Genomic DNA, 124,495 nt, shown 5'->3' on the forward strand with positions numbered 1-124,495 from the left:
TTAAGGTTGTCAAAAAGGAGGGGAAGTACCTAAAACAGCCGGCGGGAAACAATGAATGTGGGTTTTATGTAATGTGGGCAATGCTTCGCTACATCAGCGGTGAAAGGTCCTAATATGGCTAGAGGGGGTTAATAGACTATTTAAAAATCTACAAATAAACTAGAGCAATTTGATTAGTATGACAAATAGCGAAATGCAAACTTGCTCCAGCTCTACAACGGTTGCAAGCCACCTGTCCAACAATTCTAGTTGCAATGATTACTAGGCACACAACTTACAATGTTACTACTCACTAAGAGTTCTCAATCTTGCTACTCTAAAGAGCTCCACTAGATGAACTTACAATAACAAAGCAAGCTCTCAATTCTAATTACACTAAAGAGCTTGCCACAACTAGTTTGCAAGAATATTAATGAGTGAGTAGGGTGATTATACCGCCTTATAGAGGAGTGAACCAATCACAAGATGAATACTAAATCAATCACTAGGAGAATACCAAAGGGCAAGAGACAACCAATTTTTCTCCCTAGGTTCACGTGCTTGCCGGCACGCTAGTCCCCGTTGTGTCGACCAACACTTGGTGGTTCGATGGTTAAGAGGTGTTGCACGAACCTCGGCCACACAATTGGACACCGCAAGAACCTACCCACAAGTGAGCTAACTCAATGACACGAGCAATTCACTAGAGTTACCTTTTGGATCTCCACCGGGGAAGGCAGAAGACCCCTCACAATCACCACGATCGGAGCCGGAGAAAATCACCAACCTCCGCTCAACGATCCTCGCTGCTCCAAGCCGTCTAGGTGGCGGCAACCACCAAGAGTAACAAGTGAATCCCGTAGTGAAACATGAATGTCAAGTGCCACTAGATGAAATCACCCAAGCAATGCACTTGGATTCTCTCCCAATCTCACAATGATGATGAAACAATGATGGAGATGAGTGGGAGGGCTTTGGCTAAGCTCACAAGGTTGCTATGCCAATGCAAATGGCCAAGAGAGTGAGCATGAGCCAGCCATGGGGCTTAAATAGAATCCCCCACAAAATAGAGCCGTTGTACCCCTTCACTGGGCACAGCACAGGGTGACCAGACGCTCCTGTCAGTTTGACTGGACGCAGGACCCCAGCGTCCGATCACCCAATGCTCGCCACATGTCATCGGCTTCAAACGTCGATCGCCCGATCTCAACGGTCAAGTGATGACCGGACACGTTAGTTAGAAAGTGACCGGACACAGGACCCCAGCGTCCGGTCGTTTCCAGTAAGGTTCCAAACGCGAAATTTCACGACCAGACGCGTCCGGTCATGCTCGACCGGACTCACCCGGCGTCCAATCACTCAACATTTCCTCTGTGCGTCTCACGTCAGCGTACGTCAGCACTGACCGGACGCACCCTGCCAGCGTCTGGTCACAAGACCGAGACCGTGTGCTTACTGCTGTCACTGACCGGACTCTGAACCCAGCATCCGGTCACTGCACCACCAGCGTCCGGTCACTCTGTGAACCCCTGTCTTTTCTGTATAGGGCGCCGGTGGCATCATTGGACTGTCCGCACTCTATGGGCGGACACTCCGCCGGTGAAGTTTGTAACCCTTGCTCAAATGTGCCAACCACCAAGTGTATCACCTTGTGCACATGCGTTAGCATATTTTCACAAATACTTTCAAGGGTGTTAGCACTCCACTGGATCCTAGATGCATATGCAATGAGTTAGAGCATCTAGTGGCACTTTGATAACCACATTTCAATATGAGTTTCACCCCTCTTAATAGTATGGCTATCTAACCTAAATGTGATCACACTCGCTAAGTGTCTTGATCATCGAAACAAAATGGCTCCTACTATTAATACCTTTGCCTTGAGCCTTTTGTTTTTCTCTTTCTTCTTTTCAAGTTCAAGCATTTGATCATCACCATGCCATCATCATCATCATGATCTTCGCCATTGCTTCATCACTTGGAGTAGTGCTACCTATCTCATAATCACTTTGATAAACTAGGTTAGCACTTAGGGTTTCATCAATTAACCAAAACCAAACTAGAGCTTTCAATCTCCCGTTTTTGGTAATTGATGACAACCCTTACACAAAGATATGAATTGAGATTTAATTGAATCCACGTTGCTTGCCCAAGCATATCTACCATGTGTAAAAGAATATGGACAAGTTTCATGAACTCCAAATGATAGCAATTGCTCCCCCTACATATATGCTAAGAGTTTGGATTGTAGCTTGCACATATGCTTAGATAGGAAATATAGGAGACAATTTCTACCATATGATGCTAAGGTATAAGAGATGGACCTTTGAAGCGTGATACCAATCGGAGTGCACCAATATACCATCCTTAGCACCATTAGTAACTATACATACACAAAAACTAGAATACCCCGTGAGATCAACATTACAAGCAAGGGTCTAGTTTCCATAAAATGAACATATGTCTAGTTACTTTAGCCTATGCATGCTAGTTTTTCATTTGACCATTCAAGCATATAACTAGCATACACCACACAAGCATAGATATTGAAATTTAGAACTTGTGCCATGCAAGCAAATATATGAAATGCACATTTAAATGCAACATACAAGTTTATGAGCTTGCTCCCCCTACTTGTAATGTCATGATCCCCTTACAATGTCAATATCATTTCATTTCATTTGTTTGCTCCTTCTATCTTACTATCTTTGTGAATTTCTCCCCCTTTGTCAACAATTAGCACAAAATGTGAGATCAACTTATAGATAGGTTGGGGTGAAACCATGTGAAATGAGGATCATTTTCCCAATTTGGTTCAATCTAGATTACTTGGAAAAGATATTTAACTCGGTTTGATCCAAGGACAATCTTCTTCACACCTCCAAATAAGGGTTATCTTGTACCATGTTGAGTTAAACATATGTAGCTTATTTTCTAGATCAAGCACTAGGTTTACAAGCCCACAAACATGTCATATGCTAACACTAGATCATTTCAAGCATACAAGCAATAGTGGTACCATACAAGCATCAAATTCATTTGATTTTAATGAATGAGCCTAGGACATGATAGGAATGACTATATGCACTAAACAAGTCCTTAGCAATGGATGGATGACATGTCAATCAACTTTACCTTGCTTTGCTCGAAGGAGAGGCATGTCATATAATAGGGGGTGCATCAACACATATTGGAGAAGTCAAGTATGTTCAATTCCTTAGCTTGCAAAACCTCTTTTCATCAAGTGGCTTGGTGAAGATATCGGCAAGTTGATCTTCGGTGCCCACACTCTCAATGCAAATGTCCCCTTTTTGTTGGTGATCTCTTATGAAATGATGGTGGACATCAATATGCTTTGTTCTTGAATGTTGAACCGGGTTATTGGTGAGCTTTACGGCACTCTTATTGTCACATAGCAATGGCACTTGCTTACATTTAATTCCAAAGTCACTCAAAGTAGCCTTTATCCAAAGTAATTGAGCACAACAACTACCGGCCGAAATGTATTCCGCTTCGGCGGTTGAAAGTGCTACACTATTTTGCTTCTTTGATGAGCAAACACAAGTGATCTTCCCAATAGTTGACATGTGCCCAATGTGCTCTTTCTCTCAACTTTGCATCCTGCATAATCGGAGTCCGAATATCCAATCAACTCAAATCTTGCTCCTTTGGGATACCACAATCCAATATTTTGTGTTTGCTTCAAGTACTTTCAAATGACTTTCTCTTGGTAAGGCTTGGAATCTAGCACACATGCATATACTAAGCATCACATCCGGCCTTGATGCGGTCACATAGAGTAGGATTCCAATCATAGACCGATACATCTTTTGATCCACCATGTTGCCACTAGCATCACTATCCAAGCTTCCACTTGTCCCCATTAGTGTACTAATAGCTTTACTATCATCCATTCCAAACTTCTTGAGCATGTCCTTGATGTACTTGCCTTGACTCACAAATGTGCCATTCTTCATTTGCTTGATTTGAAGACCAAGGAAGTAACTAAGCTCTCCAATCATAGACATCTCAAACTCACTTGCCATCATCTTGCCAAACTCCTCACAAAAATCTTGATTTGTTGACCCAAATATGATATCATCAACATAGATTTGCATTACAAACAAGTCATTTCCAAGCTTCTTGGTGAAGAGAGTGGTGTCAACCTTTCCCATCTTGAATCCCTTAGAGAGTATGAAATCCCTCAATCTCTCATACCATGCTCTAGGTGCTTGTTTTAATCCATACAAAGCCTTTCTCAACTTGTAAACATGGTTGGGTTTCTTTTCATCTTCAAAACCGGGAGGTTGCTCAACATACACAAGCTCATTGATGTACCCATTGAGAAATGCACTCTTCACATCCATTTGGTACAACTTGATGTTGTGGACACAAGCATAGGCTAACAAGATCCTAATTGCTTCCAATCTTGCAACCGGGGCATATGTTTCTCCAAAGTCAAGACCTTCAACTTGAGTATAACCTTGAGCCACTAATCTTGCTTTGTTCCTTATTACTATCCCATCTTGATCTTGCTTGTTCCAAAAGACCCACTTGGTTCCAATCACATTATGATCCTTAGGCCTCTCAACTAACTCCCATACTTGGTTTCTTGTGAAGTTGTTTAGCTCTTCATGCATAGCATTGACCCAATCAACATCCTTCAAAGCTTCATCTATCTTCTTAGGTTCAATAGATGATACAAATGAGAAATGCTCACAAAATGAAGCCAATCTTGATCTAGTTTGTACACCTCTTGAAATATCACCAATGATAGTGTCCAAGGGATGATCTCTTGTAACATTGGTTGGTTGAAGCACTTGCACTTGATTGCTTGCATTTGATAGATCACTTGGTTGATATGATGAACTAGCCACTTGTTGTTGATCTTGCACTTTGTCATCACTAGTTCTTGCTTGAATTTGATTATGAGAACCACTAGCTTGCACATTTGAGTTAGAGAGCACTTGATTCTTGTCATCTTCAACATCAATCACCTCTCTAGGCCTTATATCACCAATGTCCATGTTCTTCATTGCATTGACTGATTGAGTGCCTCTTACATCATCTAGATTCTCATCTTCCTCTTGGGAACCATTTGTTTCATCAAACTCCACATCATGAACCTCCTCAAGAGTACCACTAGCCAAATTCCAAACTCTATAAGCCTTGCTAGTAGTGGAGTAACCAAGCAAGAAACATTCTCCACGATGCTGACGAGGAACCCAATGTCAATACGGAACCTATGCCACAGTTAATAATGTGTTTAGGAACACCCCTAAGCTGACGACACCGAGAATAACGATGGCATTTCTCAGCTGATGACATCATGGATGGCATTTCTCAGTCCCGACGGGCTACTGTGCGAACCCGAACAGGCTAGTGAACATGAGAGAACTCAAGTTCAACTATGGCCCTATGAAGTCCTATGACTATCATATCTTTATGACTCAGCTCTCCCTGTTGCCCTGCGTGGTATCCTCCCCCCAAAGGTCCGTGCCCCAATCATAAAGCTTTGCTCATTCTTCAATGCGATCTCAAAAGGTCATTGATGTGTCCACGCTAGAGCAGCTGCAACGGGACATAGCCAAAACTCTCATTAGGCTTGAGATGCATTTCCCGCCGACTTACTTTGATATCTCATTGCATCTGCTCATTCATCTTGTTGACCAAATTAGAGCCCTTGGCCCAATGTACCTACATCAATGTTCCCTTCCGAAAGATTGATGAAAGTTTTCAGGAGGTATGTTAGGAACAGATTCAGGCCGAAGGGGGCATGGTTGAAGGATGGTCAATGAAGGAGGCCATTGAGTTCTACACATATTATCTGGGACATCAAAGGGTTGGAGTTTCAGAATCTCGTCATGAGGGAAGACTACTGGCAAGGAACGATCGGGGAGAAATCTGTTATAGTAGATGACCTGTTTCTTTCAGATAGGCACAGTTCGTTGTTCTCCAGCAAGCCGAGGGTGTGATGCCATACATTGATGAGCACAGGCAATCGCTACAAACTCTATATCCGAGCAGGTCACAGGCTTGGCTGGATAAAAAACATAAGGAGGAATTTGTCAACTGGTTTGCGACGTCGCTTGCTTGGAATAAAGTTGGTAATCAACTGGGATGTCTTAGCCAAGGGACCTTCGAGTACATATCTTAAGTACCAAGGGTATAAGATCAATGGATTCACATTTACACAAGAAAGCAAGATGGAAAGAGCACATACCAAAATTGTGGTGTTCGTTTTGATGCTCACGAGTGAAAACAGCAACGTGCAGGCGACATACTATGGTTTCATAGAGGAGATATGGAAACTAGCCTATGGTCCATTGAAGGCAGCTCTTTTTTGCTGCCAGTGGGTCTAGCTCGAGGAAATCAACACTGACAGCGAAGGGTTCACTACCGTTGATCTCACTAAGACCACATACGAGATGACCCCTTCGTCCTTGGCAAGAGATGTTATGCAAGTCTTCTATGCAAAGGACAACAAGATAAAAGGAAGGCTAAAAGTAGTTCTAGAAGGGAAAATGGAAGATTGTCGGTGTTGATGGAGTGACAGACGAAGAGACTACAGAGTCTATCAGGAAATGCCTCCATTCAGGGCGAACGTACCCCTACCTATCATTCAAGAGGGGGTGACGAACCTATCATTGTTGATGCACCTAAAGATAGTTAGAATTATTGTTAACAATGTAATCATTATACAAACGTTGTATCAGTAATTCACACTGAATATCTAATTTATATTTTGTGTGCATCTCTATAATTTAATTATTGACTATGTAATCAAATATTGAGATAATGTTCACAAACACTATTATTGATAATTATAGACCATTAATTAATTATCATAGAATTAAATAATCAAGACACAAATTTTTGTGTTATTTTAGAATATAAACTGACTGCATTATTTCTATTAATAAATAAATAAAGAAAAACAAACTAACGGAACTCCCTATCCTAGCTCAGCGGTTAAGGCCGTGCACTCTGTACTCTGGGGCCAAACTTTTTTGATTTTGCATTTATTATTTAGTAGTGCATTACGACGGATAAAGAAAAGAATAACTAATTCTAATGTAATCCCTATTCTAGCGTAGTGGTTAAGGCTCCAAACTAAGAACCCCGAGACCTGAGTTTGAATCCTAGGCTCGGGAATTTTTTATATTTTTATAAAAAGACTGCGAGACAGTGATTTTTTATATTTTTTCACTAAAGGGCTGTGATGGCGGTAGGGTCCTTCACTGACGGCTTTGGTTTTAAAACCAGCAGTGATAGCATACGATGGCAGGCTCCAAACCGACAGTCATTTTTTTATATTTTTTTTACTAAAGGCTTGCGATGGTGGCAGGGCCCTTCACTGCCGGTTTTGGTTTTAAAACCGGCAGAGTGATAGTTCTGATCACAGTCGGTTGCTCGAACCGACACAAAAGGCCCCATTCACTATCGGTTTTTAACTAAAATAGATAGTGATGTGTAGATGCTCCTCACATGCCAACAGTGCTCCCACTGACCACAACAGTAGAAAAAACTGTTCCACCTACCCCGACAACTTTAGTTCAGGAAACAAAATGTACCACGAATGCTAGCCCCCTATAAAATGGCCCTTGGCCAGGAGCTAGCCTCTCCATGCATGTTGGTTTCAGCCAGGCCATTGTCAGCCATGATACAATGTTTTCCTCTCACAACAAACCACAGATATCGTTATGCAATCGTAGTCCATCAAAATGGTGCACATAAGAGGTACTAGAAGAATGCTACTAAAGATAGAGCAACGCTGAAGATGGAGATGCCACGAGGGTTCACAGAGCCATCGGCTGTGGTGCGCATCTAGAAAAAGACCATGTACAGACAAGGCGGATTCATCGATGTCACCTTGTCATCTCCAACCGGTATAGCTCGTAGACCACCTCGGGCTGCTGTTTGCCCCTAGTTGGTGCTAGAAGAATTCTACTAAGGTGGTTACATTATAATGTGTTGATACACTTGATTGTAACATTGACATGTACGCAATAGGTCTTTGTTATCGTATATGTAATTTAGTGTAAGATCTTTGTTATCGTATATGTAATTTATTTCTAATATTTTTGTTATTTTTATGTATTTCATTACTATCTAACTAAATATATCATTGTTGTTTAAAACTTTTCCACTGTACTATCTAAATAAATATATCATTTACATATATGCACCTTACTGTCGGTTCTACTTACAAACAGGCAGTGATATTAACTTTCACTGTCGATTCTATTTAAAAAACCGGCAGTGATATTAACTTTCACTATCAGTTCTACTTAAAAACCAGCAGTGATGTCCATGCCCCCCTATATAAAACAAACCGCCTGCCACATACATCGATCCAACCCACCCACGAACTCTCACGGTCTCATTTCTCACGTTTCACTCTCACTCTCAAGAAATCCACTCTCTCTCAACGTGATTTGGTCATGGCTCCTGCATTTTTCAATGGTATTGATATGTTGTCTTCTCCAATATTCTATCTATATTCATTTGATCTATTTTATATTCATGTTCCTTTGCAATCTACATTTATATATATTCTTATTCCTTGCATTTGATCTATATTTAATTATGTTGCCACATTTTACTTGGAAGAATTTTTTGTGCATATATTTTATGTTCATATTTTTTGGCATTTTAATCGATCAGGTGGTATGAACAACGGACCTCCCCACCACAAGAACCAGGTTTCCACCCTGGCGATGAGCCATTCGCTCCTAATGTGGCCATTCCACGGTTCTCTATTTCAGCTATTGTATGAAATATTTTCCAACATCTTTGTTTTTTTATGCTAACAAATAAGTGTAATTAGTTTTAATATCATTGTTGTATACATATATGTCGTAGACTATATCCCCAATAGATTGGTTGTGAACAACACTTAGCTGGTTCTTTATCTCGAACATCGTCGAGAACACGGCATCTAATGCAAGTGGTCGGCTATGGACGTGTGAACTTAGTTTTTTCATCCCTTTGAGGGGTGCAAATCATCGGAACCATATCCACGAGATGGAAAGACAGAGCCCAGAAGTGATAAGCGCCCCAATTCAGTGTCGTGCGCATCTGTTTTAGAGGCACTTCGACGTGTTTACTATGATGTGCCTGATTTCTCGCACTTCAAGGCACTTGCTTTGAATGCTGGTGATATCCCCGTCCCGCAAGCAAGCGAATGGTTTGCGAGCTACAACCATGTGGATGTGGTAAAATGGTCACTTATACCTAAGTCATGGTTATCTGTTGTTTATTATTGTAATAACATTCTCTATTTTTTTTCCTTTTTCTCCCCATGCAGATTGCGCTCCAGGACCTTACCTATGCTGCATGTGGCTTGTGGGCCATTCTAGACCAAGCTACGGAGCAACTCGGGTACGATTGGGACTTCTGCAATGGTAACCTCGGCCAGCTTACTATAGAAGGATGCCAATACTGCATAAGAATTACTAACAGGGGCAGTGGTCGTTCAGTAGGTTATATCTATGGCCGACCATTCTTTCGGTATTGTGAGGCATGAGAGAGTGCACTCATATGGGCATTGGACTTCATCGATACAAGCGGATACATAATCCATGACATCAAATACCATATATGGCTACAGAGGCATGTTAGTGTGCATGGCCCCGATCAAACCCGGTAGTGATTTCGATAGTAATTAATATTTATTAGGTTGTTTTCAAGGTCGTAGTGTAATTGGGTTCTAATTTTAATTTGTATGGCTTTGTGTGTTTAATTATTATCATGCATGTAATTCGTGTAACATTTGTTGGGCAACTAGAAATATACATTCTGGTGTCGTATTTGTCTCCAACTTTTTCTTAGGCTTGCACGTGCCACGTGTGAAGATAACACCTAGTTTGAGATTTTCTAGAGATGGTTTGCTACTTTCTGAGGTTTAATTGAATTTCCGCGCGACGACACTGTTTAATTATAGGTTGAACTGAGTCTACCCACGAAAAGATCCAGAATGGTGCCAAACTTTTACATAGGCTCTAATGTGCCCTAGGGATAAGAATTTTATGGAGGTCAATGAAAAATCTATTGGGTCCAAGATGAAATTCACCCTCTTTTGTCTCATTCGGCACAGAAAAAATATAATAAATAAAAAAAATTGATCAAAAAACCTCAGATCCTGTGTGGGGTCTTAATTTGGGTGTACATGCTTGCCAAAAAAATTTCAAGCCATTATGACATAGGCGGAGTATACATGCTTCACAGAGATACATGTGCCTTTTCATCAAACCACAACAATACACATAGGTTATCAAGGTTTTTGTGGTTCATAGGCATTCTGGTGTTGTATTCGTCTCAAACTTTTTCTCAGGCTCGCACGTGCCACGTGTGAAGGAAACACCAAGTTTGGGATTTTCTGGAGTTGGTTTGCTACTTTCTGAGGTTTAATTGAATTTCCGCGTGACGACATCGTTTAATTATAGGTTGAACTGAGTCTACCCACGAAAAGATCCGGAATGATGTCAAACTTTTACACATGCTCTAATGTGCCCTAGGGATAAGAATTTTGTGGAGGTGGATGAAAAAATCTATTGGGTCCAAGATGAAATTCACCCTCTTTTGTCCCATTCGGCACAGAGAAAAATATAATAAATAAAAAAAACTAATCAAAAAAGCCTAAGATCCTATGCGGGGTCTTAATTTGGGTGTACAAGCTTGCCAAAAAAATTTCAAGCCATTTCAACATAGGGATACATATGCTTCTATTTATTCAGTATATAAAAGAAATTTTTTAATGTATATAAACATCACTGTCGGTTTCAAAAAACTGGCATTGATGAGAAGAAACCAACAGTGATGCTGGTTATTACTGTCGGTTTATTTTGAAATCGGCAGTGATATATAAAAAAATAAAAAAATGTGCCAGCCCTTGAGTTCGAGCTCGGGTCTCAGGCTGCAGAGTTCAAAGACTTAACTGCTACGCTAGTATAGGATGTGTGCCAACGTTTATTTTTTTCTTTTTGACCTTTAGGCCTCTTAATAAATTAAAAATTTTAACCCAAAAAAATTGGGCCGCCTAGGACTCGAACACGAGTCTCGGGGGCTAAGTTGAGGGGTGTTAACCGTTGAGCCAGTCGTAGGAATTTGAAAGAAAATGAAAAGTTATCCTACTTAACACATAACTGCTATACCACATCACTGCCTGTTTGGGGAATGACCCGGCAATGATGTACACCCATCACTGTCGGTTTGGGGAATGACCCGGCAGTGATGTACCCCATCACTATCGGTTTAGACTTACAACCGGCAGTGATCAGCCATTTCCCGAAGTCATTAAAAATTTATAAAATTGATCAAAAAATTTTGGGCCGCTTGGGACTCCAACACGGGTCTCGGGGGCTAAGTTGAGGGGTGTTAACCATTGAGCCAGTCATAGGAATTCAAAAGAAAATGAAAAGTTATCCTACTTAACACATAACTGCTACACCACATCACTGCCGGTTTGGGGAATGACCCGGCAGTGATGTACACCCATCACTGTCGGTTTGGGGAATGATCCGATAGTGATGTACCCCCATCACTGTCGGTTTAGACTTACAACCGGCAGTGATGAGCTACTGGTACAAAAGAGGCGCGAGTTAAAATTATTCAAATTCATTTCAACCCTGCGCCAGCCCCTCCCCCCGCGCTGCCGGAGCACCACCCCACGCTAGAGCACCGCCCCACGCCGTCCACCGCCCCATGCCGAAGCACCACACCGTCTGTTCCCTCGTTCCTCGTCCATGACGTCCGCCATGCCCCTCCTCCTCCACGCCTGCACTCCCACCGCTGAGGCCTTCAGGAGCGCATGAGTGTGTGGCTCACTGCCCGCTATGTGTCTGATGAAATGTCCCACGGTGTTGCTGCTTACTTGAATCAGTAGAGGTGTTGTTGTGAATCAGTAGAAGTGTTGCTGCTTACTTGAATCCAGTAATACTTATTTTGGGGGAACGTTTGTGTAACACATTTTTACCAATTCACTTCTAAGAAGAAAAAAGTTGACTTATGTTTACATTAAGTGATAGTATGTGATTATGTTTCTTGGCTATTCGTGTACTGCTGGTTATGGACAAGGGTTTGCCTCCCTGATGTTAGAAATCTAAAGAAGTAAATTTTGAAAGGATGGTGTGTGCTGTGTTTGTCAACACAACAATTCAGACCTAAACAGGGACACAAGTGAGGTTATAGTTATTCAAATATGTTTCAATTTATCTGGAGGATTTGTTCATGTTGAACACACATTAAATTATCTCATGTTTGCTGAGGATCTGGTCTAATAGAAGAACATGTGCTTTAGCAACCAACCTAATGTGAAGTTTGTGAATACTAAGGCAAAATCAGTGGTTCTAATTTGTAAACAAGGAACAAGAGTAGTGTAGATTCGAATTAAGTGTCACTAGTAGAGATTTGCCATATAACTTGAATAATAACTCTTGTTTAGTGAGTTACCATTACCACTTACCACATGCCTAATTTACTTAAATGTATAGGCAACCATGGCATGGTATGTGATGAATGTTGGTCACATGCCTGGGATTTATCGAACCTAGGAAGATTGATATGCTCAAGTCAATCGCTACCCTGATAATTTGCACAAAAAGTACAACACAGAAGCTAAAGCTTTGAGGGCCTACTATAGTCATCCGGCCTACCTTGCAAACCATGGGCAACATGCCTACTGTGGTCTAATGAATGCAAACCATGGCCATCCGCTAGCACTGGAGATTGAAGAGAAGCCACCCGCCAGAGATGTGAAGATTAGGAGAATTGCTCCTTGGTCTTGGAAAGATGTCATGCTTTTATTTATGGCTATGGTCATTGCTTTTCTTATTTGGAAGTTGATGTAGGCTTAGTTTCATAGAACAGTAGGTGGACTTTGTTGTATGTGGTCAATCAAACAATAAATTTGTTCTAGGTGAACATATGTTATTATTTGACTTTGTTGTATGTGGACTTATTATTAGACTTTGCATTAAACATATTATATATATGAACATATGCTATTAGTAGTTGTCTACAGCCAAAACTAACCACGATCATGTCACATCCATGACTCATCCTCGCCTGTTACCCCATCGCCGAAGAACAGATTGGCAACAAAAAGCGACTGATATCGTTGGGATGGGAGAGCCGCATAATCCGATAAACAGTGATGGTGTCAATCAGGATGATGAGAACGAGCAGCCATGGACCCCATCCAACCTGCTTGATCTTGGTCAAAATGACCAAGATGGCCAGGTAACTTTGGTATCATGTGACTATGTAGCCACACACGCTAATCAATTGAGAGGGTCATAGCTTACTTGGTGTCTCCAGCAGGAGCCTCCGCCGGCCGAGGAGCCAGAGGGTTCGGGTAGCAGGAAGGCCAGATTCAAGCGAGGCATGTCAAAGATTCCTGTTGGTAGGAATGCACACTGACACATCACTGAGTTCGATGAATTTAGGGATCCACTCTCACCGTCTATAGCTTTGACCAAATACAAGACTATCCTCGGGTTACTTGTTAGGAACTTCATCCCGATTAGGTACAGGAAGTGGATTGGGAAAGATGATGACCCGTGGAGGGTTCTCGAAAGTGAGAAGGACTACATATGGGATATCAAGATCCCAGAGTATTTCACTTTCCCAATGGAGTATGACAAGGAGTTAGTCAAGAAAAAAGCAAAAGAAATCATGGGGACATGCTTCAAGAATTTCAAGGGGACATTGTATAAGAATTTTGTCCTCCAAAATAAAGAGCCAGATTTTGATGGTGGGCGGTTTAGCAAGCAGAAGGACTTCTGGTAGGATTTCAAGGATTATAGGTTATCTGAGGAGTACTTAGAACAGAGCAGGAAGAATAAGGAGAACTCACAGAAAGTGACAAATCCTCATCATCTCGGCTCTCGTGGCTACGCCAAAAAGATGCCAGAATTTGAAGTAGAACTTCGAAAGATGGATCGCCTTGCTGAGGAAGGCGTTCAGGTTGAGACCGCCGATTGGGAGCCAAGATCAGTAATATACTGTATGGGGAGGAATGTACGCCACGCAGAGGACGGGAGCTTTAGCTCCACAAATCAACCCATGAGCGAACTCATCCAGAGGATCTCCTAGGTAACTGAGGAGGCAAGCCAAGGGACACGCACTTCTAATAGGGAGAAAGACGTGCTCACCCAAGCACTCGGAACTAAGGAGCACCCTGGTCGCACTAGAGGAGCTGGTGTTGTTCCTTGGAAACTAGCATTCCCCTAAGAATCTAACACTTATCGGAGCCGCTCGAGGGGTAGAGCGGATCAGGAGGCAGAGTATTTGAGGCAACTAAAAGAGATGGAAGAAAGAATGGATGCATGGATTGAGGCAACTGTTGAAGCATGAGTCCAGCAAATTTTGTTGTCCAAGGGGTCAGGAGTACCACAAAACCCTACTCCTACTACCTTTAGCCAATAGTTTAGGGGTCGCAGCAGCTGCGGATCGACCCCGCTCGACGAAGAAGATGTGAATGTGCCTCATCCAGTGAACGGCATCACTGAACCCGTCAATGTCAAGTTGTACATCCATCAAGAATGGACAAAGGATAAGGTGGCGCTTGGCCAGGAGTGGCCTGTGGGATACGGGGCCATTAATGGCCGCCCAATTTCACAAGGGTACGCTCGTGTCACCATTGATAGAATACTTGATAAGAAGTATAACAAGATACACATTGAGTATCCCGTAGCGGAAGATAGGCCAAAACTTGGTCATAACAAGGGCTCTCCAGTGGCCTGGCGCAAGCACTTCATTAAGCTTGACCACCAATTGTCCTCTGATGATGAGGGCGACTGCGAGTCTTTGCCCACCCACGATGATCACTCACCATATCCCAACAGAGATCACTCCCCTACTCATCCATTGCCATCACCCCCGAGAAGACAGAGGTCTCCTTCTATTCCTCCTCGTCCGACTCCATCTTCATCAGCCCCGAGAAAAGAGAAGACTCCTCCTCCTCCTCCATCTTCATCAGCCCCAGGAAAACAGAATTCTCGTCGTCATCCTCCTCCTTGTCCACCACAGCCCAAAACAAGATCAAAGGCATCCGCGCAATCGTAGAAAAGGTCCTTGGATTCGGTCACAAATGCTCCCAAAGTGGACCAACAAAAAATAAAAAGGCCGTTCAGTGGCAGCGTTACAAACTTGATGGAAGGAAAATTTATAGCACACATCTCGAAGGAAGATTGTATTAGTTTCTTCAATCTCTGTGCTTCACTGCCTCCATTTTTGTTGAAGTCCGAATTAGAAAGGCAAACACAGAATTAGTATGCTACAACAAGAGCTGATGAAATACACAATGAAGATTTAAGGAAGATACAGAAGTTCATCGAAGACAACCCCGAATTAACCATGGAAGAGGTCACGAACATCTATTATGATGTACAAGGGATAGGAACACCAGCGATGAAGTATGAAAGGGGCGATCTTTTGGTTCCCGATCACGAGTATAAAAATTTAACAACATATATGCGCCAGTTGTATGAATATTGCATGGCTCAAACAACAGAGACGGAGGACTTTGGTTTTGAGGTTATTATCTGTTCGCCACATATTTTTCATTATCCTAAAGAAGAGAAGTTCGATGTCGAGTGGGAGTGCTTGTTCTAGCTATACCAGAAATGCTCTCTCAATAAACAAATGTTGACGTTGTGGACTATGTAAGTACCCTACACGTATGATATTACAATTAACTACTCTCTTGAGACACAAATTGTTAACTTTTGAGCACTGCCCATGATTTTATGTAGGTGTATAGCAAAATTTTGCATTCCAAAAAGCAAAAGGGATAACATAGGCTTCTTGGACCCCTTGCGAGTCAATGAGAAAGCATGTCTAGGCCTTCATGGATGTGACGTGGAAGACCTGAAACAGAGATTGATTGCAGTTTTCGACGAATTCAAGATGAAGAACAAAACCCACATACTTCTAGCCTACAACTGCGAGTATGTGTTCACGGCTTTTAATTTTATGCTTCTTTTTTTGTTAAGATTATTCCATAATTAGGATTCTTTGATTGTAGCCACCATTTCGTCTTCATTTGTGTTAATCTTGCCAAAAATCTGATCGAGGTGTGGGACTCGAAGAAAAAATCATTTCATCATCTAGATGCACTGGTGGCAGTGCTGAATTAGTAAGCGATCCTAATAACATAATATTTTCTAATCACACATACTGCTTTCTAATGTTTGTCCTTTTAATATTGCTCAATGTCCAAAGAAGACATATCGGTGGGACGCAGGTCCCATTTAAGGTTGTCAAAAAGGAGGGGAAGTACCTAAAACAGCCGGCGGGAAACAATGAATGTGGGTTTTATGTAATGTGGGCAATGCTTCGCTACATCAGCGGTGAAAGGTCCTAATATGGCTAGAGGGGGTTAATAGACTATTTAAAAATCTACAAATAAACTAGAGCAATTTGATTAGTATGACAAATAGCGAAATGCAAACTTGCTCCAGCTCTACAACGGTTGCAAGCCACCTGTCCAACAATTCTAGTTGCAATGATTACTAGGCACACAACTTACAATGTTACTACTCACTAAGAGTTCTCAATCTTGCTACTCTAAAGAGCTCCACTAGATGAACTTACAATAACAAAGCAAGCTCTCAATTCTAATTACACTAAAGAGCTTGCCACAACTAGTTTGCAAGAATATTAATGAGTGAGTAGGGTGATTATACCGCCTTATAGAGGAGTGAACCAATCACAAGATGAATACTAAATCAATCACTAGGAGAATACCAAAGGGCAAGAGACAACCAATTTTTCTCCCTAGGTTCACGTGCTTGCCGGCACGCTAGTCCCCGTTGTGTCGACCAACACTTGGTGGTTCGATGGTTAAGAGGTGTTGCACGAACCTCGGCCACACAATTGGACACCGCAAGAACCTACCCACAAGTGAGCTAACTCAATGACACGAGCAATTCACTAGAGTTACCTTTTGGATCTCCACCGGGGAAGGCAGAAGACCCCTCACAATCACCACGATCGGAGCCGGAGAAAATCACCAACCTCCGCTCAACGATCCTCGCTGCTCCAAGCCGTCTAGGTGGCGGCAACCACCAAGAGTAACAAGTGAATCCCGTAGTGAAACATGAATGTCAAGTGCCACTAGATGAAATCACCCAAGCAATGCACTTGGATTCTCTCCCAATCTCACAATGATGATGAAACAATGATGGAGATGAGTGGGAGGGCTTTGGCTAAGCTCACAAGGTTGCTATGCCAATGCAAATGGCCAAGAGAGTGAGCATGAGCCAGCCATGGGGCTTAAATAGAATCCCCCACAAAATAGAGCCGTTGTACCCCTTCACTGGGCACAGCACAGGGTGACCAGACGCTCCTGTCAGTTTGACTGGACGCAGGACCCCAGCGTCCGATCACCCAATGCTCGCCACATGTCATCGGCTTCAAACGTCGATCGCCCGATCTCAACGGTCAAGTGATGACCGGACACGTTAGTTAGAAAGTGACCGGACACAGGACCCCAGCGTCCGGTCGTTTCCAGTAAGGTTCCAAACGCGAAATTTCACGACCAGACGCGTCCGGTCATGCTCGACCGGACTCACCCGGCGTCCAATCACTCAACATTTCCTCTGTGCGTCTCACGTCAGCGTACGTCAGCACTGACCGGACGCACCCTGCCAGCGTCTGGTCACAAGACCGAGACCGTGTGCTTACTGCTGTCACTGACCGGACTCTGAACCCAGCATCCGGTCACTGCACCACCAGCGTCCGGTCACTCTGTGAACCCCTGTCTTTTCTGTATAGGGCGCCGGTGGCATCATTGGACTGTCCGCACTCTATGGGCGGACACTCCGCCGGTGAAGTTTGTAACCCTTGCTCAAATGTGCCAACCACCAAGTGTATCACCTTGTGCACATGCGTTAGCATATTTTCACAAATACTTTCAAGGGTGTTAGCACTCCACTGGATCCTAGATGCATATGCAATGAGTTAGAGCATCTAGTGGCACTTTGATAACCACATTTCAATATGAGTTTCACCCCTCTTAATAGTATGGCTATCTAACCTAAATGTGATCACACTCGCTAAGTGTCTTGATCATCGAAACAAAATGGCTCCTACTATTAATACCTTTGCCTTGAGCCTTTTGTTTTTCTCTTTCTTCTTTTCAAGTTCAAGCATTTGATCATCACCATGCCATCATCATCATCATGATCTTCGCCATTGCTTCATCACTTGGAGTAGTGCTACCTATCTCATAATCACTTTGATAAACTAGGTTAGCACTTAGGGTTTCATCAATTAACCAAAACCAAACTAGAGCTTTCAATCTCCCGTTTTTGGTAATTGATGACAACCCTTACACAAAGATATGAATTGAGATTTAATTGAATCCACGTTGCTTGCCCAAGCATATCTACCATGTGTAAAAGAATATGGACAAGTTTCATGAACTCCAAATGATAGCAATTGCTCCCCCTACATATATGCTAAGAGTTTGGATTGTAGCTTGCACATATGCTTAGATAGGAAATATAGGAGACAATTTCTACCATATGATGCTAAGGTATAAGAGATGGACCTTTGAAGCGTGATACCAATCGGAGTGCACCAATATACCATCCTTAGCACCATTAGTAACTATACATACACAAAAACTAGAATACCCCGTGAGATCAACATTACAAGCAAGGGTCTAGTTTCCATAAAATGAACATATGTCTAGTTACTTTAGCCTATGCATGCTAGTTTTTCATTTGACCATTCAAGCATATAACTAGCATACACCACACAAGCATAGATATTGAAATTTAGAACTTGTGCCATGCAAGCAAATATATGAAATGCACATTTAAATGCAACATACAAGTTTATGAGCTTGCTCCCCCTACTTGTAATGTCATGATCCCCTTACAATGTCAATATCATTTCATTTCATTTGTTTGCTCCTTCTATCTTACTATCTTTGTGAATTTCTCCCCCTTTGTCAACAATTAGCACAAAATGTGAGATCAACTTATAGATAGGTTGGGGTGAAACCATGTGAAATGAGGATCATTTTCCCAATTTGGTTCAATCTAGATTACTTGGAAAAGATATTTAACTCGGTTTGATCCAAGGACAATCTTCTTCACACCTCCAAATAAGGGTTATCTTGTACCATGTTGAGTTAAACATATGTAGCTTATTTTCTAGATCAAGCACTAGGTTTACAAGCCCACAAACATGTCATATGCTAACACTAGATCATTTCAAGCATACAAGCAATAGTGGTACCATACAAGCATCAAATTCATTTGATTTTAATGAATGAGCCTAGGACATGATAGGAATGACTATATGCACTAAACAAGTCCTTAGCAATGGATGGATGACATGTCAATCAACTTTACCTTGCTTTGCTCGAAGGAGAGGCATGTCATATAATAGGGGGTGCATCAACACATATTGGAGAAGTCAAGTATGTTCAATTCCTTAGCTTGCAAAACCTCTTTTCATCAAGTGGCTTGGTGAAGATATCGGCAAGTTGATCTTCGGTGCCCACACTCTCAATGCAAATGTCCCCTTTTTGTTGGTGATCTCTTATGAAATGATGGTGGACATCAATATGCTTTGTTCTTGAATGTTGAACCGGGTTATTGGTGAGCTTTACGGCACTCTTATTGTCACATAGCAATGGCACTTGCTTACATTTAATTCCAAAGTCACTCAAAGTAGCCTTTATCCAAAGTAATTGAGCACAACAACTACCGGCCGAAATGTATTCCGCTTCGGCGGTTGAAAGTGCTACACTATTTTGCTTCTTTGATGAGCAAACACAAGTGATCTTCCCAATAGTTGACATGTGCCCAATGTGCTCTTTCTCTCAACTTTGCATCCTGCATAATCGGAGTCCGAATATCCAATCAACTCAAATCTTGCTCCTTTGGGATACCACAATCCAATATTTTGTGTTTGCTTCAAGTACTTTCAAATGACTTTCTCTTGGTAAGGCTTGGAATCTAGCACACATGCATATACTAAGCATCACATCCGGCCTTGATGCGGTCACATAGAGTAGGATTCCAATCATAGACCGATACATCTTTTGATCCACCATGTTGCCACTAGCATCACTATCCAAGCTTCCACTTGTCCCCATTAGTGTACTAATAGCTTTACTATCATCCATTCCAAACTTCTTGAGCATGTCCTTGATGTACTTGCCTTGACTCACAAATGTGCCATTCTTCATTTGCTTGATTTGAAGACCAAGGAAGTAACTAAGCTCTCCAATCATAGACATCTCAAACTCACTTGCCATCATCTTGCCAAACTCCTCACAAAAATCTTGATTTGTTGACCCAAATATGATATCATCAACATAGATTTGCATTACAAACAAGTCATTTCCAAGCTTCTTGGTGAAGAGAGTGGTGTCAACCTTTCCCATCTTGAATCCCTTAGAGAGTATGAAATCCCTCAATCTCTCATACCATGCTCTAGGTGCTTGTTTTAATCCATACAAAGCCTTTCTCAACTTGTAAACATGGTTGGGTTTCTTTTCATCTTCAAAACCGGGAGGTTGCTCAACATACACAAGCTCATTGATGTACCCATTGAGAAATGCACTCTTCACATCCATTTGGTACAACTTGATGTTGTGGACACAAGCATAGGCTAACAAGATCCTAATTGCTTCCAATCTTGCAACCGGGGCATATGTTTCTCCAAAGTCAAGACCTTCAACTTGAGTAGTAACCTTGAGCCACTAATCTTGCTTTGTTCCTTATTACTATCCCATCTTGATCTTGCTTGTTCCAAAGACCCACTTGGTTCCAATCACATTATGATCCTTAGGCCTCTCAACTAACTCCCATACTTGGTTTCTTGTGAAGTTGTTTAGCTCTTCATGCATAGCATTGACCCAATCAACATCCTTCAAAGCTTCATCTATCTTCTTAGGTTCAATAGATGATACAAATGAGAAATGCTCACAAAATGAAGCCAATCTTGATCTAGTTTGTACACCTCTTGAAATATCACCAATGATAGTGTCCAAGGGATGATCTCTTGTAACATTGGTTGGTTGAAGCACTTGCACTTGATTGCTTGCATTTGATAGATCACTTGGTTGATATGATGAACTAGCCACTTGTTGTTGATCTTGCACTTTGTCATCACTAGTTCTTGCTTGAATTTGATTATGAGAACCACTAGCTTGCACATTTGAGTTAGAGAGCACTTGATTCTTGTCATCTTCAACATCAATCACCTCTCTAGGCCTTATATCACCAATGTCCATGTTCTTCATTGCATTGACTGATTGAGTGCCTCTTACATCATCTAGATTCTCATCTTCCTCTTGGGAACCATTTGTTTCATCAAACTCCACATCATGAACCTCCTCAAGAGTACCACTAGCCAAATTCCAAACTCTATAAGCCTTGCTAGTAGTGGAGTAACCAAGCAAGAAACATTCATCACATTTCCTTTTCAAACTTGCTTAATCTAGTGCCTTTATTCAATATGTAGCATTTACAACCAAAAACCCAAAAGTATGCTATGTTGGGCTTTCTTCCATTCAAAAGCTCATACGGTGTCTTCTCCATCATGAGGTGACAATAGAGTCAGGTTGCTATAATAGCAAGCCATGTTGATTGCTTTGGCCCAAAATGAATGACTCACATTGTACTCACTCAACATTGATCTTGCCATGTCAATCAAAGTTCTATTTTTCCTTTTAACTAAGCCATTTGATTGAGGAGTGTACTTGGCCGAGAATTGATGTCTAATTCCAAATTCATCACAAAACTCATCAATTCTAGTGTTCTTGAATTCACTACCATTGTCACTTCTAACTTTCTTGATGGTTGTTTCAAACTCATTGTGAATGCTCTTGACAAATGATTTGAATGTTGCAAACACATCGCTCTTGTCAACAAGAAAGAATGCCCATGTGTATCTAGTGAAATCATCCACAATCACAAATCCATATTTGTTTCCACCAATGCTTGTGTATGTGGTTGGTCCAAACAAGTCCATGTGCATCAACTCAAATGCCTTAGATGTGCTCATCATGCTCTTCTTAGGATGTGCGTTACTAACTTGTTTTCTGGCTTGACATGCACTACATAGCTTATCCTTCTCAAATGTGACATCTTTCAAGCCTCTAACTAAGTCATGCTTAATCAATTTGTTCAATTGTTTCATTCCAACATGACCAAGCCTTCTATGCCATAACCAACCCATGCTAGACTTAGCGATCAAACATGTTGTCAATTGAGCTTCTCTAGCATTGAAATCAACCAAGTATAGATTTTCATATCTAAATCCTTTGAATATCAAGTTAGAGCCATCTACACTTATAATATCTACATCATCCACACCAAATATACACTTGAAACCAAGATCACACAATTGAGCCACCGACAAAAGGTTGAAGTTCAAGCTCTCTACTAGTAGCACATTGGAAATGTTCAAGTCATTGGATATTGCAATCTTACCAAGCCCTTTGACCTTGCCTTTGCTATTGTCACCAAATGTGATACTATCAATCCCATTGCTCTTGTTTTCATTGATTGAATTGAACATGCTTGGATCACCGGTCATGTGTTGTGTGCACCCACTATCAAGCACCCAATGCCTTCCTCCGGCTTTATAATTGACCTACAAAATAAGATCAATTCTTTTTAGGTACCCAAACTTGTTTGGGTCCTTGAAGGTTAGTTACCAAGATCTTTGGTACCCAAATGTCCTTCTTCTTTGGGCCCACAATTGGTGTACCAATGAACTTAGCCTTCACACCATTGGCACCCTTAACAAGCATGTAACAAGAATCAAATTTAATTGAGGATACAATAGGTAGCTTGTTCTTGTTAATCTTGCAATATTGCTCTACATGCCCAACTTGCTTGCATCTATTGCAAAACCGACAATTGTCCTTCACAAAGTTAACTTTGGGAGTGACAAAGGCCGCCTTGCCTTTCTTGGGGGTATAGCCTAATCCCTCTTTGTTGAGAGAAAACCTTTGGCTACCCAAGCACTTTAGCAAGCGGGCATCTCCACCATAGGCATTGCCTAAGGCACAAGTGAGCTCATTCACCTCCTTCTTGAGGGTCTCATTTTCCACCATTAATGAGGCATCACAAGTGAGACCATCACTCAAAGGTGAAGTAGAAGTAGTAGTGCTACAAGAAGTGTTAGTAGGAGCAACTATAATGGGCTTATAAAAAGATTCATTAATAAGATCACATGTTAGTCCCACATCACATAATACAATCACTTGCTCCTTCTTGGCTTCCTCTTTGACTTGCTCGATGAGAGAGGAGTGAGCTTTCTCAAGCTTAGAGTGAGCTTTGCCAAGCTTCTCATGGGCTTTCATTAGCCTCTCATGAGTAGCATTGAGCTCATCAAGGGATTGCTCAAGAAATTTGACTTTCTTGTTCAATTCCTTGCACTCCTTTCTCTTCATCTCAAAGCAAGTATGCACTTGCTCACACATGTCCATGAGCTCCTCCTTGGAGTATTCCTCATCATCATCATCACTCCTACAAGCATCACTTTCACATTCATCATCATCACTCACATCATATTTTACCTTGGTAGGTTTTACCATGAGGCATGTCGAAGGAGTGTCGAAGATGGAGGGCTTGTTGTTGATGGCGATGCTTGCTAGTGCTTTCTTGATAGATTTCTTGCCATCATCACTAGAGTCATCACTATCCAAAGAGCCATCACTATCCCAAGTGACAACATAGCTTCCACCCTTCTTCTTCTTTTGGAAGGTCATTATCTTCTCCTTCTTCTCTTTCTTATCCTTCTTGTGCTTCTTCTTCTTCTCATCCTCATCATTGTCACTATTGTAGGGATAATTTGCTACAATGTGATCGGAACTCTTGCAATTGTATCATCTTCTCACATATTTTTTGCTTTTGGTGTGATCTCTTCTCTTTCTTGCACCATAGCCCTTCTTCTTCATGAATTTTCACGTCTTGCGTACAAAGAGGGCCATAGTTTCATCATCAATATCACTAAGATCATCATCATCACTTGATTCTTTCTTGGACTTGCCCTTGTTCTTGGATGATGATGAGCTAGCCTTGAATGCTATACTCTTCTTCTTCTTTTCTTCTTCTTCCTTCTTGTCATCCTTGTCATCCCCCTCCCTTTCCACATGGTATGTCTCTTGGATCATGACATCACCTAGTACTTGGTTAGGGGTAATCTCCTTCAATCCTCCTCTTATGATAAGCAATCTCAACATCTCAAATCTTGGAGGTAAGCACATTAAGAACCGATGAGAGACATCATCATCCTTGATCTTCTCTCCCAAGGCCTTCAAGTCATTTACAATCACTTGCAACCGATGGAACATTTATGGAATGCTCTCATCTTCCTTCATCTTGAAGCTTGTCAACTTATCCTTGAGAATGTACAACTTAGCACTCTTCACCACCGGTGTGCCCTCATATGTTTCCTCCAATCTCCTCCACACCTCATTTGCTCTTTCACAATCCTTGATTTGCTCAAACACCTTAGAATCAATGGCATTGTATATGGTGTTGAGAGCCATTGTATTGCATTGCTTGTTGGTCTTGTCTTGGTTGGTGGGGTCATCGGGATCAATGATAGCATAGTCATTCTCGGTCACCTCCCATACTTGATCATTGATTGAACCAAGATACATCATCATCTTTCTCTTCCAATAATCATAGCATGTGCCATCAAGGAACGGTGGTTTGCCCCCCACATGGTTGAACACAACTTGAGCCATAATTCGACACCGAGGTTGTTAAGCCTTCAATCAAACAGTGACCACGGCTCTGATACCACTTGAAAGGTCCTAATATGGCTAGAGGGGGGTGAATAGCCTATTTGAAAATCTACAAATCAACTAGAGCAATTTGATTAGTATGACAAATAGCGAAATGCAAACTTGCTCTAGCTCTACAAGGGTTGCAAGCCACCTATCCAACAATTCTAGTTGCAATGATTACTAGGCACACAACTTGCAATGTTACTACTCACTAAGAGTTCTCAATCTTGCTACTCTAAAGAGCTCCACTAGATGAACTTAAAATAACAAAGCAAGCTCTCAATTCTAATTACACTAAAGAGCTTGCCACAACTAGTTTGTAAGAATATTAATGAGTGAGTAGGGTGATTATACCGCCTTGTAGAGGAGTGAACCAATCACAAGATGAATACTAAATCAATCACCAGGAGAATACCAAAGGGCAAGAGACAACCAATTTTTCTCCTGAGGTTCACGTGCATGCTGGCACGCTAGTCCCCGTTGTGTCGACCAACACTTGGTGGTTCGGCGGCTAAGAGGTGTTGCACGAACCTCGTCTACACAATTGGACACCGCAAGAACCTACCCACAAGTGAGGTAACTCAATGACACGAGCAATACACTAGAGCTACCTTTCGGATCTTCGCCGGGGAAGGCACAAGACCCCTCACAATCACCACGATTGAAGCCGGAGACAATCACCAACCTTCACTCAATGATCCTCGCTGCTCCAAGCCGTCTAGGTGGCGGCAACCACCAAGAGTAACAAGTGAATCCTGTAGCGAAACACGAATGCCAAGTGCCACTAGATGCAATCACTCAAGCAATGCACTTAGATTCTCTCCCAATCTCACAATGATGATGAAACAATGATGGAGATGAGTGGGAGGGCTTTGGCTAAGCTCACAAGGTTGCTATGTCAATGCAAATGGCCAAGAGAGTGAGCATGAGCCGGCCATGGGGCTCAAATAGAATCCCCCATGAAATAGAGTCATTGTACCCCTTCACTGGGCACAACACGGGGTGACCGGGCGCTCCGGTCAGTTCGACCGGATGCAGGACCCCAGCGTCCGGTCGCTCGATGCTCGCCACGTGTCATCGGCTTCAAACGCCGATCGCCCGATCTCAACGGTCAAGTGATGACCGGACGTGTCAGTTAGAAAGTGACCGGACACAGGACCCCAGCGTCCGGTCGTTTCCAGTAAGGTTCCAAACGCGAAATTTCACGACCGGACACATCCGGTCATGCTCGACCGGACTCACCCGGCGTCCAATCACTCAACATTTCCTCTGTGCGTCTCACGTCAGCGTACGTCAGCACTGACCGGACGCACCCTACCAGCGTCTGGTCACAAGACCGAGACTGTGTGCTTACTGCTGTCACTGACCGGACTCTGAACCCAGCATCCGGTCACTGCACCACCAGCGTCCGATCACTCTGTGAACCCCTGTCTTTTCTGTATAGGGCGCCGGTGGCATCATTGGACTGTCCGCACTCTACGGGCGGACACTCCGCCGGTGAAGTTTCTAACCCTTGCTCAAATATGCCAACCACCAAGTGTATCACCTTGTGCACATGCGTTAGCATATTTTCACAAATACTTTCAAGGGTGTTAGCACTCCACTGGATCCTAGATGCATATGCAATGAGTTAGAGCATCTAGTGGCACTTTGATAACCGCATTTCAATATGAGTTTCACCCCTCTTAATAGTACGGCTATCTAACCTAAATGTGATCACACTCGCTAAGTGTCTTGATCACCGAAACAAAATGGCTCCTACTATTTATACCTTTGCCTTGAGCCTTTTGTTTTTCTCTTTCTTCTTTTCAAGTTCAAGCATTTGATCATCACCATGCCATCACCATCGTCTTGATCTTCGCCATTGCTTCATCACTTGGAGTAGTGCTACCTATCTCATAATCACTTTGATAAACTAGGTTAGCACTTAGGGTTTCTTCAATTAACCAAAACCAAACTAGAGCTTTCAAGCGGGAAATCAGAAGAAGCCGATAAGTTGGTGTGTATAATCCCCATTTCATTTATGTCTGTTAATCATTCAACAAAATGATTTACTGATTCCTCTTTAGGTATCATCTTTTTTGAACGACAGCGCAAGAAATATAACCACGAAAGGCTGTTAGACATGGAGATCGTCGCGCTACAATCGAAGCTAGCAAAATTCATCTTAGCCGAGGTATTGAAAAAAGATGGAGTATTTTCCATTGCACAATCCGTGAAGTTCAAGGACCAGTATGGCCCAGAGCGGCTCGCCAGATTATTGTAAGAAGTCCGAGAAGCATTGCACAATCTGTGAAGTCCGAGAATATTTCTTTTTTTATTTTGAGGGATCGAGATGTTGATAAGAACATTTGAACTGTAACCGTAACACTTGTAATGTTTAATATTGATGGATCTGTCGTCTACGTGGCGTATATAAAGCGAAACCCGATTCCATGAAAAAATATAAATTAAAATAAATTATAAAATAATAAAATGCGAATATGACATCACTGCCGGTTAGCAGAAAACCGGCAGTGTAGTCACAAACATCACTGCTGGTTAGCAATAAACTGACAGTGATGGCACTGTCGGCAGGAGCCACAAACCGGCAGCGTTGGCTTAGCCATCACTGCCGGTTCTTGTCACAAACCGGCAGTGATTCTTACCACAACACTGCCGGTTGAAACAAAAAAACCGACAGTGTTGGTGGAACTGAACTCTACCGGGTGGTCTTATAAACCGGCAGTGTTGGTGGAACTGAACGCTGCCGGTTGTGTAAAGAACCGGCAGTGAAGTTGAAGAATACTGCCGGTTTGTAGGAACCGACAGTGATAGCTTACCCTCATCACCGTCGGTATGGTTGTGCCGATTCAAAATCCAGCAGTGATGGGGTATTTTGAACCAGCAGTGAAGTGTTATTCGGACGTAGTGCGAGAAAAGTACATCCGGCAACCCATTTGGAAGATCGGGGGATGCAGCAGCTGGCTCCATGCTTGACATTTGTCACGAAATAACACCTCCGATCCTATCGAAAGTGACGGCATTTCTATTTCTGAAGGCTGCTGAGCACCATCATGGTTTGGCAGGGACACAAATTGGCTTGGAGCTGCTCCAGGGATATGACTCAAAGTGTATTCCTGATGACTCCCGTACCCAATTATTGCTCATCAGTCCTCAGTGAGCAAGCACGTTTGCCACAAAGCATTATATATATATATATATATATATATATATATATATATATATATATATATATATATATATATATATATATATATATATATATATATATATATATATATATATATATATATATATATATATATATATATATATATATAGAGAGAGAGAGAGAGAGAACTACTGTTCTACGGTTGGCCATAGAATAACTTATTATGTGGTCACTTTGAGTTACGATAATTACCATGCTAATTTATGAGATTAGAGTAACTCCTTACTAAGTGATTTACTATAACATTATCGTAAATATCACCGTGAGTTGTAGTAACACGAGTATCGTAAATGCATATTCATGTTATCGTAAATTGGTATAAATATTATCGTAAATCAAGGTGGCTATAGAATAAGTTATTCTATGACCAGCTGCAGAATACACTACCGGAGATCGGCTCTTTGCCGAGTGCCAGGTGGTTTGCCGAGTGTTCTTTTTCGGGCACTCGGCAAAGCCGCCTTTGCCGAGTGTTTTTTTTGACACTCGGCAAAGAGGCTCTTTGCCGAGTGTTTTTTTTAACACTCGGCAAAGAGGCTCTTTGCCGAGTGTTTTTTTTTTGACACTCAGCAAAGAGCTTCTTTGCCGAGTGTTATTTTTTTTTACACTCGGCAAAGAAAATTTCAAAGCATATTTTGAAGCAGTAAATTAATTCAAATGAAAAAGTTTTCAACTACAAAGTTGTATAACTCATCAAGATGTACAATGTTTGTTTTGGTCTTTTCTTCATATGACAAAGTGAAAGTAAATTTGTTCACAAATCTAACATATCTCTCTTGTAGTTTATGAAACTACAAGAGAGATATATAAGATTTGTGAACAATGTTAGAACGACCATGTCAGATGAACAGATGACCAAACAACCAAAATAAATTTTGTAGATCTCGAAAAGTTATGAAACTTTGTAATTGACAACTTTTTGATTTGAAATCATCTTGTCATGCAAAACTGCGTTTGAATTTCAAAATTTTAAAATTCAAATTTTGTAAACGACCTCGGATGAAAAAAAACTTCCTAAACTAAAAGTGTAGATCTCGAAAAGTTATGAAACTATGTAGTTTACAACTTTTTATTTGAATTCGTTTAGGGCCTCAAACATGCAATTTACACTTGACAAAAAAAACTTCTTTGCCGAGTGTTTTTTTTAACACTCGGCAAAGAGGCTCTTTGCCGAGTTTTTTTTTTTGACACTCGGCAAAGAGCTTCTTTGCCGAGTGTTATTTTTTTGACACTCGGCAAAGAAATTTTCAAAGCATATTTTGAAGCAGTAAATTAATTCAAATGAAAAAGTTTTCAACTACAAAGTTGTATAACTCATCAAGATGTACAATGTTTGTTTTGGTCTTTTCTTCATATGACAAAGTGAAAGTAAATTTGTTCACAAATCTAACATATCTCTCTTGTAGTTTACGAAACTACAAGAGAGATATATAAGATTTGTGAACAATGTTAGAATGACCATATCGGATGAACAGATGACCAAACAACCAAAATAAACTCTGTAGATATCGAAAAGTTATGAAACATTGTAGTTGGCAACTTTTTTATTTGAAAACATCTTGTCATGCAAAACTGCATTTGAATTTCAAAATTTTAAAATTCGAACTTTTCAAACGACCTCGGATGAAAAAACAACCAAAATAAACTTTGTAGATCTCGAAAAGTTATGAAACATTGTAGTTGACAACTTTTTGATTTGAAAACATCTTGTCATGCAAAACTGCGTTTGAATTTCAAAATTTTAAAATTCAAATTTTGTAAACGACCTCGGAAGGAAAAACTTCCTAAACTAAAAGTGTAGATCTCGAAAAGTTATGAAACTTTGTAGTTTACAACTTTTTTATTTGAATTCGTTTAGGGCCTCAAACATGCAATTTACACTCGGTTTAGTATAATATATTAGGAACTAAAACAGAATCCAGACACAAGTGAGAGTGTGGTGTAGTGGTAGAGGAGGTCCGTGCACAGCGGGAGGTCTCGGGTTCGAATCGCGTCGGCCGCGTAGCCATGAAATTCACACGAAAAATGTCGGAGATGGGTGGGCGCTGGCCGGTGGGGGCCTCCATCGATAAAAAAAAATTCCATTTTTTTGGGTAAAAATTCCCATTTTTCGGGTTTTTTTCGGTTTCAACTTTGCCGAGTGTCGGCACTCGGCAAAGGCTTTGCCGAGTGCCCGACAAAAGACACTCGGCAAAGACGCCTTTGCCGACGGGTTATTTGCCGAGTGTTCTTTGCCGAGTGCAGCACTCGGCAAAGCCTTTGCTGAGTGCAAATTGGGCTTTGCCGAGTGCCCCTGGCACTCGGCAAAGCCACTGATTCCCGTAGTGATAGGGAGAGTATATTTAGTAGCCAGCTACAAAATAAGTTATTCTGTAGCCACCTCCATTTACGATAATTTTATATACTAATTTACGATAATGTCAATACATATTTACGATAGTTAGGTTACTATAACCCATAGGGATATTTATCATAACGTTATAGTAAACCACTTAGTAAGGAGTTACAGAATAAGTTATTTTGTATATATATTTATATTTATATATATATATATATATATATATATATATATATATATATATGACCTATGTAATATATAGGCCCATGAAAATGAAAATGTAGATCAAGCATGCTTGCCTGTGCGTCGGCACAATATATATGGCATATATATATGCCTCTGTGTTATATGTCATCCCTTTATGTCAGTTCTTTTCGATATCCCAAGCGCTACTCTAGGGCACAATGACTGAGTACATATATGGTATCTATGCAGCATGTGTGGGTAATGCTTTGATCCACATATATATTGATCTTCATAAGCCATATCGTCACAGGTACACAGCGGTAGGTGTAATTCTATAAGTGGCTTTCATGAGACAGAAATAAGCATCCACACGCCCATGCCCAAATTTAATTTAGAGCAAAAAATCCTCTTTCGCCTTCATTAATAGGCTATGTTGTAAGAGCCTGGCAGGGAGGGGGCTCTAGGTGGCGGCTAGGGTTAAGGAGGTGGGTTGTGGGCGGCGGCACAGGGAGAGGGCGGCGGTGTTAGGGCAGAGGGAGAGGAGGAGTTGGCACAGGAGAGGGAGAAGGGGGAGGAAAGATAAGCCTTAAGGTTGTTCTTTCTAGATTGCAATGATTACATGGCCCCTCTACTTATAGTCCTGGGTAGACTTGTCTCCTAAGTAACCTAATGAGGGAAGTCCTTATAGATATGGACTCCTTTCTATCTTAGCTAATCCTATTCCTATTGAAGATCCTTCAGTTATGGATAGTGGAGCGGCGGGGAACCCGCCCTTGCTGTGTGCGCCTCCTCCATGGGCTGCGCTGCTGCTTCCTGGCCTAGGCGGCAGCCCCCTTGGGGGCGGCACCGACGCTGCTGCCGGCACCTGGGCCCGATGGGCCTTTAGCCCTCATTGGATGTATGACATCACTCCCCCCTTCTCCGATCAGTGTGTCCTCGCACTGAATAATTTTCCAATCTTTAACAGCCTGTGGCGATGGTCCGGTATCCCCTGGTAGTTTTGCAATTTGAACAGTGAGGTTACCCAAGGTGTCGTTGAACTGGTTGGTGTTGATGTGATAGTCAGAGAACTGGAAGTAGTAGCGGTAGGCGCCGAAGTAGCCGGAGATGTAGTAGGTGTTGGTTCCTGAGCCATCAATTGGTTTATGGATGCAGCGGGCTACGTAGATGGCGGCGCCGGGAAGCGCTCCCGGAAAGTGTAGTGTCTGCATCACCTGTGGGGGTTGTGGTAGCGACTGCACCTGTCCGGCATCAACTTGTCCCCTTATGCGCCGGCATAATGCTGTAGCGATGATTGTTGATGGTGTCGTGGTGAAGTGTTGTAGTGTGCCGAAGAGGAGGTCGCCGGTGTTGCAGTTTGCTGGAGAAACCCATAGATTACCATTGATGTGCTGCCTGCCGATGGAGAGGAACTACTGGCCATTGTTGTCGAAGAAGATGATCGTTGCAGAGGGAAGGATGCATTGTGGCCATGCCTCGAGGAGTAGGATGCTTGAGGGGAATGGTTGTGTTGTCGGTGTAGATGTTGTTGTGTGGAGGCCGACAACGAGGAGATGCAGAGATGAACTGCCAAATGACTCGAGCAGGTCCTATAATAGAGGTGAAGTTACCGGGATGTAGTATCTTTCGTTGTAGAGGACGATGCCTTGTTGTAGGGACCAAGCTGGTGCTGCTGCCTAGACTTCAATGGTGGCGGAGATAATCTAGAGTTCGCGCTCTTCTGTGGCGGCGACACGGAGCTGGGCGAGGATCTCCTGGTCAGGCTCGATGCGGCTGGCTGTTGTGGCATTGGTGCCGGCTTGTTGGGGGCGAACCAGGGTGTCAGGCGGTGTATGGGCCATCGCGGGAGGTGGGGATGGCAGTCCCTCGGGCGACCCAGTGTTGGAGCTACATGTATCTTGTTGTGGCGTGATGTCGGGGCTATTGTTGAGAGCAGAGGTGGATCGACCTGTGTTGGTGGGGGCAGGTGCTGGGGTCGCCATGGTACGTGCAAGGTCGATGGCCTTCTCCATCGTCCATGGGTGGTGGTAGATAACCGCCACTCGGAGTACATCCTGAAGGCCGACGACGAAGGGGCTGACTTGGTGTTGCTCGCTAGTGATGCCGATGAGCAGAGCGTAGGCGATGAAGTTGTTGATGTAGTCGTTGACGGGGCCAACATGGCATGGTGGTGCGAGGTCGCTAGTGATGTTGTGGTCGGGGCCAAAGTTGCGGATGATGCTCTTGGTGAAGTACGCCCACTCGGTCATGGGTGTATCCTTTATCGCGTGCATGTACCACCGGTGTGCTTCACCTGTCAAATGATAGGTTGCATAGTAGGTTTGTTGTGTCTCCGACAGACGGTATAAGTTGGAGATTTGTTGTATGCGCGAGAGCCATGGCCTCGGATCCTTGGAGCCATCGTATGTTGGAGTTGTGAGTTGTGCCTTGACAGCGATATGTCGTCATGGTGGTGCCAGTGTTGTTGGTGGCGTTGGAGGCAGTGGTGTTCGTGGCACCCAATTCTCCCATGCTAGTGGCCAGGAGGTCGGCCGCTGCTCTAATGGCGCTTGGAATTATGGTGCAGCCACCGGGTTAGCTGGGAGCCAGCTGGCCGAGTCCCTTGTCGGCGGTTGACGCCGAACTGCCGGTGGGGTTGCCGCCGGTGGCGTCTCCTACTGGTTGATGTCCAATGCTTGCTGGTCAGCCGGCAGTTGTGGTGGGGTCATGGCTGGTGGTGTTCTCGGTGGAAGCTCCCGCTGGTGGTTGTCCGGGGCTTGGACTGTAGTCGACCGTATGATCGGAGGCCCTTCCAGTGGTGGGAAGAGCGGCGACATTGGAGGCTGCGGTGATGGAGGTGCATCCGACAGCAGGGTGTCGGAGACTGCCGGGATGATCTCTGGGGCGCTAGAAGACTGGGGTTCGTCCATCTTGCGCTTGAGGTAGGATTTACCGACGGTGATCATGACTCGCTTGGTTTCCGCGGCGAGATCGTCGATGGTGGCTTCGCGGTCCAATCTGGCTTGGACACCGGTGATGGCGGCGGCGTCGTGGATGCTTGCTCGCTCCATAGCGTGCAGATGTCTGTCGAGGTTGACGACTTGGCGATGCATCTCTCCGAAGTTCTTATGGAGATTGGCGGCGAGGTTCTCGATCAGCTACTGCATGGTAGTGGTGGTGGAGTCTATGGATCGTCTGGTCTCCGAATACTAGTGTAAGAGCCCGGAAGGGAGGGGGCTCTAGGTGGCGGCTAGGGTTAAGGAGATGGGTTGTGGGCGGTGGCACAGGGAGAGGGCGGCGCGTTAGGGCAGAGGGAGAGGAGGAGTTGGTGTAGGAGAGGGAGAAGGGGAAGGAGAGATAAGACTTGAGGCTGTTCTTTCTTGATTGCAATGATTACATAGCCCCTCTACTTATAGTCCTGGGTACACTTGTCTCCTAAGTAATCTAATGAGGGAAGTCATTATAGATATGGACTCCTTTCTATCTTAGCTAATCCTATTCCTATTGAAGATCCTTCGGTTATGGATAGTGGAGCGGCGGGGAACCCGCCCTTGCTGTGTGCGGCTCCTCCCTAGGCTGCGCTGCTGCTGCCCTAGGCGGCAGCCCTCTTGGGGGCAGCACCGCCGCTGCTGCCGGCAACTGGGCCCGATGGGCCTTCAGCCCTCATTGGACGTATGACATATGTACATTTACATGCTTTAATTTTTCTTTAACCAAGAAATTAAGTTAACAGTTGAAAATTAAACATGGTATAAATGGGTATAATGTATCTCAGGTTGTTTCGTGCAATGTTTTTTGGAATTTGAATCGATCAACAGCAATGCAGATGGACCAATGCTGCAATAAACTCAAATATTTGTGGAAAACCAATGATTCAACACATTTCAATAAACCAATCTCTCTAGCTCACACACACACACACACACACACTAAGTGACTACTAGCATTGAAACCAAGCAATGCAAGCAAAGTATGTCCAAGAACGCAAGCAGACCAGGGAGACCATCCACTAAGTTTTCCTTTGTGAGACTTCATCTGGAACATGTCTCGATCATCAGGCTGCCATAAAACACATTGACATGTGATGGAGTATTATTTTTCACCACACACGATGAAATCGTAGAAGTTGCATGCTATGCATATGAGGACTAACATGTTGTGGAGGAGCCGAGCGCACGAGACCAAACGATTGATGATGTACCGACCAGTACTACTGTACAAGTGCAATAAAAAGAGAAAAGGTTGTTCCTGATGACTCTCATGTCCAATTGCTCATCGATCCATATGTGTTGTTGTGTACTTAATGTGTATGTCATTTGTGTAGTCTACTTGCTGTGTATATGCCATATATATTGTGCCGACGCACAGGCAAGCATGCTTGATCTACATTTTCATTTTCATGGGCCTATATATTACATAGATCATATATATATATATATATATATATATATATATATATATATATATATATATATATATATATATATATATATATATATATATATATATATATATATATATATATATACTTATATATATATATAACTACTACCCTGTAGCTGGCTATAAAATAACTTATTATGTAGCCACTTTAAGTTACGATAATTACTATGTTAATTTATGAAATTATAGCAACTCCTTACTAAGTGGTTTACTATAACGTTATGGTAAATATCCCCATGTGTCATAGTAACCCAACTATCGTAAATATGTATTGACATTATCGTAAATTAGTATATAAAATTATCGTAAATGGAGGTGACTACAGAATAACTTATTTTGTAGCTGGCTAATATACTCTCCATATATATATATATATATATATATATATATATATATATATATATATATATATATATATATATATATATATATATATATATATATATATATATATATATATAATCAGGTGCGAAGCTACATATGTAGTTGTGGATACAGATGCACCCCCGCAAAATATAAATTCAGTGATGATACCTAAATTTTCATCTTATATGTACTTTATAGTTTATATACACTCTACGTCCATACACTCATAAGGCTGTTGTGCCCTACTCTAAATCTCTAATGTGCTCTAGCTAGCTTCTCCACTGTATAAAATGCTAGTGGTTCTAGTCTTCACGGCCTTGATGAGGCGGGGAGACGAAGGAAAGGACATGAGCATGCCCCCAATTGTGTCTATTACATTAATTAAAAATAAAAAAGAGAATATATAATTTAATATAAGTATTTTTTTTATTAGTAATATGTATTAGACAATAGCAATCTCTTAAAGTTCTAGCCCGTGTGAGAGCACGAGTTGATAGACTAGTGTCCTCAACTAAAAATGGGCTAGAAATTAAGGTGAAACAAAGTTGAGGTAAATTTACAAATCTTTTTCACGTTTGCCAACAGTTTTTGCACAAACAGCCATGCATGCCAGTTCAAGCTTTCACTGGCAAGTCACGGTACCATGCATGTATATTTTGGGCTTGCACGAGGACCAGCACGACCGCTCGCACGCATCCATGCATGCAAGGGCAGACCCTGAAAGACGGGGCCGACCAGAGCGGCAGCTCCACCGAGCGCGGCCCGGCACCCTGCTCCTCCTTCCTCTCCTGTCGTCGTCCTCGTCCGTCCGTCCCTGGACAGGCGCAGCAGGCCGCGAATGCCGCGGAGCCAGCAACCGGCCGCCACCGTCCACCACCACCACCGGCCTCACGCTCACCGCACGCATGCAACCGTAGGCTGTTACCGCCCCCCGGCCTCCATAAAGCACCACGGCGACGGGGGGTGTCAACCTCAGTGTGCACGTCCGGCCACCGCTCGCTCCCTCCCTCATGGACCCTCCTCTGCGGCTCCTGCCCGACGGGCGCCTCATGGCGGCGCTGCTCCTCCTGGCCGCCTGCCTGTCCGCGTGCAGCGTGCAGGCGGTGACGAGCGCGGAGGCCTCGTACATCGCGCACCGCCAGCTGCTGGCCATGAAGGAGGCCGGCGGCGGCGAGGCCGGCGACCTGCCGGCGGACTTCGAGTTTGACGACCGCCTCGGCGCCGGCGCGGGCACCTTCGCGAACCCGCGCCTCCGCCGCGCGTACATCGCGCTGCAGGCCTGGAAACGAGCCTTCTACTCCGACCCCAAGGGCTACACCGCCAACTGGGTCGGCAGCGACGTGTGCAAGTACAACGGCGTCATCTGCGTGGAGGCGCTGGACGACCCCAAGATCATGGTGGTGGCCGGGATCGACCTCAACGGCGCCGACATCGCCGGGTACCTTCCCCCCGAGCTCGGCCTGCTCACCGACCTCGCCTTCTTCCACATCAACACCAACCGCTTCTGCGGCATCATCCCCAAGAGCATGTCGCGGCTGTCGCTGCTGCACGAGTTCGACGTCAGCAACAACCGCTTCGTCGGCGCCTTCCCCTACGTCTGCCTCGAGATGGTGTCGCTCAAGTACCTCGACCTCCGGTTCAACGACTTCGAGGGCGAGCTGCCGCCGGCGCTCTTCGACAAGGACCTCGACTCCATCTTCGTCAACACCAACCGGTTCGTGGGGTACATACCGGAGAACCTCGGCAACTCCACGGCGTCGGTCATCGTCTTCGCCAACAACGCCTTCGTCGGCTGCATCCCCAAGAGCATCGGCCGCATGGTGAAAACGCTGGACGAGATCATCTTCCTCAACAACAAGCTCGACGGGTGCCTGCCGCTGGAGATGGGACTGCTGGTGAACACCACCGTCATCGACGTCAGCGGGAACATGCTTGTCGGCACCATCCCCGAGCAGCTGTCCAACATCGCCAAGCTGGAGCAGCTCGACGTGTCCCGGAACGTCTTCACGGGCATCGTGCACGAGTCCATCTGCGAGCTCCCGGCGCTCGTCAACTTCAGCTTCGCCTTCAACTTCTTCAACTCGGAGGCCGCCGTGTGCATGCCGTCCGACAAGGCGCTCGTCAACTTCGACGACAGGGACAACTGCCTCGGCGCGCTGCGCCCGGCGCAGAAGACCGCGCTGCAGTGCGCCCCCGTGCTCGCGCGCCCCGTCGACTGCAGCAAGCATGTGTGCGCTGGGTACCCGACGCCCGGAGGAGGGCCGCCGTCGTCGGTGCCAGGGAAGCCGCCATCGGTACCCGGGAAGCCGTCAGTGCCAGGGAAACCTGCTGTGCCTGCGCCCATGCCGTCCCCGCATACACCGCCGGATGTATCGCCAGAGCCGCTTCCAGAGCCATCGCCGGTGCCTGCACCCATGCCGATGCCGACCCCTAAGTCACCGCCGGCGGACGATTATGTACCAACACCACCTGTACCCTCGAAGTCACCGCCAGCGACCTCGCCGCCGGCAGCACAAGGTGCTCCACCGCCTCCAAAGTCAGCCTGGCTCCCAGGGACACCGGAGCGGCCCAAGGTGCCACCGCCTCAGGTGCAACCTCCTCCAGCTGCCTCCTCCCCGCCTCCGGCACCGGTGAAGTCGCCTCCTCCGCCGGCACCAGTGGCATCACCACCGCCACCTGCAAAGACTCCTTCTCCACCGGCCCCTGTTGCTTCACCACCACCACCTGTGAAGTCTCCCCCACCACCAGCACCAGTGAGCTCTCCACCACCTCCCGTCAAATCACCTCCTCCGCCGGCACCAGTGGCCTCACCACCACCACCCGTGAAATCACCTCCCCCACCAGCGCCGGTGGCATCACCTCCGCCGCCTGTGAAATCACCTCCTCCGCCGGCACCAGTGGCCTCTCCACCTCCACCGGTGAAATCTCCACCACCGCCGGCTCCCGTGAGCAAACCTCCTCCTCCGGTGAAGTCCCCACCACCACCAGCTCCGGCGAAATCAACCCCACCTCCAGAGGAATACCCAACACCACCTACTCCGGTGAAGTCATCGCCGCCTCCGGAGAAGTCTCTACCTCCACCCACTCCGACTACCTCTCCACCAGAAAAAGAGAAGCCTACTCCTCCATCAACTCCGTCTAAGCCACCTTCAACTCCAGAGAAGCCTACTCCACCATCAACTCCATCTAAGTCACCTTCAACTCCAGAGAAGCCTACTCCACCATCAACTCCATCTAAGCCACCTTCAACTCCAGAGAAGCCTACTCCTCCATCAACTCCGTCTAAGCCACCTTCAACTCCAGAGAAGCCACAACCGCCACCGTCTCCAGTTGAGACACTACCTCCTCCATCAAAGTATTCTCCACCTCCAGCACCAGTGAGCTCACCACCGCCTACACCTAAGTCATCACCTCCACCAGCTCCTGTAAGCTCACCGCCTCCAGTGAAGTCTTCTCCACCTCCAGCACCAGTGAGCTCACCACCGCCTATACCTAAGTCATCACCTCCACCAGCTCCTGTAAGCTCACCACCTCCAGTAGAGAAGACTACTCCACCACCAGCACCAGTCAACTCACCACCTCCGGTCGTAAAGTCTTCTCCACCACCAGCACCGGTTAGCTCGCCACCAATGACGCCTAAGTCATCAGGCCCACCGGCACACGTGAGCTCACCACCTGAAGAGGAGGAGTCATCCCCACCACCGGCACCGGTCAGCTCACCATCACCGCCGGCAACAGTTAGCTCACCACCGGCGACGCCTAAGTTGACACCTCCACCAGTTGTTGTGAGCTCACCACCTCCAGAGGTGAAGTCTTCTCCACCGCCGGCACCAGTCAGCTCACCACCACCAACGCCTAAGTCGTCACCTCCACCTGCTCCTGTGAGCTCACCACCTCCAGTAGTAAAGTCTTCACCACCACCAGCACCAGTCAGCTTACCGCCGCCGGCGCCTAAGTCGTCACCTCCTCCTGCTCCTGTGAGCTCGCCGCCTCCAGTGGTAAAGTCCTCTCCACCACCGGCACCAGTCAGCTCACCACCACCAGCACCTAAGTCGTCACCTCCACCTGCTCCTGTGAGCACGCCGCCTCCAGAAGTGAAGCCACCACCAGCGCCAATTAGCTCACCACCGCCAGCGCCTAAGTCGTCACCTCCACCTGCTCCTGCGAGCTCACCACCTCCAGTGGTGAAGTCTTCTCCACCACCGGCACCAGTCAGCTCACCACCTCCTCAGGTCAAGTCGCCACCTCCACCTGCCCCTGTGAGCTCGCCTCCTCCCCCTGTGAAGTCTCCACCACCACCGGCACCGGTCAGCTCACCGCCGCCTCCAGTGAAGTCACCACCACCACCGGCACCAGTCAGCTCACCACCACCTCCAGTGAAGTCACCGCCACCTCCAGCACCAGTGAGCTCGCCACCACCCCCAGTGAAGTCACCACCACCACCGGCACCGGTCAGCTCTCCACCACCCCCAGTACAATCTCCTCCTCCGCCGGCACCGGTTAGCTCTCCTCCGCCGGCACCAGTGAAGCCGCCATCGCTACCACCACCGGCCCCAGTAAGCTCACCTCCTCCGGCGGTCACCCCTGCCCCACCGAAGAAAGAAGAATCAACACCAGCACCACCGGCAGAATCCCTACCTCCACCTTCATTCAACGACATCATCCTTCCACCTATCATGGCCAACAAGTACGCATCTCCGCCTCCCCCTCAGTTCCAAGGGTATTAAGCGCCACTGAGAGATGGTTGACGAAGAGTGAATGAAGCAGTATATAAGGTCACGTGCGCAGACAAACAGCAACATGTACACTGCAAGCGTGTGTGAAATTGTTTATTTTTTTGCATGTGCACGCGATGTTCGAATGTGTGCATGTGTGAACTAACTACATGAGGCGAGACAAGGTGTAAGAGACATGCCATGGGAGTGTGATTTTTGTGCCTTCTGTATCGCTTTAATTTTTTTTCTTATATATAGAAAAGGAAATGTTTTCCTTAAAAAATGGAGTACAAGAGATGACGGAACAAAGTTAAGGGATTATTATGAACTGCTTTTGTCCCTGTTATTGATATACTATTAAAATGGTTATGGTCATATATGATGAATACTTCTTGCAGTTCCATTTAATTTGTCATCCATGTGAATTATTGAGTTCTCACATACCCGTTCGGCTTACCTTATATCCGGCTTGTTCGACTTCTTTTTTCAACCGGAAAAGTGTTTTTCTCTTACAACATTTCAGCCAGAACAGTGTTTTTCAACCACTTTCAGACAAGTTTCAGCAAGCCGAACGGGGCCAATACATGTGTTTTGAATCATTTGTCCTGAAAGTGATTATGCTATATTTAAATTTAACTCAGTGTTTCTCTTGATCAACACAAATCGAAATTAGTGGGTGGCCACGCATAGGGTCTGTAATTTCAGAGTGCATGTACTCTTCTTTCTGTCACTACTACTTGTGCTCTATAGACATCAAATTGGACTGTTTGTTTAGACTCTACTGTTGTCACTTTATTATGTTTTATAATTTCTATTCATGTGCACTTATTTTTATTTGTTTCTATTCTCACTTAATACTATTATTTAGACTAAAATGCCACTTTCTATCAACAATATATGGTTATGCCATTCACTCTTATTTTCCCTTTTATAGTGCTGCAATCTTGATCAAGATTTTCAAGCTACACGCAACTTTTATTTGACACCGAGCAAATTTTTCCATTTTCTTTATTACCATTTACATAAAATGTTCATTTCAAATGTTAATTGTATGTATACCATGCTCAATGAACTTTCCCGTAGCTCTTACTCTTCCTTACCCCATGTTCGGTTGCTGTCGAGCGTGGAGGTGGTATTAGGTAGCGTTTGCTTCGGGAGAGGAATAAGGATAAAGTGGGATATCTGAATTTGCCCTAGTGTTTGACATTGTGGACGGTCATACCCGGAAAGTAATATTCCCTCAGATTCAGGGACAACCCCGTCCTAGAGTTCGAGGGATACGCTCATCCTCTTTTGACACTGGGTTGTTCCATCTGTGCATCCTTCTCTTCCTCGTCTGCCCCCATCAAGCTCCTGATGATGCTCTTGTAAGGAGTAGCGTCCACCAGCGGTGGCTCAGTACTCTGCTTGCTCAACTTTAGTCGTGCCTCCATGGGAACCTGACTGGGATTGCACCCGGCCATGTCGCTTCTCACGAGGAGCTTAACAGTGTAGGCTCCTTATTGAGCAAGATCCCACTCGTGCCCTACTTCACTTCAATGCCGAGGTAGTAGTGAAGCAGAATGAGATTGCTCATCTTGAACGTGGCTGCCATCACTTTCTTGAATAGCCTGAAATCATCGCACCTGGTGTCGGTGATCACTAGATCATCGATGTACACACCGACCACCAGCTGTGTGTCGCCTGATGTAGATGGTGTACTTCGACATACTACTGCTGAACCCAAGCGACACCAACATGTCATCCAGCTTCACGTTCCAGCCTTCTATAGCTTGAGCATCTTGTGCTCCTTCCTTGCGATGAAACATACTGTCGTCTGCTCCATGTACACCTCCTCCTATTTGTCGCCGTTCAGGAATGCAAACTTGGCGTCCATGTGGTACACCTACCACCCTTCATGAACCGCAAGGGCGATGAGCAAGCGCACCGAGTCTAGCCGCGCCACCAGAGTGAACACTTCATCGTAGCCGATGTCGTGCTACTGTCACTACTATAGTAACTGTTTTCCTAGGAGACCAAAAATGATTTTCGGAGGCGGGCAAGAAGTCCTCCTCCAAAGCAACACCTACGTAAATCGGTATTTTGGAGGTGGCCAAGTGGCTCCCTACGAAAATAGATTAAAAAAACAAAAAAAAAGTGTTCCCTACGAGCCCACCGAGCCCATCCACGAGTCCTGCCAAGCCCATCGACGCGCTACCGTCGCTAGATCTGGGCACACCGTTGATGCTCTTTGCTGGATCCAAGCCCCCGCAGCTGCCGGGAGGCCTAGCCGCCACAGATATGAGCCTCCGCCGCTGGATTCAAGCCACAGCAACCACCCGAGCCCCGGCCACGACGGAAGAGCCACTGCCGCTGCTGCCGCCATGGAAGAGCCCCTCGTCGTCGGCACGAGTAGTGCATGCGTCCTTGATCCACCACCAGGGCGCGAGCGGTCCCTGCTGCTATCGGGGCATGAGCGGCCCCGCTACCAGGGTGCGAGCTATCCTCCGCTGCTGGGATCTACCACTAGATGACGAGCCCTTGCTTGCTGGAGCCGCTGTCATCGTCATCAAAAGAGAGAAGTGCATGGGTGGGAGAGCTAGCAGAGAGAGAGAGAGAGAGAGCAAAGTGGAAGCGATTGTCTCTAGGGTGGGAGGAAATAGAGAGCTAGTGCTTCTCTTCTTATATACTACAAACCAGATGCTGGCTGAGATGGGATCACACACAGGACAGTAGTGAGCTTGACCACATTAATGAAGGCGGGCCTCTTAAAAGGTCCGCCTCTGAATATGGCCACCATTTTCAGAGGCGGCCTTTTAAGAGGTCCGCCTCCATAAATCCATTTTAAGAGACGGTCAATTTTTTACCGCCTCCATAAATAAAACATCTACCTACGTAAATCAATTTTAAGAGATGGCCAATTTGTGACTGCCTCTGCAAATAAAACGTCCGCCTCCCAAAGTCCTAAGGTATTTTAAGAGATAGGTGAGTTCTGTGACCGCCTCCGTTAATTGTTTAGCAGTGTCTCGCAAAATCATTGTGGGACATAGTCCCCGGGTACCCCGCAATGAAGGGAGAAGATCTAGTCCGACTAGGATTCCCCACATGTAATCTAGTAGCATTGATATCCTGTAATTCTACTAGAACTCCTCTATTGTAACCGATTAGGAGACTTGCCTCCTGGGCTATATAAAGGAGGGTAGGGCTCCCTAGATTGGCAGGCCATGAGACACCACAGATATACAATCATACAAACCAATCCAACGCAAGGCCTCACGCTGCACTGGGCGTAGGGTATTACACTATTCCACGGCCTGAACCAATATAAATCGCTGTCTCTGCGTTTACCGTTGAGTTCTGCATACGTCGAAGCCCACCAACCATCGTCCCGGATAACCCCAGGATGAGTTGCCGGTCCTCAAACACCGACAATCATTTATGTAGTAGTGTGTGCATATTCCTTCACCATGAGGCACGCCTTGTCCTTGGGCACCGCCCCATGCTCATCCCTCTTCACCTTGAAGACCCATTTCAACCCGATCGCCTGGAATCTAGGTAGGAGGTCCGCCAGCAACCATGTCTCTAGGTGTCCTCGATGTACTCCATCTCTTCCACCATCGCCTTCTTCCAACTCGGGCTGTGTTCTTCAGCAAATGAACTAGGTTCATCGGAGCTCACCACACAGCTCCACTACAACTAGTGCCCTTGGTGTCAACTTGATAGGCGATGCCAGTCCAAGGATGTTGTTGATCATCCAGAACTGAAGTGGGGCATCCTCGTTAATGGGAATGGGGTCCCGATCTTCCATTAAGTAGAGGTAACTATCGTTGTGGTGGAGAATGACACACCGATCTGGCTTCAGATCGAAAGATCGAACCCTGCAATCTTAGCACCACACACTCCTCTAGTTATCAACCGAGACACGGATTCGGTTGACCTCGCCAAGAGGCTAATCCTTGCCTGCGCAACGAAGAACACAAGCAAGAACAAGAAAGAAAGCAACCAAATTGTAGATGAATGATTAATCTCACAAAGTTGGGGTCTCACAAACCGATGAACGGCGAAACTGTTCTTGACAGATTAATCTAAGCAAAACCCCAAAACCTAATGATAGCGGTGGCGTATGATTATAAAGGTCTTAGGGTCGTCGCCTACCCTGGTCGCGCCCCCTAATAGGCCCAAACATGATACACGGTCCAATGGACCAAAAGACGGTGTCACAGCACCCTGATAGATTCTGGACGCTGACTTGTTTCAATGATTCCCATTGATTCTGAAGGGCATTTGATGTGATACCACTTGGATTGACTTCCTTATCAAATTAGCTTTCCAACCATATGTGGATCGTTGAAAATGGAGTCTGGATGCGTCCTGGGTGACCAGTTTAAGGCAGACTGGTCCTAGAGGCCGAGGCAGACTCAAACTTGAGTTGCTTTGGGCCTCCACCTCGGGGACTCAAACCGAATTAGCCTCGGGCCTCCTTCTAGACTTGGACACCCTTACTGGCCTCCTACCCCTCCATACCATGCGCCAAACATGATCATATGCATGGGTGTCATGTCCTCATCATCCTCCCCTTCTTGATGAAAAGTCATCCTCGGCGTCGATTGTGCTTGAAACTGATCCTGCACAACACAAAGGAGAACGGGGTTGCGAAAACAAAGGGAACTGAAATAATTGTGAGAAGGAACATGACCATGTTTCCAAGTTTCTCGCATATCATCTCGCATAAAAAATTCAGCAAACATGTAGACTCCAAGATCCGATTGCACACGATGTATGTCAACACTGTCTTGCAAAAGATTAGAACTAACCAAAGACAATGCAGGAATAGATGGTCTAGCAGACATAGGCAGCAACCAACAATACTCCCTTTCTTAGAAGTGAACATGTTTCTTTGAGGAACATGAGAAAATGTTTGTATTATTATGGCTGCTCTCTAAACGGTCACAATCTTGTGCAACAAAAGAAGAATTCATATTACTATGAACGTATACTCGATGTATCATATATTGTCCTTTGTTGTTATATTTGTCAATAACATGATATGTGTGTTTAGAAAACCAAGGCAAATCAGCATATTTAAAAAGGCTCTCCTCCAAACAATCTAGGTTACACAAAACATCAAATTCAATGTAACCCACGGTATGTAAAGAAGACAACAGTTCGAGCTCATCAGTTTTAGTAGCAATATGAATAACATGTTTATTTTTAGCACAAGTGACTAGTGCCAAAACATGTAAAATTGAAGTATCATCAACCAATTCATCTTTATCACAAGGAACATCAAGCAAATTATCATGGGACAAAGATAAATCAAGAGAGGGTTCCACTAACAATTGCTCCATGATAGCATGGTTTGTGGAAAACTTTAGTACATTAAGACAATTTTCACCTTCCGTGAGTGTAGCACCATGAGCATTACCTATGTTCTCAGTAGGAGTAATAGGCGCATTGTGAAGTGATGGTTCTGAATTTCCATATGAGGTTGTGAGCTCCTCATTTTCTTCCATGTCATCCTCTCGCTTATGTACATTATCCTACAGAAGGTTAGTCATAGCAAGAGGAATAACAACAGACTCTTCCTCTAAATGGTGCACCTCATCGTATGAAGTCAAAATAGGAGGTGGATTAACAAAGGTTTCTCGCATAAGAAGTTTCATATCATTCCAAGTTTGAGGCTTATTAGAAGGATCTAAAGACTCCCACCAAGATAAAGCAGAATGTCGCAAAACACTAGCTGCATTTTTTACCTTCCTCCTTGGACACATAAAGCGAGTAGCAAATATATTATCCATGGCAATTTCCCACTCCATGTACTCATCAGCACCTATACCATCATAAGTCGGTGGATAGGAACAACCTGTCATTGTTAGAAGACAGCAAAAGACAACACAAAAGTATTATTCCTATCAAATGATTATGTGGTTGCAGTGGTGTCACTTTTCACAGCAAGTGGAAGCATCTTACCAAGCTCTTACAAAGTTCTTACCAATGCAAGCAGTGGACGGTACAACCGGCGGCTGGTTCGTGATATCTGTGAGGCAGTGGTACCGAGATTGCAAGGGCCTTTTCCTGTACTGATCTAAAGTATATATGTGGAGCTTGGAAGGCACATAAAGAATAATATGTATATCTGGCACACAACTCAGTAACAGAAAGTAACGCTGAATTATAGTCTAAAGTACTTGTTCTCGTTGCTGGTCTAAAATGTTCTAAGTACCAGGTGTGTAACAAACAAGTATGGTGGATAGCAAGGTGACAGGGGTGTAAAAAACAAGTATGGTCGATGGCAACAGCAACACAAACAAGAAACCAGACAGCACACGCTAACACAGCTCACTTTGACCTTCTCTATGTGCTCCTCTAGATATTGTTCCTCTTTTGCCCCTCTCTTTTTTCTATTTTTTTGGGGTGTCATTGTTTTTTTGGGAAATTTCAACTTTTTATTTTTATTTTTTTGATATTTTTTCTTCACTTAGGAGCACAAAATAAGTAACCACATAAAATATGAGCTTAAACAAGTGAAATACGTGGCCTGTGGAAATTTCAAAAGACGTGCCTCGAAATTGACAAAAAGCTTGTGACCATGAAAAGAGGATCTTGTGACCAGTTTTTGATCAAATTAAAATTTTCCAACCCTAAAAAGTCAGGGGATGGACGGATCCAAAAAAAATTTTGATTGATTTTGATATATGGAACGTTGAAATCTGAGTTCGTATGCGAAAACTAGACCAGTTTTAAGAACAGACTCCGAATTAGAGGACAAAACGGGAATAATGCGCGCAAAATTGGTCACGGCAGCAAGGATTTGATGGAAACGATGGGGGAAACACACGAACTAGACTCTAACACAACCTAACCAGCAACAAGACCTTGACCAGGACACAAACTCAACACGACGGACTCTGAAACTAAAATATGCAAAGGCTATGGCGCGGAAGGTTCTAGGATAGAAAAACAAATATGGCACTGGACTATGGGACGAATGCAAAACAGTCAAAACTAGGAGATAAATATGAACCTGATGGTATACCTTAACTCTAATACCACTTAATGGGAATGGGGTCCCAATCTTCCGTCAGGTAGAGGTAACTATCGTTGTGGCGGAGAATGACACACCAATCCGGCTTCAGATCGAACCTTGCAATCTTAGCACCACACACTCCTCTGGTTATCAACCGAGAAACAGATCTAGTTGACCTCGCCAAGAAGGCTAATCCCTGCCTGCGCAACAAAGAACACAAGCAAGAACAAGAAAGAAAGCAACCAAATTGTAGATGAATAATTAATCTCACGAAGTTGGGGTCTCATAAACCGATGAACGGCGAAACTGTTCTTGACAGATTAATCTAAGCAAAACCCCAAAACCTAATGACAGCAGCGGCGTATGATTATAAAGGTCTTAGGGTCATCACCTACCCTAGTCGCGCCCCCTAATGGGCCCAAACACAATACACGGTCCAACGGACCAAAAGACGGTGTTGCCGCACCTTAACAAATTCTAGACGCTGACTTGTTTTGATGATTCCAGTTGATTCTGAAGGGCTTTTGATTTGAGACCACTTGGATTGGCTTCCTTATCAAATTAGCTTTTGAACCATATGTGGATTGTCGAAAACTAAGTCCGGATGTATCCTGGGTGACCAGTTTAAGGTAGACTGGTCCTGGAGGCTGAGACAGACTCGAACTTGAGTTGCTTTGGGCCTCTACCTCGGGGACTCGAACCGAATTAGCCTCGGGCCTCCTTCTTGACTTGGACACCCTTGCTGGCCTCCTACCTCTCCATACCATGCGCCAAATATGGTCATATGCATGGGTGTCATGTCCTCATCACTCGTCGTGGTCAGCGTCAAGGCGGTCACCATTTTTGCCTAGCGGCAAGGCAAACTCCGTTGCCTATGCTCTAGGCAATCCACCCAGTGTCGCTCCTCCACTAGCATGTGGCAATGGTGGTGATGTCAACTCGTCTTCGAGCACCTCAGCTCTAGGCATCTCCATGGTGTCCTCGACCATCAAAGGTGTATGTTTCATGATAATGGAATACACCATCATGAAGACATCATCATTCCTACCAGCTGCGCTGCTGTTGCTGACCGTGCCCTAGTCCCACTAGGCTTTTTCGTTGAACACAACATATCGCGTCACAAGGATTCTCTTCACAATGGGGTTATGCCTTTGCTCCATGCTCATAGCCGATGAAGATCATCTTACAGCCTCTGTCCTCCAGCTTCTTGAGGTGAGGTGTCGTGTTTCGGACATAGATGATGCAGCCCAATGTCCTGAGGTGGTGGACGGTTGGCTTCTTCCTATGACAAGCCTCGAATGGAGTCAATCAACAACACTTTTCATCGGGCACCTATTCATCACATATAAAATAGTACTCACTACCTCACCCAGAACCACCTGGGCTGCCCTTTCACCATGAGCATGCTTCTCGCCGCAGCCACCATCATGTCGTTCTAGTGTTCCACCATGTGCAGCATGATGTGTTGGTGATGGACTGCTTCCATCATGCAATACTCGGCGAACTCCATGAAGGTGAATTTACCGCCATGGTCGGTACAGAGTGCCCTTAGCTTGTGCCCGGACATGCCTTCCGCCCGCACTTGGATCTCCTTGATGGCAGCCGTTGCTGAAAGGTCCTAATGGCTAGAGGGGGGCGAATAGCCTACTAAAAATTTCTACAACAACACTTAGCAAAGATGTTAGACAATTAAATGGCAAAGTGAGTGTTGCGATAGCCTACTAAAATGCAAGCCACCTACCACAATTCTAGTTGCTATAATCTCTAGGCACACAATGCTAGGTCACTACCACTAAGTTAGTGAGCTCTCAAAGACTAACTAAAGAACTACTAGACCCGACGTAAGCTAGCTCTCAAAACTAATTACACTAAAGAGCTTAACTTACACACTAGGAATGTAGTACAAGAGTGAGTGGTGATGATTATACCATCATGTCGAGGAATTGAGCCAATCACAAGATGATCACAATCAATCACAATTAATGCTAAAAAATCCTCGAACAATGATGACACACGATTTTTTACCGAGGCTCACTTGCTTGCTGGTGAGCTAGTCCTTGTTGTGGCGATTCACTCACATGGAGGTTCATGCGCTAATTGGCATCACATGTCAAACCCATAACCGGGTGCTGCACAACCAACACAAGATGAGGATCACACAAGCCACGAGCAATCCACTAGAGTACCTTTTGTCTCTCTATGGGGGAAAGGTCAAGAACCCTTCACAATCACCACGATCGGAGCAGGAGACAATCACCAACCTTCGCTCGATGATCCTCGCTGCTCCAAGCTATCTATCTGGTGGCAACCACCAAGAGTGACAAGCGAAACCTACAGCAAAACACGAACACCAAGTTTCTCTAGATGCAATCACTCAAGAAATGCACTTGGATTCACTCACAATCTCACAAAGATGATGAATAAATGATGGAGATGAGTGGGAGGCCTTTGGCTAAGCTCATAAGGTTGCTATGTCAATGCAAATGACCAAGACAGTGAGCTTGAGCTAGCCATGGGGCTCAAATAGAGAGCCCCCACGAATAGAGCCATTAGGCTCCCACTGTAGCCTGCCTCGCACTGACCGGACGTGCCGATCAAAACGATCGGACACATAGCACACTGCGTCTAGTCATAGGATCACTGCCATGTGTCTCACTGATTCAACCATGATCATTGATCTCCAACAGTCGACTGAGTTCCTCGCGCGTGTTAAGTGGCGATCAGACGCGTGGTCAAGATGACCGGACGCGCCGATGCCTCGATAGAGCAGGCACACGCCTGCGCCAACACCCGGCGACCGGACGCGCTGCTCTCCCATGACAACTCAGCGTCAGGTCAGTTCCAGTAAGGTTCCAGAGATGAATTTTCATGACCTGACGAGTCCGATCGCACGTGACTAGATGCACCACCGCGTCAGGTCCGCACTGCCTTAGCTCAATGCTTGCATCAGCGTACGTCACAGCCTGACCGGACGTAGGCCTTGTGCGTCAGGTCACAATGACTGTGCAACATTTGGTCGCTGAACAGACCAAGCCCGAGTGCGCCATCATCACTATAATTGACCGGACGCTCAACCACCGAGTCCGATCACTTTGAAACCAGCGTCCAGTCAGTGAAAGATAGCTCCTCCACTTCTCCAACTTTGCCACCCTTGATCAAAAATGCCAACCACCAAGTGTATCACCTTGTGCACGTGTGTTAGCACATTTTCATAATCATTTTCAAGGGTGTTGGCTCTCCACTAGATCTAAATGCTTATGCAATGAGTTAGAGCATCTAGTGGCACTTTGATAACCGCATTTCGATACGAGTTTCACCCCTCTTAATAGCACGGCTATCAATCCTAAATGTGATCACACTCACTAAATGTCTCAATCACTAAACCAAAAAGCTCCTATCAAGTTTTACCTTTGCCTTGAGCTTTTAGTTTTTCTCTTTCTTCTTTTATAAGCCAAGCACTTGATCATCACCATAGTCACACCATCATCATGATCTTCACCATTGCTCCACCACTTGGAATAGTGTTACCTATCTCATGATCACTTAGATAAACTAGGTAAGAACTTAGGGTTTTATCAATTCACCAAAACCAAACTAGAGCTTTCAGTTGCACAATCCTTGGAAGGAATCATGACCACCCACATGTATCAACTTAGGTCGTCCACCAATAATAGGAAGTACTTGTTGCCCCTCGAAGTTGCTGGTGTGATGGGACTACACAAGTTGCCATGCACCAAGTCGAGGAGCTCCCATGCATGGTACTCTGCGGATTGTCCCTACAATAGTGACAATGATGAGGATGAGAAGAAAAAGCACAAGAAGGAAAAGAAGGAGAACAAGATGACCTTCCAAAAGAAGAAGGGTGGAGGCTATGTAGTCACTTGGTATAGTGATGGCTCTTCGGATAGTGATGGCACTAGTGATGATGGCAAGAAATCTATCAAGAAAGCACTAGCAAGCATCGCCATCAACAACAAGCCCTCCATCTTCGACACTCCATCGACATGCCTCATGGCAAAGCCTACCAAGGTAAAATATGATGTGAGTGATGATGATGAATGTGAAAGTGATGCTTGTAAGAGTGATGAGGAGTAGGAGGAGTACACCAAGGAGAAGCTCATGGACATGTGTGAGCAAGTGCACACTTGCTTTGAGATAAAGAGAAAGGAGTGCAAAGAATTATGCAAGAAAGTCAAATTTCTTGAGCAATCCTTTTATGAGCTCAATGCCACTCGTGAGAGGCTAATAGAAGCCCATGAGAAGCTTGGCAAAGCTCACTCTAAGCTTGAAAAGGCTCACTCCTCTCTCATCGAGCAAGTCAAGAAGGAGGAAGCCAAGAAGGAGCAAGTGATTGTGTCTTGTGATGTGGGACTAACATGTGATATTATTGATGAATCTTTTTATAAGCCCATTGTTGTTGCTCCCACTAACCCTTCATGTAGCACTCCTACTTCAACTTCACCTTTGAGTGATGATTTCACTTGTGATGCCTCACTACTAGTGGAAAATAAGACCCTCAAGAAGGAGGTGAATGAGCTCACTCGTGCCTTAGGCAATGCCTATGGTGGAGATGCCCGCTTGTTAAATTGCTTGGGTAGCCAAAGGTTTTCTCTCAACAAAGAGGTATTAGGCTATACCCCCAAGAAAGGCAAGGTGGCCTTTGTTACTCCCAAAGCTTGCTTTGTGAAGGGCAATAGTCGGTTTTGCAATAGATGTAAGCAAGTTGGCCATATAGAGCAATATTGCAAGACTAACAAGAACAAGCAACCTAATGTATCCTCAATTAAATTTGATTCTTGTTACATGCTTATTAAGGGTGCCAATGGTGTGAAGGCTAAGTTCATTGGTACACCAATTGTGGGCCCAAAGAAGAAGGCCATTTGGATACCAAAGACCTTGGTAACTAACCTTCAAGGACCTAAGCGAGTTTGGGTACCTAAAAAGAATTGATCTTCTTTTGTAGGTCAATTACAAAGCCGGAGGAAGGCATTGGGTGCTTGATAGTGGGTGCACACAACACATGACCGGTGATACAAGAATGTTCAATTCATTCAATGAAAATGAGAGCAATGGGATTGATAGTATCACATTTGGTGACAATGGCAAAGGCAAGGTCAAAGGTCTTGGTAAGATTGCAATACCAATGACTTGAGCATTTCCAATGTGCTACTAGTAGAGAGCTTGAATTTCAACCTATTATCGGTAGCTCAATTGTGTAATCTTGGTTTCAAGTGCATATTTGGTGTGGATGATGTAGAGATCATAAGTGTAGATGGCTCTAACTTGATATTCAAAGGATTTAGATATGAGAATCTATACTTAGTTGATTTTAATGCTAGGGAAGTTCAATTATCAACATGTTTGCTAACTAAGTCTATCATGGGTTGGTTATGGCATAGAAGGCTTGGTCATGTTGGAATGAAACAATTGAACAAGTTGATCAAGCATGACTTAGTTAGAGGCTTGAAAGATGTCACATTTGAGAAGAATAAGCTATGTAGTGCATGCCAAGACAGAAAGCAAGTTGGTAACACACATACTAAGAAGAGCATGATGAGCACATCTAAGGCATTTGAGTTATTGCACATAAACTTGTTTGGACCAACCACATACACTAGCATTGGTGGAAACAAATACGGATTTGTGATTGTGAATGATTTCACTAGATACACATGGGTGTTCTTTCTTGTTGACAAGAGTGATGTGTTTGCAACCTTCAAGACATTCATCAAGAGAATTCATAATGAGTTTGAAACAACCATCAAGAAAGTGAGAAGTGACAATGAAAGTGAGTTCAAGAACACAAGAGTGGATGATTTGAGTGATAAGTTTGGAATTAGGCATCAATTTTTGGCCAAGTGTACTCCACAATCAAATGGCCTAGTTGAAAGAAAGAATAGAACTTTGATTGACATGGCAAGATCAATGTTGACTGAGTATAATGTGAGTCATTCATTTTGGGCCGAAGCAATAAACACGGCTTGCTACTATAGCAACCGACTATATTGTCACCCCATGATGGAGAAGACACCCTATGAGCTATTGAATGGAAGAAAGCCCAACATAGCATACTTTTGGGGTTTTGATTGAAAATGCTATATCTTGAAGAAAGGCACTAGATTGGGCAAGTTTGACCAGAAATGTAATGAAGGTCTCTTGCTTGGTTACTCCACTACTAGCAAGGCCTATAGAGTTTGGAATTTGTTAGTGGTACTCTTGAGGAAGTTCATGATGTGGAATTCGACAAAACCAATGGTTTTCAAGAGGAAGATGAGAATCTAGATGATGTGAGAGGCACTCAATTGATCAATGCAATGAAGAACATGGACATTGGTGATATAAGACCTAGAGAGGTGATTGATGTTGAAGATGACAAGAATCAAGTGCTCTCTAACTAAAATGTACAAGCTAGTGGTTCTCAAGATCAAAGTCAAGCAAGTGCTAGTGTTGACAAAGTGCAAGATCAACAACAAGTGGCTAGTTCATCATCTCAACAAAATGATCAATCAAATGCAAGCAATCAAGTGCAAGTGCTCCAACCAACCAATGTCACAAGAGATCATCCTTTGGACTCTATAATTGGTGATATCTCTAGAGGTGTACAAATAAGATCTAGATTGGCATCATTTTGTGAACACTTCTCATTTGTGTCATCCATTGAACCTAAGAAGATAGAGGAAGCTTTGAAGGATGTTGATTGGGTCAATGTTATGCATAAAGAACTAAACAACTTCAAGAGAAATCAAGTATGGGAGTTAGTTGAGAGGCTTATGGATCATAATGTGATTGGAATCAAGTGGGTCTTTCGGAACAAGCAAGATCAAGATGGGATAGTAATAAGGAACAAAGCAAGATTAGTGGCCCAAGGTTACACTCAAGTTGAAGGTCTTGACTTTGGAGAAACATATGCCCCGGTTGCAAGATTGGAAGCAATTAGGATCTTGTTAGCCTATGCTTGTGCCCACAACATCAAATTGTACCAAATGGATGTGAAGAGTGCATTTCTCAATGGATACATCAATGAGCTTGTGTATGTTGAGCAACCTCCTAGTTTTGAAGATGAAAAGAAACCCAACCATGTTTATAAGTTGAGAAAGGCTTTGTATGGATTGAAGCAAGCACCAAGAGCATGGTATGAGAGATTGAGGGGTTTCATACTCTCTAAGAGATTCAAGATGGGAAATGTTGACACCACTCTCTTCACCAAGAAGCTTGGCAATTACTTGTTTGTATTGCAAATCTATGTTGATGATATCATATTTGGGTCAACCAATCAGGATTTTTATGAGGAGTTTGGCAAGATGATGACAAGTGAGTTTGAGATGTCCATGATTAGAGAGCTTACTTACTTCCTTGGTCTTCAAATCAAGCAAATGAAAAATAGCACATTTGTGAGTCAAGGCAAGTACATCAAAGACATGCTCAAGAAGTTTGAAATGGATGATGCTAAAGCTATTAGTACACCAATGGGGACAAATGGAAGCTTGAATAGTGATACTAGTGGCAACATGGTGGATCAAAAGATGTATCGGTCTATGATTGGAAGCCTACTCTATATGACCGCATCAAGGCCGGATATGATGTTTAGTGTATGCATGTGTGCTAGATTTCAAGCTTCACCAAGATAAAGTCATTTGAAGGCAACAAAGAGAATATTGAGGTACTTGAAGCATACATAAAATATTAGATTGTGATATCCCAAAGGAGCAAGATTTGAGTTGATTGGATATTCGGACTCCGATTATGCAGGATGCAAAGTTGAGAGAAAGAGCACATCAGGCACATGTCAACTATTAGGAAGATCACTTATGTATTGGTCATAAAAGAAGCAAAATAGTGTAGCACTTTCAACAGCCGAAGCGGAGTACATTTCGGCCGGTAGTTGTTGTGCTCAATTACTTTGGATGAAGGCTACTTTGAGTGACTTTAGAATCAAATTCAAGCAAGTGTCATTGCTATGTGACAATGAGAGTGCCGTAAAGCTCACCAACAACCCGGTTCAACATTCAAGAACAAAGCATATAGATGTCCGCCATCATTTCATAAGAGATCACCAACAAAAAGGGAATATTTGTATTAAGAGTGTTGGCACCGATGATCAACTTGCCGATATCTTCACCAAGCCACTTGATGAGAAGAGGTTTTGCAAGCTAAGGAATGAATTGAACATACTTGACTTCTCCAATATGTGTTGATGCACCCCCATTATATGACATGCCTCTCCTTCGAGCAAAGCAAGGTAAAGTTGATTGACATGTCATTCATCCATTGCCAAGGACTTATTTAGTGCATCTAGTCATTCCTATCATGTCTTAGGCTCATTCATGAAAATCAAATGAATTTGATGCTTGTATGATACCACTATTGCTTGTATGCTTGAAATGATCTATTGGTAGCATATGACATGTTTGTGGGCTTGTAAACCTAGTGCTTAATCTAGAAAATAAGCTATAAGTGTTTAACTCAACATGGTGCATGATAACCCTCTTTTGGAGGTGTGAAGAAGCTTGCCCTTGGATCAAATCGAGTTAAATATCTTTTACAAGTAATCTAGATTGAACTAAATTAGGCAAATGATCCTCACTTCACATGGTTTCAACCCAACCTATCTAAAATTTGAGCTCGCCTTTTTATGCTAATTGTTGACAAAGGAAGAGAGAAATTCACAAAGATAGTAAGATAGGGGGAGCAAACAAATGAAATAACATTATAAGGGGATCAATCAAAATTCATCAAAATTGTACACAAGTAGGGTGATGAGGACATCACTCCTTCGGATGTACCCACTGATCCTCCAACCGTCATGCAAGGTCTAATGACCCGGGCTCGAATGCATCAATTCAATTTAGAGGTGAGCTCGTTCTTAAGCGATCCTTTTCATACTTTTCAGAATAGACTACTACCTAATGATGTTATCTTGCTTAGGAACATTGGAGAGGGTCATGAGGGACTTAGAGGAAGAGGTGGAGGCGTTGATGACCAGCAAGGACGTTCAACAGAAACCGGAGGCCCAGTCCAACATGATTTCGAGTCTGCCTCGGCCTTCAGGACTAGTCTATCTTAAACTGGTCACCCAGGACGCATCTGGACTCTGTTTTTTATGATCCACATATGGTACTCACACCATAAGTACTAGGCAGATCAATTTCATAAGCATTGTCGTTGATCTTGCGTAGCACTTTGAATGGACCATCAGCTCGGGCTTGTAACTTGCTTTTGCGTTGTTCAGGAAATCTATCCTTGCGTAGATGCACCCAAACCAAGTCTCCTGGTTCAAATAACACCTTCCTTCGACCTTTATTGGCGTGCTTCTCATATATCTTTGTCATCTTTTCAATGTTTGTCCGAGCTCTATCATGAATGTTCTTGACAAACTCGGCTCGCTTGCTTGCATCGAAGTTTACACGTTCCTGCATAGGTAAAGGCAAAAGATCTATGGGAGTAGTGGGTTTGAACCTATATACAATTTCAAATGGACAAAATTTAGTGGTCGAGTGTATTGCCCTGTTGTATGCAAACTCGACATGTGGCAAACTTTCTTCCCAAAGTTTCAAGTTCTTCTTGAGGATAGCTCGCAGTAGCATTGATAGAGTACGGTTCACAACTTCAGTTTGTCGATCCGTTTGTGGATGACACATCATAGAGAACAGCAACCGTGTTCCAAGTTTTCCCCACAAAGTTTTCCAAAAGTAACTCAAAAATTTGGAGTCACGATCAGAAACAATGGTTCGTGGCACTCCATGTAGTCGTACAATTTCTTTGAAAAACAATTCAGCGATATGTGAAGCATCATCGCTCTTGTGGCATGGGATAAAATGTGCCATTTTGCTAAAATGATCAACCACAACAAAGATGGAATCCCTTCCCCGCTTGGTTCGAGGTAAACCAAGAACAAAATCCATGGAGATATCTTCCCAAGGCACAGTAGGGATAGGCAGAGGAGTGTATAATCCATGAGGGTTCACACGAGACTTAGCTTTGTGGCATGATTCGTAGCGAAGAACATGTCTCTCCACATCTCTTCTCATCTTTGGCCAAAAGAAGTGGTCGATAAGGACTTGTTATGTCTTCTTGGCGCCAAAATGGCCCATGAGTCCTCCTGCGTGGGCTTCCTGCACAAGTAAAATTCGAACAGAGCAATCTGGAATACATAGTTTGTTAGCTCAAAACAAAAACCCATCATGCACATGAAAGTTTTTCCATCCTTTGCCATCTCGACACTTAGAATATGGTTCAGCAAAATATGAATCAGTTGTATATAAACCTTTTATGCTTTCTAATCCAAGAATCTTAGTGTCAAGTTGGGTTAGCAAAGTGTGACGTCGAGACAACGCATCTGCTACAACATTCTCTTTTCCTTTCTTGTACTTGACAATATAGGGAAATGATTCAATGAATTCACACCATTTTGCATGTCTTCTATTCAGTTTCAGTTGTCCTTTAAGGTGTTTCAATGATTCATGATCTGAATGTATCACAAATTCTTTAGGAAAAAGGTAATGTTGCCAAGTTTCTAGACTCCGAACAAGAGCATATAATTCTTTATTATAAACTGAATAATTTAGAGTTGGACCACTTAGCTTTTCACTTAAGTATGCAATTGGCCTTCGTTCTTGCATCTTGTATGGAGAAGGATGGCGCCACTGTTTCAGTCCCAATCTTTCAACTAATTCTCGACTTGCAATATTATTGCAGCTGCCATTGTCAACAATGATTCGGCACAACTTGTCCTTGATCATGCCCTGGGTGTGAAAAAGATTGTGCCACTGGTTATTCTCTTCTTGGACAGCAGTAACACTAAGCACTCGGCGAGAAATGAAGCAATTGTTGTCTCCATCATCAGGTTGAATTTCATCACCTTTATCTTGCATTATTTTGTCATCATATATTGGAGCTTCTTCCTCAGGTTCGCTTTCAAATTCCCATTCACCTTGCTCATTTATAATCATGGTTCTTCGACTAGGACATTGAGCAGCAATATGTCCTCGACCTTGGCACTTGTGACAAATAATGCCTCTGGTATGGGAACAAGAAGCAGCAACTGATGCAACAGAAGGGGTTGCTGTGCTTGCAGCAGGACGTCGCTGTTCTTGCTGAACTGCAGGTGAAGAAGCAGTAGAAACAGTGGTCTTTGCAGCACCAATGGATGGAGAAGGCCTAGTAGCAACTCCTTGTGATCTTCCCCCACCAACAGAGATGCCGGGCTGCTGTCGACGCCATGGAGCTGAAATTGATTGGCTCCCATAAGACCTTCTTCGTCCCTCTTGCTAAATTTTCCTCTCAGTGCGCATAGCTTGATCAACAAGGTCTTGCAAATTATGATATGGAAACATCTCAACAAAACCTAAAATTTCTTCATTGAGACCACTCAAAAATCTTGCCATTTTTTACTCTTCATCTTCTCTAATTCCAGATCTCACCAAGAGTAATTCCATCTCCTTGAAGTAATCATCAACAGATTTTGATCCTTGTCTCAATGTTTGTAACCTATTGCGGAGGTCACGCTGATAGCTTGATGGCACAAAGCGTCTTCTCATCACTCTCTTCATCTCAGCCCATGTGTTGATATGATCACGTCCCAACACACATTGATTTTCTTGAACTTGGTTCCACCATGTGAGAGCATAACCTGAAAACTCAACAGAAGCAAGGTTGACACGCCTCTGATTAGAAAGATTATGCACTCTAAAAATCTGATCACATTGTTCCTCCCATTCAAGATAAGCATCAGCATTTTCTTTCCCTGAAAATTGTGGAATGCTCAACTTTACACGAGCAAGGCTATCCGGATCATCTCTATTGCGATGACCACGCTGATTTTCCCCATCAGGACCAGCACCACGATGATGTTCATGTGGCTGTCCAAAACGCTCATGGTGACCAAAAGGATTTTCATTATCATCAAATCCCGCCTCATACTCATCATGAACCTCATCTTCATCTTCAAATCGTACACGACGTCCATGTGCACGACGACCTCCATGCTAATTATCAAAACCAGCACGGCGATCACCACCATGTCCTCCATGGCCATCGCCGAAGCGATCAAATCCATAGCCAAAACTAGAATTCTCATCACCAGACTCCTCCCGATGAATTTCTTCATGACGACGATGTGGTCCTCGGCCTCCCTCCGTGGGTAGACGAGCGTCAAGCATCCTCTCCATCGCCTCCACCAGCGAGTTTGCCATGTGGCGCACCTCAGCCCGTGTGACAGGGGGCTCCCCATCTCCATGGTTTCCACCATGAATACTCGAATTGGATCCTGCCATGTTAGACTAGGTTGCAAGAAAAAGTGGAATAGGTAAATTTGTGAAAACACTCGATCTCACCTTTTACTTACCCAAGTTCTTTCCTGATCTCAAGGACCGTGACAGTGCTGGTGTGGTAGCTTCAACGGAGGTGGTAGAGAGGTCGTAAGGATTACGAATCGAACGTCCCGGTTTAGGTTTTTGGTGGAGCTATAGGTGGCTATCAAGGAGGGCTACGGTACTGCCAACCGAGTGGTTTGATGTGCTCAAAGATACGACGTTGCTGCTAACAAGATCACCACTAACTCAAATATGTAAACTGAAATTTTCAGCAATACACCGCAACACAGATCCTTCAACTTCTTTTCACTTCTCTTTTTTTAAAACTAATCTTTCCTTTTTTATCTATATTTTTAATAGCACTGACAGCAGTAACGAACGAAACAACTCAGATTATATATAAACGGTGGTGACTAGCAACTTGATGAACACAAGACACAATGTAACAGTACCGCGAAATGGTTATAGGTATTTTTGTGTGGTCTTGGACTATAGGACGTGAATAAACACAAATATATGAAGTAGATTAATCAAGGATAACGATGTGGATGACGGCAAGACCTACCGTGTCAATCCGAAGCTCTGATACCAGATGATAGGTACTAAACTATTTCAGTATGGGGGTTGGCCCGATCTTCACGACAGTAGGTCACGATCAAGGTAACTTGCAGCAAGGCAGCGGGGATAAAAGGATAACTGGCTGAAAAACAGCAGAATAACTAGCTTTATACCTAACCAAGGTTGGATGCGACCAAGCGACGGGGAGAGAGACACCGAAACCACGAAAACTTCGACTCGATCTCCGAACGACCGTAGAACCACAACCGGAGCTAATCCACACAAGGCGGGGCAGCCGTACTGGAACCCGCAGAGCACGAACTAGTGGATTCCAGAGGAATCTCTTCACAAGTCCAGAAAGAACAAGGAAGAACAAGGGTTTAAGTAAGCACTCGGCAGCTCGGCTGCAATATCACTGGGATTATCAAATTATCAAAAAGTCCTTTTCTAGTAGCCTTGAGGTGATATTTATACTACGAGAAGTCTCTTAAGATAGATGTGAACTGAAGAAACCACGTTGGGGAGGTGGAAGATCAACTGGCTAGAGCTTTTATGAGGTGGCCTTCAGTTCCTGCGCGTCTTCTGGGCTTCTGTGCAGTCTTCATTATTTTGGTCATAACTCCTTCAGTTTTGCACGGGATCTTTAGCTTCATGCAGACTGTTGAGCTTCGGAGCAGTCTTCACTAAAACTGGTTGGACGCCACACTGGATTGACTCGAACGTAGCTCTTCTCTCTGATCCATCCTTGATGTATCCTTGTCTTCCTTCTCGGAGAACCTGAGTAATAACAACATGCACGACTTAGGTAGCTCGAAATTACCATCAATGTTTAATTGAAATTCACAAAGTAGCGCGTGCACCTCTTGTTGTATCTTTTTGGCGTGGCTACAAGTGATTGGTCCAGTAGGGACTTGGAGTGTTGTATCAGCCAGTGAGGTGGTCGGAGAGGTCACCGAGGTCGGTGAAGTGGTCGGAGAGGTCGCCGAGGTGGTCGGAGAGCTCGCCGAGGTGGTCGGAGAGGTTGGTGAAGTAGTCGGAGAGGTCGCTGAGGTGGTCAAAGAGATCGTCGAGGTGGTCGAAGAGCTCGCCGAGGTGGTCGACGCTGGCGTGGTCGTGGTCAACGCTGGTGTGGTCACATCAGTAGGGGAAGAGTATATCCTTTTTGTGGCGTTGGTTCACTAAGAAGTTCATGATGTTACTCTCTGACTCAGACTTCCAATTAGGCTTTGGAGTAACTAGGTCTTTGAATACTATATGGGGATCAACAAAACCAATTTCATTGCAGCCTTTCTTTCTGCGCTCTATCATTGTAAATCTGCATATATATAGTACTTGTTAGGATAATTTATATGCATATACACACATATGATGAGTTTAATAATAGATCGAAAGCATTATTACTTACAGGCAATAGTAGCTAATGATAACTTTGTCCAAAGAGGTTAGGTGGCATAGTTGATGAAATTCTGCAAAGTCAACATACATAACATCATCGCCATGGAACCAATGTTCGTCTCTAATTCTGACACCAACGCAGAAGTATCCACCGGTAGACGCCTGCATGTACCACTTGCATCCCCAGATCACCTAAGGCTTGAGGGTTGTATAGACTCTGGCCTAGTACAAATTTTTTCTTCCAAATATCAACCTTCGCCGCACTCTCAATGTTTCTATCACCAAACATCTGGTAAAGGTCAAGACCAGTCTCTTCAATAAATTCACCAAGGTGATCCAAATCGACATCCGAAGGTATGTTTGCCTGATGCATTAATCCTAAATTCGAACCATATTCATTACCAACAACTAGCGGGGGGACTGATTGGTGCGATTGTTGTCCGAGTTGTACAACTCCTTTCCCTACCCGCTTCTTTTTCTGTGCCGCCTCAATTGACTTGGTGAGAGTGCGGTCATAGTCCGTTAACGTTGGTTTGGACGGCTTACGAGATTCTCGCTATTGTTGCTGGTAAGAAGCCACCTTTTTCTTAGAATATCTGGAGCTACGAAGAAGTATGGTTTCTCTGGGTTTCTCCTTACTTCTTGATCCTTTTTAAGTTTGTCATAGAATCTGGACATATCTTTTTATATGCATCAGTTACTTCTTCCTTCTCTTCAGATATTATTTTGGGAATAGCCCTTGGTTTCACGGTGGCTTTCTTTGCTGGCGGGGGCTGGTTCTTCGTTTGCGGGGCTGGCCTCTTGCTAGTACTTGGCTTCTTGGTAGGCGGGGGCAGGGGAGGCATTGGAGACCTCCTTGGAGGTGGTGGCAGCGGCATTGGAGACCTCCTTGGAGGTGGCGGCTGCAGCGTTGGAGACCTCCTTGGAGATGGTGTGGATGCAGCCTCGCCTTCCAACACATTGTCATCGTATAGAGCACTATGATGATCTGGTGATTGAACAATTGGACTTAGGTTGGGGGAGGATCTGCTACAAAAAAAAGGAATGACATATTATTATGAGCAGATTTATAATTATTTAAGCCAATATAAATTAATGATGTAGTGTTTTCATTCGCACCTATGGTGAGGTAGATCAGGAGGAGGTGGAGGCGACATCCCGGGAATGATGATGTAGCGCTTGCGCCATAGAATGAATGTCTTCTCTGCTTCTCCTAGAGTCTTCTCGCCATCACCTCTAGGAATGTCAAGAGGCAAATCACTAAAACCTTTTTCAGCTTTATCTACCGAGATGGTAGCATATCCTTCTTGGATTATATTCCCATGAATCCTTGGTGTCTTGGTTCGGTCGATAGGATTAACAAGACCGATAGCCACCTTGATTGTGGAATTCCCCTTTGGAATGTGTAGCTCACATGATGTACAAGGTTCAGTGACGTCATCCACAGGGAAGCGCGGTCCTGTGTCCCCTTGATTTGGTATCTCCGTGGAAGCGCAGCTGCTTTTCAACTGAGCAGGGGGGCTAATGTTGATTCCTGGCTCTGATGCCTGCTTGCTTGCACTCACTGCTATTTGCACTTGCCTTCTGATTTCCTCCTGCATTCTCGCTTCAAGGTTTTTTTTCCCGCTCCTGTGCTTCACGCACCGCTTCCTCCAACCTCTAGAGCCGTTGTGCCTCTTCTTCCTTCTTTCTCTGGCGGCTTCTGTAGGAAGGTCTGTCCTGAGGGAATCCATGCTCCCACGAGACACTTCCTTTGCCTCTAGTTCAGCCACCATGTTCAATAGTCCCGATGGCGTATGTCAGTTCATCCTTCTCTCTGTTGGGCCTGAACACACCACTAGCAGTAGCTCTCTGAGCATAAAACAATCTTTCTGCTGCTTCTTGCAGTCTTGCACCATAAACGCACTTCCCTGTCTCCTGGTCCAATGTTCCCCCATGAGCGAAAAACCAATTCTTTGCACGCTCTCCCCACTCGAGTGATTCTGGTGTGATACCCTTGGCAAGAAGGTCTGCTTCCATTTTGTTCCACTTCTTAATGGCAGTCGGGTAGCCACCTGATCCCAAGTTATGGTGGTATGTCTTCTGTTGGGCATTACGTTGGTTCTTTATCACTCGACTCACACCCTCTTCCGGCGTCTTGTACTGTACAAACTCATCCCAATAGGGCCTCTGCTTTGAGATCGGGTCTGGGATAGTGAAATCTGGTGCTATGTTCTTCTTGACATATGTCGTGTATAGGTGTTTCTTCCAAGTCTAAAACTGGGTGGCCATCTTCTTCATTGCCCAATCCCTAACTCGCTCCTTCAATTCATCACCATCTATTATATCATCATAACCATCTGTTTGGAGCATGAAATGTTCCAAGACATCATTCCAAATTAACGTCTTGTCACGATCGGAGACAAAACTGATATGAGGAGCATTGGTCTTCTTCTTCCATTCGTGAGTACTGATCGGGAGCCGGTCCCTTACAAGGTAACCACAGTGGTGCACGAATTTTGTTTTATTTGCCCCCCCCCCCCCCCCCCCCCGTTGAACTCCGAGATGATGAAGCGGCCCTCCAATGGCTTTTTGGGACCTCGAACATTTTTACTCTTTGTTGTAGTTGTTGATGTCGATCCAGAGGGCTACAAAACATAAACATTATTTTTAATGTCATGAGCACACATAAGACATATGATAATATATAGAGCTAATAATAAAAAATATATACTTGGCCAATATCTTGTTGCTCATTTTGTTCAAGAGCTAAGTACTGACTCCCGTCATCTGCATCCTCTTGCACGTTATTTTTAGCACCATCATCGTCGGCAACTTGAGTGCCAGTGTTGATCAAATTCATCATCAACTCCTCCTCATCCATGTTTCTTGGGTCGACCATCTAGCTTCAAAAAATAAAACCAATATATAGTACGTCAAATCTTTGCTTACATGCGTAAAATCTACGAACAATATGTATTATTAAATCTTGCCCCTCGGTCACGGACGCAATTCGCCACACTAGGGCGAACTGCGTCGGTACTAGGGCGAATTAGGGCTATACATAAGCGGCCGAGGGCGAATTGCGTCGGTGACTAGGGCGAACCACGTCGGTGACATCAACAACGCGGTTCGCCCTAGTTACCGACGCAATTCGCCCTAGTGTGATTGTTTAGCGTTAACGATAACGATAATACGAATGTTGATCGACTAGGCCGTGAGAGAGGGCGGTGTGACGAGAGTGGCGGTGCTCTGCTCCGCCGTATATATGTTTGTACACATGGGTGAACGAGGGCGGCGGTGCTCCGCTGTATAAACCCTAAACCCTAGGGCAAACGAGGGCGGCAGTGCTCCGCCGTATAAACCCTAAACCCTAGGGCGAACGAGGGTGGTGGTGCTTCGCCGTATAAACCCTAAACCCTAGGGCGAACGAGGGTGGTGGTGCTCCACCGTATAAACCCTAAACCCTAGGGCGAACGAGGGTGGCGGTGCTCCGCCGTATAAACCCTAAACCCTAGGGCGAACGAGGGCGGCGGTGCTCCGCCGTATACATAGAAACGCATGGGCGAACGAGGGTGGCGGTGCTCCACGACGTATATATACATGCATATGAATACAAATGATGAAAACATATGGATCGCGATCGAGGACAAGGACGTATGGCAAGACGAGCGGCGTGGTCTCGACGTCGGCGTAGAGTGGGCCGGGGCGGTGGTCGGCGCAGCAGAGCGGGCCGAGCCGTGTTGGCACGGTGGCGACCGGCGTCGGGGGCACGCACACTGCGGTCTCTGCTGACGACGACGACGTGAGGCGGGCCGGGCCGGGGGCGGTGCTCGGCGCGAACTAGCAGCTCCAATAGTTCTATATTAGAATGGAATACATGAGATTAGCGCACATTTTTCATGTGGACATCCTTTCATACATGTGAACAAAAAATTTATATGTGAAGAAGTCAATCAAAAAACATTCTTAATTTAGCATTCTCCATATACAGTGCACCGAGTACTTGACTTGTCAATAAGCATTCTTTTGTTCAGTGTGAACTCAAGCATAGATATCCAAAACTCATATGAAGCACAGCACTGTCTCAAGAAGCAACATTTCTTACACTGTAGGTCCAAAATTAGAGCAAGACCTAGTTTTATCTGAAACACAAATGGATAGGCATTAAAAATGACTAAAACACCGTAAACCGGTGCTCCGTCTCCAACATCACACATTGGTCAATTTGGCTTCCATTGGTCCATGTTTGCGGTTGTACTTGATAATATAGAAATAGTTTGATAGATTGAAGGTGTAAACTTATTATTAATAGGTTCATCATGGGAAATAATAGTTTCATAATATGTACAGTCCTTTTTTAGACCAAATGCCACAATCTCAAAATATAATGTGAGATAGTCAAAGTTTAAATTTTGTCAACCAGGCCAAAATACAATTTTATATCTGTGATCAAAAGGAGTATATTATATATCATGCATGCATGTCCACATGTTTTTTTTCTTTTTGCAAAACACAGTACAAACGTCAATATATAGCATTGCAAACTCTACTTTGAAAAGCAATTCAATTGCCTTGATTTACTATTTGAGAACATTTTATGAACAACCGTCAAAGTAAAATGCATAATAAGATGACATGAAAATAGGCATACAATTTTGGGATGGCCGGTCCAGTCAAGGTATAATGCATAATAAAACGCCACAAAATGGCCAGGCAATTTCTCAATTACATGTTTTGCAAAAAAATAAAAAAAAATTGCACAACATCACCGTCAATCCTCTATTCGTTTTCCTCTGCTCTCCTTCAGCTCACACGCCACCGCGCGTTGGCCATCCCCCCATTCGATCCCGGCCGTGAAACTCCATAGCCACGAGCAAGCCATGGCACCATGCCATCATCCTCGCCATGGCCATGCGGCCCCGCCATGTCCATACTGCGACTGGCCGCTGAATGGCGAAACCCTAGGCACTAGGAGAGAGAAAGCCGAGAGAACTCACCTCACGAATGCAGAGGCAGATCGACGGGGTCATGGCGGTAGCGGCGCGGCGAACACGCGCGCGAGGACGTTGGGCGCGCGCGTGTAACATCCTAATAGGCCAAAGCGGGCCCAATCCAATTCCAGTATGGGCCGGTGTCACTGTAGCAGGGGAATGACGGCCGCTGTAGCACCCAGACGGGGCTACTGTTCACAGGTTACTGTTCACTCAAAATGGGCCGACCGATTTCGCTGGTACTGTTCACGGGTATTGTAGCGCCGTGAAAAACACTATGCAACCATGTTTAGTACCATACTGGAAACTGAGGAATTGCCGGATCGACTTAAATACCAGGGCCAGGGACGCGTAGTAACCTTTGGTTAACCGTTTTGAATGAAGCGAGGACGAAAGTTCAAGCGGGTTGCTACGCGGGTGGGACCACTCCTCAAAAGAGTGGGCCTGGGCCATGTATGTCGGGACTGGACGTTACATTCGGTAGCAGAGCCGACTCTCGAGGTTTCACGGGCACGTGGGGACAACTGCGCGGGTATGTTGTGTGCATGTGCGTGGACCCGTCGTGGACACGGCATGGCATACACATGCGCCGGCACGGGGCCACACAAACGTGTTGAAGAGAGGCGGACCCTAGGGTAAATGTCTCGAAAGGGTAAGCTGATCTGGCATTCCACGGGGACGTCGAATCCTTAGGGGGGTGATTGTAACATCCTAATAGGCCAAAGTGGGCCCAATCCAATTTCAGTATGCGGCGGCGTCACTGTAGCAGGGGAATGATCGTCGCTGCACCACCCAGACTCTGGGCTACTGTTCACCGGTCACTGTTCACTCGAAAAATGGGCCGGGCGATTTCGCTGTACTGTTCACGGGTTACTGTAGCGCCGAGAAAAACGCTGTGCAACCACGTTTAGTACCAGGAAACTGAGGAATCGCCGGATCGACTTAAATACCAGGGCCAGGGACGCGTAGTAACCTTCGATTAACCATTTTGAACGAAGCGAGGACGAAAGTTCAAGCGGGTTGCTACGCGGGTGGGACCACTCCTCGAAAGAGTGGGCCTGGGCCATGTATGTCGGGACTGGACGTTACAGCGCGAGGCGGTGGCGACGACCGGCGTCGGGCGGGGTGGCGGCGGCGTCCTCGGTGTGGCAGGCCGGGTGGCGTGGGCGCAGCAGGGGAGAGGAATCGGCGATGGCATGCGCGGCGGCGAAGATCGACAACGCAAGGAAGAAGATGGGGCGACGAGGGGTTTGGGCACTAGCATATATATGCCACACCCCTTTACTCCCGGTGCCAGCCCCCCACCGGGAGTAAAGGTCCTTTACTCCGGGTGCGTGTTACCAACCGGGAGTAAAGGTATACCTTTACTCCCGGTTGGTAACACGCACCGGGAGCAAAGGTTTACCTTTGCTCCCGGTTGGTAATACGCACCGGGAGTAAAGGTTTTTTTGGCGGGCCACGAAACTGCAGCCCACCTTTACTCCCGGGTGGGAAGCCCACCCGGGAGTAAAGGTGGGCTGCAGTTTCGTTACCCGCCTATTTTGAGCAAATTTTTTTAATAGAAATGCAATAGTCTTGTTAAATACATAGTAAATTAAATAAAAGGCATAAAATTATTTTGTTAAAAATATGGATTTTCTTTTTCTTTATTGCACATAGGAAAAATCTATAACCTAACTTTTTTTATTTTTTGTTATAATTATAAAACATAATGTAACTAATATTTATTATTTTATTAATGCAAAAATGTAGTGTTTAATTAAAATTATTAAAACTATTGGTTTTGGATAGGAAATTTGTTTTCACATCATTTTAATGTTAATATTTTAATTTTTCATCACTCAATATCCTAATTTAACTTTTCGAGAGAGAAAACCCACTAAATCAAACATTGATTTAATTTGAAACACGACATAATAAACATCTGAATTTACAATTATTACATAATATCTCAAACACACACTACATTAAATCACTATATCATTAAGTAGGCACAGCAGTGAACTTCTTCTTTACGTATGTCCCTTGGTTATGATCACGTCGTAACCATGGAGTGTCCTCATCATTTACCAAGATGCTAGGGTCTTTGTTCACTTTGAAGGGCGGAATTCGGTCATCCCTTTCATAATCTTCTGACATGTCCGACTTGTCCTCAATTCCCACGATGACTCTTTTCCCTAAAAGAACTATGTGGCGCTTTGGCTCTTTGGTTGAGTCATTATCGTTTTTCCCTCTTTTTGGTTTGGTAGACATATCATTGACATAGAACACCTGATTCACATCCTTGGCAAGGACGAATGGTTCGTCTTTGTACCCAATATTACTAAGGTCTACTGTTGTCATTCCATACTCGTTGTCTACTGTTACCCCGCCTCCGGTCACCTTGACCCATTGGCACTTGAATAATGGGATCTTCAAAGTAGGTGCATATTCTAGTTCCCATATTTCATCTATGCGGCCATAATATGTCTGCTTATTCCCATTCGGGTCTGTGGCATCTATGTGGACACCACTGTTTTGGTTGGTACTCCTTTTATCTTGGGCTACTGTGTAGAATATGTTCCTATTTATCTCGTACCCTTTGTATGTGACGATATGCCATGATGGTTGCATAGCCAATAAATACAGTTGCTCATGGATGCTCTCATCACCTTGACATTTTTTTCGCAACCAACCGCCGAAAGTTTCCATGTGCTTACGCGTAATCCAAGCTTTAGTCTTCCCTGGAAACTCGGATCGTAAGAGATCCTTGTGTGTCTCAATATACGGATCTACCAAAGAGGAGTTCTGTAGAACTGTGCAGTGCGCTTTATTGAAATAATCATCCTCCGTACCAATATATGTTTTCCTCCCTAGTGTCCCCTTTCCGCTTAGTCTCCCCTCATGTCTTGATTCAGGAACACCAATCGAGTCAAGGTCGGGAATAAAGTCAACACAGAACTCAATGACCTCTTCTGTTCCATAGCCCTTGGCGATGCTTCCTTCTGGGCGAGCACGGTTGTGAACATATTTCTTCAGGACTCCCATGAATCTCTCTAAGGGGAACATGTTGTGTAGGAACATAGGACCGAGAATGAAAATCTCCTTGACTAGGTGAACTAGGAGGTGTGTCATGATATCAAAGAAGGAAGGAGGGAACACCAACTCAAAGCTGACGAGACATTGAACCACATCATTCTGTAGTTTAGCTAGATCAGTTGGATCAATTGCCTTCTGAGAAATTCCATTGAGGAATGCACATAGCTTCACGGTGGCTAGACGTACATTTAGAGGTAGAATTCCTCTTAATGCAACTAGAAGTAATTACGTCATGAGAACGTGACAGTCATGGGACTTTAAGTTACAGAATTTCTTCTCTGGCACATTTATAATACCCTTTATATTCGAGGAGAATCCATATGGTACCTTGATGTTGTTTAAGCATTCAAACATGATTTCCTTCTCCTCTTTGCTTAGAGTGTAGCTAGCAGGACGTAAGTAATGGCGTCCATCATCTGTCTTCTCTGGATGCAGGTTGTCTCTTTCTCTCAAACAACGCAGGTCCTGTCGTGCTTCAAATGTGTCCTTAGGCTTTCCATACACACCCATGAAGCCTAGCAGGTTCACACAAAGATTCTTCGTCAGGTGCATCACGTCGATCGAGCTGCGGACCTCTAGGACTTGCCAATAGGGTAGGTCCCAAAATATGGACTTCTTCCACATGGGTGCGTGACCGTTAGCGTCGTTCGGAACAGGTTGGCTGCCATGTCCTTTTCCAAAGACGACTTTCACATCATTGACCATATCGAGTACATCCTCACTGGTTCGGTTGCGAGGCTTGGTCAGGTGGTCTGCCTTCCCTTTAAAATGCTTGCCTTTCTTACGGGGTGATTTGCAGGAAGAAATCGACGATGGCCAAGGTACACGACCTTTCGACATTTTTTCAAGAATACACCTCTAATATCACCGAAGCAGTGTGTGCATGCATTATATCCCTTGTTTGACTGTCCTGAAAGATTACTTAGAGCAGGCCAATCATTGATTGTTACGAACAACAATGCTCGCAGATCAAAGTGTTCCTGTTTGTACTCATCCCACACACGTACACCTTCTTTATTCCACAAAATGAGAAGTTCGTCAATAAGTGGTCTCAGGTACACATCGATGTCATTGCCAGGTTGCTTCAGGCCTTAGATGAGCACAGGCATCATAATGAACTTCCGCTTCATGCATAACCAAGGAGGAAGGTTGTAGATACTTAGAGTAATAGGCCAAGTGCTATGACTACTGTTCTGCTCTCCAAAAGGATTGATACCATCTGTACTTAAAGCAAACCTTAAGTTTCTTGCGTTGTTTGCAAACTCCAGGAATTCTCTGTCGATTGCTCTCCACTGGGACCCATCAGCAGGGTGTCTCAACATATTGTCTACCTTACGGTCTTCTTTGTGCCATCGCAACAATTTTGCATGTTCTTTGTTTCTGGACAGACGTTTTAAGCGTGGTATTATAGAAGCATACCACATAACCTTGGCAGGGATTTTCTTCCATGGACGTTCACCCTCAACATCACCAGGGTCATCTCGCCTAATCTTATACCACGATGCATGGCATACCGGGCATGCATCCAATTTCTCGTACTCTTTGCCACGGTAGAGGATGCAGTCATTAGGACATGCATGTATCTTCTCGATTTCTAGCCCCATAGGACAGACAACTTGTTTTGCTTCGTAGGTAGTGGCGAGCAATTCATTGTCCTTCGGAAGCATCTTCTTTTGGATTTTTAGTAACTCTCCAAATCCCTTGTCAGATACACCATTCTTTGCCTTCTATTGCAGCAATTCTAGTGTGGTTCCCAACTTTTTCTGCCCTACATCACAAGTTGGGTACAGCAATTTCTTGTGATCTTCTAGCATCCGCTCGAACTTGATCTTCTCCTTTTCACTTTTACATTCTCTTTGTGTGTCACGAATGACCTGACAAAGATCATCAGCAGGCTCATCTTCTGCGGCTACCTCTTCTTCAGCTTCTCCCATTGCAGTATCATTGAAGCACTCACCATCGGGAATAATATCATTGTTGTTCCATTGTTCTTCTTCACCTTCTTCCATTACAACGCCGGTTTCTCCGTGCTTTGTCCAACAAATATAGTTTGGCATGAAACCCGACTTGAACAAGAGTGAATGAAGAGTCCTTGAGCAAGGATATTCCACCGTATTCTTACATATGGCACATGGGCAGCACATGAAACCGTCGCGTTTGTTTGCCTCGACCGCACGTAACAAAGAATGCACGCCGTCAATGAACTCTTGGGAGCAGCGATCAGCATTGTACATCCAATGCCAGCTCATCTGCATTACATGACATAAATACCATATTAAAACCTAGATCATAATTAATTATTTATACAACATGCGTGCCACCACAAAAGGTACAAATTTATGAAAGCATCGCTACAATGTAGACAATCCCAACTACCACTAAAAGAACTAAAGCTAAAATACATTTTAGGAGCACAAGGATTTCGCGACCAATCTCAACTAAAACAGACAGATCCCCTGATTATGCAACATCTTTGGGCTTCTTTGGCTGGATCACTGCCTCATTAGCCGCCGTATCTGCCTGTTGTGCAAGATATTTTTGCATGAGTTCAACATACTCTTCCTCCCAGTAGAAGCCTGAACATCGTCCACTGCCATCCCACTGAAATTAAAACAAAAAATTAGAACTTTAATCACAACCATCATGAAAATAGGTATAAACTAACCATAATCATAAAATACGATAAAATAACTCACATTGCGATCCAGACACTTGTAGAAGATACGACCCTTGTTGGGACCCTCCTTCTTCACTTGGTACTCCATCACAATCTTCATCTCATCACGACACTTGCCGCATGGAATGAGAGGGAGGCCCGGCCTAAGTCGCTTTGGAAACCCATGAGAGGCCGAGGACCCGGAAGCAGTTGCCATCTACTCTCTATACTCATTTTTTAATACACTATAAATTTCTCATTTTATAAACAAATAAAATTAAGAAACTATAAAATTATCTATATCTCTAAACAATGAAGTGTGCTATGCATGCTATAAATAAAAAGTGAATACTAATTTTAAATACTTACTTTAACCTTTCTTCATCCAAATATGCAAACTATAAGTTATTTTGAGCTCAAATTGTTTACAAATAAAAAAAACACCATAAAAACAATATATATATATAGTGAACAATATGAGATAAGCCAATGATGAAAAATGAGAGTATGAGATTGGTAACCTTTACAACTGAAGAATCGACGGAGGAATCGAAGAAATCGACGGAGGAATCGAAGAATGGATGGAGGAACAATGGAGGGAGGAAGCAAGAACACTAGTGCAGTGAGCTTCAAAATGTGCTGAGCTCGGGCTTGGGGAGGAAGAAGGAGACGGCCGGGATATAAAGGGGGGCCTTTAGTCCCGGTTGGTGGCTCCAACCGGGACTAAAGGTAACTTTCCAACCCCCGGCGCAGCCACGGCCCGGGAGTAGACCTTTACTCCCGGTTGGAGCCACCAACCGGGAGTAAAAGTCTACCTTTAGTCCCGGTTGGTGGTTCCAACCGGGACTAAAGGTCCCTGCCACCTCTGTCTGCCGCAGTAGCCATTGGGTAGGGACCTTTAGTCCCGGTTGGAGCCACCAACCGGGACTAAAGGTATCTCTAGTCCCGGGCGCAAAAAATGCCGGGACTAGAGCCTATTTTGGCCGAGGATCAAAGGTCTGTTCTCTACTAGTGAGACCCTCGCTTCTAATGTTGATCTCATGGGATATTCTAGTTTTTGTGTATGTCTAGTTACTAATGGTGCTAAGGATGGTATATTAGTGCACTCCGAGTGGTATCACGCTTCAAAGGTCCATCTTTTATACCTTAGCATCATTTGGTAGACATTGTCTCCTATATTTCCTATCTAAGCATATGTGCAAGCTACAATCCAAACTCTTAGCACATATGTAGGGGGAGCAATTGCTATCATATGGAATTCATGAAACTTGTCTATATCATTTTACACATGATAAATATGCTTAGGCAAGCAACATGGATTCAATTAGATTTTAATTCATATCTTTGTATAAGAGTTGTCATCAATTACCAAAAAGGGGAAGATTGAAAAGTTTGGTTTTGGTGAATTAATGAAACCCTAAGTGCTAACCTAGTTTATCAAAGTGATTATTAGATAGGTGGTATATTCCAAGTGGTGAAACAAATGAAGATCATGACATGATGATGGTAATGCCATGGTGATGATCAAGTGCTTGGACTTTAAAAAGAAGAAAGAGAAAAACAAAAAGCTTAAGGCAAAGGTGAAAATTGATAGGAGTTTTCGGTTTAGTGATTGAGACACTTAGCGAGTGTGATCACATTTAGGATCGATAGCTGTACTATCAAGAGGAGTGAAACTCGTATCGAAATGTAGTTATCATAGTGCCACTAGATGCTCTAACTCATTGCATATGCATTTAGGATCTAGTGGAAAGCTAACACCCTTAAAAATATTTGTGAAAATATGCTAGCATACGTGCATAAGGTGACACACTTGGTGGTTGGCACACTTGAGCAAGGGTGGAGAAGTTAGTGAAGTAAAGAGGTGTTTGTCACTGTGAAACAGTGACCGGACGCTGGTCATGTGGTGACCGGACTCGGCGGAGCAGCGTACGGTCAATTATAAAATCAGTGGTGTGCTCGGGCTACTCTCGGCCTGAGACCAGACGTAGGCGACCGGACTCTGTCTGAACACTATTCATTGTCTGGTCCTACTGATGTGGCAGCGTACAGAGAAGAGGGTGCGTGATCGGACGCTGGGTGAGTCCGATCGGGCATGACCTGACGCGCCAGGTCACAAAAAATCGTCTCTGGAACCTTACTAGAAATGACCGGACTCCAGTGATGGAGCGTCTGGTCACTTTGAGCAGCGCGTCCGGTCGCAACTTAACACGTGGCGCGAAGCAGACTAGCCGTTAAGTATCAGGCGCTCAGCATTTGAAGCTGATGACACATGGCGATCATCAGGCGACCGGACGCAGGGGTCCAGCATCCGGTCAACCTGACCGGCGCATCCGGTCGCCTCGAGTTGGGGCTGTAGTGATAGCCTAATGGCTCTATTTCGTTGGGGGCTCTATTTAAAGGCATGTGGCCGGCTCTAGCTCTCTCTCTTGGCCATTTGCATTGACATAGCAACCTTGTGAGCTTAGCCAAAGCCCCCCCCCCCCACTCATCTCCATCATTGATTCATCATCTTTGTGAGATTGGGAGAGAATCCAAGTGCATTGCTTGAGTGATTGCATCTAGAGGCATTTGGTGTTCGTGTTTTGCTGTGTGATTCAGCTGTTACTCTTGGTGATTGTCGTCACCTAGACGACTTGGAGCAGCGAGGATCATCGAGCGGAGGTTGGTGATTGTCTCCGGCTCCAATCATGGTGATTGTGAGGGATCTTGTGCCTTTCCCGGTGGAGTGCTGAAAGATAACTCTAGTGGATTGCTCGTGTCATTGAGTTACCTCACTTGTGGATAGTTTCTTGCGGTGTCCAATTGTGTGGATGAGGTTCGTGCAACACCTCTTAGCCGCCGAATCACCAAGTGTTGGTCGACACAACGGGGACTAGCGTGCCGGCAAGCACGTGAATCTCGGGAGAAAAATTGGTTGTCTCTTGCCTTTTTGGTATTTTTCCGGTGATTGAATTGGTATTCATCTTATGATTGGTTCACTCCTCTACGCGGCGGTATAATCACCTTACTTACTCATTTACATTCCCGCAAACTAGTTGTAGCAAGCTCTTTAGTGTAGCTAGAATTGAGAGCTTGCTTTGTTGCTTAAGTTCATCTAGTGGAGCTCTTTATTGTGGCAAGTGTGAGAGATGTTAGTGAGTAGCGACTTAGTAAATTGTGTGTCTAGTGATTATAGTAACTAGAATTATTGGATATGTGGCTTGCAACCCTTGTAGAGCTAGAGCAAGTTTGCATTTCGCTATTTGTCATACTAATCAAATTGCTCTAGTTGGTTTATAGATTTTTAAATAGGCTATTCACCCCCCTCTAATCATATTAGGACCTTTCAGTCGGCAAGGTTACGGCCATGACAAAACTCACGCGCAAACACAGTGGACATGATCACATTTTGGTGTTTTCAGCTTGGCATTGTTTTCATACTCCGCTACTTTGCTTAAGTAAGCAATTACAAGGAAACAAATCATGCCCTTTGGTCAAGCTGACACAGGCAAAATCATGCAGTGATCATGCGCCTAATTGACTACTATCCTAATACACCAATAATTAATCTTGCGCACAGGGATTACACTCAGCAATGACTGACATGGTGGGTTCTTGACTTCTTGGTGACACTTCTTTCAAGGGAGAGGATGAACGAGAGGGGATCTAGCCAACCAAGAGGGAGCTCTAGAGGTAGCCACCGTTGGCGCCACCCCCGTTGACTCCAAACCCTAACCCACAGCCAGTGCCGGGTCTCCCTGGTGGAGTGCAGATGGATAGATCCCACAGACGAAGGTACCACTAGTAGAGAAATGACCTTTCATCCGTTTCGATTTTGGGCTTTAGTCTCGGTATTTTTTACGTCCGGGAGTAAAGGAAGAATTAGTCCCGGTTGGAGCTACCAACAGGGACTAAAGGCCCCTGTCCTGGCACGCTTTCGTAGCAGGCCACCTTTAGTCCCGGTTGGTGTTACCAACCCGGACTAAAGGTCCTTCAACCTTTAGTCCCAGCTGGTAATACCAACCGGGACTAAAGGGTGACCTTTTAGTCCTGGTTGGTGTCACCAACCCGGATTAAAGGTCTCCCACCCGGGACTAAAGGTACCCCACAGGTTAATTCGAAAGGAGAGTGCCCAGGACCCTGTCACATGTGCTGTACAGCTGAATTTGTAAGGAGTTTATGCGCGAGAAAAGATGTCCTGGGTTCGAATCTCACACATCGCAAGAGAGGTCTCCCTATAATTTCATTTATTTTTCTCCTGAGGATGGACCTTTAGTCCCGGTTATGTGACCCGGGACTAAAGGCTAAGACCTTTGGTCCCGGATTCGTAGTCCCGGTTGGGAAACCGGGACTAAAGCCAGTTCCCAACTAGGACTACAACCCATTTCTCTACTAGCGTAGGCTCGTGGGTCAACCCGTGTTACCCAATGACTCATCAAGTTCTGGCTCTTTTGACCCGTTTCAAATTTAAGGACTACTCGCATGGCCCAATGGCCTTACCTTGTGGGTCAGGCCAATGACCCAATGGGTCGACCCAGCCCATTCCCATCTTGAACAGCACAGAAGATATAGCCATGGAGCCATCAAATTCTTTCAACTTCAAAGCGCATCAGTGAAAATCCACGGGCCCTCCATAATCCTCTTCCAGTCCCCCAAACAAAATGGCTAAATGGTAAACATGTTTTTTCCCAATTGGGCAGAATGTCACCACTTGCGCCGTGATCCATGCTGCGTATTGTGGAGATCAGCGAACTCTCGCTGAAGTCCTTCCTTGATAATAGCTTTGTTGCTGCCATCCACTTCGCCTCTAGCAGGGCATCTCTGTCTGTCTTGCACCAGGATCGCCCCGTCCTACTCAGCCTCGTTTAGATGGAGCTAGCCAAGCAGCTTGTCCACCTCTACCTCTCTTTCCTTCACCTTCGCATCTAAAGCTGCAGCCGCCATGGAGAAAAAAATGGATCTACCCGTCCACGGACAGTGGCGGATCCAAAGGGGGGGGTTGGGGGGGCTCCAGCCCCCCCTAATGTCTTGATTTCAAGCCTAATCACTGTAGCAAAAGCTTGATTTCACCATTAAATCTTCATGCAAATCAACATCTCCATTGTTTTAGCCCCCCCTTATCCCGCATCGTGCATCCGCCACTGTCCACGGACACACCCAGAAATTGTTCTCCACCAAGGGCGACAGTGGTCAGCCCAAGCGCGGAGGTTTTACGAAAAGGTGGGAGCAATAGATCGGACAGAGATCCTTAACCGGCACACAGTCCTGGCAGAGTCACAGAAACCTCGCCAGGGCATATGTAATGAAAAAAATTCTAGATTCACCGCTGGCCATGTATATATAATCTAAGGGTAATGCTGGGCATAGGGCGTCTAGCCTCCCAGATGGTGCTGATGGTGGGCCACGATGCAGCCCAACACCGCTCATCCACTCGCCCTCGCCCCAAAACATTCTATAAAAAAAGAAGAGAAAACTTTCTTATCCCTTTCGCTCCCTCTCCTCTCCACCACATCGCCTTGCGGCTGCCACTCTGTCCGTACCGTCCCGAATGCGGATGCCACTCTACCTCGCTGCTACCGCGTGCCCCATCCAGTGTCGCTCGCTCGCTCTCCCCCATTGCGAGAGCTTCTCGCCCCCTCCCGTCGTGTGCGCCGCCCGCCCGACCGAGCCAAGACCAGTGCTGGTGACGGTGATGCACGCGCGCTGGTGCTAGTGTGCCCGCCCGGCCGAGCCAAGCCTGCTACTAGTGGCGGTGGTGCTCGCGCTCCGCCGCTCGCTGCCGACTCCGACCCTAGCGGCTGGAATCGACCAGCCCCGGCCTTCCCCTCCTCTATGTTTTGTTTCAAAGTTTTAGATATATGTTGCAATTGTTCTATTTTGATGTTGCAAAAGTAGATCGGGAGATGTTGCACATATTACATATATTGCAAGCGTTTATTTAAAATGTTTCATCTATTTCTAGACGTATGCTGCAATTATTTTTTATCTGGATGTTGCATATGTTTCATACATATGTTGCAACAGCATGTTCCAAAATATTTCAGCTGTTTCAATCTTATGTTACAGCATGTGGTTCTATGTTGCGAGTTGCAAGTGTTATTTTTTTTTTATGTTTCATGTGTTCTACACACATGTTGCAAGTGTATGTTCTAAGTGTTTTATTTGTTTTCATACATATGTTGCATTCAAATTTTTTGTTATGTTGCAAGTGTTTTATATTGTTTGGCCATTAGCCGGGGGTAGGAGGACCATGCGCGCGGCACGCCGGGGGGGCTACAGATGGGGGTGCTGGGGTGGGCGGACGAGTGCTCCGATGGGGGGCACGCCGAGTCTCAGCTCTCAAGTGTCGCCGTTTAATTTAGTTTCAGTCATAAATGTTGAAAGAACATTACTTATTCGTTAATGGTCGATCCATCTCTCTTTGTGATGATTAAAATCACCGGATCTGCTTAGACAGCTGCGGCCAGCGGTGCAATTACTAATGTTAGCAATAGGTACCTTAATCCCCTTTTTTCCTCTGACTGTGTATTACTAGTTCTTATTATAAAATTATCTAGCTATATGTAACTATATTAAATTGTAATTTGAAATAAGTCTTTTGTTCTCGAACCATTACTATACTTATCTCTGGATTGGTTAACTTTTACATGTCCCAGTTGAGGAGTAGCAAAACTTCCTAGTACCTATGCAGAAGAAACTCTGCACTAGTTTCTTATTGCTCAACAACAGAAATAACCATAGCTCATTGCTTATCGTAAGTCTGATGGCTTGGTTTTTGCAGAAGGATGGTTTGTTGATGCAAACAACCAAGTAAGTTTTCCCCCCTCATCTTTTCAGTATCTGGCTAATGTTCTTGAGTGGTAGGATTTTCAGTAGTTGATACAAATGTCTCAGTAGTGCCATAAAGACTGCCTGATTTGTACATAAGGCTTCCTAATGTAGTTCGAACTATACAAAGAATTTCCATCCTTGTCTTTTGTTTTTAATGTTTAAGTTCTTCTTGCTCCGTTTTCTTTTTAGGCAATGAGATTTGGCGATCTCCCTTCATGGGCTGTCGAACTTTCTGCACTTATCCGTGAAGCTATCAGTGTTGGTGACGCCAGTGTTGGTCTTGATGCAGAGGCGACAAACGAGGATGAAGATGCATGTCCTCTGCCATCAGATTTGTTGTGGCGGGAGCCATTTTTCGATCAGATGATTGCAAACAGATACAAGCCAGGTGAGGTGCGGAACTCTCTCGTATTCACAAGAAAACGTATCGTTCAGAAAAGGGGTGAATTCTTTTTGCGCTCTTAATATTATTGTTCTGCTGTTGAATCTAGGGTATCTGTGCTCATGTTGACCTGGTGCGCTTTGATGATGGAATTGCAATAGTCTCTCTCGAGTCAGCTTGTGTGATGCACTTCAGTCAAGCAGAACCAACAAGGGGAAGCGTGTCCTCTGACACCCTGAAGCAAGGGGACGGTGAATCTACAAAGGTCCCCGTTTTGCTGAACCCAGGCTCCCTTGTTCTCATGTCCGGTGATGCAAGGTATCTCTGGAAGCATGAGATCGACCGCAAACCAGGCAGACAGCTTTGGGATGGCAGGGAACTTGAGCAGCACAGAAGAACTTCCGTTACACTGAGAAAACTCCTTCCTTCTACAGACTAAACTGGTCATGACAGTGAACAATTTGCTAGATGTTTGTGGTTCCAAGCCACTTTTGCAGTTACAGAGCAGTCATTTTTTGTGGTGAGCTATATCATGGAAAATTGTAATATGCTGTTGCTAAAGACAGTCATCATTGGATGAGAGGAGTATTGTTGATTGCCTCAAGCTCGATATTATTGGCAGAAGGCAGTAGCATTGTCCATGCATCGTGTAAGCTCTATTCTCCTTTTCGAAATTAAGCAACCTTACAGAGTTACAGTTGGGTTTTTGCTGCAACAATGTCACTGGAAGCGATCATGGTATGTAAATGCACCTCAAAGCAACATAAAAGTATTTCATGAACACATTGTCTGATAGACAAGGCTTACACTCCCTAACAAGCATTCCACATAACAGGCATGTTGGGAGAGTGGTCGATCACAACTCACATGCCAGAAGTAGTCCAACTAATACAAGTCCTAAATTGAAAATGAACAAACACGTGATCCTTTTGTTTCAGGAGAAAAATGAAGTTCACACGTCTTCCTTCCAGGTGCCAAACCAGGGAGAATGAGCACATCACTTGGTTGGTTCAGGTGAGAAATATCAAACTCTTGATGAATGAGCATCATGCTGCACACTGGCGAACCTGGGCAATGCCCCCCACCCCCCCCCCCACCCCCCACCCCCCTGCCTGGTCCTTCCTCACATGGATTTATGTCCTTCAGAGTCTGGATGTCATAAGTTTTTCTCCCAGTGCAAACACTAGAATGCAGATTATGTATTGAATGAGGCCAGTGGTTGCAGCAACACTGCTGCTGCAGCATATGACAGACAGCAACACGAACTGAAACCAACTACTAATTAGCGCCCCCTTGATTTACATGCACGCTCCGCCACTGCTGCGTGTGCCAACCAGGGACAGACACATGAAGATATATCCATATTAGAACAGCCACAATATTTGGCAGACCAAACAGAAGCAGGTATTGAGTTCTATCCCCAGCTTCAATGTGCCTAACAGGAAATCTGGGTGATGGACGCAGGCGGGCATCAATGGCATGAAAACCATGAATTTTTAAAGCAGCATCGTATATAGTTCTATACTAGCAAGAACTAGTCAAACAACAACAAAATTCCGGTATCTTATGCCTTGGACCACAATCTTTTTTTGACATTATAACATATTTAAGGGCCTGTTTAGATGGCTAGGGCTAGTATAAGGTTAGCCAATTGGCTAACAGCTAGTTAGATGTTTGGACAAGCCCCTGTTGGATGGGCTAGAGCTAATTTTTGCTATTTTTAGCTAGCTAACAATTAGCTCTTGGTGTCTAAACAGGCCCTAAACATTGCTGATACAAGGGCAGAAGAGCTTGTGGCACCTTGCCGGTACAAGAAAACACGCAGTACAGAGAGTTCTTTGGATGGCGAAGAGGAACCATGGCTTCAACCGTGGCAGTGCTTGATGCGGGAGCAGGAGCGGCTGTAGGGGTTAGCCTGGGCGCCGGGCCGGCAGTTGTAGTAGCTGGCACCGCGGCGCGAGCACGGCACGCTGTCGCGCTGTTGGTGATGTACCCGCCGCCGGACCCGTTCAGAATCGGCCGACATGGTGGAAGCCCCTGCTCCCTTGCCGAGGCCCCGTACCTCGTCGCTCGCCGGGCACATGCCCACGGACCCGCGGCACCCAGCGGCAGCGCGGTCAGCCGGGAGGAGCGTGAACGGAGGGAGCTCCCCACCACCGTCAGGCAAGGGGACGGCGGCAGTGGCAGCGAGGAGGAAGGCGATGATGACGACGAGGGGCTTGGCAGCAGCCATGGCGGCGGGTGGACGTGGTGCTCGGCGAAATGCCGGTGGTGAATGAGGGTGGACGGACAAGGCGAGGCTCAGCGTGTTATGAGAGCTTGTCTCTGCAAGGGCTATTATGGGGCTGTTTGGTTGGTAACCCCAAAGGACCTGTCAAAATTTGGCTATGTCAAAATTTGGCTACGCCAGAATTGGAGTCATGCCAAAACAGGAATAGTAAGTGTTTTGTTCATGGCCAAGCCACAGTTTGGCTATGCTAAAATTTAAGAGCAAAAGTATGTGTCTGGATTGGAGCCATGCGAAAACTATAGGGGGAATTTCTTGTGTGCCATTAAAAAAAGATCGTAATACCCTGTGTGTTTTGGGAAAAGTTCAGCGGTCTTCAGCGCCACTGCTCCAAATTTTTTGTGTCCTCCATGCCACTGCCATCAGTTTGGGCTCTAACGCCATTAAACTGCAGGTGTGAAAAGTCGAAAATACCCTTATGTCTAAATATGTCATTAATTTTTTTGAGTATTTTAATGACTTTAAATGAAAAAACTCAAAACTAGAAAGTTGTATATCTCGTCGAGATCTATAATTTTTATATAAAAATTATCTTTATTTAATTCCGCGAAAAAAGATATGATTTTTCTAAGATATATTAATCATATCAAATCATTTTTTGCAGAATTAAATGAAGATAATTTTTATATGAAAATTATAGATCTCGATGAGATCTCGACGAGATCTACAACTTTTTATATGAAAATTATAGATCTCGATGAGATCTCGACGAGATCTACAACTTTCTAGTTTTGAGTTTTTTTTATTTGAAGTCGTTAAGATGGTTAAAAAAATTAATGACATATTTAGACGTAAGGGTATTTTTTACTTTTCACATCTGCCGTTTGACGGCGTTAGAGCCCAAACTGACGGCAGTGACATGGAGGGCGCAAAAAGTTGGAGCAGTGGCGCTGAAGACCGCTAAACTTTTCCAAAGGCACACATGGCATTGCTATATTTTTTAAAGGCACACAAGGAATTCCTCCAAAACTCTATGTATGATATGACATGTGGGATTCATATGTCAGTCAATTGTTTTTAATTGCAAGCAATAATTTGGTGAAAACGGTTTGTAAATCTGATGCATAGTTTAAGACATGTCTTGATTTAATTTAAAGAAATCCACTCAGAAAATCTCGAACCGCATGCAACCACTCATGGGCTGCCGCATCAGCTACCTATAAGTGTAGATGGGCAATGCCAAATTTTCAGGGCACGCCAAACCCTGGTCATAGACCAAATGGTGTCCAATTTTTACCTACCGGCCAAATTTTGTTCAGGCCCCTAGGGCCTAAACTAAACACGCCCTAAGTCATCTCACGTGTCAGCTAGTATAACTACTAGCAGTATATTGTTGTTGTTCATCTCAAAAGCATAATAAAAGTATGATGTTGTTGCTCATCTCAAAATGTAAGAAATTTTGGTATTAACAAAATCTAGGTTGTCAACTTGCAATCCAAGCTCAACTCCTCAAAGCGAGTCTGTCTATATTGCAAGCTGAACTGAATTTTTGTTATGAATGCCAGTCTTTTTTATAACTGTGAAAACAATTTTGTAAATTTGTTAGCCAGAATGTGCAACGTTTTTCATTAAGACACAGGGATGGGGAAAGGGAGAACTGGCTGTCTTCATAAATGGATATTTGCAATTTTTTTTCTTAAAGAATTATACATTGTGAACAAAAGAATTTCACAGAACATCGTACCTAAAATGCATTAAACTGTGAATACTGGAGCAGTTGAATCGTACATATCATGTATATTTTCTAATACTCAAAAGTATGCTGCCGTCAAGGACCATGTGGTGTGTTCTATGGCATTAGTCATGAACTCATGACCATGTGGACTACAGAAAATTTTCCTATGTGGAGTTCATTTTTGTCAGTCTCTTCATGCACAGCTATCAATCATCTTCATCGGTTTTTTTTTGTCTGATAACCTGATCTCCATGCCGAATTGCCTGAATCATACGTTCACTACGCCCACAGAACTGGCCATTTCCTCCAAGAGCTCCTGCTGCTCCATTGTAGCACAAGACTGTAGATGTTTAAATAACAAATGAGATTGTTATAGAGATGGACTCATGTTGTTACATCATCTCTGCTGTAATAGTTGCACGTTGCCACATTTGCATTGTTCTTTTTTTGTCAAGTAATATACCTGAACAGCCGATTCGATGTCTCCTAAAAGGAAGCCGGTCAGTTCAAAGTTCATCTTTAATCGATGGTCTGTCACTCTGTTATCCTGTTGTGAGCAAAAGACCTCAAATTGTATAAATATTGGAGGCGATTTATAAAGAATAAGAAGAGCTCCTTCCCAAAAATAACAGAGAAAGAAAAGACAAGTTTCTAGGTGATAGGATGTCCTGCTACCTTGTAATTGTATGTCCTTATCTTCTCAGATCGAGCACCAGTACCAACCTTCAGTTGAACAGGTATTAGTAACATTGAACAGAGAGGATGACAAAATCTTTCATAAGGGCTAACTCTATTTCCTACACAAACTGAAGGCACTAGCTTTTGTTGTCTTGTCATTGTTTAAATTTTTGTGAATTCCAACTGGATATTATACTGTTCACGTAAATGTCTACTACTCTGCTACTCTGTATCCAATTTGAGCATTTATCATCTATACGACAGTTTTCTGTTGCTTTCAGTTGGACACAAAGTTATGACCTTTGGAAGATACGATCCTTAAAAAGAATTGACAACATACCTGCAATTTCCTCTGGTTTCTTATTGCCTCTTGTTGCTCCCTTAATTTTATCTCGTAACTGTAAAGTTTATGGTAGATATATATAAGGAATGGAAAAAGATTACATAAAGATGACCATGTATTATACTGAGTACAAATAATTTGGAAAAAATAGATTCACTCTACTTTGCATAAGAGATTTCTAAAACCAGAATTTACACTGTAATTATGGTCCTATCATCAAAGAACATGTTTAGAAACAAAATAACTGAGGTGATAGAAAAAATAGAGAGAAACGTAATTCATAGTTTGGAAAGCAATACATAGCTATAACAACTTACAGTTTTGCTCTCAACAATTGAAATGCCCGCTCTTTGTTCTGTAGCTGTGATCTCTCTTCAGTACAGAATATCCTTATTCCTGTAGGCTTGTGAATAAGATCAACAGCCGTCTCCACCTTGTTAACATTCTGCCCTGGATTGATTGAAATGTTAGAAGATGCTCAGTTATAAGGGAGCAACACAGAAAACCCAGTATTCTAGTACAGATAACACAATATGCAAGTGATATTACCTCCAGCTCCACCAGATCTTGCTGTTTTAAGCTCAATATCTTTTGGATCAATAACCACATCAACTTCATCAGCCTACTATGCCATTGAAACAATATTAGGCATCTCTGAAGAAGAGGGAATTCATGTCATAAAACTTCACACAAATATCAAAATGGCCCACCTCTGGCATAATAGCTACAGTTGCTGTTGACGTATGAACACGACCCATAGTCTCTGTCAGGGGAACACGCTGAACACGGTGTACGCCTGATTCAAACTTCAATTTACTATAGACTTGTTTCCCCTTGACTTCCATTACATATGTCTTGTATCCACCCATTTCTGCCTGAAAGAGTCTGCTTGTGAGCAGTGTTTTTCTTATATCTTAATCAATAGTCAGGTTAAGGTTGCAAGTACATACTTCTGAGCAAGAAACTGGCTTAAACTTCCAATTGTTGCGCTCACAGTATTTCTGATACATGCGTACCTACAGAAAGCCATTGGCATATTTAGTTGTGGATTATGTGAGTAAAATTGCAAATATGATGCACTAGTATATCAGAAGTATAGCTGCTATACGAATAGAAAAATGAACTAAGAAGAGCTTATATTCCAAAAAAAAAAACGTAATCCTACTTGCACGTTCATTATTTATTCTAGATTATTGTCCATATAAACTGGACCTGCGAGGGTATGACCACCCCCAGGCATTGCATTAAGAAGAAGACCTTCTCACGCAGGCCAAGAAAACCACCGAACCCCTGCCCCACCCTTACACAGTGGCACCGTCGCCCTGTGAGACCGGGCCGGTCCTTAGACCTGTGCTTTGGCGTGGGACAGACGAGGGGATTTTTTAACCCCAGCCTAAAATTCGCTCCCACGGGGAGTCGAACCCAGGACCTGAGGAGTACCGCCGGGACGCTCTAACCAGTTGGACTAGAGGCCCAATGGCATTGTCCATATAAACGGTCTGTGTGTCAAGCTTAGTACTCTATTATTTGAACAAAATGAAAAACAACTGTATCACATTTGCTAAATTGCACTCAATTGGAATAAAATCATCATCTACCTACAAGGTCACCAGCCCAAATTCCAGCTTCGTCACCGCCAGCACCTGCTCTTACTGCAAAATTGAAGAAATACAGTTCTCAGTTTCAAAACAAGAAGGGAAAAAAAACTTTTTTGAAAAAAAAAAACAAGAAGATGTTGAACACTCATGGGACAGCCATATAACTTAGTTGAAATGTACAACTGAGAAATGGAGAGAGGTACCTTCAAGTAAGATGTTGCGTGAATCTAGAGGATCACTGGGAAGCAGTAGTAACTAACATGAGGAAATAAGAGTGGATGAGAGGCACATCAAAATGTGTAATGTATACTTTCTCCAACAAAATACAGAAACTGGCATTGTAGAATGCATAAAGTTAAACATAATGTCCAGAATTTATGTAGCTATTGTGCAGAGTGTTATGTCCTATTCACCTTCAATTTTTCTTCAAGCTCTGCAAGCTGGTTAGATAGAGCCTCCAGCTCAGAAGCTATCATCTCTGACATATCAGGGTCATCTTCGTTCTCTTTTTCCAGAGCTATGATGTTGCAAAGTTAAAAAAGCTATAGTGAGAGTCTATTATTTTCTCACGGGCACCAGAAATACTGAGGCATACCAACCTTTTGTCTCTTCAAGTTGCCTCTCACAATCCTTGAATTGCTTGTATGTAGTCACGACCTAAATATTGTTGACAGAAAAAAAAAGGTGATGTGTCATTTGATAAAATTAGCAGCTCAAATTCTGGTATAATTGAGTAGATAGTAGACACCAACATTAAATACCATAGTGAGTAAGCCAAATACCTGATCCAGTTCAGAAACAGACTGCGCAAGTTTTTGGTATTCGCTTCGATCTGAGACAATGTCAGGATCTGCCAACCTAACCTGATGCATACACTCAAGCATTAGACTGATGACCGTTTGGATGAGATCAAAACTGAAACTTTTCCATATCATTGTTACAGCATTGCAGTTTATATTGCCTACATACGTGTTACTTTTTCTTTTCCTTGACACAAATGAGAAGTTGAGAATTGATTTAGTACAGCATTGAAGCCGAACCTAAGTTAAGCCTGATTGGTTCTAAAATTAATTTCATACAATACATTTTTCACTCAAGCAACTTCAGAGCAATAATAACAATGGCGATATAAGCCTATTGGTAAACCTAATAATATAGAAGAAAAAGAAGGAACCAAAGGTGAACACAGAACAGGTAGCCATACCGACATTTCTTTCCAGGCCTTCTCCGCAGAATCCAGCTTGGCAATCAGATAGGGCTCCTGCACAGAGCACACAAAATGAACAATCATGAGGCTATGATATGAACAATGGATTCGTTCCTAGTGCGAAAGCTAGGATTTTCAGCTACTAAAGCACACAATGTTCAGTTCAGCTTCAGCGTGAACAAAAATTCAGGGTAAGTGACAACAAGCCATTTCATAAATTAATTGGACCCCCCAAATGGGAAATGGCTCAGAACCACTATAGTAGGTGACAACATGCGCTCTCTATCTCCAAGAAATGGCCGGTGCATCAGGAAATGGAGATGACCGCCGAAAAGGAAGGGGTTTTTTTTTCCTTACCGCCATACAGAGCACGGACGAGGACGGCCGTCTGCGGCGCCTGCCGTGGAAGAGAGGAAGGCCGGAGAGAGGCGTGCCCCGAGGGCCGGGGACGGCGCGTGGAGGCGCCCCGAAGAGGCCGGCGAGGAAGGCATCCATCTTTGTTCAGGCGATGAAGCGGGCGCGGAGCACGAGAGGTGGGGATGAGAAACACCAACCACCAGGAACGCCGAGGATCGAGCCGCGGGCGGGGGGCAACCGGAGGAGAGCACGGCGAGGGCGTGCGCACAGTGGGAGCGCGAAGGGAAGGAGGCACTGTGCACACGGGACGGCAGGCTGGGAGGGGCGCGGGAAGAAGATAAGGGACTCGTTTGGTTTGGAGCCTGGGAAGATTTTGCCTGGGCAAGGAGGTTCCTGGAAGCTGCCTGTGACATATTTGGATTGGACACTGGTGACTTTCCTGGCCCAGGCAATCCAGTCCGCTCCCAGGCGATCAAAAACGAGCGCCTGGCTCTCAGTTGCCTGGTCTGGATGTTGGTTACATTGCTAAGCTAGTCATCTTATTTATATTTTTTTACTATAAAATCGTAAAAGACAGTACGGCAGACCTACCGCTCTGCTAAAGGTTTTATTTATATTATTTTTGTATTATAATAATATATATTACTCGAATGAAGCTAAAGTTTTATATAGAAGAAAATATATTTTCTTTTTTATTAAACTTCTCAGGCATATTCTATTTCTTTTTTCACAGCCATGTGTAAAAACTTTTTGTATATTTTATATTTTCTAGTATTTCTCCCCTCGGTTGATCATGTTCACGTTAAAATTAGCATAATGTGTGCAGTATAATTATAATTTTCTTTCTTCCTCATACGTTCTTTCCTTATGACATTTTTTAAATAGCTAGGAAATCTATTAACTTTATTTGTAATTGTAATTTCAAATATATTATTAATTGAGAAAATATGGATGCTTTTATTTATTTATTATTATTTATAACCATAACCGTGTAAGTTTAAATATGGTATTATACCTTTTATTAGCTTTTAAATATGTATTGTATCTTTTATTAGCCTTTCCAGGCACAGGCTTCCAACCAAACAGACCTTCTTCAGACTTGCCCAAAAATCATCAACTTTCCAAGCAACACTTTTTACCAGGCAAGTCCTCCAGGTCTCCAACTAAACATGCCCAAGGTACCTGAAGAGAAAAGAAAAACTAAGACGATGACACGTGGGGCCGACTCAAGGCAAGTGGGCCCATAGATGAGAAGGCAGAAGAAATACTTGAAACATACATCTGAAATACTTGCAAAAACACATGAAAAACACTTAAAACATATGTAACATTCAGATAAAACAATTGCAACATATATGTAAAACATATACAACATCCAAATAAACACACTTGCAAGATACATCTATAAAAAATAGATGAAACATTGGGAACAAAAGCTTGCATCATACGTGTACCACCATTGCAACATCCCGATCTATTTTTGCAACATCCGTATCTAACACTTGCAACATACCTCAAAAAAAACATCTGAAACACTTGCAACATACGCTTGCAACATGCACTTTCAGTGCAACATCTACTTGCCGCTTGGGAGAATGGAGGCTCGTCAGCGTGTGGAGTTCACCGGAGGCAGCAACCCGGGGCGAGGAGTGGAGAAGATGGCGCCCACATCGAGTTCAAGAAGGCGACAGACGGATCTCGAAAAGAAGGGCGTCCGGCAGTCCTCGGCTCCCACCCCGAGTTCAAGGAGCCGGTAGTACTCTGTGGTTCGAGGCGCGAGGGAGCAAGCGTGGGCAGCACGAAAAGGTGGCGGGGAGGGTGGCGCGATGCCGAGTCAGAGCAGCGAGGAGGCGGTGGGGGCACGGCTGCGCTGGAGGCCGGCGGGGCTGCAGGCGACAGCGCGGCACTACGCGGGGTGGGAAAGGAAGAGTAGATAGAAAAGGGGAGTTGGGCTAGCGTCGTGGCCCACCAACAAACGGACAGATGCCTGCTTGCCAGCATTACTGAAACTAAAAATACTTTTCATTTTTGACAATGTTTTATGAGCCTGTTCGCTGGTTAGTTTCTGGACTGATAAGTCCGACTGGTGCTGGTTTGTTGTGAGAGAAAAATATTGTACCATAACCGATAAGCCCTTGCTGAAACCAAACAAACGAACAGGCTTATTGCTTCTCATCAACAAATTTTGAGAGGTAGAGAGAGCAAGTACACATACCGGCTCACAGATCAAAGGGAACTACACGTCTGCACGAAGACAATGGTCAGGTCTTCAATGAAATCTTGAACTGAACAACAACTCAGAACTTGTGGATGAACACATCTTGCATGGACCAAAACTCATTGTACACAATTACGTCTCAATGGCGAAATACGTTTGTATCTAATATTACAAATCACAATGGCTCTGGCACCTATTACAGTACAACATTGAATCTACAACAGATTGCTCAAAAACTGTACACTCCTGCACTCTACAGATTCTGAGGCTTTCGTGGTGTAGGTGACCTCCCTTCCATCGTCTGCAAGCGTTGCTTCAGATGGAAGACTTCAACCTGGCAGAGCAATGTCAGCATGCCAAGTCAGGGCAGTGAATTCACCTACAAACACGATATGAAAAGAAAACAAAAACAGGCAATGGCACTCTTAATGGTAGTAGGTTTTACCTGAAGTTGAAATGCCCTTGCGCGTTCTCCAGCAAGAACTCCGCGAGTCGAGTGCAATTCCTGATCACGGATGAAACCAAGCGAGTCAATCAGTACGGCAACATCACAGAGAGTATCAGCTGAAAATGGAACATATAGCTAGGTGATTCTCTCGCCTTCTGGGTCTCGTCCATGACGGCCTTTAGGAAGGCCACTTCGCGCTCCAGCCGCACGTTGTCGGCGTGGACGGTGTTGGACAGGTTGTTCGACTCCTCCTGCGCCAGTTCTAACCCGGTCGCCTTCTCCTTCAGCGCCTCGACCTCCCTGTCCTTCTCCGCCAACCTCTTCTCCAGGTCATCCTTGCTGTCGATGACCAGGGAAAGGTTCTTCTCCGCTTCGTCCTTGCTCGCGAGCGCGGCTGAGTGTTGCTCCTCCAGTGCCATGTTCCTCCTGATCAGGGTGGTTATCCTTGTGTCCTGATGATGATTGTTGATGTCTGATGAGCTTCTGCCCAGCCTCCTCGCTTTAGCATCAACATCTGGGGACTGACGCGTGTCGTTGCGTGGTTTTTGGTTTGCGATTGAGGGTAGTTCAGAACAATCGTCGGCGTCCTTGTATCTGTCGTCGTCGATTGGTTTCTGCAGTTTTTGGGCCAGGCTGCAGTCCTCTTCCTGACGAAACTGCCTGCGGAGCGATGAGCTCCCGGGATTTGAATTCTGTAGCAGTGAATCAGGGAGGGATTTCCTCCCGGATGAGTTTTCCGCTGTGGTGGCAAGACTGCTCCTCGCTACGGAGCTAGTAGAGTACAGAGGTGCGCAATTGTTGAGGTGGTCAGCAAGTTCCCTTGAGCTTGGAGGAGAGTCGTCATACAGTAAGGGTTCCACCTCAGGTGCAGATCGCCAACTGAAGCAGTGCTCGTTTTGCAGCACCACTAGTACTTCAACCTTCAAAAACACAAAGTAATGTCAATTTATCAATACAGAAATTGATCACAGAAATGTTTCTGGTGTTTCTATTTATAAAATGCGAAAACAAAATAATTAATCCTGAAATAAAGTCACAAAAATGAAGCTTCCATTTTGCAATGAAATTCAGTTCCTTCACCTTGTCAGATGGCTCCTTTTTGTTCCCTCCAAAAGCAACAAGCACAATCTTGTCCCTGTAGTACAATGGAACCATGCTGAAACCCTGCAAAAGTTTTGAGTTCAATTGTGCAGCAACTAGAGAAATGGTTAACACATAAATAAACATAAATCTCATGGATTCTTCCTATGAGGACTCTTTTCTCTGCTATAATGGGCAGCATATTAAAGTTATAGTAATTCAAATGTCCACCATTGAAGTACAATTCCCATGAATAACTATTACAAAGATAGATGTTTGAAAAGTAATTTGAAGCCTTTTATCTATGCATATGCAATAGGTATTACATATTTGGAGGGATCTTATAATATGCACTATGCAGTGCTCAAGATTTTCAGGATGGCATAAATCTTAAATAAAAGAAACTGTATCCACTTTCTAATCATGAGTGCTCGAAAGGTGAATTCATTGCGAGTTGCTAGTCACTTAATATGAAAGGTGAAGTCAAGCAAGAATTATACTTACTTTCTTTGTAGTGATTGAGGAACTAGGAGGCACAACACAAACAGACCATTTGGATTCGAGGACATCAAAGACCCATGTTTCAGGATGCCCTGAGGTATTTTTTTTCTGTTAGATATCGCCCATCCATAGTAGCAAAATTATAAATTCTTATAAGGAAACATACATACTATTAATAAATGGAACTGAGTCACTAATCTGCCATGATATAGAAACAATGTGAAAGGATGGAGCTTACGTTTTTTCTTGCTTCCACCCCCTGCAATATACCATTTAGTCCCACAAAGAGCTCCACAGCAACCTGCTCGAGGTGATGGATGATGACCATGGGTTTTGACCCTTGACCATACCATCTAACAATATAAGGACATCAAATTTTCAGCAAGCTGTTAACAAGCAAAACCAATAAAGTAGCACAACAGTACTTACTGTTTCAAAGTCTAGAGCATGAATATCATTCAGGGTCTTGGACTTCGACTGGCCTCCAAAAATCAATAGAATTCTATCATCATAAAGTGCAGCTACATGATTTGATCTCGGGGAAGGTCCAGCACCCCTAAAACAATGAACTTTGAATTAATAAAAAGAAATATGCATAGTTAAGTAAGATAATGATTCTATCCTTGAGGGGTTTTAGTGCGAGAAACCAGGGATGGCTCAAAATGCATTCAATAGGTAGATAACTGTAACATTTTTTTTGTATTTTAAAGCACAGTGAAAAGTCCAAGAGGAAACGAATTAGCCTCCATGCTTTCTTTTCTTTCCTTAGTAATGACATCACACTATTATTGAGTTCTAGACTAGAATAACTTACTTATAATTCAGAGGAAGCCATGTTAATGACTTCAAATCAAACATATGAAGGTCATGTAGTTTCTTCCCTTTGGCATCTTCACCTCCGAAGAGAATTAAAACAGGACCTGCTCTAATAACCGTATGACCGCTTCGAGACACCTGAGGTTAATAATCAGGGTACAGTCTCCATCATTTACAAAGGTATTTTAAGTGGCATTCAGATCAACAGTCAAATATTTACCGGAATGTCACCCTTCGCTTCCATATGTGACCAGAGTTCGCTCTCTGTATTGAAGGTCCATACTGCAGTAAAACAAATGATGAATTCCTAATTGCTTATGTTGGAAGTTTTGCAGAGAATCAGATAACAACATGTACTGATGCACTTCAGAAAATTAAATAGTAGAGGCAAACCTGATATCTTGTCAGAAGGCTGATCACTTTTGCCTCCCACAAGAATAACATTCTTTCCCCATGGAACCTAAATATCAAAGAAAAATAGGCTTGATTAATGCTAGGTAAGATGTTCTACAACGTAATGAAAGACAAAGCTAGAATCAGAGAACTTTGTCCCTTATCCCTTGTATTTAAACTTGTATTGCCTCAGCAAGGAGACTATGGAAGTGTAGTACCCTGGCCCATTAGTGTTTCACCTTGGTATCCTAACTGTCTAAATAGGCTCAGGTGAGCTTATAAACCATCGTGGTCCAAACATGGCACCTCTGGGTTAAAAATAAAACTCTTAAAAATAAAGCCTAAGAGAGTATTAGGCTGCTATGCACAAGTGGGCATGCCCCGTGTGGCAGCTGGGCTATATCCGAATTTTGTTTGCAGCGTTACAGAAGGTCGAAAATTGGGGATCGATTTTATCTTTCTGATAAATACAAATTCCAGTAAAATCATAGATGATGGACCTTTGTCAGTAGAGACTTCTAGACCAAGCACACATCAATTAGTAATTAAGTACAAGACTACTGCTGAGAAACAGAAATGAAGAACTAACTAGTCAGAATGGGCACCAAGAACTATACCAGACAATGACCTTTGCATGGCCTCAACTTCAGAGAACGTCCATTTGATGATGGTCGAACTTTAGGAGCAACAGAATCCCAGGTAAGCTTGTCTAAGCTCAATATCTGAAGGATACATAGAAGATGAGAGATCAAGAAGATGTCTCTTTACTAGAATAGCATTCACACCGTTACCTTAGTATCATCTAGCAAACACTGACCAGAATCGCCACCAAATACTACCATTTTGCTCCCTACCATGGCTGCTGCATGCTGTTTACACCCAAACCCGAAGAATGAGATACAGATACTTCAGAATACTGATGAGGAGTACAGACTTGAAATATTTGTTACAAACAGAAAGGAATTTTAATATGGTTACTTACATCAAAACGAGGAACTGGTTTGTCGCCCTCTGTTGACAGCACCGCCCAGTTCTCTGAGCTCTCAAAAGCACGCCCATTGATATCAAAAGTATCAGATGAGCAGCGCCAAGCAAGGTCATCGGGACGACCACTCACTGAGGTAGTCAATGGATCCTCTCCCTGAACAAATCCCATGAGCCAATAAACTTAGAATTCATCGATACAGCAGAATAAGATAACCAATGTGAAACAACCGAACCAGAAGGCGCACATTGGGGTGACTGAAACGCTTGGTGGTCCGAGAAGGGCTTCGAGAGGCATGGAAATGATCATGTAGGTGACCCTTCAACCTGCAGAAGTCATGTGACAATGAATAGATGAGACTTTGAGAGGAAACAGAGCAAATGCAGAGAACGAGGCACTTGACAGGCTTATGGTTATAACTTGAAAGAAATGAATCTAAACAGTAAAGATCAAGTTCACCACAGTAACCAAATTTCAACACTGAGTCATTTGTACTATATAGACACAAGACTGATTTCTAGGTTTTCAGAAAGAATCAAAAGTAGGTTAAAAAATCTCCAGAAATTTACAAACAAGTTCAACATCTTTAACAGCTCCTCTGTTCTCAGGCTTTCGGGGCTCAGTGGCTCACTGAAACCAGTCTTATTAACTAGAAAACGCCAATGAACAATTTCCCCTTTTTGACATGAAGAGGTAGCAACTTTTTTTTCTCGCATATGAACTCCTAAACCTTGTGCCAACAAAAATGAAAAAGAAAAACAATATCTACCAATGTTCAATACGACTACTTACTAGGGAAAAAAAACACAAATCGGAAACGGGCCAAGCAAGGAAGAACTCTGCAAAAAATGGGCTAGGAACTGAAATCATTTAGTAGGTTAAAAAATCTCCAGAAATTTACAAACAAATTCAACATTTTGAACAGCTCCTCTGTTCTCAGGCAGTTGGGGCTCACTGAAACCAGTCTTATTAACTAGAAACTTTTTATGACATGAAAAGGCGCCAACTTTTTTCTCGCATATGAACTCCTAAACCTTGTACCAACCAAAAAAATTAAAGAAAAACAATATCTGCCAATGTTCAGTGCTACTACTCACTAGGGGGGAAAACAAAAAACGGATACGAGCCAAACAACAAAGAACTGCAGAAATCTATGGGCTATAGGAACTGAAATCTGACCTCCCCAGCTTCATCCGGCGCCGAGAGAAACCAAACATCTTCGGCATTGCAGCGTCGCCTCGAGCTCCCAATCACCCCCGTAAAGCGGAAACGGAGAAGAGGCTGAAACCTGAACCTGAACCCTACCGCCGCAATCTCCTGTGACTCACCTGCAAACACGGAGACGCCAAGAAACGCAACGCAGAAAAAGAAGCCGGGTCAGTGGAGCGGTTGGGATTGGTCTCGAGAAGAGAAACCATGTCGAAAAAATAAGGGGAGAAAAGGACAAAATCTTCCTTTTTAAAAAAAAGGGTCGCTGCCTTTGGAGAAAATTGCAAATCTTGGGCTCCAATCAATCAATGGGCTTCGTAAATAAATATAGGACTTCAAATAATGTCTTCGTAAAAATAACATTCGAAAGGTTGGCTTCTTGATTTCCATGGCATTTGCTGTATTAAGACTATTTTCTCATCTAAATACATATATTTGTTCCCTGAAAATAACCCTTTTACCCTTCAGTACGGTGATTTGAAAGCCTCCAGCAGTCCAGCGCCTGGCTGTGCCTGGGCTGGCCGCCAGCCGCCAAGGGCAGGTTGACTGGCCGCCGCCGGCTGGCTGGCCGCCGCCTTGGCTGGCTTGCCTGGATTAAGGTTCCTCACGAATATGCAGCAAGTTTAAAATACTTTGATATATGTTTCACAAGTTTCACTCCATCGGGATCCACTGGAAACAATAACATTGGACACCATTGATGATCGAGTTCTGAACCTGAAATGCAGAAATGCAGTCGCAGGTAGTTCAGACTCGGTCACCATAAAATGCACAGGTTCATATATAATAAAAATTAACCAAAATGACCCGTATGCAATAACAAATCCACGATTTTAGCATAAACAAGTTCATCTCAGGAAACCATAAATTTGTTCTAATCAAGTTCCATCGCATATCAATTAAAGCATGAATTTACATGAACGAGGGATCGGGCAGATGGAACGTCGGGCAGACGAAACGATCATTGATACGTAAGATCATAAGGGTAAAAGGGTCACTTTGGGGACAAATACATGTATTAAGACAAGAAAAGAGTCTTAATACATCAAATGTCATGGAAATTAAGAAGCCAACGTTTTAAGGGTTATTTTTACGAAGACGATGTTTGGAGTCCTATATTTACGAAACGCGTTGTTTAGTTCTAAATCTATAATTTTCTCCTGCCTTTGGGACTTGGGCAAGAACAGGAAGACATCGAAACAGTCGCAGATACTGAGGGGAAAAAAGGGGACACGGACTTCGGGCCCAGGGAACCATTGCATGGAGCAACAACGAAAACAAATCAAGAAACATGTGAGTTCTCAAAAAAAAATCAAGAAACATGTGTCATCTCGCTAGGATTGGAGAGGAAAGAAAACAAGCCCAACAAGTTCCTTTTATTTTGTTTCTGCCTCTCTTCTTCCTCTTTTTCTTAGAAAAAAATAGGTTTTTTTTGGCTTATCAAGAAGTTCCATTGGCATTGCCAATAATGACAAGCACAACAAAGTAAGCACAAAAAATACTAACCGTTAATAAGTAAATCGAGCAAAGAGCCGGCCTACTCACTTCTTGGATGAGCAAGAAGAAAGACGAGCAGGAAGAACAAGAGCAGCTCCAGGCAGCCTCCGGCGTGAATGTGATGTGCAGTGCCAGTGAGTGTGAGAGCTCGAGGACGAGGAGTGTGAGCGGCGCTGTAGCTGAGGAGCGTGGATCGTCCAGTGACATTGACTTCTCCCAGAGCTGCAAGGAAGGGAGTGCCTGTGACTGTGAGGGGAAGAAAGCCTCTTGTGTGGCTGCGGGTCCTGCGCGCAGGCGGCGTGAAAAGTTTTTGCAGTTGTTGCGTGTGATAGTGATACACTGCTGCTGCAGGCAGGCAGCAGCTGCAACAGCCAACAACCATGGCAAAGGGCCAAAGGTGATTCACTTTACTGTTGGCCATTGGTCTCTCCCCTCTCATGTTTAATGCGTGCATTATCTCAGATGGATCTCCATCTCCTTTTTTTTCCGAGGATAAATGGTGCACTGGTGTAGTAGTAGTAACTGAGAACTTTTTGCTACATAATGCAAAACAAATGGTCCTCAGATATTTCTGACGCTAGAAACACTTCTTACTACTCCACTACTTGTGTTAGCTTTCGGATTTCAGGGGCTAAAGTTGAGTCGCGTCAGATCATACTTTCGATGCTAACTAGAAGCACTAAATATAAGCTAATTATAAAACTAATTACACATGAATAGATTAATTAGCGAGACAAATCTATTAAGCCTAATTAATTCATAATTAGTAAATATTACTGTAGCGTCACATTATCAAATCATGAACTAATTAAACTTAATAGATTCGTTTGGTAAATTAGCCTTCATCTGTGTAATTAATTTTATAATTAATTTATGTTTAATACTTCTAATTAATATCAAAGATTCGACGTGGGAGAACTAAACTTTTGCAAAAAACAAACAAACACAACCACGTGTGTCTCTCTCTCTAGGACAGTGTCCACGAGGAGAAGATTAGAAAAGGTGCTGAGTAAATCTGGCTGTGTTTAGTTAATTTTGGGAATTTAGCTATTGTAGCACTTTTGTTTTTATTTGGTAATTAGTGTTTAATCATGGACTAATTAGGCTCAAAACGTTCGTCTCGTAATTTCCAACCAAATTGTGCAATTAATTTTTTTTATCTATATTTAATGCTCCATACACATATTGCAAGATTCAATATGATAGCTACTGTAGCACTTTTTTGAAAACTTTTTGGTCCAGACTCGAGTGGCAGATGGGCATCTGTCTGCCGTTCAAAGACGCCATTATGGTTCCCCTCGAAACACGCGCATGTGGAGCCTCTCCCTCTGCCTCTGCCTGCCCTGATTTCATTACCAATCCGTTTGACACAGCCAGTAGGACATCAGCAGCAGCCACTGTGGTCAGTCTGAGACATGAGAAAGCCTGCCTCGGTCACAGCGTTGAGGCTGACACTGTGGGCCCGGCAAGTATAGAAAGTCGCCATCTCAAAGGAGAAAAGTCTGTTATGTCACCTTAGAGCATCTCCAACCGAACCCTCAAATTTTGAACCCTTATCCTCGAAAATAAGGCTCCCTCATCCAGATTCCATCCCCTACTTAGCTGTGAACTCCATCCGATCCCTCATATTTGCCTCTCTACTTTCTTCCACCTCTTTTTTATGCATATCTTGTAACTAACAAATCAACCATTTTTAATAGCTATATTAACGTTTATACTTTTGATTAATGGCTACATTCCAATGGCCATTTTTTGTAATGACAATTTTTTCAACGTTTCTTTTTTAGAAGTCCATATTTCAGCAAATTTGTTGCAACGTCTCTATTTCAAACGGCTCTATTTCAAACGAATCTATTTCCAACAGCTCTATTTCGAACGGCTCTATTTCAAATGGCTCTACTCCAAACGGCTATATTCCAACGTCTCCTGATTTTATCTTTATATATGCTTGCACACTCACCTGGTTCATACACCAACTCATTCGTTTTTGCTCCTTCTCTACTCTGTTGTTCCTTCTCCACCAGAAATGAGTCGTCTCTCTCGCTTAGATTCATCCTCATCTTCAGATGATGATGATGAGCCTGAGCTCATCCTTAGTGCATTACACCAAGCCCACACTCAATATCTAGCTTTGAATAATCCACGTTGGGGAGGTTCTATACCTGGCCGTAACTATATTCATAGAGAAAGAGAAAGTGGCCATTTTAGACTCTACAATGACTATTTCTCGGAGCATCCAACCTATGGGGAATCTATATTCCGACGCAGGTTTGCAAATATCTTGGTCAATTCATTTGCTCTCTTTTATCATGCTCTTTCTATGTGTAAGTTTTTTTATTCTCATTTCTTTGCTCAGGTTTAGAATGGCCCGTCCTCTGTTTCTTCGCATAATGCAAGCTATAGAACAACATGACAATTATTTTGTGCAAAAAAGAGATAGATGTGGATGACTTGGGTTATCATGTTTGCAGAAGATTACTGCAGCATTGATGATGATCAGTTATGGAGTACCGGCAGATTTTATGGATCAATATATTCGCATTGGTGAAAGTACGGCCCTAGAGAGTCTTAAAAGGTTTGTTATAGCTGTAGTCGAAGTGTTTGGAGGTGAATACCTAAGATCTCCAAATGAGCATGATACTGCCAGATTACTTGCAATAGGTGAGCGCAGAGGTTTTCCAGGAATGCTTGGTAGCATAGATTGTATGCATTGGCAATGGAAAAACTGCCCTGTGGCATGGCATGGTCAATATACCGGTCATAAGCGTGAGCCCACTATCATCCTTGAAGCTGTTGCTTCCAAAGATCTCTGGATTTGGCATGCTTTTTTTGGTTTGCCAGGGTCTCTCAATGATATCAATGTTCTTCACCGTTCACATCTTTTCTCCAAGCTAGCCGAAGGGGAGGCTCCTCAAGTTAATTTTACCATCAATGATCATAATTATACAATGGGGTATTATCTAGCAGATGGTATATATCCCAAGTGGGCAACATTTGTAAAGACCATAACTAATCCGCATGGCAATAAGAGGAAATACTTCGCCAAGGCACAAGAAGCAGTACGGAAGGATGTGGAACGAGCCTTTGGAGTTTTACAAGCTCGTTTTGCCATTGTTCGTGGGCCAGCTCGTAGCTGGGATAAAGAAACACTTAGAGAAATTATGACAGCTTGTGTCATTATGCATAACATGATAGTCGAAGATGAGAGAAATGAAGAAGACGACTTCCACTACGAGGGTATTGGCCAGCTAGTGAGACCTACACAGCGTGAAGTTCGTAATCGCACACATGAGCTACATGAGTTCATGCAAGCTCATCACAATATTAGAAACATGGAAACCCACAGCCAGCTTAAGGAGGACCTAATTGAGCATCTTTGGCAACGTCATGCAGACTTGTACTAATCATGTACCATGTACTTTATTGAGGCTTGTAGTCATCATTTTACTATGTAATTTAGCACTATATAATTTATTCAGGCTTGTACTCATCGTTTTATTAAGCATGCACCATGTATCGTGCCTTCTATTTAAAGACACACATAGCTCATAGTCCACATATAGAGGCAACAAGAATTAAACTTAGTGGTTCGGACATATTGTTCTTACATAGGTCCTACAACAATACTTAAATGACACGATGGTTCACAAATATTGCCCCACACACATAATGCCCCACACATATAGCTGTCATCTCAAAGTGCTCCACCACCAAGACGAGCAATGATCTGATCTTGCATTGTCTTGTAGAATATTTGTTGCCGCTCACTCAAAGAACTAAGATCCATATTCATCACTTTCTCATCGTCCTGCCTTTGTTTCAGTTGTAGTTCTCGTTGCTTCAGATCAAGCTTCCTATTCTCTACTTCTTGCTTCAGTTCAAGCCTTCTAGTCTCTACAGCTAATCTTTGATCATTACGCTCTTTTTTCCTAATCTCTCTCAACTCTTCGGCCTTCTGTCTCTTGAGCCACATATTTTCCATTGCTTCCATGTATAGGTTTTCTCCATGAGCGACAAGATTTTTACCTCGGCGATCTTTCTCCTTCTTCTTACCGATAGGCCTATCTTTCCTTGGTGAAGTATGGCTGGGACCCTGCTCTTCATCACCAAGATGACTTTCATTGGTTTCAGGAGTACATGACCTTGGACCTTCCCTGGAAGATGACTTCTGTTTTTTTGCAGGTCTTTGGTTAGTCCACTTTTGTTCATGCTGCAATACATTCCAGCAATGCATCAATGAAAACGTTCTTTTTTTCTCATCTTTCTCCTTGTACATTTCAAGTGCTTGTTGTATCTACACAATTTAATATGTGTTAGTAACCATGAATGCACATATACATTTCTAACAAATTGAAAGAAAATGCCTCTTACCTCATCTTGTTCAGTCACACCGCTTTGGTTTCTATTTTGAATCGCTGTTAACCATCCACAAAATTTGTTAACACTTTCATTAATGATACCCCAGCGATGAGAGAGAGAACTAATATTACGATCAGATTGAAAATCCTTGTGCTCATGGAAGTAATCATGAATTCGTTGCCAATAGGTAGCACGAGGTTGGTCGACGCCTTGAACTGCATCCAAGCTTACTTCTAGCCATGCTTCCACCAACATGTTATCCTCTTTTAAAGTGAAATTTTTTGATCTCTTCTTGCTTCCTTTTGTAGACTGAGAGGCTTGTTCAACAACATTCTGTCCTTCAGGTGAGATACCAAAATAAGACCCTGTGCCACATTGACCATTTCCATCTTCAGGTGAGATACCAAAATAATCAACCTCGGTGTTTTCCACATTGCTCCCAAAAACATCATCAAAGCTGGGCATTTCCATCTTCCTGTGCCACAGGCCCGTAACAAGTTATGCTATTAATTCCAGTTCCAATTAAGTACTACAACTTACCTGTATAAACAAAATAAAAATATGCAATGCTCTAGCCAACAGAGTCGGTCTTGCCCAGGAGAAGCAATAATCTGCTATCCAAAAAAATATGCAATGTATAAAAATATTCCACTATGATCTTATCAGAATCGCTGTCATCAAGCCCAGGAGAAGCAATAATCTGCTATCCAAAAATATAGCAGCATACAAGCATTGAACGACAATGACCCTTTCTCTTCCTAAAAGGAAACATACTACTTTAGGAAGACTTCTGAAAAAGAGATAACATGTGCATTCTGATTTCAGAGAAACATACTACATTATATATCAGGATTAACATAAGAGAGGGTCAGCGACAAATAAATTTTATGCTTTGTGAGCAGTCTTGTCAGAAAAATAAATAAATATACATGTATATTGGGACATTTAGAAATTAATGACAATGAAGTTGATCAGACCTTGTATACCGATCAATTCTTTACATTACGAAAGGGCTGGGACTTGTTTATGGAAGCCTGAGGTGATGGTCATTACCCCTGAGCGATCAGTTTCATTGAGTAACAAACAGAAAAATAAAGCTATGAGTTTCCAGCTGCACAAAATAACTAATTTAATGCATGGCTGAAGAAGTAACGTGTTTGCATTTTTCTATTTTCCAATCCATGAATAAATGCCCATATAAATCTGTCGAATTTTAAACTGAGAAAATGTTATCCCCGTTCATTTGTAGGTGGTACCAGTATTTAAAACTAAGAAAATGTTATCCCCGTTCCACCCATGGGAACATGGGACAAACTGATGCCATTCCTAGCCCATGCCTGCGAAGGATCCAGATAACTTTGCCTAGTATCAAGGTGGCCACAAATGGTACTGCCGATATTTCAGATGAACGCAAAGTTGTTGGAGATTTCCACAGCAAAAACTAAGGAATGAGCACAGATGAGCTAAATGAATTGCAGCCAGATTGGTGCTTAAAGGCTGCTGCCTAGTACAAGACAGCAATCTAAATAAGAGCATCACACTCCCACAATCCCAGTAGCAGCATTCACTCTTGACACGGTTGAGCATTCAAGGCAGCACAGAAGCATGGGTCGAATTCCCCCGAGACTGAACAGATCGGAGCCGCGGCAAGACCAACAAACAACAATAGTGGCGTCAGTCCCCAAGGGGCAGCAAGATTTCGTGAAGAGAAGGAGGCCATGCGAGAATCATCAGATCCGGACGCGACAATCGCCCGCTCAACCCCCAAAACTAACCAAAATCGAGAAGCAGAGATTGACAGCAATCCAGAGAAGCCAAGATTCCGAGACACCGCGAGAAGAAGGAAGAAGATGAAAAAAAAATCCCGCATCACAAATCCACCACCAACAATCGACAGAAGAGGGCGAGGAGGAGGGGCCAGGGGGCAGGCAGTAGCGCGGCGGAGCTTGCTGACCTGCCCAACCAGCGCACGAGCAGTGCTCGCTGCTCCAACCGACCATAGCTGATCTATCTTCTCCCCCACGATGGGATCTAGTAGATGCGGTCTCTCTCTCCTCGTCTCTACAGCTACTAAATACGATTGGAGGATGGGCATACCTGGTCGACGATAGAGCCGGCACGGCAGCATCGGAGACCGGCAGCGTCGACGTAGAGCAGGCACGAGCGGAGATGTCCGAGCGCGCGCAGGCTCGCGGCGGTTGCTCCCGCCGTGGATGAGGGATCTCGTGCGGTCCCCTACATGTGAGGGATGGGAGGCGATGGATGAGGGTCTCTCATCGGGTGGGAGTCGAATGAGGGATCGGTTGGAGAGCTGTTTTTGTGGTTTGACCCTCAAAAGATGGATAAGGGGCTGAGTGAGGGATCGGTTGGAGATGCTCTTATATGCCCCCGTATATGTGAAGTATCTCATCTTTTTTATTTTATTTTATATTACCTTTATTTTAAAATAAGTCTACTATTACTCTATGAGAATCATCGTAAGTCAAAATATCTTAAGTCTGACTAACACAAAGTAAGTAGATTACGAAAATATATTTTACGATATCTATTTTGCATGTAAGTTTAGGTGACCTACATCGTAATGACCATTTCTTTCATTCTGTTTATAAATTATATTGAGTTTCGAGAAGTCTTTTGATATTTTGATCACTAATTCTTTTTCTTAGATACATGTCAATTAGTACAAATCAAAATCTTGCTGAAAGACATGTGAAAGAGAATTTATTAATGTATCTTATATTTAGGATGGAGTGACGAGGGAGTATATCACAAAACTGTTTATTGGTACTAACATTGTCACAACAGCGACTGGTTTAGAGAATAATAACATGTATCTCCATGTCGCACAAGACTACCTTTTGATACACTCAATATAAGATACATTATATTTAAGGATAACGTGGCTTAAATATGTAGTTTTGAGTTACTGTTAGAATACATACAATTTGTATTTAGAAGAATATGTAATTTTCTAATAGCATTTGTCTTTTTCCCCTTTCTTATCCATGGTTTACTACTAGGGCCTTGTTTAGATCACTTCCAAATTCCAAGTTTTTTCACTCTCTCTCCATCACATCAATTTTTAGCCGTTTGCATGTAGCATTAAATGTAGGTAAAAAAAAATAACTAATTGCACAGTTTAGTTGGAAATCACGAGATGAATCTTTTGAGCTTAGTTGGTCTACGATTGGACAATATTTACCAAATAAGACGGAAGTGCTACTATTCATCGGTTTGAAATTTTTTGTAATCTAAACATGGCCTAGGTATTATACAATAATAAATTTTGTATTGTTACCGGGTAGTATTTCACTTGGTTTCATGTATGAAAGGATAGATCTTGGAGCATAGCATGCCACTATGGCAGCGAGCAAGTAGCCGACAGCCGCATTAAATCCCGTCGGGCCGCTCACAATGTCAGGAGCTGTACGCCTGTACCATAATCATACTCGCATACAGGATCTTCTGTGCCAGCGTTCAAAATACTCTAGCCACTATGCTTGCCTATGCGTAGCTGGCGCTCCAACAGCACGTCACGTCAGTATTAGCACAAAGGCCGTGGACAACAACCAGCTTGTTTTCCTAACGGTTCTAGTACGGAGTACGAGTAAAATTGTAACGGAATGCCTCATGGAGTCAGGTAGTTTGTTCTGCTTGGCTTATTCTTTTTTATAGAACACTATTGAATCAGTCGAAATTAGCCGAACACCCTTCACAGGCTCGATCAATTTGATCACCTACAACTGGTAGTTATTAGTCCACTAACTGGTACTTCCCTCCCCTATGTGTTTTAGGATTTTGAAGATAGATTAGTATTCAGTTTAAATTATCCATGTATTCTTAATATATGCTAATTAAGGAATAAGCGGCTACTTAAAAGAAATACATGAAGGCATGCAGACTACAATCTCAGGCTGATATGTGATGAGGACATGCAACCTTTTGATACGACCATTGATTATAAGGTAAACTCACACCAAAATGTTTGCATAATGATAAACCTAAGAATTAGTTGCTAACTAATATTGGTAAAAAATGTGCTTAGGAACAGCAGTGATGATGATGGGATGTGGATGCAGCATGCTCAACGAGTCAAGACCCATCTTGGGATACAAGATCTTCAAAGCACAACATTTGATTCATCAACAGCCCGACAATACTTCATTGGAAAGGTCATAAATTCTTCTCTTGAGTACGGTTGAGGTCAATAAAACTTGATGGAAAGCTTTGTTTGATAAGTTTTCAAATGGACCTGATCCCACCTCAATATCACATCGGAAAGGCCTCCAAATCTGTTGTTTTTGTCGGGTGCTACGACATCGTGTGGGCTTGTTAATCACCCTTGAGACTCTAGCCCAAGTCAGAGCACACCGCAAACGTGTTCAGAGCAGCCAAAGGATGCCCAAAGATGTCCTCTCCCTTGACCACCACCTTACGAGGCAAGCAAGGTCGTGCAAGCAAAGTTGGAGGCTCAATCAATGTCAAGTTAAGTCCATCTCGGACTCCAGGAGCAGCCTATAGTAAAACTGACACCTAGGTCACATACGGACTCCATTTTCGACAGTCTAGCTATGGATAGAAAGATAATTTTATAAGCTAAACAATGGCACTGGTCTCGTGTCAAAATTAGATCGGAGTCAAAAGGAATTATTGAAACAAGTCTGTATCACCATCTTTTGGGCCATTTAGATCTTGTAACGTGTTGAAACTCCTTAGAGACATGAATAGAGGGTCCTCAGCAACTCCTTAGACTATATAATATAAGTAGCCGTGCCCACGTTAGTATAATCTGTCGATGAAGCCAACATTATACTCCAATTCACGTCCCAAGACAAGATTCACTACTAATTTTTTATCCTATGGCATCGCTTCGCCTTGCATCAAACGCAAATCTGATACAATAGGTGTCTGCTATTGCATTAATTTTGCAAATCTGATGCAATATGTGGTCCTTATTGCATCGAGATGGAATTGGATGTGATAGTAATTCATGTCGATGCAATATGTGTGATCTATTGCACCGATTTTGAACAAGAGACGCAATAGGTAAAAATTATTACATCGGATAAATTTAGTTGCGTTACAATTTATTTTTGATGCAATATGTAGGTGGTATTGCATCGGTTTAGAATATGGGTGCAATTAATAAGTACTATTGCAATGTATTAATAGTGATAAACTTTGATGCAATATGTTATTTTTATTGCATCAGTTTAGCAATGATTCGATGCAATACATGGTCACGTTGCAAGAGGCTAAAACTATCTCCAATAGGTGACCCATATGGGTACCCAAACTCAAAATGGGTCTTGGATGGTACTGTATCGGTTTCTAACAGGGTACATATATACGAGACTCATTTTGGGTTGCAACTGAGGCACAATCCAAATATGATTATCCTCTCTCCTGAAGACTCATTTGTAGAAAGGGTTCTCTTTTGGGTCCTATTGTTGGAGAAGACTAAAAATAGGTATTGAACCATTTGCCTGTAACGCTATCCAAACTTGATATGAGTCTTGTATTTTGGATGATGTTGTTGGAGACAGTCTAAAACGTATCATTATACCACAAGTGCCCGGAGGGGGCATAGACATGTCGCTACTCTAGTGTTCCCTCAGCCGCACGCCTCCCCACGTGCCCCCTCAGCCACGCACCCTAGTGGCGTACCCCAGTGCTACGCCACGCCCGCCCACTATGACTACAAGCCACCGTGCATCTCGCCAAGACGACTAAGATGGCGCGCGATAGCATGCCTTTTTGTAATCATTCCATAATATTCCCATGTTGCAATTTTGTAGAATTGCTAGATGATATTGTTATTATTCATCTAAGAATTTATAAACCATGCATTTGTTTTTTGTTTGCTTTGAATCAATATTGCAACACCTTGATTGTTAGGCATTCCATAACTAATATTATCCAGAACACCATATAGTGAATAAATTACGGTTGATACATGTCATGGACCCAAAAAAAATTAAGTTAAGATATCAGGTCAATCTTCATCAAGTTCCCTAAATATGTTCCAATTTAGTTGGGTGATCCACATTAGAAAAGCTACGTCATCAATGAATACTTAGTTCAACTGGTTGCTCACCATGTCTCTGTGATTGCATAGTTGTTGGCAGGCTCTTTATTTCAAATGAAAAATATGCAACTTCGAGATTGATTTTTTTTTCTAGCTTTGTAGTGTTCTAATTTTCTCAAAGCAGTTCTCTACCGACGGGATGATCCCTGCCATGATACTATCACCAGCAGCCATCTTGTATTGTTCAAATTTCACCTCATCACACTCCAGTGCAGCTTTCTTGCAATCCCTGATGCTTCCTAGAAAAAGTGAATGTAGTGATGATTAATGAGCTCAACCGTGGCAGTTCGGCCATAAAAAAAGAGTGGCCCTTTTCTTAAGTACTACAAATTAGTATTACAGTAGGGCAAAAGAGCTACACATTAATATATGAAGCTGACCATCAAAATTGACATGTAGCAATACTTTAAGTAGGAAAATAACTGACAGAACTATATTTTGAGTTCTAAAGGACAAATGTGGTTACAAAAAGGTGAAAATATATGAGGAAAACAGAATGAATTTGACAAATCTAGTTGTAGCTGTCTCTTATATATAACTTTTGTTGTATTAAATTGGGTGAGGATTACAGGATCCTGTTACCTGCATCTATAAAGACCTCCACTACCATGTACCTATTCTTGAAATGGACCATGCATGGTGACAACACACTTCCTTTACTGTAGTGCGTCCAAATGAAAGACCAGTCAATACTTTTAAGAGATGTAAGAGAACCAAAGCAACATTTTATTGTATTAGTCCCATTTTCTAAGATAAAAAATAATTTGGGGTGGGGGTAGGGAAGGCAGTAATGTAAAAAGTCAATCATCTAGCAGGTATACCAGAGAGAATAACACTACAAATCAAGGGTAGGGGCTAATTAAAGTGAGAACGAGTGACAGAGGCCAAGCTGTTGCCAAGTCAAGAAACAATGACCGGTAGTTTTCATCTGTCATCACACAATTCGAAACTAATGTGGGATGTTGAACAACATGGGTAGTGCACGTCCACTGAATATGTGCAAAATAGTTCAGCTAAAGAAAGTAATGACTATCGTGCACAGAAAAATAACAGAGAAGACTATCATCTGACAAGTGAAACAGCTTAAACTTCTAAACTGGAACCAGAGTGCTGCCAAAATTATTTTTCTGAACAATTTCTGAACCAAAACTTCTGAACATATGAAACAAGTTATTCATATATCTTGACCATTTCAGCACCTGTGAAAAGGACTGCACACCCGCTAGGCACTATAATTGCATGTGTACCACGTATCTGAGACTATTTTAAGATCAATGCAAACCAAACAAGGCATATATACGATTTCTTTAAATAAGCACAACTCCATGCTTGGATAATAATAAAAACCTCCCAAAAGGATCTGCATCAGCAGCTATTTTACTTATCTTTTTGCAACACAAATTAGAGATGAGGAGTTAAATGTGAGCTATCGTACCATTATAAGCTACATTTTATCTCATCAGTATCATCTACTAAACATATGTCACCACGCCGCCACTGGACTATGAAAAGATGATCTCACATGGTGTCTTGGTGATGAGGACGATGGATACCACTAGATCAACTACCAAGAAAGGATTAGGATTGCCCACCCACCCAGAGTCCTCCCCTTAATTCCATAGGCTCAAACAAGAACTAGCACACGTGCAGATCAGATCACCGAAAACTGATAGCATGCAGAGCAGAGCAGATCACCAGGAACTCACCTTACCGTGCGACCCCGGAGCCCGAATCAAGTCTGCCCCGCCGCCTCACACGCACATACGAGCCTCTGCTTCTCTGCACAAGGCACGCAGCCATGAATCAGAGCTGTTACGATCCGAAAATCACAAGGTCCAGCGTTCGATCAATATGACCGGAGCGTCCGGTCATCCCGTGTTGTGCCCAGTAAAAAGGTACAACGGCTCTATTTTGTGGTGGCTTCTTTTTAAGCCCCATGGCTGGCTCAAGCTCACTCTCTTGACCATTTACATTGACATAGCAACCTTGTGAGCTTAGCCAAAGCCCTCCCACTCATCTCCATCATAGATTCAACATCTTTGTGAGATTGGGAGAGAATCCAAGTGGATTGCTTGAGTGTTTGCATCTAGAGGCACTTGATGTTCGTGTTTCGCTGCGGGATTTGCTTGTTACTCTTGGTGGTTGCCGCCACCTAGGCGGCTTAGAGCAGCGAGGATCGTCGAATGGAGGGTGGTGATTGTCTCCGGCTCCGATCGTGGTGATTGTGAGTGGTTCTTGACCTTTCCCCGGCGGAGAGCCAAAAGGTACTCTAGTGGATTGCTCGTGGCTTGTGTGATCCTCATCTTGTGTTGGTTGTGCGGCACCCTATCGAGGGTTTGACGTGTGATGCCAATTAGCACGTGAACCTCTAAGTGAGTGAATCGCCACAACAAGGTGTAGCTTGCCGGCAAGCAAGTAAACCTCGGTAAAAAATCATTGTGTTCATCATTTGATTCCGAGGTGATTGGTTTTCATTGGTATTCATTCTTGTGATTGATTGGCTCCTTCCTCGACACGGCGGTATAAACAAATTGTTCACTCTCTTTACTTTACCGCAAACTAGTTGTCAAGCTCTTTAGTGTAGCTAGTTGTGAGAGCTTGTTAGTTTGGTTAGTGCGGCTCTTTAGTTAGCTTTTGAGAGCACATTAACTTAGTGTAGTGTCATAGCTTTTGTGTGGAAAGAAACTATATAAACTAGAATTATGGTAGGTGGCTTGCTATTTTAGTAGGCTAGCGCAACACTTGCTTCGCCTCATAATTATCTAACCGGTTTGTTAAGTGTTGTTGTAGAAATTTATTAATAGGCTATTCACCCCTCCTCTAGTCATTAGGACCTTTCAGAGGTGTTGCACGAACCTCGTCCATACAATTGGACACCGCAAGAACCTACCCACAAGTGAGGTAACTCAATGACATGAGCAATCCATTAGAGTTACCTTTCGGCAGTCCACCGGGGAAGGCATAAGACCCCACACAATCACCGCGATCGGAGCCGGAGACAATCACCAACCTCCGCTCGACGATCCTCGCTGCTTTAAGCCGTCTAGGTGGTGGCAACCACCAAGAGTAACAAGTGAATCCCGCAGCGAAACACGAACACCAAGTGCCTCTAGATGCAATCACTCAAGCAATGCACTTGGATTCTCTCCCAATCTCACAAAAATGTTGAATCAATGATGGAGATGGGTGGGAGAGCTTTGGCTAAGCTTAAAAGGTTGTTATGTCAATGCAAATGGCCAAGAGAGTGAGCTTGAGCCGGCCATGGGGCTTAAATAGAGAGCCCCCACGAATGGAGTCGTTGCCTCTCTGTTCCCTGATTAATCGGGGCGATCGGACACACCAGTCGGTTTGACCGGATGCAAGACCCCAGCGTCATGTCCTCAGATATTCGACACGTGTCCCCGACTTCAAATGCTGATCGCCGATCTCAACGGTCATTAGTGCACTTAAGTTGTGACCGGACGCGCTACTCGAAGTGACCGGACGCTCCAACACGGGAGTCCGGTCGATCCCACTAAGGTTTTATTCACAACCGGACACGCTGTTCAAAGTGACGGGACACACCATCACTGGGTCCGGTAGTTTCTAGTAAGGTTCTAAAGATGGATTTTCGCGACCGGACACGTCCGGTGGCATATGACTGGACCCAGGTCAGCGTCTGGTCAACACAGTCTCTCTCTGTTGCTTACGTCAGCATTCATCACTAGGTGACCGGACGCACCCCCTGCGTGTCCGGTCCCTTTTTCACTTCAGCGTCCGGGCGACCTTCACTGCGCGCCACTGACCAAACGTAGGGTCAGAGTCCGGTCACTGCCCAAGGCAGAGTCCAGTCAGTACGAAACTTCTCATTTTGACCCGAACTTCACCACCCTTGATCAAATATGCCAACCACCAAGTGTATCACCTTGTGCACATGTGTTAGCATATTTTCACAAATGTTTTCAAGGGAGTTAGCACTCCACTAGATCATAAATGCATATGCAATGAGTTAGAGCATCTAGTGGCACTTTGATAACCGCATTTCGATACGAGTTTCACCCCTCTTAATAGTACGACTATCAATCCTAAATGTGTTCACACTCTCTAAGTGTCTCGATCACTAAACCAAAAAGCTCCTATTAATTTCACATTTGCCTTGAGTTTTTTGTTTTTCTTTCATCTTTTCCAAGTCCAAGCATTTGATCATCACAATGCCATCACCATCATCATGTCATGATCTTTATTAGCTTCATCACTTGGGGTAGTGCTACCTATCTTATAATTACTTTGATAAACTAGGTTAGCACCAAGGTTTCATCAATTCACCAAACCAAACTAGAGCTTTTAGCGGCGGGGCACCATGGCACGAGTGGGCAGGCGTCGTTGGAACCAAAAAAAATATTTCGCTGAGCACTGCAGATACGGATAGTATCCAGTTCCACATCCAGCGTGAATTCGGATATCCTAATCCGGATTTATAATTTGAACATGAATACATCCATTTTGGCATTTAGACATCCATATCAAAATGAATACGAATACAAATGTCCATATTTAAATAAAATCCAATACGGATATCAGATATTTCGAATATTTTGCAATTCAAATCCATCCTCAGTGGGTGCGGAATTTTGGGTCGGATTGGCGGCAAACAAAGTGGGAGACAAGAAATTAGTTAAAACAGCTCAGAAACACACTTTGGATGATTCTAAAATTATTTATTTTTTTTATTATGTATATAATTTAAATAATGAAATGTAATTAAATTATTACACCATAAATTAATAAATATAATAATAAAGAAAATTTAACTTGAAACCCCTTAGAAACACACTACCTGGAGTTGAAGTCTCTCCATTTTGTCAACTGGGCTATTATATGGTTGGTGTTTGCTTTGGCTATACATGGCATTCATGCCAACCGATTGTTCTCTTTCATTAGTACTAAAAGATACCCTGCACGTTGCAGCGGAGACTGCAAAGAATTTGGAATAAAAGATCCATTGGGTGAGATTGAGATGTTGTATAGTTGATTTTGCATCTCGTGGCACTAGTTGAGAATGACGCGTGGCTTTTTTGTTTATCTTGTTACTTTTGGTGTGATTGCTATCATCTAGCCAGTTTGGAGTTGATTGAGATTATCGAGCACCGCGTGGTGATTGTGCGGCGATCAAGCTTGTGTGGCTGATGATTTTTTATCCTTGCTATTTGCTTGTGCTTTTACATCCTTGTTATTTTCTTCTGTAGTTATAGTCGGTAGAAATGGCTAGTTTAGCTAGACGAGTAATGTTAGCCTCTTTGTTTGATTGAGTGCTTCATTAGTTGTTCTAGGCTTGCTACTAGACTTGTGTAGCACTACTATACTAAAGATTTGTATGGGCGACTCAAACAGGTTTATAGGGGGCGGTTTGGCTAGCCGCTTCTACCATCCTGTTGCTACAAAATCATAGATTTATAGGGACGGTTAGCCAGCCGTCCCTGCAAATCATTTTTCAGAAATCACGATTCTAAATTAAAAAATAGCAAAAAAAATAGCAAATTTTTTTAACTCGGGGAGGCCCCCACCGGTCAGCCACCCCTACAAATTTTGAGCCGCTTCGCAAGTCGCGGCATTTTTAATGGATTTTAGTTCCCGCGTATTATCCTAAATCGAGTTTAAATTGATTGTTTGAGGTCCTAAACGAATTCAATTGAAAAATTTGTCAACCGTAAAGTTTCGTAACTTTTCGAGACCTATAACTTTCATTTTGATAGTTTCTCCATTGAGGTTGTTTACAAAATTTGAATTTTAAATTTGAGAAATTCAACGTAGTTCTCCTTGACAAGATGATTTCAAATCAAAAAGTTGTCAACTATAAAGTTTCATAACTTTTTGAGATCTACAACTTTTGTTTTTGCTGTTTGTCTATCCGAGGTCATTTAAAAATTTCAAATTTCAATTTTTTTGAAATTCAAACATAGTTTTGCTTGACAAGATGATTTCAAATAAAAAGTTGTCACCTACAAAGTTTCATAACTTTTTAGAACCTACCACTTTTATTTTAGTTGTTTCTCCGTCCGAGATCGATTGAAAAATCCAACACTAAGCATCGTCGTCGGCGTTCACGCCCAGGCTGCTCAGGAGCGACGTCACGACGTCGCCCATGCTGCAGTTGCTCGCCGTGAACACCACCAGCTTCGCCACGCGGTCCATTGGCAGTGGCAGCTTCCGGTTGCTGATTGCTGTGACGCCTGGAAGGTTCTGGGTTTCGTTATTAGCTTGGAAATGGCTGGCTGATGATGATGTGGTTTCTTGTGTTGTGCTGGGCATGCCGCCATGGTTTGCCTTTTATAGGCTGCTGGGAAATATTTGCACGTACCTAGTACTTGCTGTGGATTATTATTAAGATTCTTGCACGTGCCGACTAGCTACTCCTTGCTGTGGATTAAGATTCTGGAAACCTTTTTCTGTAGTACTAAGCAAGTGTTATCACCTAAACATGTCAACATGCATGCATGTGTGACTTAGACTTGTTAGCTTATATAACTGACAAGTGGTTCTTCAAGGAGGCTGTGCCAAAACTTAAAGCTCACTAGTGTAGAAACATTTTTTTTACATATAACTAAAAAGTCGATTTCTTGAGGCTCTAACCAAAAGGCATGTGAAAATGGGTGGGTGGGCCACCCTGGTCCGTTGGCCAGGCTCCCCCGCTACTTACCCTTTAGGCCCAAAGGCCCAGAATAGAGCAAAAGGCCAGCGCTGAGGGGCGCCGCCGTGACTTCGGCTCCCAGGCATCACGGAGCTGCGAGCGCTCGAGGTTGCGGCGCGGTGCGGAGACGGGATGGGAGACCGAGGAGGCGCCATTACTCCATGGCGGGGAGGCCGAAGCGACGCTCTATGCGCCGACCTCAACCCCAATCGGATCCCAGGTCAGCCCCAATCCTCCTTCATTGTATCTCTGTCCTTTCTCTTTTCCAATCCCCAACCCCAAACGAAGCTGATGGATTTGATCTCCCCAAGCTACTGCTTCTAGTGAGAGCAACTATGGCTGGCGCCTGGCGGTGGCCGGTGGCCGGTGGTCGGAGTCCGGCGAGGCCAGTGGGCGACTAGCGGCAGCCGCGGACAAGGCACAAGCGCCGCCTGCTGCCCTGCTGTGTTCGACAGCGCCTTGATTGAGCAAAAATTGCAAATGGTAGAGAGGAGGAGGCTGAGCCAACCAGGTAATTTGACTAATTTCAATTATCTAATATGCAGAGGTTAAATTTGATGGATAATCTATGACCTTGCCCTTACGAATGTATATTTCTTATATTTTTTATTTAGGGATGAGGCGTTTTTTGGTTGATAGAAGGATCTGCCCTGATGCTGGTGGAAGTAATGAACCTGAAACACATCCAAATATAGAAGAGCCACATGAAGCTCCAGGTCATCCGGAACCAGAACCAACCATGGACAATTTCACTAGTGAGTTTGATCCTAATGAAATCGAATGTGATCCAGCTCTTAGAAAACAAATATATGAGTATGCACCTGAAATTCAAGACCAAGTTAGGAGAGCATATATATTGAAAGGTCCATCACAACCAACAAATATATTGAAAGATCCAGGTTCAAGGGGCTTTTCTTTGGGTTGGTATAAGAAATATAATTGGTTAGAATATAGTGAATCCAAAGATGCTGGTTATTGCTTTTATTGCTTCCTTTTCAAGCAGCCGGGGAGGGCACAACATTTTGGTTATGATGTATTTAACAAAACTGGTTGGAGAGATTGGAAACATGCATACAAAGCATTACCTGAACATGTTGGTGGTGTAGGTAGTGCTCACAACAAGTGTGTTCAGAAATATGGTGACTTTAAAAATCAAAGACAGAGTGTGCAGAGAGTATTAAAAAGAGCTAGCAAACAATCGGAGGAATTATACCAAACTCGTTTAACTTCTACTTTACGATGTTCAAGATATCTCTTAAAGCAAGGCGTAGCTTTTCATGGGCATGATGAATCTTCTTCCTCTTTGAACAAAGGCAATCTTCGAGAGTTGATTGATTTTCTAAAAGACAACAATGAAGAAGTTAGGAATGCCTATGATCGAGGTGGCTTAAATTGTAAGATGACTTCCCCAGATATCCAAAAGGATCTTGCAAGGTGTTGTGCAGAAGAAATAACTGAAGCAATTATGGAAGAGATTGGTAATAGGCCATTTTCTGTTCTCATTGACGAATCACGTGATATATCAGTAAAAAAGCAAATGGCTGTTATTTTAAGGTTAGTAACTAGTATATTGTGTCAGTTCTATTAAGTTGTCTAATTCTGTACAATATTCAGTTTTATTAGTGTTTTTTTTAAAAAATGGTGTACTACTGCAGGTATGTGAATTCTAAAGGGATTGTTGTTGAAAGATTTCTTGCTCTTGTACATGTCAAAGAGACTACAGCCGATGCATTGAAGGAAGCATTGCTTGCTGTCCTTGATAGGAACAAGCTATCAGTTTCTCGGATACGAGGGCAAGGATATGACGGGGCTTCTAATATGAGAGGTGAATTTAATGGACTGCGGCGTATTGAAAACTGGCGAGGTATCTACAGAAAATGGAGTATTGAAACTGGCGAGGTATCTACAGGAAGAGGCTTGAATCAAGAAACTATCCTTGCTAGGCCTGGGGATACTAGATGGGGTTCACATCATGTTACTTTGGTTCGCTTGTCCCAAATGTGGGACTCAGTGATAAAGGTCCTTCAAATAGTTCATGAAGATGGACGAGTGCCAAATCAAGCAGCTGGTTTGATACAGAAAATGGAGTGCTTTGAATTTGTTTTTATTATGGTGCTTATGTTAAAGGTTCTTGGCATCACAAATGAGCTCTCACGTGCCTTACAAACAAAAGGTCTCAATATTGTTAATGCTCTTGAGGTTAGTTCTTATTCAGTTGTCCCCTTTCTTACAATATTGCTTTTCTTATTCAGCTATTTCCTTTTGCTTTTAATTTGACTGCACTTATATAATTCAATTGTAGCTTATCCATGATGTCAAAGCTCAGTTTAACACCATGAGAGAAAGTGGCTGGGATAACTTATTTGATGAGGCAAGACAATTTTGTGATTTGAATGGAATTCCTATTCCAAATATGGCTGAGGAAATACCAGTGAGAGGTCGTTCAAGGCATGACGGAATTACTGTTACTAATCTTCATCATTATCGTGTTGGGATTTTCTATGTTGTTCTTGATAAAATATGTGCTGAGATGAATCATCGGTTCACTGAAGCGACGATGGAGCTATTGATGTGCTTTTCTTGTCTTGATCCAAAGAACTCTTTCTCTAGTTTTGATGTCAACAGTCGTGCTCGGCTTGCTGAAATTTATGCTGAGGATTTCTCAAATCATGATCGTGGAGTCATAAGGGGACAATTGGAGACATATATTCTTCATGTAAGGAGGCATGCTGCCTTTGCTAATTGCAAAGATATTGAAAGTTTGTCCCAGAAAATGGTTGAAACTGAAAAACTTTTGCTTTTTCCATTGGTCTACAAGCTCATTGAATTGGCCTTGTTGGTGCCGGTGTCAGCAGCAACTGTTGAAAGGGCTTTCTCATGTATGAAGACTATGAAGTCTAAATCCCGCAATAGGATTGCTGATGATTGGTTCAACAACTTCATGATCTGCTATATTGAGCGAAACTATTCAATTCACTTGATGAAACTACTATTATTCGGCGGTTTCAAAACTTGAAGAGTCGCAAGATGCAGCTGCCTCGTAACCATGCTCGTGGCCGTGGGCATCTGTAGTTACCAATTAGCATTTAGGTTTATCTTTTGTGTTTCATTATCTAAGTCGTGAACTTGTGTACTGGACAATCATTTTAATATTTTAATTTGAATCTATCATGGTTTCCTAATTTTATATGTATGTTATATAATATATTCATGGGCATTGCTTGCACTGTTAGCTCGGCGTATTGTCATGCCCAGGCTCTCGAAAATTCCTGGCTCCAACACTGTGGGTGGGCAACCGTCTCTACAAATATATTTTTGGAGGCTTGAGGTGGTGGACTCGAGCTATTTGTCTCTAAAAATTGTTTCCATTCAACTAGGGATGTGTTGCTTTGCACGTGGCCTCTTTACCCATGTTTGGTCCATTGAATGATGTCAAATGAAAAACTTAACTAGAAACTTTTAGAACTCGTTGAGATGTAAAATTTTCACATAAAGTTTATATTTATCTAACTATAATACGTTTGGTCTTCATCTAGCCTCCCTCTGCTACATCCATACCGGCCAAGAAGACCGTCGCACCCTACCACAAGGCTCACCCTCTCTATCATAGCCTCCAAGCTTGGCAAAGCCGCATCAACACGAGGTGCATATCAACACCCGATTGGACCGTAATGAGACCCAAACATAGATTATGGGCATAAAAATGCATTTTTTGAGAGTACAAATATACTGGAATGATACAACCACACAAGTTTAAGTACCACTCATGGACGTTTTTGCCTCCTTGTTGTTCTAGACGTGGTCTCTACAAAGAGTGCTATTTTGAGAACATCATGGAGGACGTAAGTGATTCCCTGAACACAGGGTGGGGCAAATTGTACATGGAGTCTAGAAGATACTATATAGGGTATCCCACGGACATGATACACAAGACACAGATAAATATCACATCCCTATATCTTGGGAGACCTCTTTGTAATAAGACTAGAAAACAAATCCTAGCTAGAATGGTAGGAAAACAAATCCTAGCTAGAATGGAAAGAAAACCAATCTATAACCCTGCTTTCAGACAATATAAGGAAGGTATAGGTATCCCTTCCCTACACCTATACTAGGTGACATACACCTTAGATGTCTCAATATCATCAATCTCAAATATAACCACAAACATAGGACATAGGGTATTACATCCTCGTTAGGCCTCCTTTGGATGCAGAGGGAAGCCACGCCCAGGGAAAGGAGGCCCCGAGGGGGATTTCATTGGACTTATCAAACCCTGTTGTTTCCCTCCCCTAACCCCTTTTCCATTTGGTTTTTCCTCCTGTGGCTTCACTCCCCCTCCCCCTCTGCCTCTGCTGCCTGCTTCGCTCCCCTCCGCCTCTGCTGCCTGGTGCTGTGCGCCTGAGGCTATTGGTGCAGGCTGGTGCTTCAAGAATTGTTAGAATCGGATAAAAACTCAGAAAAAATCAACAACAAATTAGGAAAATAATAGACATCAGTAGTAATCATCAAATCAGAAAAAAAACCCCAAAAATCATTAATTTTTTTAAAATAAAATCAAGGAAAGTCAGATAACATGGAAAATAAGCACTACTACAGAATGGACATGTTGTCCCGGGCGGTAACAGCCTTTAGTCCCGGTTACCGCGCTGGGACAACGATCCCGGGACTAAAGGTGGAACCTTCAGTCCCGGGTCATCGAGCCGGGATTAAAGAGGGACCTTTAGTCCCGGTTGGTAACACCAACCGGGACTAAAGGCCCTCCAGCCGAGCGAACCTGGCGCACCCTTTAGTCCCGGTTGGGGTTACCAACCGGGACTAATGGTTCACCCTTTAGTCCCGGTTGGTAACCCCCACCGGGACTAAAGGTTCCTTTTCTTTTTCTTTTTGTTTTGTTTAATTTGTTTTCAGTTCAGTTACACGTATTTGTTTAATATATAATATGTTTTTATGTACGTATTCTACGTTGCTAATATATATTCGAATAAAGTATGAAACTATATATATTATAGATATATATATATATGTATATATACAACACTTTCATAATCTTGTTCTCGAAAATAACGATATCAATAAACATTTAATTTACATCATTTATTCCTTAAGATCAAAGTAGAACTCGCCGTTGGGATTTAGCACTTTTTCTAGAAGATATCCTGCTATTGACTCTTGAACTGCTTTCAGATGGTCTTTTTGCATGACCCTTCGTTTCAACCATTCAGTCTTGCATTTGAAATAAAAGGAAAAGTATTAATACACATATATGTATATATATTCATTTAAAAATAAATAAAAATTGATATATACGTACTCTGAGGACATCTTCAGGAGTTCTTCTTATGTGCGCAGTGATAAATTCACAAACGTAGTATCCACACAAGTTATTACCTGGTTCCTGCCGCAAACACCACTGTACGAGAAGAAGATTATTCTCATCATCTCACACGTAAATTGAAGTACGATATAGTAATTAAATACGTGGGGAAGTGTATATAGTACAACTTACTGGTATTTCAACTACATTAAGTGGTGCCTTGCAATCCTTGCGATGTTGCCGAATAAACTCTTTCCAAACCCTGTGCGACCAATAATGTACGATCGTTAATAAATTATGGCAAAGTCTATTCAATAATAGTTGTGCGCGAGAGATCGAAATTATCCCTGGATAATGTCTATCATATCTTGGTATAGTGCCCGTTCTTTTCTCAACGAGTCAAAGATTAGTAACCGACTTGAGTTTAACTCAATGACAATGAGTATCCAGTGAAAACTGCATTGGTTTATACACACACGTACATGCATATAAGTTGTATTGATATTACATAAAATGTGTAGACTACATTATTATTAACACTTACTCAAAATTGTACGGGAAAAGTATTGTTGTCTTGTCGTGCTGCTTCATGAAGAACATCATGATATTCTCCTGTGCTCCAGATACCCATCGCTCCTTGATAATAATACTGGTTTTGAATACGATATAAGGATCAATGAAGCCAACACTGGTGTCTTGTATTCTTTGGAGCTCTGACATCTGGAATCTGTATATAAATATAAGTTACATGTGAGGATAATTATATACACGTACGCATGGAAGTGAGTTTATTAAATAAAAGTAAGAATCACTTACAAACAAAAGGAGCTAATGATTGATTTGTCCAGAGCGTCCAAGTGGAATAGTTGATGCAATTCTTCAAAACTAATATGTAAGATGTCATCGCCACGGAAGTAATGATGGTCTCTAAATCTGACAAAGATCCACTGCTCACCCCTGCCACACGCCTGCATGTACCACTTGTTGAGCAAGTACATTTACGTACCCAATTCATTCAGAGCCGCAGGGTTGTACAGACTTTTGCCATATTTATAAGTCTTCCAGGTATCAACTTCCAGGTTCTGGATTGGAGCTTTGCCCGTCAATTGATCCAAGGTTAAACCAGTATCTTTAAAAAAAGAATTAAGGGCTTGAACCGACACTTCTCTAGAGTTGTCTGGTCGATAGACTTCTATGTTGGAACCATATTCATTAGCAACAACAAGATTTTACATTGGTTGCTTCTGTTGTCCGAGCTGTGGGACATCCTTCCCTGATGCTCTTTTCCTTTTCTTATCTGCATCATGTGACTTTACGAGGGAGCGATCATAGTCTGATAGTGGCGAAGGCTTACGAAGTTCAATCATCTTTTTCTTGTGAGCATCGACCTTCTGCCTCAGCACATCTCGTGGTATGTAAAAGTACGGCTTCTCCTTAAGCTTTGCTTGACTCTTGTTTTTGATATCTATAAAAAAATCTTTTACTTTTTTGTCTTCTTCAGCTGCTATTTGCTCATCAGTCTTTTCAGGAAGTATTTCTTGAGAAATAACTCTTTTTCTCGGGGTCTTCTTTGCCGCCGGGACCTTAGACGTCTTTGTAGTGCGTCGCTGTGGAGGGGGTGGGGGCGGTGTTGGAGATCGGCGTGGAGGCGATGAGGCCGGTGTTGGTGGAGACCGGCGTGGAGATGTTGGAGATCGTTGTGGAGGCGGTGGGGCCGGTGTAGGAGTTGGAGATCGTTGTGGAGGCGATGGGGCCGGTGTAGGAGTTGGCGATCGCCGTGGGGATGAAGTCGTCTCGCCCCCCGCGACGCTGTGATGAGATGGGGAATGAATGATTAGGCTAGGCTGGGGAGAGACCCTGCTATAAAAACAATTTGTGTGTCAATTATTTTTGAAGCCAATAGAAAATTAATGGAAAATAATATTTCATTCACTTTCATTCGTACCTAGGGTGAGGTAGGGGAAGCGGTGGCGCCCTAGGAATGATGATGAAGCGTTTGCGCCATTGAATAAATGTCTTCTCTGTTTCTCCTAGTGTCTTCTCCCCATCACCGCCTTCAATGTCAAGAGGAACATTGCTGTAACCTTTGAGCACTCTATCGACCGAGACGCTAGCATATTCAGGTTGAATAACTGACCCATGGATTCTTGGTGTCTTCGTTCGGTCTATTGGAGATACAACCCCGACAGCCACCATGATTGATGCATTACCATCTGGAATGTGTAGCTCACATTTTGTTAGAGGCTCGGTAATGTCATCAACAGGGAAGCGCAACCCAGCGTCGTCTTGAATAACTGGCAGCTCCGTAGAAGCACAACTGCTTTTCATCTGACCAACGGGGCTAATGGTGACTCCCGGCGTTGATTGCGATTGCATTTGACTCATTGCTAGCTACACTTGCCTCTTGATCTCCTCCTGCATTCTTGCCTCAAGAGATTTTTCTCGTTCACGTGATTCAAGCAATGCTTGTCGTGACTCATCAACAAATTGCTCCAATGCACGAATTCGTTCTGCCTCCTCATTCTTCTTTCTCTGGCGGCTTCTGTAGGTATCCTTGTCTGCTAGGAATGCGTGTAGCCATGGAACCGCCCCATAGCCTCTTGTTCGACCACCGTGTTTGGGATTCTCTAGGGCATATGTCAATTCATCCTTCTCTCTGTTGGGCTTGAAAACACCACTATCAGCTTCTTCCCTAGCACGAGCTAGTCTCTGTGTTGCTCTCTCAATTTTTTGGCTGAAAATTAGCTTGCCAGTGTCTGGGTCTAGGCTTCCCCCATGAGCATAGAACCAATTCTTCGCGCGTTGAGGCCAGTTCTTTTCTATTGTTTCAGGTATGATTCCCTTGGCAGTAATCTCTGCTTCTAGGTTCTGCCACTTGGGAATAGCACTCCTATAACCACCTGATCCCATGCGATGATGGTATTGCTTCTGTCGGGCATTCTGCCGATTCCTCATCACACGTTCCTCACTGTCTTGAGATGTCTTGTATTCTACGAAGGCATCCCAATGGGACTCCAACTTGACAAACGCCTTAGCATTGAAATTCGGCGTAGCATTCTTCAAGATAAACTTTTTATACAATGTCTTCTTCCAACTCTGGAACAATGTTGCCATCTTCTTCATTGTCCAATCCCTCACTAGCTCCTTCAAAGCATCATCTGCTTGTAATGTGAAATGCTGAGTGATATCTCTCCAAGCTAGGTTCTTATCACGATCAGATACAAAACTAACATTAGGAGCGGATATCTTCTGCTTCCATTCACGAGCACTAACTGGGATCCTATCCCTTACAATGAACCCACATTGATTGACATATGTCTGAGCATGTGGTCCCAATGGTTTGCCGGTGTCGGTGTCGAATTCTGATATTATGAAACGGCCCTCTAATGGCTTTTTTGGCCCTCAGACTTTCCTACTTTTGTCGGTGGTTGATGTAGATCCAGAGACCGGCTACATGAGTAGAAACACAACGATTAACAACAAATATACGTACGCATGCATCTATAAGAGATGATAGATAATCGAATATACCTCGCCAGTATTTTCTTGCGCGACAATTTGTTGATCTTCAACCACCGGCATATTCAGGATATCCTCATAATTAGCAAAGTACTGACTCGTGTCATCTACATCCACATTGGTGCCGGCGTTGATAATATCCGCCATTATGTCATCACTCAAGTTATCATCCGGAGCAGCCATTTGTATCTTCAAGATAACACATAGATAGAATTATTATGGTACATAACATAAGTACATGTGATAACACATATAGAATTACTAAATCCAATTAAATATAATAACACATAATATTTCATAAGGATAAACATAAGAATTACATAAGGCATAGGCTTTGGAATCGAATCAAAAACACTTTCGATCCAAAAACATGGAAATAAGTACATGTATATATATACACATAGAATGATACAATATATTTTCTCTCTCTCTCAACACATAGAAATAAGTGCATATGTCTATATCTCTAGATATGCATGTGATAACACATAGAATGTCTCTCTAGATGCAATTTTCTCTCTCTCTCAACTTATGAAAATAAGTACATGTATATATACATATAGAAATAATTAAGTACATATGTATACACATATAGAATCTCTCTCTAGATATATATATATAGAGAGAGAGATAGAATATATAATTACTAAATCCAATTAAATAAATCTAACATAAAATTAGATAAACTAGTAATAGATAATACATTTTAAAAATTCTAACTAACTAAAAAATTATCTAAAAAACTAACATATATCAACTAACAATCTAACTAACATATATCAATTATCTAATAAATCTAACTAACTAAAAAATCTAAGTAACATATATCAATTATCTAATAAATCTAACTACTAAAAAATCTAACTAACATATATCAAAACTATCTAAAAAACTAACTAAACTACTAATATTATTTATTAGTATTATCTAAAAAACAATTAAAAATCCAACATTATAATCGACGACGGCAGCGAGCTAGGCCGGGCGGGCGGGCGAGTTCGACGACGAGGCCGGGCGGGCGGGGCTCGACGACGGCAGACGAGGCTGGGCGGGCGGGGCTCGACGACGGCAGCTGAGATCATGAGGCCGGGCGAGCGGGCGAGAGCTCGACGGAGGCGGGGCGGGCGGGGCTCGACGACACGGCAGACGAGGCCGGGCGTGCGGGCGAGCTCGACGGCCGCCGGGCGGGGCTCGACGACTGTAGACGAGGCCGGGATCGACGACGAGGCGGGGCTTGGCGACGACGAGGACGAGCTCGGGTGCGGCGGCGGAGACGGGATCGGAGAGACGACGCGCGAGATCGAAGATGAACAGAACAAGTCGATATATATAGGCCGGTACCCTTTAGTCCCGGCTGGTAACACCAGCCGGGACTAAAGGTCATTTAGTACCGGCTGGTATCTCAACCGGGACTAAAGGCCCAACCCTTTAGTCTCGGCTCGCCTTACAAGCCGGGACTAAAGGATTTTTAGTCCCGGTTGGTGTTACTAGCCGGGACTAAAAGTATTTTGGGCGGGCACCAAAATTGCCGCCCACCCTTTAGTCCCGGTTCTTGGTCTGGGCCGGGACTGAAGGCCTGAAAATTTTGCCAACCCGCCAGCGTACTTGGAAAGATATATTTGTAACTTAAAATTAATAAAACTAATATTATTCGACAGGAAATTTTTGTTGAACCTATAAAAATAAAGAAAATGTAGTATTTTTTGTTCTACAACTTTTTCAAATGAAAAAATAGTCTATATAAGGATTGTAGATATTGAAGATATGAACAAACTTGGTATTCAAAACTTTTAAATTTTAGATAATCTAGGGTTCCGAAAACTAGTTTGTAGGCGTCGAAATTTAAAAATCACAAATTTGAACCGTCCAAACTTTCTCAAATGGAAAGTTGACCAATACAACAATTGTAGATCTTTTTGAGTTAACAAACTTGGTATTCAAAACTTTTCAATTCGAAGTCATTTAGAGTCCATAATACTAGAGTCAAAGTGTTGTTTTTTCATTTGACCAAATTTGACTTGGTCAAACTTGCTCAAATGAGACACTAAATGACCTCAGATGAAAAAACTCTGAATACCAAGTTTGATCA

General features: G+C 43.5%; 6 protein-coding genes and 2 pseudogenes across 8 annotated transcripts; 4 read left to right on the forward strand and 4 right to left on the reverse strand.

The window, feature by feature from the left end:
* Positions 1-36,262: 36,262 nt before the first annotated feature.
* Positions 36,263-40,367, forward strand: LOC136487382 (pollen-specific leucine-rich repeat extensin-like protein 3). Its single transcript, XM_066484542.1, has one exon. It carries the CDS (start codon positions 36,288-36,290, stop codon positions 40,002-40,004), a length of 3,717 nt encoding a protein of 1,238 aa, XP_066340639.1. The 5' UTR covers positions 36,263-36,287; the 3' UTR covers positions 40,005-40,367.
* A 38,007-nt stretch (positions 40,368-78,374) lies between these two features.
* Positions 78,375-81,039, forward strand: LOC136487385 (uncharacterized protein P8A3.02c-like). 2 transcript variants are annotated; one of them, XR_010767239.1, is made up of 5 exons: positions 78,375-78,761; positions 78,972-79,175; positions 79,274-79,813; positions 80,103-80,178; positions 80,922-81,039. XR_010767239.1 is itself a non-coding variant. In XM_066484544.1 (3 exons), exons 2-3 carry the CDS (start codon positions 78,975-78,977, stop codon positions 79,601-79,603), a joined length of 531 nt encoding a protein of 176 aa, XP_066340641.1. In that variant the 5' UTR covers positions 78,375-78,761; positions 78,972-78,974; the 3' UTR covers positions 79,604-79,814. The 2 variants fall into 2 exon arrangements, 1 of the variants encoding a protein (XP_066340641.1); XM_066484544.1 differs by lacking the exons at positions 80,103-80,178; positions 80,922-81,039 and having other exon boundaries at positions 79,274-79,814.
* On the reverse strand, positions 80,539-87,881 carry LOC136487383 (peptide chain release factor APG3, chloroplastic-like). 2 transcript variants are annotated; one of them, XR_010767238.1, is made up of 16 exons: positions 87,310-87,615; positions 86,950-87,006; positions 86,528-86,608; positions 86,345-86,402; positions 86,159-86,262; positions 85,949-86,000; positions 85,750-85,799; positions 85,098-85,163; positions 84,858-85,022; positions 84,697-84,769; positions 84,465-84,597; positions 84,145-84,202; positions 83,802-83,849; positions 83,590-83,673; positions 83,136-83,466; positions 80,539-81,535 (listed from the first exon to the last, which is right to left on the reverse strand). XR_010767238.1 is itself a non-coding variant. In XM_066484543.1 (16 exons), the coding sequence occupies exons 2-16, from the start codon at positions 87,445-87,447 to the stop codon at positions 83,395-83,397; spliced, it is 1,239 nt and encodes a 412-aa protein (XP_066340640.1). In that variant the 5' UTR covers positions 87,448-87,482; positions 87,636-87,881; the 3' UTR covers positions 83,118-83,394. The 2 variants fall into 2 exon arrangements, 1 of the variants encoding a protein (XP_066340640.1); XM_066484543.1 differs by lacking the exon at positions 80,539-81,535 and adding an exon at positions 87,636-87,881 and having other exon boundaries at positions 83,118-83,466; positions 87,310-87,482.
* Positions 81,029-81,397, reverse strand: LOC136489859 (rapid alkalinization factor-like). Its single transcript, XM_066486381.1, has one exon. The coding sequence runs from the start codon at positions 81,395-81,397 to the stop codon at positions 81,029-81,031; it is 369 nt and encodes a 122-aa protein (XP_066342478.1).
* A 1,745-nt stretch (positions 87,882-89,626) lies between the features above and the next one.
* LOC136485900 (uncharacterized) lies at positions 89,627-96,715 on the reverse strand. The gene is made up of 17 exons (XM_066482710.1): positions 96,505-96,715; positions 95,421-95,676; positions 94,930-95,272; positions 93,998-94,076; positions 93,748-93,906; positions 93,557-93,634; positions 93,383-93,487; positions 92,766-92,832; positions 92,593-92,654; positions 92,371-92,510; positions 91,986-92,112; positions 91,795-91,909; positions 91,560-91,648; positions 91,056-91,139; positions 90,128-90,895; positions 89,973-90,032; positions 89,627-89,861 (listed from the first exon to the last, which is right to left on the reverse strand). Exons 3-17 carry the CDS (start codon positions 94,974-94,976, stop codon positions 89,781-89,783), a joined length of 2,061 nt encoding a protein of 686 aa, XP_066338807.1. The 5' UTR covers positions 94,977-95,272; positions 95,421-95,676; positions 96,505-96,715; the 3' UTR covers positions 89,627-89,780.
* A 1,887-nt stretch (positions 96,716-98,602) lies between these two features.
* On the forward strand, positions 98,603-99,860 carry LOC136485901 (protein ALP1-like; annotated as a pseudogene).
* Positions 99,861-100,135: 275 nt separating this feature from the next.
* LOC136485953 (glutathione S-transferase T3-like) lies at positions 100,136-103,041 on the reverse strand. The gene is made up of 3 exons (XM_066482742.1): positions 102,913-103,041; positions 100,828-101,290; positions 100,136-100,750 (listed from the first exon to the last, which is right to left on the reverse strand). The coding sequence occupies exons 2-3, from the start codon at positions 101,284-101,286 to the stop codon at positions 100,151-100,153; spliced, it is 1,059 nt and encodes a 352-aa protein (XP_066338839.1). The 5' UTR covers positions 101,287-101,290; positions 102,913-103,041; the 3' UTR covers positions 100,136-100,150.
* Positions 103,042-113,653: 10,612 nt separating this feature from the next.
* LOC136485902 (uncharacterized) lies at positions 113,654-116,728 on the forward strand (annotated as a pseudogene).
* Positions 116,729-124,495: the final 7,767 nt, after the last annotated feature.

Source organism: Miscanthus floridulus, chromosome 10 (assembly GCF_019320115.1).
Source record: "Miscanthus floridulus cultivar M001 chromosome 10, ASM1932011v1, whole genome shotgun sequence".
Classification (NCBI taxonomy): domain Eukaryota; kingdom Viridiplantae; phylum Streptophyta; class Magnoliopsida; order Poales; family Poaceae; genus Miscanthus; species Miscanthus floridulus.

Excerpts from the sequence above, each read along its gene's own strand:
- LOC136485900 (XM_066482710.1), bottom strand. The coding sequence starts at position 94,976 with ATGCCGAAGATGTTTGGTTTCTCTCGGCGCCGGATGAAGCTGGGGAG. Across the intron at positions 93,907-93,997 it reads AGCGTTTCAGTCACCCCAAT|GGAGAGGATCCATTGACTAC; the intron begins GTGCGCCTTCTG and ends GGATTTGTTCAG. Across the intron at positions 92,511-92,592 it reads AAGCGAAGGGTGACATTCCG|GTGTCTCGAAGCGGTCATAC; the intron begins GTAAATATTTGA and ends TATTAACCTCAG.
- LOC136485953 (XM_066482742.1), bottom strand. The coding sequence starts at position 101,286 with ATGGAAATGCCCAGCTTTGATGATGTTTTTGGGAGCAATGTGGAAAAC. Across the intron at positions 100,751-100,827 it reads GTGTGACTGAACAAGATGAG|ATACAACAAGCACTTGAAAT; the intron begins GTAAGAGGCATT and ends TAAATTGTGTAG.
- LOC136489859 (XM_066486381.1), bottom strand. The coding sequence starts at position 81,397 with ATGGCTGCTGCCAAGCCCCTCGTCGTCATCATCGCCTTCCTCCTCGCT.
- LOC136487385 (XM_066484544.1), top strand. The coding sequence starts at position 78,975 with ATGAGATTTGGCGATCTCCCTTCATGGGCTGTCGAACTTTCTGCACTT. Across the intron at positions 79,176-79,273 it reads ACAGATACAAGCCAGGTGAG|GGTATCTGTGCTCATGTTGA; the intron begins GTGCGGAACTCT and ends TGTTGAATCTAG.
- LOC136487383 (XM_066484543.1), bottom strand. The coding sequence starts at position 87,447 with ATGGATGCCTTCCTCGCCGGCCTCTTCGGGGCGCCTCCACGCGCCGTC. Across the intron at positions 85,164-85,749 it reads GAATTTGGGCTGGTGACCTT|GTACGCATGTATCAGAAATA; the intron begins GTAGGTAGATGA and ends GGCTTTCTGTAG. Across the intron at positions 83,674-83,801 it reads TAAGGACATACAATTACAAG|GATAACAGAGTGACAGACCA; the intron begins GTAGCAGGACAT and ends TGCTCACAACAG.
- LOC136487382 (XM_066484542.1), top strand. The coding sequence starts at position 36,288 with ATGGACCCTCCTCTGCGGCTCCTGCCCGACGGGCGCCTCATGGCGGCG.